Source organism: Dendropsophus ebraccatus, chromosome 6 (assembly GCF_027789765.1).
Source record: "Dendropsophus ebraccatus isolate aDenEbr1 chromosome 6, aDenEbr1.pat, whole genome shotgun sequence".
Classification (NCBI taxonomy): Eukaryota; Metazoa; Chordata; class Amphibia; order Anura; family Hylidae; genus Dendropsophus; species Dendropsophus ebraccatus.
This window is the reverse complement of record NC_091459.1, coordinates 45,984,461-46,128,639: the sequence shown is the minus strand read 5'-3', so window position 1 is coordinate 46,128,639 and position 144,179 is coordinate 45,984,461.

Sequence of the window (144,179 nt, the reverse complement as noted above, 5' to 3'; positions counted from 1 at the left end):
GCTTTCAGCTCTGGAAAAAGGAAAGAAGAGCTGTGATTGGTTGATGTGGGCAGTTTGCACCTAAACATCTAAATTTTACACCCTTTAATAAATCTCACCCACAGTATTTAAAATGATGGACGTTGTCTGTTGTCTATACTTCAGCCACATGCAGCGTGCAACCTACAGTGTGAATAAGAGCACTCCACCCATGTCTTGTGGGTGTTATAAAAAGTGATCATTTGGATCCCATCTGCCCAGTTGTAGGTTGTTGTTGGCCCAGGAGAGACCATTGCTAGTGTGAGAATGCTAGAGTAGGACCGTGTCTCTGAGGACACCTTAACTTGGTGGCATGATACACTAATACACTGATCAAATGGTTTGCTAAGATCCACATTTTTTATATCTATAGAGCAGGTTTTTATCATGTCATCACTCCGGGGGGAGTATATTTGGCAAGCACTTGCACCTGTAGGTTGCTGTTGCACTTTTTTTTTTTTTTTTGTCTATACTTCAGTCACATGCACCATGCAACCTACAGTGTGAATAGAGGCATAGGAGTACTGTTTTTTCTGTTGTCTGCGTGGACATCAAAATAGTGATCATGTAAATTATTTTTGAACTTCCATTGCAAACAACAGATGTTATTTTTTTAGTGGTTTACACACAGTTTTTCTTTTTTCATCGTCCTTTCACAGTTTTCACAGCTTTTCAACTAAAGACACACCCAAAGGCCAATTAGTCCACCTAAACTAAAATAATGTGCCAACAGCTGTCATTGCACTGACAGGAGGCCAAACAGTGAAATGATGGACGTCATTTAAACCTCAAAATAAACATAGCCACTGACTAAAACAGTGCCATGGCCAGTGATCGAGATCGAAAATGACAGCCCACCCAGCCAATCACTGGCGGCTTCACTGTTCCGTCTCAGTCAATGATTGTCTGAGCTTGCTTGAGGTGGCTGCGATCAGTGGGAGACACGGGAGACCCATAGGAGGACACCAGGGGAGTGCAGACAGGTAAGCATAAACTTGTTTTATACTGTATGTCTATTGAAATGTGTGGCTACCATCTTTGTGAACTGTCTACAAACTTTGCAAAAGGTTTGGTTTTCTAACAAAGTTAGAAAGTTCTCTGCGAATCTCAGTTCATGAAGTTCAGTTCACTCTACAGATCTACTTTAAAAAGTCTTATATGTATTACTAGTGACAAAAGAGCAGAACACAGATATTTAAGAGCTGAGCAGTTCTTACAACTATTAAGCTGTGTTTTCAGCTCTGCTATGCTGAGGTGTGATTTACTTTATGTTCTATATGACACAGTAGAGGAAAGCGAATTAATTATAGTAACAAAACAGTTCTCAATACTATTGTGTATTTACTAAAGATAGTAAATGACAACGTGGCACACTAATGACTAGTAAAAAACACGGGCCAGATGCATGATAATTACAGTTATTGTTGTAAATACATACAGAAGCAACCTCTAAGAGGAACCTTCTTCACTGCTGCACAGGAGATTATTAAGCAACTAAGTATAGAACTCAGTAGTAAACAAGCTGAGTGTTCAACCTCATCCCCATAGCCTGTCGGCAGCCAGAGTTTGTGAAATCTATGACTAGAGATAAGGTTTTCCTCCAAAATTTTCCCAAAATATTCCTCTGAATCAGATTTTTTTAGAGGAATTTATGTAAATTCAGCACAGTAAAAGTACAAGGGGGATTAAATGAAAAAAGTTTAAACAAAAATTCATAATTACTTACCACATTTTTTTTTTTTATTAAATGAGTACATAGTCTGTCAGCTGGTGTCCATCAGGAGTCTAATGTAATGAACTGTGCAGGCAGTATTGGGACCAGGATAGTGCTGTTTTTTTGTGGGGGTGGGGGTTATGTGACCTTTTATTGGTTATTTCTAGTGATGTGAATCTTATATTTCACCTCTTGAATATAAGGATAGTGGATTTCAGTTTCGTGTCACTTCCTGGTTGGCTCTAGAGAGGGACATACTGTATACCAGGGAGAGAAAGCTTTTAGGTGAAGTTAGGTACTGTAGGAAGGGACCCCCAAAAGTCCTTGTTAGGGCTTGTAAGTATGAAAACCATATATTTAGAAGCTGTTGTAAGACAGGCAGTGTGTTCAGACATCTACTGATTAACTGAATAACTGTTATCTTGCTACTACTGATTTGCGCAGTCTGTACCCTGTAAAGGAGTTGAACAGCTCTCATTTTACTATTGTAAAAAACAATTATATATCTGGTATACGGCTCTATACTGTGATTGCGGGATAGTACCTTTTATCTTGCTACTACTGCTATTTGTAGTCATCGTTAATTTTCGTTATTACGTATTTTACACTGCACCTGATACGTATGCAAGTACGTATCACTTGACCGAAGCATATGCGAACTGATCACAAACATTTCTTTTTTGTTCATGTTCGGGATCCTGACTGAAAATTGGGATGTTCGGTCATCACTAGTGTTAGATGCACGCAAGAATGCTTCCCTTGCTGTCCCATATGCATTCCAGAGGTGTTAGCATCCTTTCCTGAGGTTTCATTGTGCACCTGGTGACCTCCTAGTGGTCGAATATTGATTTCCAGGTCCCAAGTATTTTTCTCCCATAGACTATAATGAGATTAGATATTTGTTCGAATATACGAATATCAGGAGCTATTTGAATCAAATTTCGAATTATCAAATATTTTACTATTCCCTCATCTGAATGAGATATCAATTTATTTAGCAGATTAGGATGGTTCTTTTGATTAGATCATTTTCCCTCTCAAAGCAAGAACAAGCTTTTTCTTTCATGCATATGCTTGTATGGAACTTAGCGGGGTATGTATCCGAGACTGCTCCTGTACTCATGTTTGTGTTTGAAATGTTTTTGTCTGAGCTGTCTGAACTCTTTACTACTCCTTATGCTCTGCTGATTGATTTTTCTGCCACACCCGTCTATTGCCTGCTGAGTTCCTTCTGGCCACTTTACACTTAACATCTGTTTTGACTGGTGATTGACATCTTCTCTTTCCACTCACTCGCTGGATTCTGGACCTCTGTTCCAATCATGTTCTGCACTAGACCCCTGACCTCCTATATATACACACTTTCTCAGTCTGTTAACCCTTTGCCAGCTATTAGTCTTCTTTGTGAAGCATGCTAGCGTATCCCAAATTCTCTGTCTGTCTGCTATTTCTGGTTTTCTGATTTTGGTTTATCTTTATCTCTGCTCTGTTACATGGATTCTCTTGGATTCTGTTTTTGTACCTTGCTGCCCATTTGATTTTTTACCCCAGCCTGTTGACTCTCCCTTGTATGTTAGTTTGTCTTGTTCGTGTTTTGTGTATGACCTTATTGCATGTAGGGACTGTCTCTGTGTCCTTTCCTGCCCCTTCTCAGTCTACCTACCTACAGTCCTGACACCTCCTAGAGATGAATTTTTCTCTTAGGATGACTAATGTCTGGCACATAGCTAATGTAATACCAGTATTCAAGAAGTTGTCAACAAAGTGATCCTGGAAACTATAGGCTGATGCTATACTGTAGTATCTTAATGAAAATAATCTTACAACAGAGCACCAGCTTGGGTTTATAAAGTAATGAGCCTGCAAGACTAATCTAATCGGCTTCTATGAGGAGGTCAGTTATACACTGGACCTGGGGGAAGTTGCGAACGTTGTGTATTCTGACTTTTCAAAGGCAATTGATACTATGCCATATGAAAGGTTGGTTGGTAGGTTGGTAGGATTCTGGGAGTAGGGGAAAATGTATATAAATGGGTAACTAACTGGCTGAGTGATAGAAAACAAACTGTTGTCATTGATGGAACATAATCAGATTAGGTCACAGTTACGAGTGGGGCACCGCAGGATGTCAGTATTGAGTCCACTTTTTTTATTAGAAAAATTTCAGCACATTACATATGCGCAAAAAGAATACAATGTATATCTGGTTATCATTACACAATAGATTTGCGCATGCCAAGAAAGGAATCACAACATACAATCATAATTAGTGCAACATAAATAGCAGTGCTGGGGTAGCCCAGACAGTAACAATTCAGAGATCGTATAACAGTGGGTCTATAATGAGGAAACATATAACAATGGTAAAGGAAAACTATTCCAGAGTGACTTACTTCTAATAGTCAATGTTAGCAAAGCAACATATCCATGTGACCGCAAACATTTACATCATACAGAGTGTGTGGTCTCTCAGCAGTGATTATTAAATACTTAACAATTGCTATCTATTACAAGTGCAGTTAGTCCTGCTAAGGCCTTTAAGAGACAGAATCAGAATCTAGTAATTTTGCTGAATTGCTATAGAATTGCTGCACTTTGTGCAGTTTACCCGCCACCGCATATTCCATAATGCAATTTAGAAAAATAACACCAATTATCTCATGAATCGAGGGCATTATTGTTCACTTCTATTAGGCTGCTATTTTAGTTTTGCTAACTATAGGTGTATGGATTACTACTGTGGTTTCTGGAATAGATAGGTTTTCCAACTTTAGATGCATGCTTCCCATAAGTGTGTGGTCTTAGCTCGCCTATGATACCTGCCCGTGATTCCTGCCCGTGGTTTCAGGTGTTCCTGATTCCTGCTGTTTCTGATTCCAGCTATATGTTTTTCCTGCCTGTGACTGCTATCCCAGTTCAAGCCGTGAATCCTGCTGTGTTCCAGCCTGCCTGCCTACCTGTCTCCAGCTGCACCTCAACCGCTTCCATTAGCAAGCAAGCACATACATATAGCAAGGAGGATCCACTTTTTTTTTTTTATATGTTTATTATTGACCTTGTTTAGGGGCTCCATATTTGCAGATGACACTAAACTTGGTAAATTAATCCCTACAGAGAAGGATAATATAATATTACATGACAATTTTGTAGAATAATGGTGGATCAAACGTAGGCACCAAAACCCTTTTTGAAAGCCAGGTTCAGATCTCCCAATTCAGAAGAAGACGCTGTCAGGCTCTTTGCAGATTAGTGATCTTCTTTAGGCTAGGTTCACACTGCGTTTTTGCAATCCGTTTTTTTCATCCGTTCTTTGCAAAAAACGGATGAAAAAAAAAACGGATGCATTTGTGTGTGTCCATTTTGCTCCGTTTTTCCATTGACTTCCATAGTAAAATAAATGGATCAAAACAGATCCGTTTTTTTAACGGACACAAAAATGTAGCCGTACTTTTGTGTCAGTTAAAAAAAAAACGGACTGATACGATTTTTTTTTACAATGGAAATCAATGGAAAAACGGATCAAAACGGATGCACACTAATGCATCCGTCTTTTCCATCCATTTTCATCCGTTTTGTTGCAAAAAGCGGATGAAAAAATGGATTGCAAAAATGCAGTGTGAACCTAGCCTTATTGTTCAAAAGTGACGCGTTTCAGGAGTCCACCGCCCCCTTCATCAGAAGTAGTCTTCTTCTGAATTGGGAGATCTGAATCTGGCTTTCAAAAAGGGTTTTGGCGCTGACGTTTGATCCACCATTATTCTACAAAATTGTGATTTCTACACCAGGAACCGGAAAGGACTCTCGAAAGGTGGACGGCAGCAGACCCAGATTTAATACATTGTGCACACATTAGAGCTGTACCTGAGCATGTACGACCACAACAAGTGAGCGTGCATTTGTGATTGCAAAGATACGAATGCTCTGTCATATTGATCTGCACATGCAGCGTCATTTGTTCTGTTTTTTCTTTCTTTGTGCAATGTAATATTACAGAGGGATTTGGAGAAGCTGGATTCTTGGGCAGATAAAAGAAAAATGAAGCTTAATTTGGATAAATATAAGGTTGTCCTAAATAAGAAAACATTGGGTAAAACTGCTTCTGAAATGGACTTGAGGGTATTGATGTACAGTAAACAAATTTTTAGTAATCAGTGCCAAGCACTGCATCCAAAGAAGCATAGATGCTAACAATGAGAACATAGTTTTGCCTCTTTATAAATAACTGGTCAGACCACATATGGAATACTGTGTACAGTTTTGGGCACCTTTATATAAGAAAGACACAGCTGAACAAGAGCAGGTGCAGAGGAGGGCAACTAAGGTCATTAACCCCTTGCCTCTAAAGCCTGTTTTGGCCTTAATGACCAGGCTAATTTTTTAAAATCTGACCTGTCTCACTTTATGCTCTTATAGCTCAGTGATGCTTTAACGTATGCTAGCGATTCTGAAATTGTTTTTTCATCACATATGGCACTTTATCTTAGTGGCAAAATTTGGCCACTTCTTTTGGGTTTTTTTGTGAAAAACATCAAAATATCAGGAAAAATTTGAAAAATTTGCATTTTATGAACTTTGAAATTCTCTGCTTCTTAAAAAAGGAAGTCATAGCACATAAATTAGTTACTAAATCAGATTATCAATATGTCTTCTTTACTCTGGCATAATTTGGTAAACATATTTAACTTTTTTAGGGTGTTACGGGGCTTAGAAATGTATCAGCAAATTATCAAATTTTCATGAAATTTCCAAAATGGATTTTTTTTTTTAGGGACCAGTTCTTTTTTTAAATGGATTTAGGAGGCTTGTATACTGGAAACCCCCATAAGTGACCCCATTTTGGAAACTAGACACCTTAAAGAATTAATCTAGGGGTATAATGAGCATTTTAACCCTACAGGGGCTGGAGGAAAGTGTTCACCATTAGGCCGTAAAAAATGGAAAATTAAAATTTTCCAATAATATATACGTTTAGATTAGTTTCTCATTTTCAAAAGGAACATGAGAAAAAAAGCATGCCAAAATTTGTTACGCAGGTTCTCCTGAGAACAACAGTACCCCATATGTGGGGGTAAACCACTGTAAGGGCACACAGCAGGGCTCAGAAGGAAGGGAGCGCCAATTAGCTTTTTTAATGCAGATTTTGCGGAAGAAGTTTCTGAGCGCCAGGTGCGTTTGCAGTGCCCCTGTAGTGCCAGCAGAGAGAAAAACCGCCATAAGTCACCCCATTTTGGAAAGTAAACCCCTCAAAGAATTCATTTTGGGGTGTGGTGAGCATTTTGACCCCACAGGTATTAGAGGAAAGTATTCAAAATTAGACAGTTAAAATGAAAAACCTGAATTTTTCCAATAATATGTTAGTTTAGTTTGAAATTTCTCAATTTCACGAGGAACGGAAGAAAAAAGTACCCAAAAATCTGTAACACAGGTTCTTTTGAATACAACAGTACCCCATATGTGGGCATAAACCTCTGTATGGGCACACAGCGGGGCTCAGAAGGGAAGGAGCGACAATTAGCATTTTCAGTGCAGATTTTGCTGAAGAAGTTTCTGAGCGCCAGGTGCGTTTGCAGCGCCCCTGTAGTGCCAGCAGAGTAAAATCTCCCCATAAGTCACCCCATTTTGGAAAGTACACCCCTCAAAGAATTCATTTTGGGGTGTGGTGAGCATTTTTACCTCACAGGTATTAGAGGAAAGTATTCAAAAGTAGAGAGTAAAAATGAAAAACTCAAATTTTTCCAATAATATGTTTGTTTAGTTAGAAATTTCTAAATTTTAAGAGGAACAGGAGAGAACATTCACCCCAAAATCTGTAATGCACGTTCTCCTGAGTAGAACGGTACCCCATATGTGGGCATAAATCACTGTATGGGCACACAGGAGGGCTCAGAAGGGAAGGAGCGCCAATTAGCATTTTCAGTGCAGATTTTGCTGAAGAAGATTCTGAGCGCCAGGTGCGTTTGCAGAGCCCCTGTAGTGCCAGCAGAGTAAAATCTCACCATAAGTCACCCCATTTTGGAAAGTTCCCCCCATCAGAGAATTCATCTTGGAGTGTGGTGAGAATTTTGACCCCACAGGTATTGGAGGAAAGTATTCAAAAGTAGACAGTAAAAATGAAAAACTCGAATTTTTCCAATAATATGTTGGTTTAGTTTAAAATTTCTAAATTTCACGAGGAAAAGGAGAAAAAACTCACCCCAAAATCTATAACGCAGGTTCTCCTGAGTAGAATGGTACCCCATATGTGGGCATAAACCACTGTATGGGCACACAGCAGGGCTCAGAAGGAAGGGAGCGCCAATTTGCTGGAGCAAAACCGCAGCTAGTAATGGTTATTAGAACAGCGCAGTTACTAAAATACAATAAAAAAAATGAGATTACAGGTAATGCGGGGGGGTTACGGACAGTCTGGTGTGGTTATGGGCAACCTGCTGTGGTTACGGGCAACCTGGGGTGGTTATGGGCAACCTGCTGTGGTTAAGGGTAATCTGGAAGTGGTTACGGACAGTCTGGGGTGGTTATGGGCAACCTGCTGTGGTTATGGGCAACCTGCTGTGGTTACGGGTAATCTGGAGGTGGTTACGGCAACCTGCAGTGGTTACAGGCAACCTGCTGTGGTTACTGCCAACGTGAGGGGGTTACGGACAATCTGGGTTTGTTACGGATAAACTAAAGTGCTTATATGTAATTTGGGTTGGTTACGGCAATCTGGCGTGGTTACGGGCAATCTGGAGGGGCTCATTGGCAATTTGGGTTGGTTAGAGGCAACGTGCGGTGGTTAGAGGCAACGTGCGGTGGTTAGAGGCAATGTGCGGTGGTTAGAGGCAAAGTGCGGTGGTTAGAGGCAACGTGCGGTGGTTAGAGGCAGCGTGCGGTGGTTAGAGGCAGCGTGCGGTGGTTAGAGGCAGCGTGCGGTGGTTAGAGGCAGCGTGCGGTGGTTATAGGCAACGTGCGGTGGTTAGAGGCAACGTGCGGTGGTTAGAGGCAACGTGCGGTGGTTAGAGGCAGTGTGCGGTGGTTAGAGGCAGTGTGCGGTGGTTAGAGGCAGTGTGGGGTGGTTAGAGGCAGTGTGGGGTGTTAGAGGCAGTGTGTGATGGCAGAGGTAACATGTGGTGGTCGACTTACTGACACTTTTTATCCCCTGTCACCAATGATTTATGGTGACAGGGCATAAAAAGTGCTTCTTTGCACTGGGAACAGGCGATCAGCGGTATATAGTATATACCGCCGATCGCCTGCTCCGGGACCACGGGGGGGGGGGGTCCCCGATCACTGCCCCATGCTCTCCGCTACCTCCGGTGGCGGAGAGCATGGGGCTTTAATCATTTATTCATTTCCATCCCTGCGAACAAACATCGTTTGTTCGCAGGGATGGGGGCGGCCATCTTGGATCTGATGGCCGCCCAGGGAGGGAGCGGGTTAGTTATCGCCCTACTAGGGGGGCTGATCTGGGGTCTGAGGGGACATTTTTTATCTCCCCCCACCTGTGTGACATAGCATCCTCCTGCTGCCCGATCTTCTATAGGGACAGCGGGGGGAGGCAGGGAAGCCATAACGTTCCTGGAACGTCATGTTGCGGGAACTACCTGTTTTACATGACGTTCCAGGAACGTCATTTTGCGGCAAGGGGTTAAGGGAATGGGTGGGCTACAGTCCTAAAACAGGTATCAAACTTGTGGCTATTTAGTTTAGGAAAAAAAGACGTCTTAGGGGCGATATGATCACAATGTAAAAATACATGAATGGACAGTACAGAGACCTTTCTAGTGATTTTTATACACTTAGGCCTTTAACCATGACGAGGGGTCTACGACACAGATCCAGATTCTTTACTGGAAGAGCAGTGAGACTATAGAACTCTCTGCCACATGATTTTTTTGAAGTTAAGTCCTTAAATAAGTTCAGAGAGGCCTGGATGCTTTTTTTGAAAAATATAATAGTACAAATTATGGACACTAGAAATCTGGTGATACTTTTATCAAGGTTTTATTTTGATTGCAATTTTAAAGTGGGGAAGGAATTTTTCTCCCCGTAATCGGGCAATTGGCACCTGCCTCATAAGGTTTTTTTTTCTTTTCTCTGGATCAACGCAGTAGGGTTTTACTGTAGGTTGAACTTGATGGACTCCTCAGATTCTACACTGTGCCATGATGACTGACCTTGAGCTCACTGAGGTTGGTAGCAACTGGATGTAGACTCACTGGCCAAATCAGTGCTTGGTTAACTTGGTTAACTTAAACCTTTCCCTTCACATGGCTATCAGGAGAGACTGGAGTGGGCTGATTTCAGCCCTCAGTGGAAAGAGGCTTGGACATGGGGAACTAGACTCCCAATACCCAGATAAAGATAGAGTATTCTACCACACTACAACTTTACACTATAGCAGATGGGACATTGGTAGAGGGACATTGCATGAACAGATTCTTATAGAAGGAACATACTTTAAAAAAAAGGCTAGAAAAGTAAAATGAAACTAAAAATGTCACACAAAAGACTAAATTACAAGTTGTACCTTTTGTTGAGTTTAGGCAGTTTTCAATACAATTTATTTATTGTATTTTTATTTATTATTTCAAAATATATTTGCATGTATATGTTTAAACATATGTATATGTTTAAAATGTATTTTTAAACCCTTCACATCAGCAATACGTGTATATACGTTCCTGCTGTTGATGCCCACTGACTGTGAGAGGGTTTTAATGGGTGCGGGGCTGCTGCAGTGTGAGTGGCCCCACACACATCAGTGTCCCCGGAGCTGAGCAAAATGACAGGCAGCTGAGATCCCCTTAAATGCCAAAATGCATAGCGATTGCGGCATTTAAGGAAGTCAGTGACAGGATAAGAACTTGGCACTGACTGATCAGTATGGCTGCAGGGTTCCCGATCACTTGTACCAACAGGCAGGGGTAAGCCACTTACATCCATCCTGTCTGTTCTCAGGCAGACTCTATGTACAGATTGCCGATAGTAGCGATCAGTGCTATGCTATGGCATAGCAATAATCTCTATATGCAATCTAATGATTGCATGTCTAACAGTAAAATAAAGGTAAAAAAAAAGTGTAATTAAAAAAAATTTAAATTTAAAATACCTCCTTGCCCATTATAAAACTAAAAATATGTAAAAAAAAAAAAACATAATATACAATGTAGCATGCACAATTGTCTGATCTATTAAAATACAATATCATTTCCGCACAGTGAACGACTTAAAAGAAAAAGAAAATACAAGGATGGCTGATTTTTCTTTAATTATATATCAGAAAAAAATTGTAAAAAGCGATAAAAAATTTTCTTTTACACCAATATAAAATAAAAGTAAAAGCATTATGGTTCTTAGAAGGCAGGGAGGAACATTGCATTAATTTGATCTGGACATCCGTGCATCTAGGATCTCGGTCATGAAGGGGTTAAAACAAATCTGGTAATATTTAAAATGTGTAGTTTATGGTGTTTAGAAAAACACAATACTCTTCTGTTAGTTATCAAAGCAAGAACAAAGTTTTGACAAGTAACAAGTTTTCATCCATTGTGTATAAGATATGCCGGAATACTAGCAAAGAAAAGTCTTTTGTTCCTTAAAAATAAAGAGAAAATAAGAAAGGCAAGTCAAATGGGGGTCACAGCTTCACAAATGAGTTTATACAAGAAGCTTCATTTATAGTCTGTGACATTCAATTAAAACCCCTATTTACTTTTCTGCTTTGACCTGCCAACGTGGGCACATTTCCTTTTCTTCTCTAAACCTAGCTTTTACATTTTTGAAAACATGTTTTCAAAGAGATCTTTAATGGGAAAATGTACGCAGCTCAGTTAAAGGTAATGTAATTAGAGGAATTGTAGACTCCAGGTCCGCACTGATTCTTAAGAAGAGGCTGCAAAGTTCATACATATTTAATAACCTGCTCTTCAACAGGAAATATATTCTTCTGTTGATGTTTTTGTCATTGCATATTTTTGGTGACTTTACTGTTTTCAGAGCATCTCTGAATTAAAATCGGGTCTCTCTCTAAGAAATTATTTTCTTCTGCAATAGTCTAGTGCGGAGAAATTTTCTTATCAATTGTAATATTCACTGCAAATGCACACACGTATGAACACAAATGCACGTAGAAACACATTTAACAGATATTCAATGAACAGACATGGATAAAATGTAAAAACTCAGTAAAAGGAAAAAAAAAAACAGATTAGAGCTTGTTTACAGCATTGGGTCAAGCCCCTTCATGGCTATTCTAAAAATCTTCTAAAGGGGGCATATAAAAATACTATAAAAATAACCCAATCTGAACTTGTAAATAAGAATACCAATGATGATGAGAATGTAACCTCTATTACATCTACAAGTACTACTAATAAAAATAAGAAGAGAAAAAGGAACAGTATACTGAGTAAATATTAATGTAGCTTTATCGCAGAGTACAACTGTGGATCAGGAACAATCAGGGAAATAATAAGGAAACAATGGCTGATAAATCTTAACGATCCCATCTTGAACACTATCGTACCAAAAAATCCTATTACAATTTTCCGAAAAACAAGAAATCTACGAAGCTACTTGGCTCCTAGCTGCTTACGTCCCATCCAGAATAGTTCCCCAGCTGGGAGTCACTGAGAGTTGCTGTCTCATCCCAAGGTGTTTGTGTTGCTCATGGATATTTCCATGCCTGAAAAGTTTTTCCTCATCTGTACCAGAAGTGTTCAAAGCCAAAGATACTTGGAACTGTTCATCCAGTTATGTTATATATCTACTAACATGTTTCTGCAATCTCCAATATGTCGGACGTATGGTCCAAGCGTTGAGATGCCGGATGAATAAGCATAGGGCAAATATAATTTTTTTTTTAATGATTTATCTCAGCACAATGCTTTAAAACATGGGGGCGATTCCACAAAAGTGAATCTATTTGTTCTAGAGCAGATCCCTGAAGGAAAACAGGATAGATATAGATCACTTATAAATAGAGAGACATACTAGATTTTCAGATTGTGCACACTAGCTCCAAATGGTCTCAATGAGACCATTGAGAGTATTAAATAAAAGCTGGTTTACATATTTAGAATTAGTTACATATATTTTTATAGTCTTATATTGGTTATCTATATGTTTGTTGCATTGTAACTTTAATTACTTGTCAAGTTGAATTTATTTGGTACTGCCTCTTTAAATTGAGCGTCATCTTTGTTTTTATGAATGACTAGAAAGTGTCAGTGTTTATAGAGGGTCCTGTATACCTGTAGTATAGAGTTGGTGGAGGTGCTGTATACCTGTAGTACAGAGTTGGAGGAGGTCTTGTATACCTGAAGTATATAGTTCGGGGGTCCTGTATACCTGTAGTGTATAGTTTGGGGTTCTGTAAACCTGTAGTATAGAGTTGGTGGAGGTGCTGTGGCAGTGTTATCCAGTCACAGTATGGTGGTGTTGGTCAGGTCTGGTATGGCAGTGTTATCCAGTCATAGTATGGTGGTATTGGTCAGGTCTGTTATGGCAGTGTTATCCAGTCACAGTATGGTGGTATTGGTCAGGTCTGGTGTGGCGGTGTTATCCAGTCACAGTATGGCGGTATTGGTCAGGTCTGGTGTGGCGGTGTTAAATGTGACGGGTGGAGCTATTACCTACCTATCCTGATGCTAATTGGTGAGTGAGGATGGGGCATCCTCAGGTTTAGTGCTTAGGGCAGCAGCAGCTGGTAATACTGCCCTGTATACCTGTATAGATGGAGTAGGGGGTCCTGTATACATGTACTGTATAGATGGAGTAGGGGGTGCTGTATACATGTACTGTATAGATGAAGTAGGGGGCCTTGTATACATGTACTGTATAGATGGAGTAGGGGGTCCTGTATACCTGTAGTGCCCTGTATATACATGTACTGTATAGATGGAGTAGGGGGTCCTGTATACCTGTAGTGCCCTGTATATACATGTACTGTATAGATGGAGTAGGGGGCCCTGTATACATGTACTGTATAGATGTAGTAGGGGGTCCTGTATACATGTACTGTATAAATGGAGTAGGGGGTCTACCAGTTATTACTGTGGATGTTGTGAGGCAGCTTCCCTAGCAACCACAACTCCCTGTGAAAATGAAAGTAGTAATCCTATTGGTTGCTAAGGCTCCCAACTGCCGTTTTTTCTTGGCAGCTGCAGCTAATTATATCTCCTGTGTTTGCAGTGAGGAGATTTTCCAATTCATCTCTATGGGGCGCCACTCTTCCCCCTCCCCTCCCCTCCCCTCCTGTACATCTGGCGAGGACGGGAGCTTCGCTAAAACCTTCCCGGGCACCCAATGTATCTGTGTGCCAAATTTGGGGTCAAACGGTTAAGGCGTTTGGAAGTCTATATGGGACAGACAGACAGACAGACAGAAGGACAGACAGACAGACTTTAATTTTTATGATATAGATGATGTAATTTCCTTTGTTTACACACACACACACACACACACACACACACACACACACACACACACACATATACAGAGAGAGAGAGAGACAGAGTGATAGTTCAGTACCCTCATACACCTGAGTAAGACTCAGGTCCGGTCTGAAAACGTGTTGTGCTTTTACCCTTTAATGTATTTTATTGTTTTGCTTATTACATTTTATAATATCTGTCCCTTGTGGTGGACGACTTGCACCTACTCATCTGTGCTTTCACACACACACACACACACACACACACACATATATATATATATATATATACACACAGAGAGAAAGTGATAGTTCAGTATACTCATGCACCTGAGTAAGGGCCGTTGTGAATGACAGCTGGGCTCCGGTCGCAACCCTTCATTAAAGCAGTGGTGGTAAGTTGGGAGCAGCTCCCCCCCCCCAGACCTGCTCACTTCCGGTGGTGCTGCTGCTACTACAGATTTCAATAATTAATTTAAATAGTGAATTAATCAAATTAATTTGATTATTCACCCAGCCCTATTTTTTTTACTCTTTTGGATTACGTGAGATGCGCTCTTTTGCGCTCCTCTCTTCTACTAACAAATTCTTTAGATGCTGATTCCAGTACCTGATCCTGGGTAGGGGCAGCCTAGCAGTATTTCTTCAATTTGTTTATTACATTTTGGCACCAACATTACTTGTGTCTATTAAAACGAATGTACTATCAGATACATTAGCTTCAAGTATTGCCCATGTATAGAACGGCACCAGCGGGGGGAAGCCGGTGCTGCTGTCCTTTTTTTTAGAACCGCACTGTAAACACACCGGCTCCATGGAGAGGGTGGATACAGCCTGAGGACTGCCTGGAAAACTGGGATACAGCCTATGGCTATGGCTGTATGCCAGTTTTCCAGGCGGTCCTCAAGGTTGAATCCACTTTTTCCACTGAGCGGGAAGACAGCGGGAATCAGAAGCCGATAGTTCAGGTTTATACAAACCTGAACCTCGGCCGGTCCGCTCATCTCTACTTAGAACCGCGGCCCGGTTCCCATGTACAGCGCTGTTCTATTCACAGGCAACGGGCTGGGGGTGAACCACTTGAGGCAGGCCAGCCGCCCCCCAGTGGGAGGAAACCCCCCTCCACTCTATGACGTAGCTCAATTGATTCTAATTGGTGATTTAAAAAAAGTACCATGGCACTGACTTCCTCACACTGGCGAAGTTCTATACATGGGTAAAAGTTAAAGCAAATGTACCTGTTTGTATATTCGCTTTAAGGTAAGTGCATGCATTTTAAGTGCATACATTACATTTTACTTTGATTCTTGATTTTTTTTTTTTAAGTGCATTGCATTTTCTATCTATGCAGCAGATAACACTGTATGATGCAACACTTGATAAAGAATGTAGATTACAATAAATCTGTTTAAGATACTAATATTGCATTGAATAGTTCAACATCTTTCTTGCTAAAATTAGGAACTCCAAAGGGCATTTTTTATTAATATTTGGAAAATCTGCTAAACCTTTCAGTGATTCTAAAAACCAAAAATGTCAAATAATAATTTTAATTGTAATAAAAAAAAACTGCATTAAACATATCCTGAATGCTTTTCTAAAAGTAAAAAAGATTTACTAAAGTAAAGTTTGATTTAAGTAATGAGAATGTGATGGCCTTAAACCCTAGCCATTTTAGTGAGAGAACTTTAGGATCTAATAAAATGCAATGTTCAAAGGTGAAAATATGTTCTGAGCACTGAGTGATGATAAATTATAAAGTGAGAGAAAATAAGGAACCATCTTAACGTTATTGCAAAGGATTGTACATGGTCTGCATTATACAGTAAGTTGAACAGATCCATATTGCTGCACCAATGGAAGTATCTGCTTCTGTACCTTTAACCCCTTCCTTACTAGGCATAGCACTTGCATTTTTTCACATAGAGATCCACATAAGCCCTTATTTTTTTGCGCCACTAATTTATTTTGCAACGCATAAGATATGCTGCAAAACCAGAAAATAAATTGAAATTGAAATAAATGAAATTTAAAATAAAACACAATATTTTTTATTTGGGATGGTTTTGTGTTTATGCCATTTACCATATGATAAAAATGACTTGTTTTCTATGTTCCTCAAATCGGTTTGATTACAGCAATAGGCAACTTATTTTATTTGATGGCTTTTAAAAATTAAAACCTTTTAAAAAAAACTAAGGGGCACATTTACTAAGGAGTCTAATGTGTGCAACTATTGTAATGAGGATTGGTGTGTATTTTGTTCCAAAATCTTGTGACTGATTCATAAAAATGTAGCACTGCCATAGTAAATGTATCTAAGTAAAAAGTCACACAAAAAGTCGCAAAATTGCAAAAATTGCGCAAGCATATTTACCTGGCACTGACCAGATGAAGGCCTGCATCTGCAAATGATAAATTGGTTGCTTATCCCGGATTATGGAAACTTTTGGCATATTAAAAAAAGTTGCATAAAAAAAAATATATTTGCCCTTTGAATTCTGGTTCATAAATAGAGCCTAGACAAAAAATGGGTGAAAAATCCAATTATTCACCCAAAAAATAGGCACAAAGGGGGAGATTTATCAAAGGGTGTAAAATTTAGACTGGTGCAAACTGCCCACAGCAACCAATCACAGCTCAGCTTTCCTTTCAGCACTGCCTAAAGCTGAGCTGTGATTGGTTGCTGTGGGTAGTTTGCACCAGTCTAAATTTTACACCCTTTGATAAATCTCCCCCATAGCCCTTTCCCAAATTTCCTCCTAAATATTCCTTAAAATTGCTCTATTGCTCCTTTGGTCTATGGGGGTGTCATTTTTTGTGCCATGATCTGTACTTTCTATTGGTACCTTACTTGCATTTATGCAACTTTTTGAATTTTTATCACAATTTTTCTGAATTTGACAAAAAATGTATTAATTAATTTATTAATTAATAAAAAAAATAATCACTGCACAGTGAGGATAGGTATAGCTTAACTACAAATCCCCGCCAGCCAAAAGAATGTCAGCAACAGGAAAAATTGACTACTGACAGCTGCACTACAAGTCCAAGCCAGCAGCCAAGAGTAGCAATAAAAAAAAAATGATTTAAACATTTTAAGCCCTTAGAAAACCTGTTGGATTCTTTGTGTCCTATTCCTGCCTAACCGCACCTAATTCCCTGCCTAACACTCTCCCTGACAGACAGCCGCTCTCCCTCTAATCTCTTCCAGCCTGCTTCTGACGTGAACACCACGGGACCTGATTCTATAGGTCATCTGATCTGGCCAGAAAATCGCTGCTATCGACATGTAGGGTTTCCACGTGATGCTACGAGCTCCCAAAGCCTCTCCTGCATGATGATTGGCTGAGATACAGCCGCCAAACATGCAGGAAGAGGAAAACACCATTGTCTCGAGTATCGCAAGAAGCTTGTACGAATAACAAGCACCATTGAGTACCCCAATACTCGGGCGAGCACCGAGCATGCTCCCTTATCTCTAGTTAAGACAAGTGTTGAGCACAAAGTGTCCGGGTTCAGCAACTTCTCTGAATCTGAATGATTTTCTGGGGAAGGTGGAGGCAGCCCAAGTGCTGTTTGGATAACATAGATACAGCCTATGGCTATGTTCACACACAGTATTTCCGTCAGTCTTTTCCAGGACACAGAGAGTTAAATGCAAAGCGTTCGGGTTTAGAGAAGTAGCCAAACTTGGACACTTTCATTTAGGACCGCTCAACTCTAGTTAAGACCAAGAGAGCTTCTGCATGAATTATCCAGCACACTTCTCTTTGTAGCAATAGTCTGTGATGGTCATTACCTTTCTTAGGGCAAGCAACTATTTTTGCTAATTTTGCTCCCTATTTGCTAGATGCTCCCTCCTCTAATTGAACTATAATAGAGTTGATAATTAGATAATTATCTTGTGAGAGAACAGTAGAAATCATAATAAACAAATCATAATAACATATTGACTTATTGTATGCCTTCACCGAGCACTGGATGCATATTATATATTAGAATATGGAAATTCTTATTACCTTTCTTTTTTCTTTGTCTACACATTTTACTGTAAAAAGAATCAGTGCAGCAGTAGTAAGTATATCTAATTGTTTCTTCTTGGACTTGCTGACTGTTATACAAACAAAATGAATTTTATACTAACTGGAGCCACAGATGTTTCTCAGTATTGATCTCGAGTAGTAATGATCTGCAAGCATCCCACTGTACATATGGGGAATTTAGCAAAAGCAGAAGGCTACAGACTCCAGTCTTCATCACTAGCAGACAAAAACTTTCATGTCTCCAAGTAGCTATACTTATCAAAAACTCATAAATGATTTAGCTTTTTAATTAATAGAATGTTTTAGTAACTGCTTGCCACCATTCCTAAACATCTGCCAGAATGAGCGTATGGTTGTGACAACATCCACATTACAATAAAATAATTATATGCAAACTGGCAAGCATTTCCTAAAATTGTGGGTATGCCGAGAGCAGAAAAGACACATCTTTCTAACATGAACACTTCTGCTAAGATATTAGGACCAATGCAATTCAATAATTTTTAAAGGAACATTAAATATTTATAGATAAATAAATAAATCATTGGTTTAAATCCTTTATAATTACAAAATGCAACTTTTTTGTTTGGCCATTTTATTTTTCTTTGTCAAATACCTTTGTTTACCGACCCATAATATGTATGCATGGTATTTGTATTACATTTACTATGTTCACACTACGTATATTTGAGGCTGTATGTTTGAGGCTGTATAGCAACCAAAACAAGGAGTGGATTGAAAACACAGAAAGGCTCTGTTCAAATAATGTTGTAACTGAGTGGATGGCCGCCATATAACAGTAAATAACTGCCATTATTTCAACATAACAGCCGTTGTTTTAAAATAACAGCACATATTTGCCATTAAATGACGGCCATCCACTCAGTTTCAACATTATGTGAACAGAGCCTTTCTGTGTTTTCAATCCACTCCTTGTTTTGGTTGCTATACAGCCTCAAATATACAGCCTCAAATATACGTAGTGTGAACATAGCCTTAACCTTTATGAGGATGACAAATCGATGGTATTTTCTTTTATATGGTTTCTTTTGTTTCTTTTTATGTTATTATCATTATTATTATTACTATTAATGGTGCGTTTACACGTAACGATTATCGTGCGAGTTTGCGCGATAACGATCGAATTCGAACGATAATCGTACGTGTGTGATTGTAGCGAATGATCAAACGACGAACGATACATCGCTCATTTTGATCTTTCAACATGTTATCAAATCGTCGTTCGCAAAAAAATCGCAAATCGTTCCGTGTGAACATTCGTTTGGCGATTTAAGATAGGCTAAAGCGTTCGCAAAACGAATTTTCCGTACGATATATCGTACCGTATAAACACTGATTGTTATGAAAAAAAATCGTTACTCCGACATCGTTAATCGTACGATCGGGCCAATTATCATTTCGTGTAAACGCACCATTAGTGCACATGATTTCAAAGTGCTGTACAAATGATAAGGATTAACTCCTTGGTGCTCCAGCTAGTTTGGGCTTTAATGACCAAGCTCAATTTTCAAAATCTGATCTCTCTCACTTTAATGCACTTATAGCGCCGTAATGCATTAATATATGCTAGTGATCATGACCTATTCTACTTTATATTATTAGCAAAATTTGGTCACTTTCTTGTGTGTTTTTTTGTGAGAAACATCAAAACACCATGAAAAATTGGAAAGATTATAATTTTATTTTTATATAATAAACATTGTATTATTGTATTCTCTGGTTAATTACAGTTATGTTGATACCACATTTGTGGTAAAAAAGAAAAAAAAACTACAAAGACGGTTGCCACATTGCAAGATCCATTGCGTTCTTATCTTTCAGGAGACAGCGCTCATTTTGGGCTAATTTTTTGTTTGAAGATGTATAGTTTTTATTGGTACCAAGTATTACATATATATGACTTTTTGATCTCTTTTATGACATATTTTTTTGAAGTGGATTGATAAAGTACTGCAATTCTGGTACAGTTTTTTTCTTTTCTTTTACGTGTGTCTTGTGATATAATTAATTATATTGTTTTATAAATTGGGTAGTTACGGACGTGGCGATACCAAACATGTATAGGTTTTATTTTTTCTAGGTGTTTTTATGTAAAAGTTTATTATATAAGGGGGAATAAATGCATTTTTATTATTTGGCAGTTTTTAAATTTTTTTTGAGTGCAAACTTTTTTTTATTGATTGTTCCTAAGACTAAATCTTTGTACCACTTCAAATATACTACCGGCAAATGTGTTTTATTTTTCCTTTTTCACCTCGACCTGAACCTTTTTTGAACCTATCTGGAATACTTTCCTAATAATACTAAGCTTTTATTATTTTCCATTCACATTTATTCTAAATGTGTGCATTTGTACATTAGGCAAAAAAAAAAAAAAAAAATCTCCAGAATAGCCTTCAAAGTTGTTTGTCAGCACATAACTACATATTTTGCATCATCATTCATACTTACAGTTTGTCTGTATATAATTTGTCAAAAGCATTATTTTTCAGTATATCATTTAATCCCTTTTGCTTTTTACTGAAATGTCAATACACTTCAATTGGCCACATTGTTATTAATGTTACAAAATAACTTTCTGATACTAAGTGGTTAGCTTGGCAGGTCACACTAAACTTGTTCACTATCTTCGATTCAATATACGCATCAAGGCTGCTCCATGAAAAGACTAAAATTTGCAGTATAACCTCCTGCAATTGTGGTCCTGCATTTTGTATCAGTTTTTAAAGTGTAACTATAAAATATTTTGACCTTTCAGTTTTAGTTAGCTTAGGTCATGATAAGAATTTTTGCAATATACATTAATAACCTAAAATGAACAGTTTTTTAAATACATAAAGCTGATTATGCCCTTACAGCCCTCTCTGGCTCTCATTTCTGCATTCCTGCTGAACACGCCCCCTCCCTGCAGATCTGTCCTGAGTGTACAGACTGTGACAGGAGGATCAGATAACAGCCCTGACACAGAGAGAAACAGAAACAAACCCTCCTCCCCCTCCTAGCAGCACGATCCCCCCCCCCCCCTCACAGAGGTGACTAAGCAGAGCTGAGGGTGTTGTGTGTGAGGAGCAGCACAGGGGAAGAGCTGGATGGAGGGACAAGTGTATCCAGTGCCACCATGACTCCAATGTGCTGCATGAGGGAGAGTGGGTGAGTCACTGAGGGGAGCACTACAAGTCCCAGCACAACACAGCTGTAGTCCTTCCATAGTACATATAACATTCACTATCAGATGTCTGCAGCAGGTGCCCCCACCTCCATGGCTGACATTATACTACAGTGTAATGAGAGCAGATGACTGTATCTAATCCCACTTTGTGTGATACCATCTGCTGGAGCTCTGTATCTAATCTTACATTGTGATACTGTATGCTGGGGCTGTATCTGATCCTGCTATGTGTGATACAACTTCTAAGGTGCTGCTCAGTGAATGGAGGGACCCAGCCAGGGAGATGAGGGGAGGCCACGCCCACTTTGTCTCAGCCAGGAGAAAAATTCATTTATTCCTCTGAGCCAAACAACTGGTGATATCTCAGCGAGCGTACATGCTATCAATACAGTTTAGGGCTCTTTTTAAAGGGTAATACGAGGGCTTTTTATTTGAGGAATTTCATTTTTTGGCTACTGAAATTATAGTTGCGCTTTAACCCCTAGACAACCCTGGACGTAGGGTTACGTCATGGAAGTCTGTCCCCAGACGACCCATGACGTAACTCTAGGTCCTGGGTGTTTCTCCCGCCATGAAGCACGCTCCGGAGCGAAGCGCGCTTCACAGGAGGTGGGGACCGGCTGCAATCAGCGATCGTGCTGCCGCGTGTCATTAACCCCTTAAACACCGCGATCTCGGCGCGACCGCATCGTTTAAGTGTGAGTGACAGGGGACTCCCGATCGGGACCCCCGCAGTGTGACTGCGGGGGTCCCGATCGTTGAAACGGACTGCCGGAGGTCTCTCACCTGCCTCCGTGCGGTCCGATCGGCGATCTGCTACACTGAGCCTGCACAGGCAGGCTCAATGAGCAGATCGCCGATAACACTGATCAATGCTATGTCTATGGCATAGCAATGGTCAGTGTAGAAATCAATCTAGTGTATGTAAAAGTCCCAAAAAGGGACTTCAAATGTGTAAAAAAAAAAAAGTTCAAAACACTATTACACTACCCCTAAACCCCTCCCCCAATAAAAGTTGAAATCACCCCCCTTTCCTATTATGTAAATAAAACATATAAAAATAAATAAATAGATAAACATATAATATACCGTAGCGTGCGTAATTGTCTGATCTATTAAACTATAACAAGTGTTATTGCAAACGGTAAACGGCGTACACGAAAAGAGGGAAAAAAGTGCGCGGATTACCGATTTTATGTTACATTATATATTAAAAAAAATCAATAAAAAGTGATCAAAACGTTCGATCTTCACAAATATGGTATTAATAAAAACTAGAGATCATGGTGGAAAAAATGACACCCCATACAGACCCGTAGGTGAAAAAATAAAACCGTTATAAGCGTCAAAATAGGCCCATTTTATTAATATTTAATTGCCAAAAAAGAGGATTTCATAAAAAAAATACATATATAACATTAGAGAATCTGTGTAACCTGCATATGGTTGTGATCGGGCTGACCTATAGAATAATGGTATCATGTTGCTGTTACCATATAGTGTATTACGTAGACACAGGAACCCCCCAAACGTTACCATTTTGCATTCTTTTTTTTCGATTTCACCTATTTATATCATCATAAATAATATATTTGGAATTCCATCATACATGTTATGGTAAAATGAATGACACCATTACAAAGTACAACTATTCCTGTAAAAAACAAGCACTTACATGGCTTGTAGATAGAAAACTGAGAGTGCTAGAGCTCTTAGAAGGGGAGGAGGGAAAAACGAAAACACTAAGATCAAAATTTGCGCGGTCCACTGGGTCATTTTGGGCCTGGTCCTCAAAGGGTTAAGGTATAGCCTAGACAGACAGCATATTAAATAAGATGTGAGTGAGTTCAACGTGATATGTGTGGACTCTAACTACTTAGTATCACAATGCTATATGGAAACACTAATTCACTATTTAAAAAAAATAGATCATGTAAATATTACCAAACATCAGTGACAGAAACATAAGGTAGCAATTTCACACTAAACAACTATATGTGGATAAAATATGGTAAAATCAGCAAAACTGACTAGATTTCCCATACCAAACAAGAAAGCTGAGCACTGATCGGTTGCTGTGGGGAAGTAAAACAGACAGTTTTGCTGTTCATGTGTACATAGGTTGCCCCCCCCCCCCCAATATTTAAAGGAAATCTGTCACTTTCATATCAGGCAACGTAATACAATGATGTAGTTCACGGAACACCAGCTCAAATCTTAAGACATCAGATTCTTATTAATTAGAATTTAAAAAAAAAGTAATAAAGAAGGAGCTTAAAACATGATTATTAGATAAAACATGATTTATTAGATAAAATTAAAATATGTAATAAAACAAAATATTTTCAATAATTTACAACAATCTCCAAAAGAAGTCTTGGGCCTAGGAGAGGGGTTATTGGTCAATCTGTCTTTGTCATGTCTAGGAACACTCCGTCCATTCTCCACAGAGAAGCCGGGAAGGCCAATGCAGGAAGCCGGGAATGGATCTCCACATAATATGCATACTGTGACCGTATCAATTTTGTCTATCTGTACCCTGTGGGACCGGGATATGGGATATATGTCCATGAATCCAGATTTACATGGTAGGACATCATCCCGCTGGTCGTAAATTAATAGTACAGTGAGTACAGTATGCAGTATGAATGATATCCTGGCACATACAGCTTCACAAAGTTGTGGACTAACAAGACCACATATTCTGTTGAAAATACTTACTGACTTTCACCTTATACCTTGTGGCCCCTGGTGACGTAACCGACACTGGTACTGAAACGCGTTGGAAAGGTGGTGTGTTAGCATCCTGTATGTGGTCATAATTGTATTGAATATGGTCGTATGACTACTGGGATTTTTTTTCTCAGAGTGGTGTATCCACACCCTATGATAGCTTGGAGCAGGCAGTAATAACTGTTGTTGTGTTGGAATAGTGGAATATACCTCTGTGGACAATGGACGGAGTGTTCCTAGACATGACAAAGACAGATTGACCAATAACCCCTCTGCTAGGCCTAAGACTTATTTGGAGATTGTTGTAAATTATTTAGTTTGATTACATATTTTAATGCATATCTAATAAAATTGTCATGTTTTTAGCTCATCCTTTATTACTTTATTTGGACTTCCATATGAGGTACAGAACTGCAGACAGAGGCAGATATGTGATTAGGGGATAAAAAAAAATGATTCCTTTGTCTTTGCTGAAGGTGATTTGCAGTGTAATAAGAAATATAAAATTTTCTTTGAAAGCTAAAGTGCCTCAAAAATTACAATGAGCCACAGCATGCACACTTCTTCCCTCCCTCTCCTCTCCCTGCCTTGACTAACTGACATACAGGCTTGTTCAAACAGTCAAGACATGGTGAGTGGGGGCGGGCAACACTGTAACCATTTCATGATCTTTTTCCGGGATCCTAAGTGTAATAAGTGGTCCACAATTCCTTTGGAATGCATATAGATGTAACCAGCAAAAACTTTAACACTGACACGGTTAATCTGGCCTGAAATTTGTTACGCGAATGAGTACAGACCTCTTACCTTACTCTCCATACTCACTGGGTAGTTTCCATGGGGCCCTATGCTATTACCATAGTTTACCATGAACACTACAGTATAAACAGTAAACTAGGGATTATCTAGGAGACAAGTTTGCTACAGTAAATGTTTGTATTTGCAAAATGATTCAACTTAACGAGTCCTACAAGTATACCTATATTAGCTGGGTTGGGAACCCTTTAAACTTCTGTTGTAGTTCAGCAGAAGTTAAAGAGGTATTCCCAACTCAGCTAATAAAATTATACTTGTAGGGTTCATCAAGTTGAATAGTTTGGCAAATACAAACATTTAGCAAACTTGTCTTCTCTCTTCATACACTGCTCTATGGCTGTTAACACACACAACTCTGGAGAGGTAAGTATGGTTTTATTATTTTTTCATTTTTTTCTCTTTATTAACTTTTTTCTTTCCTTTTATGAAACATGGAATAATTCAGGTCTAAAAAGAAAGAAGTTTTTTTTTGTTCCATAAAAGAGGAACTCAGAGGTCTCAGAGGGGTTTATTATAATAAGTGTTTCTTTAGTTATTTATATAGCTTATGTAGCTTAGTAGTGGAAGCTTTGTGGTAGAAAGCATTTATTAGAAACTTGGGGGTTAGCTCTAGCTTGAAAAACAACTGGGTTGGTAACAGGCTGGCATTACTAGGCTGTGGAGAGCCAATATAAGTGACACCTTCGACCCTGGTAAGGCCAGGTTGTTACAGCTTAGCTTGGATCTGGCTAATTTTCAAAGTTATTTTAAAAGTAATTTCTTATGAAAAAAAAAGCATACGCTCCCCCCCCCCCCCCCCCCTCCAAGAAGTAACAGCCTTATCGTAACAGAAAGGGGAAAGCCTTCTCTAGCCTAAAATTGCCACCCCGTTACCGTTCCATATAAAGAACACGATTTTCGATAACTCAAACTTGGTAGTACCCAACTTTTCCCAAGTATTTAGTTCTGCATAATCTCTCAAATACTATTTTAATTTTAATTTTATTTAAAAATCAAACAGTGTGATTTTCTGGAATTCTTTTTTATAGAGTCTGTCTCTAACTGTTGAAGTATTCCTATGATTTAAAATACCATACTCACAGTATATATATATATATATATATATATATATATATATATATATATATATATATATATATTTAATACATGCATACATACATTCTTATAGAAAAAATGGCAAAATAATTCAGTGTTAATACAAAAAAATAACATTGTATAGTCTTAGAATGATGAGATGAAACATCCCAAATTTTTTAATGATCATGGCCTGGCCCCTAAGAGATTAATAAGGCTTCCATGCTACATTTTATATTCTTCTTCCACTTTATTAATAATAACCAGCTTACTTTGATTTTTTTTAGTTGCCATATATAAAAATGGCATTTTATTTACAGTATATGTATTTATTTTGCATGGGCACAGGAGTCCTAGTAATGCCACCATCCATACAGATTCCATAAGCTTCATAAAGACAGCCTGTCATATTCAAAAGGGAACACTAAATAATGCATCAATCAAAGGAAAAGAAATGATCAGCTGTAATGAGTCATAGTTTATGTAAGAGTATTGCTAACACCTGCTTGTTACTCTGCATATGTTAAGCCACTTCATATATTAATTTGAAATTCATCTTTTGAAGCTCTTCAAATTTAATCCCATTACTTTTTAAAGGTCAGATACATTATTCTTGGTGAAGTTTGCATTGTGAATAACTTTAGAAAAATATTTTCTATGTCATTTTTGTGACATCCACATTTAGTGGTATCAACATGCAGTATTGTCTAACCACTTTAGAAAGTATTTCTTTCTAGCAGTTCAAAAGCTATTAGAATAAAAAATATTATAAAGGCTCATGATCAGCAGCATGAACATAAATTGTTAAGGATAACAAGCATGGATGATATTTTAAAAGGGTTATGATTTGTTCTAAAAAGCTTCTGTTTAGTCACAGGCAGACTCTATGTAAAGATAACCAATAACAATGATCAATGCTATACAATGCCATAGCATCGGCCAGTGTATGCAATGTAATGAGTGCATATACAAGTTCCCTAGGGACTAAAAAAGAAGTAAAAAAAAGTTTTAGAAAATATGACAATAGCCCCTCCTCCAATAAGTTTAACCCCTTGACAACCCAGGATGTACCTAAATGTGTTGGTGCCAGTAGGCGAGTTTAGAAGGTGGGGGGCCACACCATGCCCCTGCTTTGAACTGAGCAGTTCCCGGCTGCTATCATCCGTGCTATGAGCAGGCACAGGCTGATCACTGTACTTGGCTGATTAGTCATTTAAATGCCGATGTCAAAACTGATAGCTGCATTTAAATGACTTTTCTCCCCCATCAGTAATGGTATAGTGGGCGAATCCCCCCCCACACACACACAAAATGCAATTGTGGAAGGGCGATTCATGCTTGTGTCCAGACAGGGGCTGTGCATTAATGGTCCTGAGCCTAGCTTGGCATTCCATTGTTATGGGTCCAGCAGCCCTTAGTAATGGATCACTGATCTCATTGATTAATGCAGTATGTGTATACTGTATTAGGCTGGGTTCACACTACATATATTTCAGTCAGTATTGTGGTCCTCATATTGCAACCAAAACCAGGAGTGGATTAAAAACACAGAAAGGATCTGTTCACACAATGTTGAAATTGAGTGGATGGCCGCCATATAACAATAAATAACTGCCATTATTTCAATATAACAGCCATTGTTTTAAAATTACAGCAAATATTTGCCATTAAATGGCGACTATCAACTCAATTTCAACATTGTGTGAACAGAGCCTTTCTGTGTTTTTAATCCACTCCTGGTTTTGGTTGCAATATGAGGACCACAATACTGACTGAAATATACGTAGTGTGAACCCAGCCAATCTCTATAAAATATCAGTAAAGGTAACATAGAAGTCCCCCAGGGGGACTTGAAATTAGAGTGGAAAAAAACCTCTTGTACACGATTATCTGTCATTGTGGAGCATACTATATAGGGAAAAGTACTCGTCCCTTAAATAGACACTTTAACAAACACATTAGGTCAATAAAAACAAAACAAGGTGCACCAAGACTAATCACCCATATTCATGAAAAACACGAAGGAAAAACATGAAATTTATGGGCTTGAAAAAAGTGTTGCCAAATGCCCAACAAGATACAAATAAAAAACTGTTACAAGAAGAAGCGAAATGTATACTAGACACTAGAGATGAGCGATTCTGAGCGAATATGTGATCGAATAGTCAAATCTAAATTAACTTTACTAAAACAGCTAACAAATTTTTTAGCTGTTTTAATAAAGTTTATGCACCTTGGGGAAGCAGGGAAGCAGTATTTTACAGGGCACGGTATTACCGGCAATAAGCAATTGCCGGCAATAATGCAGATTCCTGTAATAGTTAATATTTACTTAATGAAACAAAGTTTCGTTCTAAAAAAGTTATTTTTGTTGTTCAATAGCTTAATTAAAACGAATCCATGCTTTTGCAATTAAATATGCTGTTAATAAAAAAATAAATATATAAATAAATATGTTTATTTATTTACAGTATATTTAATTGCAAAAGTATGTATTAGTTTTATGTTTCTCCTAATGATGCTACTTTAATCACAATAGCAACATTAGAAGTAACATTTTGACTTATATGTCCACTCAGCTGATTGGCTGAGCGGACGTATAAAGAACCGGTCCCGTCACACTGAGCTCAGTGTTCCGAGGACCATCAAAGAGAGAAGATAGAAGAAAGAAGAGAGAAGATAGAAAACATCGGAGGGTGAGTAGAAAGCTCCCCCTGCACTACACCCATCCCAGGAAGGAAGGGGGGGTCACTTAACCCCTTTGTTGCTGGTATGGGTGTGGTCTGACATCAGTCTGGCCCTCAAGGGGTTAATTAGGGACCCTTACTTAACCCTCTGGGGGCCAGATTGTTCAGTATGGCACCCAAAGGGTTAAGGGGGATGCAATGCATCCTCTCTTAACCCCTTGGGTGCCACACTGTAAACAGTGATCTGTAAAGATGCTGCATACTGTAAGGTGCACAACACCGCTTACAATGATGGGTGTTGTGCTCCTGTTTGTGTGTTTTTTGTGTGTTTCTCCCTTTTTGTTTTTCAGATATCTTTATCCTGTGGATTACGGCGGATTCAATGGACTACGTCGATGACCAGTGGTTGTTGGGATTTTTTCGTGGGGGGTTGGGGGTGTTTCTATTTAAAAAAAATATATATTCTACACTTGTGTCTTGTCTTTATTTCTTTACTATATGGACTTAGTAGTGGAAGCCGTTTAATAGACGGAATCCATTACTAAGTCAGGGCTTAGTGTTAGCCGGTATAAAATGGCTAACACTAACCCCCCCATTATTACCCCAGTACCAAATGCCACCAGGGGTACTGGGAAGAGCTTGGTGTCAGTGGTCCCGGAGAGTCAAAATTGGCGCTCCTGGACTCGGCGGCAGCAGGCTGGTAATATTAAGGCTGGGGAGGGCAAAAAACAATGGCCCTTCCCACCCTGGTGTTACTAGGCTGCTGTTGCTTGGTTTTTAACCTGGCTGGTTATGAAAATAGGGGGAACCCTACACGTTTGTTTGTTTGTTTCTAAATATTTTTTTTTTTAAATGCATAGGGTTCCCCTTATTTTCATAACCAGCCGGGTTAAAAACCAAGCAACAGCAGCCTAGTAACACCAGGGTGGGAAGGGCCATTGTTTTTGGCCCTCCCCAGCCTTATTATTACCAGCCTGCTGCCACCCAGTCCAGGAGCGCCAATTTTGACGCTCTGGGACCACTGGTACCCGGCTCTTCCCAGTACCCCTGATGGCATTGGGTAATGGGGTAATAATTGGGGTTTAGTGTTAGCCATTTTATACCGGCTAACACTAAGCCCTGACTTAGTAATGGATTCCTTCTATTAGATGGCTTCCACTACTAAGTCTATATAGTAAAGAAATAAAGACACGACACAAGAGAAAAATATTTTTTTTTCAAATAGTGGTCTGTACATCAGGTACATCACGGCTCTTACCACTCTCACTGGTAGAGTCACGGGAGGCTTAGCAGTGGCTCCTCTCCGATGCCCGATTCCTGGGTGACTGATAAGCAAATTCGGTTGCCGCCACAGGATCCGGCAGCCCTTGCATGACGCAAACGCTACTCCATCACTTCCGGTCCAGGGCCTGGCATCACCGCGTCGCCTGCTACTAGGGCAACCCGGCGCTATCCGCTGCTACAGTGAGCCTAACTGACTTACAGCAGGAATAACATTTGGCTACATAAGTAAATCTCAGAAAAAGCTTCAAACTATCTCCACAAAAAGTGCTACATATATACAGTGCATAACTTAACATATCCTAGTTAATATATCATTTAACCCATGCTGAATTGTAAGGTTAATTCATAAACAAGGGAATAAAATGAAAGGCAGTCAGGTATAGATGTTATCAAAACATATACACAAAGAACGCATCTAAGAGCACATCGAAGACGCGCACCTAGTAATCAGTGTCCAATCAAATGAATTCACTGTCAGAGATAGATCATAAGTGAAAAAAGAAATTACATTAAAAATGCAAATTCGATGTACATGTTACAAACACAGCTCTCCCATTCAAATGAGCACAAAAATGCATCAGAAACGCATCAGGAAAAGCACACCATCTGAACAGTGGCCAACTAAGATAATGTAACTTCTTCATTTATAAATGACCCAATTACTACATATCAGCATATGAAGATCCCTGTGTAGTTTACTTAAAGTCCATTCACTGACCAACATCCGGACCTATTCAAAATCAAAGTCACATTATAAGAAGCAAGTGAAATTGAGCTGCTCATTTAGCCCCGTAGGAAATACAGTACGGAGCTGGTAAATCCACTGAGTTTCTTTACACAACAGGAGTTTGTCCCAATCACCACCCAGAATCGGAGGTCGGACAACTTCCATGCCGACAAACGTTAAGTCCTGATAGTTACCATTGTGCATATGGTTAATATGTCTGGAGATAGGTTTGTCAGCTTTATTGATCACATCACGGAGATGTTCACCTACTCTTCTCCTAAACTCCCGTCTAGTCTTACCGACATACTCTAGACCACACATACAGGTAGCTTTGTAAATTACAACCTTCGTGCGACAGTTCATGAAGTCTCTAATGGTGTAATTTTTGCCCGTATTTGAGCCCATGAATGTTTTACCCGTCTGTATGTGTCTGCATGCCACACATCCACTACATCTGAAACAGCCATAGATTGGTCTCTCTAGCCAGGTCCCTGGTCTAGTTGGACACACAAAATGGCTTTAAACAAGTCTATCTTTGAGACTCTGGCCTTTTCTGAAGGTGATCTGCGGTCTCTCACCCACTTTATCCTTTAAATCAGTATTTAACCGAAGGACCCCCCAATGCTTCGTCAAGATCCGTCTCAATTGTTCCGCACCTGTGTCATATGTTCCTCGCGTGCCTCGTGTGATGTTATCTTCAGTATGATGTTATCTCGTGTGATGTTATCTTCAGATTGTGTAATCACTGTAGTGGAAAGCAGATTGTTCCTATCCCTTAGTCTTACTGCCTTATATGCTTCCCTCAGTACGCTTTCTGGGTAGTCCCTTGATCTAAAACGGGTCCTCAGATCATCCGCCTGCCTTTTAAACTCTACACCCGAGGAGCAATTCCATTTCATCCTCAAGTACTGACCCTTGGGGATGCCAGCCCTCAAAGGTCTTGGATGATGACTCGACCATGCCAAGAGGGAGTTAGTAGCTGTTTTCTTTCTGAACAAAGTAGTGTCCAGGCCCCCTTCACTGTTTTTACTTATTAGGGTGTCCAAAAAGGCAATTTTTTGTCATCCACCTCAAATGTAAACCAAAGGCCCACATCATTTAAATTCAATACAGCCACAAAGTCAACAAACTGTTCCCTTGTACCATTCCAGGTAATGTACACGTCATCAATGTAACGTAGCCATAGACCTATATGATCAGTCCAAGATGTGTTCTCCTCAGTGAATACCTGGCACTCCTCCCACCAGCCCAGAAAGAGTTTAGCGACAGAGGGAGCAAAAGGGCTCCCCATCGCCACTACTCTGAGCTGGTGAAAGATACGCCTGTCAAACAGAAAAACATTGTTGGTAAGGATGAACTCCAACCACCGATAACAAAATCATTGTGGGGATAATATTGCATGCCTTGCATTCTAAGGAAATGTTCCACTGCCCTCAGACCCAGGTTATGGTCTATAGACGTATACAACGCCTCAGCGTCACTGCTAGCCAGCAGACATCCTTCTTCCAACACCAGGCCATCCAGTCTCCTAAGCAAATCCGTTGTATCTCTCACATAAGACGGTAAGGAGGTCACAAAAGATCTCAAAATCTTGTCTACATAAATACCAATGTTTTGGGAGATATTTCCTACTCCTGACACAATTGGCCGCCCCTTTAAGGGCACCGTGCCTTTATGCACCTTAGGCAATACATAAAAGGTAGACATTACAGGGAATCTAGGTACCAAGAATTCACTCTCATAATCGGAGATAAGACGATAATTTTTGGCCTTCTGGATCAACGTTTTCAATTTGGACAAGGAGGGTTCCTTGGGGTCAGACCGTAAGATCTCATAGTTGTACTCATCCAGTAACAAGTTCAGACAAATTTGTTTGTATTGTCTCGAGTCCATAACTACCACGTTACCCCCCTTGTCCGAAGGTTTGATAACAAAAGACCTGTCCTTTTCCAAATTTTTAACAGCCATCATTTCGGATTCAGTAAAATTCGAATCACACCACGGTTGTAACCTTTCAATATCCTTCACAACCAAATCAAGGAAAACATCCAAACATGACACATCTCCCAAAGGTGGCATACTTTTGTTCTTGTTTCGCAGGTCTGTATAGGGGCCTTCACCACTCTCGCGTTCACCTTCAGCAAGTAGATCTATCAAAATATTTGTCCCCTCCATCACATCAACTGGGATACCTAATTCTTGGCACTGTCTTCTGTTACGTAAAACAGGGTATTTGTGCCACCGTAATTTACGGACAAACAAATTCAAATCTTTTACCCAGTTGAACTTATTAAATCTATTTGTGGGGACAAAACCCAACCCCTTGCTGAGGATTGATAATTCAGGAGTTGAGAGAGGCCGTTTTGAGAAATTAATCACTTGGAGACGATTCGATGTTACACCGGCATCCGGCTCCGCAGAGGGTAATCTCTGTCTAAAAAATCCCATCTCCTGTTACTACTAGACGGGAGTTTAGGAGAAGAGTAGGTGAACATCTCCGTGATGTGATCAATAAAGCTGACAAACCTATCTCCAGACATATTAACCATATGCACAATGGTAACTATCAGGACTTAACGTTTGTCGGCATGGAAGTTCGGGGTGGTGATTGGGACAAACTCCTGTTGTGTAAAGAAACTCAGTGGATTTACCAGCTCCGTACTGTATTTCTTACGGGGCTAAATGAGCAGCTCAATTTCCCTTGTTTCTTATATTGTGACTTTGATTTTGAATAGGTCCGGAAGTTGGTCAGTGAATGGACTTTAAGTAAACTACACAGGGATCTTTCTATGCTGATATGTAGTGATTGGGTCATTTATAAATGAAGAAGTTACATTATCTTGGTTGGATACTGTTCAGATGGTGTGCGTTTCCTGATGCGTTTCTGATGCCTTTTTGTGTTCATTTGAATGGTGAGAGCTGCGTTTGTAACATGTACATCGAATTTGCGTTTTTAATGTCATTTCTTTTTTCACTTATGATCTATCTCTGACAGTGAATTCATTTGATTGGACACTGATTACTAGGTGCGCGTCTTCGATGTGCTCTTAGATGCGCTCTTTGTGTATATGTTTTGATAACATCTATACCTGACTGCCTTTCATTTTATTCCCTTGTTTAGGAATTAACCTTTCAATTCAGTATGGGTTAAATGATATATTAACTAGGATATGTTAGGTTATGCACTGTATATATGTAGCACTTTTTGTGGAGATAGTTTGATGCTTTTTCTGAGATTTACTTATGTAGCCAAATGTTATTCCTGCCGTAAGTCAGTTAGGCTCACTGTAGCAGTGGGTAGCTCCGGGTTGCCCTAGTAGCAGACGACGCGGTGATCCCGGGCCCTGGACCGGAAGTGATGGAGTAGCGTTTGCGTCACGCAAGGGCTGCAGGATCCTGTGGCGGCATCCGGATTTGCTTATCAGTCACCCAGGAATCGGGCATCGGAGAGGAGCCACTGCTAAGCCTCCCGTGACTCTACCAGTGAGAGTGGTAAGAGCCGTGATGTACCTGATGTACAGACCACTGTCTGACTCAGCATGTACCCCGTCTGTAAGAGGCATACCAGCCTAGTTTTAATGATATATTTATTCTGAGTGTATTCAGTCCTGTTCTGTTGTTACCTCTCCCTGAGGAATCCAGTGTATGGAGGAAACGTGTCGGAGAATTTAAAGGGCATGTGTTGTTCAAGGGATTAACAGGGACTGACCAAGGGGTAGATCGGGGTAGGGGTCGCCCTTTCTAGGGCGAGTGCTCCATAGACCCTGAGTGAGTAGGGGTAGTACTAACACTACTTACTAGGGACTGATATCTTATTTTGCCCTGTCTTCTGTGTGTCTTTTGTTTGTAGTCCTCCATTATCTCCCCTACCAACGCCTGGAGTGAGAAGCGCATACAATATATATGACGGGTAAGAACCTCTGATTACTTAAATTACCCTTATGTGCATATCACCCAGTGTGTGTATTTTTTAAGGAGGACTATTAAGGTTGTGGGCTCCTTTTTGGTTTGAAGTGATGTTTTTTGTGGGGACTGTTTTTTAAAGGTATTTATTAAAAGTCAAGTTTTATAGTGTCACATATACCCCTTCTGTGATTTTTCACTTTACAGTATGCAGCATTTGTACAGATCGCTGTTTACAGTTTGGCATCCAAGGGGTTAAGGGAGGATGCATTGCATCCCTCTTAATCCTTTGGGTGCCATACTGAACAATCTGGCCCCCAGGGGGGTAAGTGAGGGTTCCCACTTAACCCCTTGGGGGCCAGACTGATGTTAGACTGCACCCATACCAGCAAGGAAGGGGTTGAGTGCCCCCCCCCCTTCCTTGCTGGGATGGGTGTAGTGCGGGGGGTGGGGTAGAACTTTCTTCTCACCCTCCAATGTTTTCTATCTTCTCTTTTCTTCTATTTCTCTCTTCGCCGGTCCCCGACACACTGAGATCAGTGTGACGGGACTGGCTCTTTATATGTCCGCTCGTTCATTGAATCTTGATTTCCAGGTCCCAAGGATTTTTCTCCTATAGCCTTTAATGTGATTCGATATTCGATCGAATAGTCGAATATAGGGAGCTATTCAAATTGAATCCAATCGAATCGAATATTTCACTATTCGCTCATCTCTACTAGACACTAATGCACAGGGACCTGCAGGCCTGAATAACTGTATAAAACTCAATATGTTTATATGAATTGTGATGTTCTGTTACATTGTCTAATCATGTAAAGCTATGTGTTTTTAATCGCTACTGATTTTGTTTACTATTGTCTACTTGGGAAGTACTTAAAACCCAAGCACCTTAGCGGCAATAGTGTCTGTAGAGGCGAATCTACGTAACGTGAAACAGCTGTCACGCTGCCACACTGATTAGGAGGATTAGGCGTCTGCTCTCCTGCTTGTCCTGCTATGGCATTTTTAAGAAGATTATGAATAAAGAATACATTTTTTTTTTATCGGTGAGTGCCCTCTACATTTCTCTCTTTTCTCTGTTGATATTGAGAAACATTTTTTTTTAATAAATCTTTTTCTAAATACAATTTTTAAAAACTCACTTTTCATTTACACTGTTCACCGGGAAAAACATTGTTATAGTTTAACCCCTTAACGACATCGGGCGTAAATTTACGCCCTGATGCCGGTAAGGACGTTCAGAGCGGGGCCACGCAGCGACCCCCGCTCTGAACCGCGGCGGTCCCGGGTGCCGCTTGTAGCCCGGGACCGTAGGTATTAGCGGGCACGGTCCGATCGCCGTGCCCGCTAATACAGTAATCAGATGCAGCTGTCAAACATTACCGGATTCAGCCGTTCCCTGGTGTCTAGTGGCGGAGATCGCTCCCCCGGGATGTTATCCCGGAGGAGCGATCTCCGTTTCTGAATCCGGCCGGGAACCGCTCCAAGATGGCGCCGTCCCCGACTCGGCACTCATTTACTTCCGGCTGCAGCAGCCGGAAGTAAACAAGTGCCTATCTCATGGATCTCTGCAGCATATCTATGCTGCAGAGATCTCAATGAGAGATCAAAGCACTTGTACTAGAAGTCCCCCAGGGGGGCTTCTAGTATAAGTGTTAAAGTAAAAAAAAAAAGTGTCATTATTAGTAAAAAGCCCCCTCCCCTAATAAAAGTCTGAATCACCCCCCTTTTCCCAGGTTATAAATAAAAGTAAATAAATAAATAAACAAACATGTTTGCTATCGCCGCGTGCGTAATCGCCCAAACTATTAATTAATCACATTCCTGATCTCGCACGGTAAACGGCGTCAGCGCAAAAAAATCCCAAAGTGCAAAATTGCGCATTTTTGGTCGCATCAAATCCAGAAAAATTGTAATAAAAAGCGATCAAAAAGTCATATATGCGCAATCAAGGTACCGATAGAAAGAACGCATCATGGCGCAAAAAATTACACCTCACACAGCCCCATAGACTAAAGGATAAAAGCGCTATAAGCCTGGGAATGGAGCGATTTTAAGTGACGTGTATTTGTTGACAATGGTTTAAATTTTTTACAGGCCATCAGATACAATATAAGTTATATATGTTACATATCGTTTTAATCGTAACGACTTGAGGAACATATATAACAAGTCAGTTTTACCCCAGGGCGAATGGCGTAAAAACACATTTCCCCCAAATAAACAAAATGCTTTTTTTTTTTTCAATTTCACCACACTTTGAATTTTTTTCTGGTTTCGCAGTGTACTTTATGCAAAAATTCAGCCTGTCATTGCAAAGTACAATTAGTGACGCAAAAAATAAGGGCTCATGTGGGTTTCTAGGTGGAAAAATGCAAGTGCTATGGCCTTTTAAGCACAAGGAGGAAAAAACTAAAACGCAAAAATCGAAATTGGCTCTGTCCTTAAGGGGTTAATAGATTGGACAATTCTGCATGCTATGATATGTATTACATTTATTATTATTATTATCATTATTATTATTATTATTATTATTATTTGTATGATGGGAAAGAAAGTAATAAAACTTTAGTGGGGCATTTTTATTACTGTGTTTTTTTAAATATATATATATATATATATATATATATATATATATATATATATATATATATTTTTTTTTTTTTACTTTTTAATTGTTTTTTTGCACATTTTGTAAGTGAATTAGGAGACATATATATGCAATGCTCTGATTGCATATACTGATGAATGCTATGCCATAGCAAAGGACTCATCAGTTTTTTTTAGCTATTTGTACATAGTGGAAATGGAGGTTGCCATTCCCTCTATAGCACAGAAAAAGAAAAAAAAAATGTCCAGCCCAACCAATACCACTATTCACACCATGCAGATGCCTGCCATGGTTTAGATACAGACAAAAACAGAAGAATTCTACAATAATGTGGGTGTTTAAAGCAGAGACTAGATCCTGCATGCCTGGTATGTACTGTAGTCTTAATATTAGACCAAGATAGGCCAGTGTCAATGTAGGAACCATCTCTCCGAGGTCACCTTAAAGTGGCGAAATAGTACATTCTATTTGATTAAATGGCTTGCTAGTAACCTAATTTTTTGCATTTTTATAGCAGTTTGGCCATCTAAATTATCTGTATTATGTATGATATGTAATTGAAGATGCTAATGTATTCTTTTGTTTTTGTCTGTCTCTTACCAATGACAAAATGTGCCTGCATAGTGTGAATAGTGGTATTGGTTGTGCTGGCCATGTTTTTTTCTTTCTTTTTCTATATCACAGAGACTTGAGACTGCCTAATCGCACCATTATGCCAAATTCTGGGCAACAGCCTGGTGGTGACCCTCAAGATAATTTTGGGGACAGTGTAGTGGCGAGCCTCCAAAAAGTTGTGTGTGAGAGCCTGGAGGTTATCCACTGAAACAATTAGTTTGAAAAGCACGATGGTGCACCCATGAATGACAGTCTGTGACTGAGATTGCAGGGAAACCCCCTAGAATTGTAGTATGGCACACCTTGGTGGTGAACCCCTAATTTACATAATTTGACTGATATTGCAGTTTACAGCATGGCGATGAACCGCAGGGTGACATGAGGTAGCAGGTGAACCACCCAAAAATTCAGTCTGACACAGCATCCTGTGTCAGGATGAATTTGTGGGTGGTTCACCTGCTACCTCATCTAACTTGGTCGCTCTGTTGTCACCGCCATGCTGTGTCAGGCTGAATTTTTGGTTGATTTACCTGCTACCTCATCTAACTTGGTCACTCTGTTGTCAACAGCAAGCTGTGTCTGGCTGAATTTTTGGGAGGTTCACCTGCTACCTCATCTAACTTGGTCACTCTGTTGTCACCGCCATGCTGTGTCGGGCTGAATTTTTGGTTGATTTACCTGCTACCTCATCTAACTTGGTCACTCTGTTGTCACCACCTGGTGTGGCACAGGTTGCTCACCACAATTCGTAGGTCATCCTCACTTACTTTAAAGAACCTCCAGAGATGTGAACATCTAAGCCTCAACACGGGAGCTTCACTCAGTAAAACAGTTGCTGATCTACTTGCTCTGGCCCTGCTTCTCCCTATGTCTAGCCCATTGCCTCTTCCAACCTGTTCTGTTGCACTTGCCTCCCCCTCAGAAGCACTGTCTTGACTAGGGTTACCAACCCAGCTCGGTCAGTCACCTCATCATCCATTAACTCTTCCTCCCATTCCTTACTCTGCTGCCCCCTCGGACTTACTGCCCAGACAACAACGTCACTGTCTAAAAACCGTGTCTCATCATCATCATCTCACACCTCTTCACACACTACTTGCAAGTCTCCACTCTCATCACCCACAGACTGCGAAAGTTTGATATTTTGGGTATCGAGAAAGAGCAACTGCTCAGGTTTCTGCTGAGCAGTGGTTTGTGACTCTGGACTGTAGTAAATGTATCTGAGAGCAAGCACGTATTCACTAGACTGTAGTAAATATAACTGAGGGCAAAAACGTATTAACTAAACTGTTGTGAATAGTACAGAAGCGCATGCACCAGTATTTGGCAAGCCTAAAATGTACTGCTAAAATGCTTTAATAACTAACAGAAAGCACTCATCAGTATTAGGCAAGACAAGAACATACCACTAAGATGTTTTTTCTTTTTTTTAAATAGCGAAAATTGCAGTATGTGGCCAGGAGAGGTGAAGCTTCACTACAGGTCCCAGCAAGCCAAGATGCTGAAGTAAAAATGAGTACTGGGAAGACTTTTGGTGTACAGTACACACACATGATCACTGCTTAGAGGTCTAGGCTCTCTCTTTCTGCATTTCTCTTATTGAAGTGTGTACTTTTCCCAAACAGCTAGTTCTAGGCATGATTTTCCAGATGACAGTCCCGAGTAGTATAAAAAAAAAAACTAAACCAATCTATAATGAGAAAGTAGAGCTTTCTCCCCTTATCCATTATAACCACCAATATTTTAATGGAATGTAATCATGTTTTGCTTTTATAACTTCAGGAGAAGAGTTGTAAACATTCCAATAAAAATAAATTGCATCTGTGCTTATTCATCTGAGATAGAGCATTATTTTTAATAACAGTATAAAATGATATTATCTAGACAGATGTGGAAGCCTCCATAATGCCTCCAACATAGCTTTGCTATTAGCAATATATTGTAAAGGGCTGCAAGATAAGTGGTACTGATATATAAAACAATTTATTGCATCTTATTTGTATGTATACATGCAATTACTTCAAAACATTCATCAGTGGATAATGTACTTTTATAACGTCTTTATTGCTGACAGAGGAAATACCGGGGCATGAAATAATATGAGCTGTGCTTGAACTGGTAACGCAAACTAGTACAGCTAGGGCTACATTGAGACTTTTTGCAGTGCTATCAAGTAACAGCTACAGTTTACAAGAATGTAACTATAGGGAACTGTGATGATACAACGAACAGTGTAAATAGCTGGGCTTTCTTTTCACAGTGCTCCTCCACTCCACTACCAAATGCAGCTGGCCAATGGAGGTAAAGTTCATGTTTTCTGCACCCAAGTTCATAGATTTCCTACTCAGGGTCACTATCAGGAACTGAGGGGCCCAAAAAGGCCAAAGTGTCTACCTCCCCCTCCCCAACAAGCGGTCCAGCACAGACCAGCAAGGAACACAGCAGAGAACAGGACAAGTGCATGGCGGTGGGGAGTGAGAGTGGAACTCGGGTGGTGAGTAACTCGACCCAACAGCATTACATTCAGTTAATTGGGGTTGGTTTTACAGCCCTCTGTGCCCCAATGCGCCCACCCGTCTTCATAAATATTAGGCATGCAGCAATAGGCTATGTTCACACTACGTAAAACTACGGCCGTAGTTCTCGCCGCAGAACTACGGCCGTAGTTTTGCGGTGTGTGACATAGCCTTATGTGCAATGGGATCCCGGCCAGAGTGTACGCTCGATCCCTGGAGGCGCAGGAAAAAACTGACAGGTCAGTTTTCTGCGGCCGGAATTCAGTGAATTTCGGCTGCAGAAAGACCTGTCAGTGCACACAGTGAAGCGAGCGGCTCCGGCCGCTTGCTTCACTGTGGGCTATGGGAAGCTCTGATGTGGGTGCACGCTGATGCGCCCGCATCAGAGCTCCGCGGCTAGACGGATCATCCGGGCAGTACTTAAGTACCGGCCGCGATGATCCGGGCACAGACCGGCCATTCCATGACCAGGCCGGGGTCACGGAACGGCCAGTCTGACACGCCGTGTAAACATAGCCATAGGCTGAATCCATGTTTACTTGCAGCCAAAGAGCACCATTGAGGGCTTACTCAACACTCAACACAAGAATAGTGGGGCAGTTACAAAAGGGCAAATTTTGCACCCCATGTTGCATGTCAATCAGTCTGTCAATCATTCAATTTCCACCATAGACAGCAGTGGACATCAGTGAATCAGTGGTGTAAACTCATTTTTGTCCCAGGACAGCAGTGGACATTGCTAAATTAGCGGTGTCAAATGACATCTGAAGAACATTGGTAAATCAGGGGCATCAAATAAAATGGTCTTCATAGGCATCATTGGACGCCAGTGGATCAGTGGCATAATGAGTCTTTCTCACAGGACAGCATTAAACATTGTAAAGCGGAAGCCCCATCAGGGGCAATGTCTTAGACCTAGAGGGATCTAGAACAGACACCTTTTTTTTGCAGACAACCTTAAGTTGGAGAAGATTGCCCCACAGTACTGAATGTCCTTTAAAAAAAAATGGCGTCAATGATGTCTTCCAAAACCTTTTTGGTAACTCCAAAAAAACCTCACCCTAAAGGTGCCTTTAAGTGTTGCTCTAGTGCTGCTGCGAAAAACTAGTAGCGGATTGTTAGGCCCATTAGTACTATGTAGACTTTGGGAAATAGGCAGTTACAGAGTTGAATGAGGTAGTTCCGCACTGAACTTTGTTTCATCTGCCTGCCCCATAGTGCTGACGATGGTGGCTGTAAAACAGCAACCCATCCGCTGCTGGTTTTAGGCTGCAGAAACTAAAAAGGAACTATTCATAGATAAATGCTGAAAGGCAAGATACTTTACCTTGTTTAGAGTGCAACAGATAGCTGCTGGTAGTAGGTTTGAGGTTTCTTATATCACATTTAGAGGACATAAGCCTCTGTGATATATACCCCGTTAAGAACCACAAGAGCCACTAAAACGCCACTCAACAATTACGTTATCAGTAACCATTGTGCGAGCTCTAAGTGCGCTTGTGATATCTCAAAAACCCTAAGAACAGTTATTGTCCAGTTACCAAAGGATTGAAACCCAATGGCTATGCTTAACAAAAAGTGAAATGCCCTCTTTATGAAACATAGTTGTGGGGATGTGTCTGGATAATAGTGTTTTTGGGGAATGGGTTTCCAGATAGTTCTTTGGAAAAGCTTTAAGCTGGTGTGGATAATATATGCCTGTGTTGGCAATATTTGGGTGTGAGCACTAATTTATTTATTTATTTTTAATATATGCCATTTAACTACTATGGATATTTGTTACGGGAGGATATTAAGAAATGTTTGACATAAGGGGTCAGATTACTTGAAAAAAGTAAAGATAAAAAATTAATTTGGGTGAGTGCATATCAATTATAGAGCCTGACACCTGCCTGGTGCTGATTTCCGGCTAATCTTTTAATCGTCAGGGGGGGGGGGAATCCGCTCCTATCCAGACTCATCCAGATTCATTTTTAAAAAATGTTAGCCTCTCTACACTGAGGCAAGACAGCCTGGTCCTCCTTGGGGTGACAATGGCCCCAGCCACACTTAACACCCTCTCCGATGTAACACTGCTGGCTGGGCATGATAGAAGGGTGAGCGCGAACTCTACCAGCTGTGGCCAAATGTCCAGCTTTTCGGCTCAGAATTGCACCAGGTCAGAGATATTCAGGGGCAAGGGGGATTCCAAGTAGGACTTAGCTTGAAATTTTAGCTGCTGCCCGATGTTAACTTCAGTGTGGGGCTGCCGGGTCTCTTCTTCTGGGAGCTTGATAAAGTGGGTCAGTGTTGTTTGGATGCTGAAACGACTACCGTGGCTACTGCCGGCCCTCATGCTTGTGTTGCTAGTCGATGTAGACTGAACAACCTCCTCCTGAGTTGTAAGGCATATAGGATGGTGTTGTTCCTGATAGGCCTCAAGCAAATGAGTTAGCAGTAGCTGATGGTAATGTTTTACCTTAGCGACCCCGTCAGACGGTTTGAAAAAATCCAGCAACCAGGGTGGCCAGCCAGAACTCATCCCTCCTACGGATATCTCTTACATGCACATCTGACCGCAAGCATTGAATGAGGCACGGGGCCATATGAATGAGTTTGACGGACTGCTGTTCCTCACCCGTGTCCTCAGTGTAATGCCTGGGTGAGCTATGGTCATTCTCCCAAAGCGATTCGTCCATCTCCTTGGGAGTTTCCAGGCATAACTGATAACTGGTGGTGTTTGGAAAACCTGGCCATATACCTCCTCCTTCTGGCCGTATACCTCATAGGCGGTCCCACTGCCCCGAGTCCCCTCCATGATGTGAAACAGGGGGATGATGTCATTCACACCGTACTCACTGCGACTGACCAACAGAGTGGCTTCCTCGAACGGTGCAAGCAATCAGCAGACATTTCGCATTATCTGCCAATCGCTGACCTGAAAATTGCAGTTCTGCAAGAAGGTGCCAGAGTGGGTGACGAGGAAGTCCGATACTGCTGATCTCTGTTGATAGCGGTGATCCAAATGTGCAGGGATGAGTTCCACCGCGTGGGCATATCGCAGACGAGCCGATGTTCCTGCAGTCCGTGTTGGAGTTGGATCTTGCACAGGGTGTTTGATGCCGCGTAGGAGTGGCTGAAGTTTCCTTGCCATCTTCAGGAGATCTTTCAGTCCTGGGAAGGAGCGGAGGAACCTATGGACGATAAGGTTCAGCCCATGGGCCATGCAAGGAATGTGCATTAGATCACCCCGCTGCAGTGCAGACACAATGTTGCTTCTTTCACTCAAGTTGCGCAGATGAAGGACAGCCTGACAGTGCTGGGCTCGGCAGTGTTGGTACGCCACTCTGACTGGGTGTGCAGTGGCGTGATGACCGGACAAGGTGGTCGAGGCAGTTGTTGAGCCCTCTGGATGATGTCCTTGCATGATTCTTGAAGGAGACAGAGCTGTGACCTCCTTTGCTCCCTGTTGCTGCTGCATCTCTCCAGGGACTACATTGATTCAGTGGGCAGTCACTGACATACAGTATACTGCCCCTGGCCATAACTCAAACTCTACACATCTGCGCTTAGGTTCGCCTAATTAGACACACAGAGGCCCAAAGAGTCGCCAACTTTTTATTTGCAGATATAGATGCATTGATGGAATTGCCTTGTGGCGATCGAGCACTCTCCATCTCGGATGTGCACAAGCCATCAGATCTCTAAATGGCTTTGACTCCTCAAGTTGGAATGCAAGGGATTGCAGGGCGATGAACTTTGCCAGGTGGACATTTAGCATCTGTGCCGTCAGGTGGTTGTAGGAGTATTGGTGTCTCCTGGTCATCGCTTCCGACAGTGACTGCTGCCTCATCAGTGGCGGAGTTTGTCTACTGTGGCTGACGAAGTAGGCAGAGGTCGATATGTGAGGGACCTACTACTTGCAAACGAGCCTGCAAAATCCAAGCTTTCTGCTACTGGCTGCGGGGTGGTAGCCGCAGCCATTTTTTTTTTCCGGCAAGATGTCGATATTCACTTTATTCTCACAATTGCAGCACATGGCTGCATTGTCTTTGCCGTTGGCAATAAAAAACTGCCACACCAGTGATGTAAGTGGTGTTTCTTGGGAGCAGGCTCACTGACAGCCTTCAGGTGCTGGTTTACTGCCTGGGCCCTGCTGACGTGGACTGGCTTATGTTGTCTTAAGCTTGCTTAAGCTGCAAATCAGATCACTGACACTGGGTCGGTGGAACAAATACAGCATCGTCATCCCCTGATGATGATGCCGAGGATGGTATCTGTCGGACCACATTCCACGTCGGGTCTGCGACATCATCATTTTCGTAGTCCGGTATGAATGTCTCCTCCGCTAAGCTCTCCTCAGTAGTTATATGAAAGGAGAACATAGAGCAGCGCTCATCCAAAGTAATAGTATAAAAGGGGACTCACCCGGTGAGTGTGGGTATAGTCCATAAAGACACCCACATCACCCAAAGCCAGGAAGGTATATAGGTTACTTGTCCCTCTGGACATCCACTGGTGGAGGGCGCTGGTCCAATACCCGAGCGTAGATCACTACACCGGTGTATAAATACAAAGAGACATAAAGGCAAAAAAAGGAAGGACCGCGCTCAAGTGAACCAAGATATGCATAAAATGGGTAAAGGTTCCACTTACTTCACATGGGGGATAGATAACCAGTATCTTATCCCCCTCCAAGAAGGCCGATACTCAAATATCCAGGGTAAGAACGGTGTAGGAAGCCACAGGTCATAGGTGTAAGGTATTTTAATAGACAACGCGTTTCAGTGGCATGGCGGTCACCTTTCTCAAGTCGCAGATAACTAAAGGACCAACATTAAAACAGTGAAATACTTACATCACACCGGTCCCGTCCATCGCTCCATCCAGGGGGGGGGGGAGGAGGGCGGCACCCCACTAATGCGGGACCCGGAAGTGTACGCCAGATGCGTGTCAGGCTGGCCCGCAGACGTCACATCCGCCTCGCCGCCACATCCAGTCAGTCACTGGACGGCCAGCGTAATCGGCGCGACTCCGGGCTCAGCAAGCACGTCATCCGCGTTCCACTCCGGAACGCACACGTAGGCCGCCACTCCCCCAGCACCCAAGACGCAGCGACGACACGGCACCGATGCGTGCGCTTCAAGTTGGAACGCATTCATAGTGCTAGAAGGCACGATGATGATACAATAATAAACATCAAATCTAAAACAATAAAAGCCATATGGGAGTGTTTGTAAAATCACAATAAAAATTATATGGTACATATCTATGAACCCTCTAGTAAAATGGCAGACCTAATAAATATACTAAGGAAGGGGGGGGGAAGGGGGGGGAGCGGGAAGGGGAGGGAGGGAAAGAGAATAATAAAATATTTATGTTCTACTAATATATTTGTTCTAATGACTCGTTTAGGCCGTTAGGGTGTAGAGTGTCCAGCCGGAAAATCCAGAACATCTCTTTATTGCACAGACTCCCATATGTTTCTTTGTGGATTTTCTCCAATGGGGTAACTGTTAGTACAGTAGGATCTTTATTGTGTACCTGTGTGAAGTGTCTGGAGACACTATGTTTCATATGGCCATGTATAATGTTAAAACAATGGTTATTTAGTCTTTGTCTAAGGGGATTAATTGTCCGGCCGACATATCTTAGCCCACAGGGACATTCTAACATGTATATTACATATTTTGTTTCACATGTAAGATGTTGTTTAAAGTAAAAAGGTTTATCTTCATCTTTAATATTAATACATTTGGTTTTGTGTGTGATATATTTGCAACATTTACATCAGGGTTTCCCACATTTAAATACCCCGGTGGCTAACGTTTCTACAGTATTTTTTCTCGGATTTTCAAATATAGGTACTGATGGAGCTAGGAGATTTTTTAAGGTTTTATTTTTTCTAAAAATGCATATCGGTTTCTTAGTTATTTGGTCTGCTAGGTATGGATCACTGTCTAAAATTCTCCAGTTATTTTGTACTATCATCTTGATCTGGTTGTGGTTCGTATTATATCGAGTAATGAATGCTGTCTCAAATTCTTTCTTGGGGGAATTTTCTTCTATTTCTTCTTTCCCTTTTTTTGATACTAAACTGGCGACTTGTGAAGAACCCATAACCCTCTTTTTAGCCCCTTCGATCAAAGATTCCGGATAGTTCTTCTCTTTAAACCTTTTGGTTAGTATTGTAAGTTGTTCCTCACACATTTCATTGGTACTGCAATTTCTCCTTATCCTCTTCATTTGGCCATAGGGTATATTTTTTTTCCAGCTTTTTAAATGACAGCTACGAAAATCCAAGTAGCTGTTAGCATCGACTTCCTTGAAATTCGTGGCAGTTTCAGTTTTTCCTTGATTAATATAAATATTTAGATCTAAAAATATTATATCGGTGGGGCTAACATGGCTAGTAAATTCCAGACCCCATATGTTGTCATTTAAAGATTCAATAAAAGCTATTAAAGACTCCTGGCTCCCTCTCCAAATTAGAATAATATCGTCTATAAAGCGTCTATAAAATACGATATTAGGATTAAAAAAAGATCTCTCAAATGCTCCCATGTATAAATTGGCATAGCATGGTGCAAATTTGGTGCCCATGGCTGTACCACACGTTTGCAAGTAAAATTGATTATTATATGTAAAATAATTATGTTGTAATACGAATAAAATGGCGTCTAAAATGAATTGTTTTTGTTTTTGGGGCATAAGTGGGTCTTCATCAAGGAATGTTTGGGTGGCCCTAATTCCTAGATCGTGCGGGATATTGCCGTATAATGAGGTTACATCTAGTGTAGCCCATAGAAAATCGTCGTTCCATTTGATGTCTTGTAGAAGTGTGAGCAAGTGGCTGGTATCTCTAAGGTAGGCGGGGAGGTTTAAAACAAATCTCTGTAATTGATGGTCGATGTATTCGGACAAGTTCCCAGTTACTGAGTCCATGGAGGCAATGATGGGTCTCCCCGGTGGGGCTGTCAAGTTTTTATGGATTTTAGGTAGAAAATAAAAATAGGGTTTATTCGGGATTAATGTATAGATAAAATTTCTTTCTCTTTTTAAAATACACTGGTTGGAGAGGGCTTCGTCCAGGAGAATTCGTAGTTGGCTATTATACTCCTGGGTAGGATCAAAATCCAGTTTCCGATAATATTTTTGGTCTGATAAGATTCTCAATGCTTCTTTATGGTAGTAATCATGATCCATAATCACTATCCCCCCCCCCCTTTATCAGCGTTCTTAATCACTATTTCTCTATTTTTCATAAGGTTCTTAAGTGCTATATTTTGTGCAAAATTCAGATTTCTAGTGTATCTAGATTTTTCTTTAGTCATACTTTTTAGGTCGGCCATAACTTTCTTATAGAAAGTTTCAATAATGGGACCCCTACTATCAAGGGGATAAAAGGAAGACTTTGGTTTCAATACAGTTGGTATTGGTTCTTCCATGATGGTATCTGTCAGTTCATTAATATCTATAAATGGGATAATATCACTTTCAGAGTTACTGATGATAGGTATTCTCTCAGGATTATCGCTCAGTTTTTTCATAGCGAAATGTCTTTTTATGGTTAGTTTACGCACAAAATAATTAAGGTCGACAAAGAGTTCAAATAGATTAGCTTCACTAGTGGGGCTAAAGGATAATCCTTTATTAATATCCCGCACGATCTAGGAATTAGGGCCACCCAAACATTCCTTGATGAAGACCCACTTATGCCCCAAAAACAAAAACAATTCATTTTAGACGCCATTTTATTCGTATTACAACATAATTATTTTACATATAATAATCAATTTTACTTGCAAACGTGTGGTACAGCCATGGGCACCAAATTTGCACCATGCTATGCCAATTTATACATGGGAGCATTTGAGAGATCTTTTTTTAATCCTAATATCGTATTTTATAGACGCTTTATAGACGATATTATTCTAATTTGGAGAGGGAGCCAGGAGTCTTTAATAGCTTTTATTGAATCTTTAAATGACAACATATGGGGTCTGGAATTTACTAGCCATGTTAGCCCCACCGATATAATATTTTTAGATCTAAATATTTATATTAATCAAGGAAAAACTGAAACTGCCACGAATTTCAAGGAAGTCGATGCTAACAGCTACTTGGATTTTCGTAGCTGTCATTTAAAAAGCTGGAAGAAAAATATACCCTATGGCCAAATGAAGAGGATAAGGAGAAATTGCAGTACCAATGAAATGTGTGAGGAACAACTTACAATACTAACCAAAAGGTTTAAAGAGAAGAACTATCCAGAATCTTTGATCCAAGGGGCTAAAAAGAGGGTTATGGGTTCTTCACAAGCCGCCACTTTAGTATCAAAAAAAGGGAAAGAAGAAATAGAAGAAAATTCCCCCAAGAAAGAATTTGAGACAGCATTCATTACTCGATATAATACGAACCACAACCAGATCAAGATGATAGTACAAAATAACTGGAGAATTTTAGACAGTGATCCATACCTAGCAGACCAAATAACTAAGAAACCGATATGCATTTTTAGAAAAAATAAAACCTTAAAAAATCTCCTAGCTCCATCAGTACCTATATTTGAAAATCCGAGAAAAAATACTGTAGAAACGTTAGCCACCGGGGTATTTAAATGTGGGAAACCCCGATGTAAATGTTGCAAATATATCACACACAAAACCAAATGTATTAATATTAAAGATGAAGATAAACCTTTTTACTTTAAACAACATCTTACATGTGAAACAAAATATGTAATATACATGTTAGAATGTCCCTGTGGGCTAAGATATGTCGGCCGGACAATTAATCCCCTTAGACAAAGACTAAATAACCATTGTTTTAACATTATACATGGCCATATGAAACATAGTGTCTCCAGACACTTCACACAGGTACACAATAAAGATCCTACTGTACTAACAGTTACCCCATTGGAGAAAATCCACAAAGAAACATATGGGAGTCTGTGCAATAAAGAGATGTTCTGGATTTTCCGGCTGGACACTCTACACCCTAACGGCCTAAACGAGTCATTAGAACAAATATATTAGTAGAACATAAATATTTTATTATTCTCTTTCCCTCCCTCCCCTTCCCGCTCCCCCCCCCTTCCCCCCCCCTTCCTTAGTATATTTATTAGGTCTGCCATTTTACTAGAGGGTTCATAGATATGTACCATATAATTTTTATTGTGATTTTACAAACACTCCCATATGGCTTTTATTGTTTTAGATGTTTTGATGTTTATTATTGTATCATCATCGTGCCTTCTAGCGCTATGAATGCGTTCCAACTTGAAGCGCACGCATCGGTGCCGTGTCGTCGCTGCGTCTTGGGTGCTGGGGGAGTGGCGGCCTACGTGTGCGTTCCGGAGTGGAACGCGGATGACGTGCTTGCTGAGCCCGGAGTCGCGCCGATTACGCTGGCCGTCCAGTGACTGACTGGATGTGGCGGCGAGGCGGATGTGACGTCTGCGGGCCAGCCTGACACGCATCTGGCGTACACTTCCGGGTCCCGCATTAGTGGGATGCCGCCCTCCTCCCCCCCGGATGGAGCGATGGACAGGACCGGTGTGATGTAAGTATTTCACTGTTTGTATGTTGGTCCTTTAGTTATCTGCGACTTGAGAAAGGTGGCCGCCATGCCACTGAAACGCGTTGTCTATTAAAATACCTTACACCTATGACCTGTGGCTTCCTACACCGTTCTTACCCTGGATATTTGAGTATCGGCCTTCTTGGAGGGGGATAAGATACTGGTTATCTATCCCCCATGTGAAGTAAGTGGAACCTTTACCCATTTTATGCATATCTTGGTTCACTTGAGCGCGGTCCTTCCTTTTTTTGCCTTTATGTCTCAGTAGTTATATGGGAGGATACCACACTTTGGTCCAAAGCTGCCTTGCTCTCTTGACGCCTTTAGAGCCTGTCCACTCCAAGAGTCTCAAGACCTTCTTAAAGGTCTTGCCTGTCAGGCAATTCCTCTAATAGATCCTCTGAATAGAGGGCCTGAGAGTGCGGGGAGAGTGTTAGGCTTGCCAGTAGCTCTCACGCCGATGGGCCTGGCAAGTGTGCTGGTGTGAGGGATTCAACAGGAGATGGGGCCAATGATACATACTGACCTTGCCAGGAAATTGTCGTGGCACTCCTCTGGGACAACCCTGAAATTTGCTTCAAAATGCGAAGCGAATTAATCCCCGGATTTGCTTCGCTCATCCCTAATCAAGAGCTCAGTTTGGTTTTTGATTTCTGTTCTCTTCAAGCTAGGCCTTCATTAACCTGTGTTCCTTTACATGGGACCTCATCTATCTCTTAGTACTTTCTGGAAAATTCCATTTTTTTCAAATCCTGCTTTTAAGGGTCCTGACCTCTGCTGTAGGCCTATTAGGCTAATTCTCTGTACGGATTTTGCTTGGATTTAATAAAACGGGCCTCCAGATGATTCCTGGTCACATGGGAAGACTCCACTTTCAGGGAACTCACTTTACTACTCCATCTATGGTATAAAAGATCTAGGCCACTGCTTCATGGACTATCTTAATTGGCCCTACTGCTAAGGTCCTATCACCTAGGACACATTCCAGTCCAAACTCTCCAAGCCACTGTACAGGCCTCTAGGACAATCAAATTTCAGTTAAATACTGGACAACTAGGACTAGGGATTCCTCCTCAGCCCCCTACCAGGACCTTACTAGGGCTTCCTCTGGGTTAGAGCACATCATTCACTCCTGCCATTACAATTTACCCCTACAGGCTGAATTTGTCTCCTAGTAGTACTAGTACTTTCACCATCTCTTGGCTTTTAGGGTCCTATTACACAGGGCGACTATTTACCCAATCAGACAGATTCGGATAAATATCACCCTGTGTAATAAAGAAGCCGAGAAGCCTTTCTACATGTTAAAAAATCCTTGTTCACCGTGTAGTAGGAGGTGTATACTTACCTGTTCAGGCTCCCCTCTGTCCTCCTGCCTGTTCCTGGTGACCAGAGCCAGCGCTGAAGCTTCTGCACCTGTCTGTGAACTGACAGGCTGCTCGACCAATCACTGGCTGCAGTAATATCCCGTCTCCGTCCGTGATTGGTTGAGCAGCCTGCTACCTCAGAGAAGAGTTTAGACGCTTTAGAGGTGGCTCCAGTTAGTGGAAAACAGAAGGACACAGGGGGGCATGGATAGGTAAGTTAAACGTTAACATTTTCTATCAAAAGCAAAGGCAACACAGACATCAGTAATGATGTCTGTTCAGCCCTTACAGCAAGATGATCAATCCTTGTAATAGGCTATGTAACCATGTGTCAATCTTCCAGATTGTTGCTCAGTTACTCAACACTTAATACGGCTCTTAGTCGAAAAGACTTCCACTTCTTTCACCAGCCACAGCAATCCAACATAATCAAATTAGTATATATATGTGTAAAAATTTATATATGCACTGTACATTATATATATACATACAACGTGGCTATTTAATGTGGCTATTTAATGTGACATGCAACTTTATGCAGGGCATAGTCTTGTAAAGGACAATATACAGGTCATCCCTTCTACAAGCTAATTAAAAGATTTTGCTTGTGCTCAGTGGCAATAAAATACACTTTGCAGCCTAACACATTTCATAGCATAGCTTTTTTTTAACTACAATGATTATAACAGTTACAGTAGCCTACAAAATTATTGAGAAAATATACTTTGCTTACTTTACATCTTTATTGATACTTGCTATCTGAAATGAACAGTTGATATCAAGCTGTTACAGTAAAATATTTAACATGCACTGTTTGTATGTACCAATTTCTGCTGTGATTTTCTAGTTATAAATGGTGTTCCTATACACAGGATCCCCTATCTGTTTCATCTCCTGCAGAGAGAAATTACAACGTTGCTTTTACATAGATGACAGATTACATGTGGTAAGTAGTAATACTGGTAAGTGGCATGCCTGCTGAGACTGTCATCAGATTTTGTTATGTTTGAAAGCAAAATAAGAATCATCACTGTTTTTAAATTTGGACATGCAACCTGAGGAACATGTCTACAGTCTGTTCCTTAGCGCTTAAAATATTGAAAAAAATAACTGGAATGAAATTGGTGAAATTCTACACAAATACATTTTATGCAGTATTCAAAAGTAAAATAAGTAAGAAATGAATAAAATATAACCAAAATTTCACGGCTATGTTTGCACACAGAAAAATAAAAATAAAATATGACAGTAGAAAAGGTACAAAATGTGGGCATATTTTGAATCTAATAACCTACTACATTAACTTCTATGGAAAAACGACCATTTCTGGACTCATTGTAAAAAAAAATATATTTTTTATAACACGGACATGGAGAGATAGGAGCTGCTGCACCTCACACCTATTGCAAACAACAATGCCTCTCGCCTACATTTAAAAACCAACGCCAGGATGTTGGCATATAATTTGATCAAACCATATTGCCCCATGTACCCCGTGCAGGTCCCCCGGCCCACACGAGTCTCTACACTAAATCAACACTGTGTTGGTCAGCTACCGTCAACCCTGAAAAGCGAGCGCAAGCAGGGAAGATAGGCCACGGAATGGCCCTGCAACCTCGCTGTCACAGGACCAAACCCCAAGGGCCCCCCCAAACCCAGCAGGCTCCGCCGGCGGAGAAAGCGGCCACCAAGCAACACAAATGTGAACATGGTCTTACTACTCACCACTGCACCAGAGGTAGAATGGGAGAACTAGGAGGTACTTACCATGTGTGCACAGGTGCTTTCTGCACCTCCGGTGCAGTGGTGAGTAGTAAGACCTTGTTCACATTTGTGTTGCTTGGTGGACGCTTTCTTCGCCAGCGGTGCCTGCTGGCTTTGGTCCTGTGACAATGGGGTTGCAGGGCCATTCCCTGGCCTCCCTTCCCTGCTTGCGCTTGCTTTGCGGGGTTGGCGGTCGCTGACCGACACAAGGCAATATGGTTTGATCAAATTATATACCAACATCCTGGCATTGGTTCTTAAATGTAGCCCTGAGGCATTGGTGTTTGCCATAGGTGTGGGGTGCAGCAGCTCCATTTTTCTCCATGTCCATAGTATGCACAGACTTAAATTTTTTCATTGACTTTAATGTAGAAAAAATTTAAATTCAAAATACAGTTGGATTTCGTACCTATTTAACTCAGTACAGATACAGTATATAAGTTATGAATATAGTGTTATCACTAATAGTACTGGCTTAAGGATTTTTTTGCACGATTCACCCCGGCAAAAAGTTTAAAATAGGCTACAAAATTATTATTATCTCTATCTCTGAGCTCTGACCTCCACTTTTTCTGTGTGATATCTGTAACTAACCCTTCTAGCCCACGTGACCATCTCCCTGCAATATAATGTAAGGAAAATTCTTATCTATCAAGTTGGACCAAACACAAAGGTTATAGCAAGATTTAATTCCTGCTAGCAAGGAGAGCTCACACACAGTGTCTGGAGTGAGGTCTGAGAAAGATACCATGTGCTTGGCTTTTATAACAGTTGAGACAACAAGGAGTTGATTTTTTACAACATATGGTACAATACAGGGAAGGAATTTGCTACAGGAATCACCTAAGCAGACCATTAATCTTTATTTATCCAAGATCCCTTCCCTGAAACCTTCCTGCATTCTTTAAAACATTCCTTAACTTGTGTCTTCTTCTCTGGCACACTACTTATCTTAAACTGTACATAATAATAAGTATGTCAATAATCAATTTGACCCTTTATGATATTTTTTAAATATTTTTCTAACATATACACAAATACATTTAGATTTTAACCCCTTAGCGACCCATGACGTATCTGATACGTCATGGTGCCGCGGGGGGTGTTCAGAGCGGGGTCCCGCCGGGACCCCGCTCTGAACGGCGCTGATCCCGGCTGACACGTGCAGCCGGGCTGTGCCTCTGTTAGCCGGCGCGGGTCCCGTTGCCGTGCCGGCTAATTAAGCACTTCAATGCAGCTGTCAAACCTGACAGCTGCATTGAAGTGCTTTATGCACACTATCCCTGGTGTCTAGTGGGTCGGATCTCCCCCCCGCGATGCGATCGCGGGGGGGAGATCCGTTCTTCTGCCCGTGCTGGGCCTCAGCGTCGGAATGACGCTGATCCCGGCTCGGCAATAGATTGCTGTGGCCTGCAGCAGGCCATAGCAATCTATGACCGATCTCATGGATCTTTGCTGTGTATATACACAGCATTGATCTCTATGAGAGATCAGTGCTGTCTATATACAAGTCCCCCAGGGGGGCTTCTAGTCCATGTAAAAAAAAAAGTAAAAAAGTGTTTTTATTAATAAAAAATCCCCTCCCCTAATAAAAGTCCAAATCACCCCCCTTTTCCCATTTTATAAATATAAATTAATAAATAAACAAATAAATAAACATATTTAGTATCGCCGCACACGTAATCGCCCGAACTATTAATTAATAACATTCCTGATCTCGCACGGTAAACGGCGTCAGCGCCCAAAAAAATTCCAAAGTGCAAAATTGCGCATTTTTGGTCGCATCAAATCCAGAAAAAATGTAATAAAAAGTGATCAAAAAGTCGTATATGCGCAATCAAGGTACCGATAGAAAGAACGCATCATGGCGCAAGAAATGACACCTCACACAGCCCCATAGACCAAAGGATAAAAGCGCTATAAGCCTGGGAATGGAGCGATTTTAAGGAACGTATATTTGTTAACAACGGTTTGAATTTTTTACAGGCCATCCGATACAATATAAGTTATACATGTTATATATCATAGTAATCGTAACAACTTGAGGAACATGCATAACAAGTCAGTTTTACCATGGGACGAACGGCGTAAATGCAAAACTCCCTGAATTCAAAACAAATTAGTTTTTTTTTCAATTTGACAGCGCAAATGATTTTTTTCCGGTTTCGCAGCATATGTTATGGAAAAATAATGCCTGTCATTACAAAGTACAATTGGTTTTGCAAAAAATAAGCGCTCATATACGTCTTTAGGTGAAAAAATGCAAGCGCTGTTGACTTTTAAACTTAAAATGGAATAAGCAAAAGCGCAAAAACGAAAATTGGCTTTGACCTTAAGGGGTTAATTGGGACATTTAGGGAGTGGGCACTGTGTTTACAGCTGGCTGCCTAGTCCCGAATGATGCTTCAGAAAGAACAGACAGGTTTTAATGCGGCAGGTGGAAGCAGGAGTGCTGTGGGAGGGGAGTAGGCAAATTGTAAAGGTTGTGATGGAGAAATGAGGGAAAGCAAAGCATTCTGGGCTTTGTAGTACTGAGCAACTGCTAAGCCAGGTAGAACAATCACAAAATACAGAACTAAGACCTTCACCAACCTTTTGGTGGTTTAAGAATTGGGGCAGACAAGTAAGGAATGCTATATGCCTCTGCAGTGTGTTTATATTTTACCTAAAGGGGTACCACGAATGTGGGATCTTTTTTCAGCATCACTGCGGAGGGGGTGGATATAAACAATGATGTCCACTTACCTTCCCATCTCCAACTCTGAAGCCCACATTGTGCTGCTCTGCCCCCCCTGTCTGCGAGTGCTCACCTCTCAGACGGGACTTGAGACATGATGTTGGCAGACCGGCTCAGCCATTCAGCAACTGTTGTGGTGGCCCACCTCTGCTGCTGAATGGCTGAGTGTGGCTGCCAATGTCACATCTCAAGTCCCTTCTGAGACATGAGTGATAGGAGACCAGGGGATCGAAGCAACACAATGTGGGCCCCAGTGCTGCAGTTGAGAAGCCGCTCCCTGACAACACTGAATAAAAGCCTTCCTCTTGGAGTACCCTTTAGTGTGAGAGTACCCTTTAAAGACCAGCAGAGAAAAAGGAAATGAGACCTTCCCAACACACTGAAGCTGTGCAAAAACCGGGCCAATTTTGCAAGAAATTTTAAAATTAACTTTTCTGTCAGGACTTCTAAAACAATAAAAGCAACTGCCGCTACAGAGATGGAGAAGTCAGAAATTGACAGTATCAGTGACTACAAGAAGGATCTTCACCCTGTCACTTTGCAAATATTTTTTTTTTTCGGTTTAAAAGCATGTTTTATGGAAAAATTAAATATTCCATTGCGAAGACCATCAAAAAATTCACTGCATGTAATTTCACATTGTTGGTCGATGGGTATATGCTTGAGGCTTAATCTTTAGGAACATTAAATTGGCTGAAAACTCAAACTTTCACTATATCAAACTGAAAAATAAGATCAACCAACTCTGCAGATTTGAAGAATTATTAATGTGGTCTAATAGGAGGCAGGATCCCTTTTTGCAAACCAATTCACCTCGGTTGAAGCTCAAAGCTCACACAGGTCGAGCCGCAAGGTTGCCTGTTCATCACCAGTCCTAGGATTAAAGTATTTAACCTACTTTTTATAACTGTGATAATAATCAGTTTTACAAACAACTGACTTGGACAGGGTCGTAGAATCATCCAACCACAGTTTCTTAGAAAATAATTTACAGCTTTTTTTTTTTTTTGAAAATGTGAACACCTTGGAAGCAATAAGTTACACCAGGCTCCATAATAAAACATGAGTTTCATTGCTAAATTCACACAAAATGTTGCTTATTTTATTGGCTTGGATCATTGAATAGATTTATGCAAATACTAATCCTTAAATAAATGCAATAAGGAAAACGTTAGCCACAAGTAGGAATGTAGAGAGCCCCTGAATAACGTGTTGCTATATCTAATATCTAAATGAGGAAAACCAGCACTCATTGGTGTAGCGACTGCGGTCCAATCGGTCGCCGCCGTGACCGGGCCGCTACCAAGGGGGGGGGGGCTTCTGAGGCCTCCATTGCCACTGCACTTCCCCCCTCCCACTCCCTCTTGTGACCGCAAGCAGTGGTTTGCTTGCGATCACAAGAGGCTGGTCCCCTGGCTGATGCGTGGCTCCCAGTTCTGTCCAATCCCCAGCAGCACACACACCAGTGAGCTCGGTGTGCATGGGGAAGTACTTCCGGCACAGGGAGCGTCTATAACAAGCACCCCCTGTACCGGAAGTAACATCCCCGGTGCATTCTGAGCTTACTGGTGTGTGTGCTGCTGGGGACAGGACAGAGCCAGGAGCCGCGTGTCAGCCAAGGGCCAGACCGAGCCTACAGAAGAGCCACAACGGAAGAGTGAGTTGTCAGGTGAGTTGTGTTTTCTTTTTTCATGGGGGCCATCTATAAGGGGGATAACATGTGGGCCATCTATAATGGGGATAACATTGGGGCCATCTATAAGGGGGATAACTTGGGGGAATTTATAAGGGGGATAACATAGGGGCCATCTATTAGGGGGATAACATGGGGGCCATCTATAAGGGAGATAACAGGGGGGCCATCTATAAGGGGTATAACAGAGGGGCCATCTATAAGGGGGACAACATAGGGGGGCATCTATAAGGGGGATAACATGGGGGCCATCTATAAGGGGGATATATGGGGGCCATCTATAAGGGGGACAACATTGGGGGGCCATCTATAAGGGAGATAACATGGGGGCCATCTATAAGGGGGATACATGGGGGCCATCTATAAGAGAGATAACATGGGGGCCATATATAAGGGGGAAACACAAGAGGGACAACATTGGGGGCCATCTATAAGGGGGACAACATAGAAGAGCCATCTATAAGGGGGGCTATCTATAAGGGGGAGAACACAAGGGGGCCATTTATAAGGGCGATAACACAGTTGGGCATCTATAAGGGGGACAACACAAGAGGGCCATCTATAAGTGGGAAACATTGGGGGGCCATCTATAAGGTGGAATACATGGAGGGTTTATACAATAGGGCATGCACAAAGGGATGCATGTACACAGATGAGGGTATATACTATTAGGGATTACACAGAGTCAGCCTACCCACCAAATGAGGGAACAAAGGGGCAAATACAGATGTGCTGTTTGTAGAGAGATGAGGATGGTGCCAGAGTGAGGAGCTTAATATTTTTGGCAGATTCTGTGGATTCGTGGCTCGGAGAAGTTCTCATAACGGCCCTGAAGAAGATGAAAAGGGTAGAACTTTGATCAGAGAAGACATTCCCTGTGAGTCACTAAATATATCTGTGCCGTAATTTATATGGTGTACAGAGCCTGTGTAGACCTGGGGATACCTCTATATGACTGCCTGAGGTGATAGTTATATGTGGATTATTCATTAGCAGTGGTGGTGTTAGTCAGAATGTGGTGGTAATATTTGTTGCTTGTAATCTGGTACTGTGTTTTAATGGATTTAGTATACTGGATTTGGTCAGTAACAATATGGTGGTGATGTTAGTGGTTGTGATGGTAATATTTGCCCCTTGTATACTGGTATTATTGGCAATATTGGTCTCAGTATACAGGATTTGGTTAGTAACAGTATGGCCGTAATATGTATAGTGATATTTCCTATATACTGGCATTGTTGGTAATATCGGTCTTGAGATATACCAATAGCATCGCTTAGTCGAGGAAGAGGGGGCCAAGTTTACCTCTTGCACCAGGACCCAAGAGACATTGGCTATGCCTCTGCCAGCACTGGATACCCATCCTTTAAATTTTAAAGTTTAAATTTTTTAAAAGCAGTCAGATCAAATAAAAGTTATACAAGTTACATATTGTTGTAATCATACTCACTTGAGGAACATTGTTACAATGTCAGTTTTAGCATAGGGCAAACGGCGTAGAAAACAATGAAAACAAATGCCTTTTTTTTTTCCAATTTCAACACGGAAATAAATTTTTTCTGGATTTGCAGCATACTTTATGGAAAAATTAAGTCTGCCATTGCAAAGTACAAATGTAAGGGTTCATGTGGATCTGTAGGTAAAAAATGCAAGTGCTATGGCCTTTTAACCCCTTAACGACATTGGGCGTAAACTTACGCCCTCGCGCCCTGGTACTTGGCGCATCAGGGCGTAAATTTACGCCCGATGTTTCCCCGATCGCTGCGTGTTCGCACACAGCGATCGGGGAAGATGGCCTGCTATAAATCATAGCAGGCCATCTTAGCTTAACGGCACGGGGGGTGGTTAACACCCCCCGTGCTTACGATCGCCGCTATAGGCTGATCAATTCAGATCAGCCAATAGCGGCGATCGGAACCTTTCCGTGTCATCGGCGACCCGATGACCCGGAAAAAAATGGCGGTCGGTGCTGTCCGAGGACGGCACCGACCGCCATTACTGTAAAAAGTAATGGTGATCGCCGTGCCACCGGCCCGATCGCCGTGAACGGCCGGCCGGCCGTTCACGGCGATCGGGCCGGTGGCACGGCGATCAGAGTCCCACAAAATAGTAAATACCTGCCCTGGACCCCTCAGCTAGGTAGCCGAGGGGGCCAGAGCAGGTATTTGTACATTACTCACCAGTCCCGGGCTCCTGATCGGCGTCTTCCGGGTTCGCGGCGTCCTCGTCTTCGTTCGGGTCTTCGGCTTCCTCCGTGACGTCACGTTCGGCTTTTCTCGGCTATTTTCGGCTCCAGCGTCGGCTTTTTCCGTATTTTGCGCTCTGCTGCCCTCTAGCGGCTGATATGTGTAATACACTTATCAGCAGCTACAGGGATGTTCAGAATATAGAAAAAGTTTTTTTTTTTTTTTTCAAATTTTTTTTTTTCTATTTTCCGCACCCTATCGCCGCTGAGTGTTGATCAGCATCGCACGAAAGTGCGCTGCTAATCAGCAACTCCTCCTTTTTGGCGTAGGGTGTTTTTTTTCTATATTCTACTGCCACGGTCTGCTTATAAGTGCCGCATATAAGTGCGGCATTTATCAGCAACTCCTTTGTTGGCGTAGGTTTTTTTTTTTATACTTACTGTAAAAAAACACGTTAAAAACACTACATTACACCACACTACATTGAATAAAGTTTGACACTTCACCACTACATACCCCATATACCAATCCCCATATAAAGATGGCCCCCAGGGTGTTTTCGGTGTCAGAGGAATATGTTATTATTGCCTCCGACACCGAAACAGCCAGTGAGGATGAATGGGGGTATCCTTCTTTCCTCCATTCATCCTCATCGTCCTCATCATCCAGTGACGTAGCGTACGCTGCCCCCCAGACACGTCTTTTCCGCCAGTACCGTCCCAATAAGAGATGACGGTATGGAGTAAAATTCTACAAACTCTGTGAGCGTACCTCAAGGTACACTTACAGATTTAGGGTACGTGCACACTGCGGAATGGCGAAGGATAACACTTTGTGCATTCCGCAGCTGGCACCCACCGGCGGACTGATGCGGGCGCATGTCTCTACCCGTGTCATAGACTCCATGTTATGCACGAGCGGATTCCATCGTCCGTCCAAAGAATGAATACGTTGGACAGAGAGCGGAATCCGCCCGTGCATAGAATGGAGTCTATGACACGGATGGAGACGTGCGCCTGCATCACTCCGCCGGTGGGTGCCAGCTGTGGAATGCACGAAGGGTTATCTGTCGCGATTCCGCAGTGTGCATGTACCCTTAGAGTGTATGTAGGAAGGGACACCCAAATGCAGCCCCCAGATGCCCCCTCCCCCCCCATCCTCGGAGTTAGTGGGGAGATCGTCCGGGAACTGATCTTCCCACTGCTGGATAAAGGTTACCACCTGTACGGGGATAACTTTTATACCAGCACCCCCTCTTCTGGTCCCTCGCTGCCCTGTAGCTTGCAGCACGATCCGAAAATATCAGAAGCAGTAATAGCGCCCTAATATTTAGCAGCCATGGAGCGGACCCAGCGCTTCTGGATATGAAGGACCCCGTATCGCACCAGGACAACATTTTCCAGGTGACGTCCCCCACACTGGAGAAAGGGAGACCCCAGAAGAAGTGCAGAGTGTGGCGTAACAGGGGGATCAGGAAGGACACCATTTTCCAGTGTGACACCTGTCCTGATCCCCCCGTCCTCTGCATACTGGATCGCTCCAAGGCGCACCACACGTCACTGGGGTTCTACATTATCTAAATTCTGTCCCTTATTCCTATTTCAGGGGTCACGTTGATCCGGTGATTATTCTGATCGCCATTATGGAGTCGGGAAGGAATTTTTCCCCTGTGATGAGGCTACTGTCGTCTGCCTCACGACGGTTTTTTGCCTTCCTCTGGATCAACACAGGTTGAATTTGATGGACACCTGTCATTTTCAACCTTATAAACTAATAATTGGCCTAATACCCCCAAATAAATTAGAATTGTCCCTTTTCCCCAGCTAAGTAGGTATGGCCGCCATTACCATTAGAGGATGCCATGATGCAATTATAAAGCCTCTGTGCGGCCAGGACAGTAGAAACCCCCGACAAGTGACCCCATTTTGGAAACTACACCCCATAAGGAATCTAACAAGGGGGGCAGCGGGGATATGGCCCCCTGGTGACGGCCACATTTGGGACGTAAAAATGAAAAAAATTGTATATTTTTTTTTCTCGGCACATGTTCTACGTAAGTGCCCGTCACCAGTGGGGTCCATATGCTCACTGCACCCCTTGTTAGATTCCTTATGGGGTGTAGTTTCCAGAATGGGGTCACTTGTCAGGGGTGTCTACTGACCTGGCAGCACAGGAGCTTTGTAATTGCGACATGGCCTCCATCCTCCATTCCAGCCTCTAAATGGCGCTCTGTCCCTTTGGTGGCTTGCCCTGTCCCCATATAGCACATTATGCCCACATGTGGGGTATTTTCGTACTCAGGGGAAACTACCCTACACGTTTTGTGTTCATTTTCTTTTTTAACCCCTTGTGGAAATGGAAAAAAATCAAGGCTAGACCAACATTTAGTGTAATTTTTGTAAAATTTTTACTCTAAATCATTAATCTTGTCATGATTTTTTCATTTTCACAAGGGGTTAAAAGATAAAAAAAAAACATTTAATGTGTAGCGCAATTTCCCCTGAGTACGGAAATACCCCACATGTGGACATAAAGCGCCATGCGGGTGCAGGGTAAGCCTCCGAAGGGAAGGAGCGCCATTTGGTTTTTGAAGGCTGGATTTGGATGGAATGGATTTCGAGGGGCCATGTTGCATTCAAAAGGCCCCTGTGTTGCCAAGACAGTTGAAACCCCCCACAAGTGACCCCATTATGGAAACTGCACCCCTCATGGAATGTAACAAGGGGTGTAGTGAGCATATGGACCCCACTGGTGACGGACACAAATGTGGAACAATGTGGCGTGAAAATGAAATATTAAATTTTTTACACTATAATGTTGGTTTAGCCTTGAATTTATCATTTTCACAAGGGGTTAAAAGAGGGAAAAAAAACAAAATGTGTAGAGCAATTTCCCCCGAGTCCGTAAATACCCCACATGTGGACATAAAGCGCCATGTGGGCAAGCCTCCGAAGGGAAGGAGCGCCATTTGGATTTTGGAGGTTGGATTTGGCTAGAATGGATGATGAACGCCATGTCGCATTTACAGAGCCCTCGTGCTGCCAAAACACTGGAAACCCCCCACAAGTGACCCCATTCTGGAAACTGCACCCCTCAGGGAATCTAACAAGGGGTGCAGTGAGGATATGGACCCCTTGATGACGAGCACATTTGTGCCATGAAAGTGAAAAAATGAAATTTTTCCCTTTCACGTTACATTGTTCCACATTTGTGCCCGTCACCAGTGGGGTCCATATGCTCACTGAACCCCTTGTTAGATTCCTTGAGGGGTTTATTTTCCAGAATGGAGTCACTTGTGGGGGGTTTCCAGTGTCTTGGCAGCACGAGGGCTCTGTAAATGCGACATGGCCCTTGAAATCCTTTTCAGTGAAATTCAGCTTCCAAAAGCCAATTGGCGCTCCTTCCCTTTGGAGGCTCGTCCTGCGCCCCCTTGGCACTTTATCGCCACATGTGGGGTATTTCCGTACTCGGGAGAAACTGCGCTACACATTTTTTGTCTTTTTTTCCCTCTTATCCCTTTAAGAAAATGAAAAATTGAAGGCTAGAACAACATTTTAGTGTAAAAATTATTTTTTTCTTTTTTCAAGCCATATTGTTCTGAAAATCTGTGAAGCACCTGTGGGGTCCAGATGCTCACCGCACCCCTTGTTACATTCCTTGAGGGGTGTAGTTTTCTAAATGGTGTCCCTTTAGGGGTGTTTTTTAGGTTTTGGCACCCCAGAGCCTCTGCCAACCTGAAGTGGTACAGTCAAAAATGACCAAATATAACGGAGGCGTTGAAATTCACTAGGCGCTCCTTTATATCTGAGGCTTGTTGTTGCGTCAAATAGCGCAATAGGGTCACATATGGGGTATTTCTATAAACTGCACAAACGGGACAATAATTATTGGGGTGCATTTCTCTGGTAATAGGTTTATAATTATGAAAAATATTGGATTACAATAAAATCTGCACAGAAAATTAAAATTTTCAAATTCCTTACACACTTAGCTTTTATTTCTGTGACTCCCCTAAAGGGTTAAAACGCTTTCTGGATATGCTTTTGCAGAGTTTGGGGGGTGCAGTTTCTGAAATGGGGTGCTTTGTGGGGCTTTCTAACATACAGGCCCCTCAAATACACTTTAAGGCTGCATTCACACTACGTATATTTCAGTCAGTATATTTCAGTCAGTATTGCAACCAAAACCAGGAGTAGATTAAAAACACAGAAAGGATCTGTTCACACAATGATGAAATTGAGTGGATGGCCGCCATATAACAGTAAATAACTGCCATTATTTCAATATAACAGCCGTTGTTCTAAAATAACAGCAAATATTTGCCATTAAATGGCGGCCATCCACTCAATTTCAACATTGTGGGAACAGATCCTTTCTGTGTTTTTAATCCACTCCTGGTTTTGGTTGCAATACTGACTGAAATATACTGACTGAAATATACATATACTGACTGAAATATACGTAGTGTGAACATAGCCTAAACCTGAACAGGTCCCTAAAAATATCTGATTTTGAAATTTTACTGAAAATTTGGAAATTTGCTGCTAATGTTTTAAGCTTCCTATTGTCTAAAAAAAATGAAAGATAATTTAATAAATGCCGCCAACATAAAGTAGACATGTTGCTAATGCTATTTAATATATAATTTATGTGGTATAACCACTTTCTGTATACGCAAAAAAGTTTCAAAGTTGGAAAAATGCATTTTTTCACATTATTTGGGTTTTTTTTCATAAAGATTTGTTATGAGTATCGACTCCAATTTACCAGAAATGTAAAGTACAATATGTCACGAGAAAACAATCTCAGAATAAGCCGGATAGGTAAAAGTATCCCGAAGTTATTAATGAATAAAGTGACACTGGTCATATTCATAAAATTTGTCTCTGTCATTAAGGCCATTTCAGGCTCTGTCCTTAAGGGGTTAAACCTAAGAAGGAAAAAAACAAAAGCGCAAAAACAAAATTGGCTACGCCACTGCTCCTATCATCTCTGCAGCCGGCGTCTAGGTGTCTAGAGGGTATTACATTTCATTTGACCATTTTCAATAATCCTAAGAATATTAAATACCTCCATTATGCCCATAAATGTAATTCACATCTAGCACACAATTTGATGTTTGCTATGGTGCTCTCAGTCTCTCTTTCTCTCTCTCTTTTATGTGGGCCATAGAAACAACCTAAGGTTATAAAATTTTATAAAATAAAATTAGTTTTTTGTTTTTTTTTTGCTGTGATTTAAAATATAGAAGTCCACTATTCCACTTCTGTTCATAGTATGCGATTTGAAATTGTCAAAGTGTTGAGCGCACTTTATTGTTATTCCTACTATGCTCCGTGAACACCATAGGGAAGCTGCAAATATATTCACAAATGAATAGAGATAGTATAAAAACAAAGGATGGTTTCTTCCCTCCAAGTCATATATTGTCACTTCAGCATGTACTTTACAATTCTTCATTCATTAAAGTATCCAAAATTCTAATTTCATCACTCTGCTATTTACCGAAAAAACTTATGTGTGCTGACTCTGTATACTTTTAAAAAAGGAAAAATTACTGAATGAAATTCATAACAACAGAAGATGACAAATTCATTTTATGTATATAATTGTTACATCTTAAATTTTTCTGTCTATATATTTAGCAAATTCATTCTACCTATCTTGTTCTATCATCTATCGTTCTAATGTGAAACTTTGCTAAGTCAAATAACAAACTTAACATTTTTTAACATTTTACTTGACACCAACCTGCCGTTTTACTGATAAAACTGCTATATTTCGGAGGAGGAAATTAATGTCCACATCAAAGACATTCAGCCTTTTACATAATACAGGCACTACATGTTGGGAGGCTATTTTTAAATGGACTCTTCCAGTACTGTGCAGAATTGATTTCACTGAATGGATTACAGAAGTTAAGATGTTGGCAGCACTACATGTTTTTGCCTTTACTGATTTAAAGACACAGCAGGAGGGATGAATACCCTTTGCATTTAATTTTCTCATTTATTGTAAAAAGTCTTGGTAAATAAGTTGAACAAGCGTTTGCTTAATTCTTTCCTAATTTCCTTTCCTTAGATGTACTAAAATAAGTTTTTTTTTTGTTTTTTTTTAGCAATAAGAAAACTCCCTGAAGTGTTCTCCTATGGAAAAAGAATATATGTTGTAATACTGTACATTTGAAATTTAAATCTGGTTTTCCACCACCAGCATCTGTCAGTCTCCCGAGCTCTTTTTTTATTCTGATCATAATGATCTCACAACAAGTAAAAGAGACAAGCAGTTGCTGTCAGCCACTGTGACAATTCATCCAAGGTATTGTAACATCCTGCAACAGAGATTGCCCACTACCATCATTTTCGATACTATTATCACAAAGAAAGAGTCATAACTGAGGAAAAACGACAAAATGTAAAATTGTAAAATACTTTATTGAAAAAGCAGACTATACAGAATCTAATAACGACCTACGTATGGACACAATGGGGGAGATGTATCAAACATGGTGTAAAGTAAAACTGGCCCAGTTGCCGCTAGCAACCAATCAGATTCCACTTTTCATTCCTCACAAACTCACAAAAATGATCGGAATCGGATTGGCTGCTATTGGCAACTGAGCCAGTTTCACTTTACACCATGATTCATAAATCTCCCCCAATATTCTTTATTAAAGTCATAGAGGAAGTGTGCACCACACTATATGCACTGGCATTATAAATAACAAATCATAAATACATACGGGCCATAAATGCATAAAATGACAAAGTGTTAAGGGTATATACTTATGTTATAAGAGCACAATAAAAACTGCAGGTGTAATAAACAAGCCTGCCCACTTCCTCTTTGACTTTTTTTATGTGATACTGAGGGGAGGAAGTTGTGGAGGTAATACAATGCATGTAAGCATGTCCTTGACTAGTGAGGTAGGGTTGATATTGTGTCCCTTTTTTTTTTTCCAGTCTGCTATCTCAATAAAGTAGATCTATCTTCGTTTTTTTCTTCGGTTATGAAAATATGGATATTCTAAGATAGTATATTGGCACTTCTTGCTCTTTATCTAATCTTTTTATTTCTTTTTTTATTTTAGCCCCATAAATAATTACAAAGAAAGGTATAGATCAGCCGCTTAACAACAAGAAGGGTTCAGAATCCTACAATACTTAGCTCTTTATATTTTCCATCTTCCTTCCGGCTGCACCAAGTCCACCGACCCACTTTGTTTAATCTATCTCACTAACCAAACTTCCCTACTCCCTCTTACTCTCAACCTATCTAAATATATCTTTCTTACCCTCTACTGCCCTATGTCCGTCTGCCCTATCCGGCCATGAACTCCCAATTATGCATCTACCCTGTTTTAAGAGAGAGAAGCCCTATGTTCTCTTATATATATGGAGCTTATATGCTAGGATATCTGGGACCCACTTACACCGTCCTTTGTCTCATCATGTGCCTCCGATATTAGGTGGATAATCCCACAGAAAGAGAATACTGCCTTCTTATGCTTCATAGAGAAGGTTGTTGAAGAATTCCTAAAGGTAGACCCTTCAGTGTCTGTATTCTCTTGCTTAAAGATGGGGTCCTAAGCAAGATAACCCCCTTTGTGATGTTTACATGCTCTAATTGGGCATAGGGATAGGGGTTGTGCTTATGAGACAATCCCCTTAACGCTACATTATAGCAGCTGTATTATCAGTACTATTTGAATACTATTAACCCCATAAACACCTTCACATCAGCCATACTGCTATATACGTTTCTACTGCTGATGTCCTATGTATTAGTAATGTATATAAACATTACTGGGGATTTGCTAAAAGGGGTTTTATTGTGTGTGTGTGTGTGTGGGGGGGGGGGGGCTGCTTCAGTGTGAGCAGCCCTATTCACATTAGTGTGCCAGGAGCTGGCGTAATGACAGTCAGCATTGATTAAGCTGCTATGAAAAGAGTGCCAATAATGCTGATGAATGCTATGCTATGACTTAGAAAGTGTTAAAAAAAAAAATCTATCTATCTATCTATCTATCTATCTATCTATCTATCTATCTACTGTATTCATACATTAACAAAACCCTTCCTCCAAGAATGGTGTAAATCACCTTCTTTTCTATTTTAAGAATAAAAATATGTAAAAAAAAATGTTTTAAAAATTGTTTATTTGGCATGAAGAATTGTCGGACCTATTAAAATGTAAAAATAATGTTCTTGCACGGTGAACAGCAAAAGGGGGAAAAAACACCAGGATTGCAGATTTTATTTAATTATATGTAAAAAAAAAAATTGATAAAAAGCAAAAAGAAAAATTCAGTTTACACCAACATGATACCAATAAAAAAAAATCAGTCCCCAACAAAAAAAATCCCCAGCAACAACAAAAAAATTTAAAGCGCTCTTAGAAAGAGAGGAAGAGAACTGCTTCATTGTCACCTGGACATTTGATCATGAAGAGGTTAAATCAAGAATAATGCAGGCTGTATTTTAGCAGGGTCTCCTGCTTGGTTTGAATTCAAGCTTGGCAACAGCTGTGTGAAAATTCCTTGCACTACCCATGCTTGTGTAAAATGTCAAGTACACCCACTCCCAACCACATTCTAAAACCCTTCTTCGATTTATCGGCATTCTATAAAATTTGCCTTTCTATTAACTTGTGCCCAAGAAAGACTAATTATACTGTGACTCCCTCTGGGTTGCAGAGACTGATGTGAATGCACTTTCTGTGCTGCAGCGTGCATTAAAACTATAAATACCCAGTGATAAATAAATACATTATGCTACATTGTTTGCAGCATTTCAAGGACAATTGAGGTTAATCCATTACAATTGGTCCAAATAAAATGTAATTGCCCTATTACATGTGAAAGTAATAAAATATTCACGTAAAATGCAATTAAGGTACAGTCATGTTACTACAATAATAAATACAGTAGATTTTTCTCAATGCAAATACATGCAAACTGTGAAGTTGAATGAATAAAGCATAAGCCCTCTCAATAAAGCCAGTCGCCAATCAGAAATATAAGTGTAAGTGCTGACTGAGGAGCAGAACACACTGCACTAAGGGAAGAGGGGTCAGTAGGCAACAATTTGTATAGCGCTGCTCCCCCCCATATAAGCTTTAGCAGGTGCCTGATTATTAAGGGATGGAGTGCAGTATGACCACAAGGCTTATTGTGGGTGTTGGGGCCGAGGGAGCTGGCGTTAGCACTCAAAGTGCCCAGGGAAGCTTGAACTCCAAATGCAGGCCTGGGTGCACGGTATTTATTGTAATGAATTTCAGGGTGTACAGTATGTATTATGATTTGATGATATGATGTATTATGAGTTTTAGGGGGTATGCTATATATTATAATTAGAGATGAGTGAACCGGGTTCGGGTTCGTGTCCATCTGAACCCGAACGTTCGGCATTTGATTAGCGGTGGCTGCTAACCTTGGATAAAGCCCTAAGGCTATGTGGAAAATATGGATATAGTCATTGGCTGTATCCATGTTTTCCAGACAACATTAGAGCTTTATCCAAGTTCAGCAGCCACCGCTAATCAAATACCGAACGTTCAGGTTCGGATGGACTCGAACCCGAACCCTGTTCGCTCATCTCTAATTATAATGAATTTCACTAGCTCCATTGATTCTAATGGAGCCATGTCACAGAGGGGTGTGGGTTTCTTCATACTAGGGGCCGGCGGGCCCGCCCCCAGTGCTTCATGCCCGGCCGGTACTCAGGAATTGACCAACACCATGTGTGGAAACTGGGGGGCGGTTTAAAAAAAAAGGACTGCATTACTGGCTTCCCCGCACCGGTGCTGGTCTAATAATGTAAAAAAGCCCATAGCAATGTACCTGGTGGTATAATCGCTTTAAAGTATACCTGTAAAGTTTTATTGTGCAGCACTAAGCACAACAGTCATTTTTCTGAAGTATTCCTATTTTGAATTTGGCACCTACAGTAAATACCTTATAGAAGGGGCTTGTTCTAAATATAGCCTAGGAAAACCAATCCAAAAATGGCGTAATAGCTTCAGGAGCGGAAACATTCTCTGACGTATATAATTTGGATAAACCCTTACAGACCCTTAGTAGAGATGAGCGAACCTGACGGATTTCTGGTTTGTACGAACACATAGGCTGTATCCCAGTTTTCCAGGCGTTCCTTAGGCTGTATCCACCCGCTGCACCAAGCCGGCAGACAGCGGGAGTCAGATGCCGAGATTTCTGGTTCGTACGAACCAGAAATACGGCAGGTTCGCTCATCTCTAATCCTTAGATATATCTCCTTAGTTCTAATAGATGTTAACTTTTCATTAAAATTTTTGACTAAATTAGCTAATATTTTGTTTGTTTTTCGCAGTATTATGTCTTTCTCAAGATTTTCAATTACACAAAACTTGTCAACTTATCCTTGAACATAGTAGAATGAAATGTGCCTAGATTTGGGACAAATATTTGAGTGCAAAACTGTATCATGAAGTTCCTATTCCCCAATGAAAAGTCTATAATAGGGACCCATCAAGTACTAATATTCTACTTTTGTTTTATTATTACTGTACTAATATTAATACTTCCTTAAGTGACAGAAAGGCCTATAGGCCCCCTCGAGCACCAGGAACTGAATGTATATCTGCAACCCCTACAGATATTTACCTGACCTCATGTGCAGGATACAGATATTTCCTTGACCTCATGTGTAGGATATAGATATTTCCTTGACCTCATGTGTAGGATATAGATATTTCCTTGACCTTGTATGAAATAAATATTACTTTAAATATGTCGCTGGGCAATTAATCGTGAAAAAAACTTAACTAATATGTCCTTGATTAACATAACTCATCTTCTGCATGATGATGATTATTATTTACTCATTCCTCATTCATTTATAACCTTGTTATAAGGCTTTCCCAATTGTCATGTGACATTTCTATTTACAGTTTATGTACAAAAAGTAGCAGTGACCTCTAACATGTCATGTGCAGAAGAAGAGCCTGTGGAGCCTCATCAAAGAGTCTCGAAACATAGGACTAGCCAGATATTCCTCCGGGAAGAACCCGGCCAAGGGTTGGCTCCTGTAAGGAAACCACCAAAACCACCATATTAAGTGGCCCTATAAGTCAATGTAATGACAAGGGAAAAACCAAGGCCAGCTAACCATCCACATACAGCTGTTTCGGGGTGTTGCCCCTCATCAGTGTGGAGCAGGATTCTGGCTAGGTGGGAGCAATGCCTAGAAGAGCCATAAGAGAAACACATTGCTGATCTTAGGGAGACCAGCCAAACGACAACACTGCCAGCTGATAGTAAAAGGGCTCAAAGCAATGAAGTCCTAGGTGCATTGCCCCCTGGGTCCTTAGCGGAGGGATATCTGGCTAGTACTGTGTTTCGAGACTCTTTGATAAGGCTCCACGGGCTCTTCTTCTGCATGTTCATGTTTCCCAGGGGGGAATGCACCTAGGACTTCACTGCTTTGAGCGCTTTCACTATCATCCGGCAGTGTTGTCGTTTGGCTGGTCTCCCTGAGATCAGCAATGTGTTTCTCTTATAACATGTAACGTTACATTCCTCGTCTATATACTGTACAGCAGTGTCATCCAACCTTTGGTTCCCCAGAAGCTGTAAAACTACAACTCCCAACATGCCCTTGCCGGTATGCTGGAAGTTGTGGTTTTTCTACTTCTCTTATATATACAGTACCATAGCTAGGCTATGTACTGGCCCTTCTCCTCTGTCATCTGAAGTTTGGCACACCCAAATGAGTGTGGCTGGCAAAAGGGGTGTGGCATAATAATTGGTCAATAATCATAATCAAGGTTACATGTTCAATTAGTTGTGATGTTGCGTTAATATATATATATATATATATATATATATATATATATATATATATATATATATATATATTGGTATCTCTGTTGCTTAATTGGTTCAGGAGAGAGCAGTTTGAGAACCAAGCAGTGTTTTCCCATAGGAAATAATGTAAATGTGTTTAATTGGATCCAGCACCTGCCAATAAATAATTACAGCCCTCATTTGTTGCATTAAAAGGTGCACAGCTGTAATGTAGTAAAGAAACAGACTGAGCATATACAGGTGCGCCCAGAGTTAACCCTTGAATCACTTTTATTGATATACAAAATAATCACAAACACATAAATGTTAATGCATGATTAAAAACATTTAAAAAACCCACTAGGTGTTGACCCCCACAATGAAATTGTCCTGATACATACATTTCCACTGGGGACCTATGTATATAAACGTGTCAATACAGAGTCCCTAGTCCTATAGTAATCAATCACTGTAATGTTACACTGGTCTGTTCCCACCTCCTGATGATTATGTGCTGACTAGTTCTAGAAAAGTGCAGGTGCCAATCAGTAAATGCATATACATCCAAATATCTTCCAAATAATTACACCAGGTAATGGTCCGTTTAGGGTCCATTTACACAGAAAGATTATCTGACAGATTATCTGCCAAATATTTGAAGCCAAAGCCAGAGGGGAAATCTCAGGCTTTCCTTTATGACCTGATCGCTGTTTATAGTCTGTTTCTGGCTTTGGCTTCAAATCTTTGACAGATAATCTTTCAGTGTAAATGGACCCTTATGCTGCGTTTACACAGAACGATTATCGTTCGAATTTGCACGATAGCGATCGAATTAGAACGATAACCGTACGTGTAAACACAGCGAACGATCGAACGACGAGCGAGAAATCGTTCATTTTGATCTTTGAACATGTAAGTTGAAGGGGAGGACCTCCAAGGTGGTATTCTCTGGAATACTGCCTGTGCCATGCGCATCGCAGGAAAGACAGCGGGAGCTTAGGGAGTTAAATGCATGGCTCAAGTCATGGTGTAGAGGAGAAGGGTTTGGGTTTTTAGAGCACTGGGCTGACTTTTCATTGGGGTACAATCTGTTTTCCGCAGATAATTTGCACCTTAATGGAAGGGGGTCTGCTGTGCTGGGGGAGAGAATCCTAGAAGGGGTAGAGGGGTTTTTAAACTAGGGATGTGGAGGGAGGACAATGTAGTATGTAATGTAGTGGCGGATAGGTTAGAGAGGGGACAGAACAATGAGGAGGGAGGAGAAGGGTCCTGTGGGGGGGAGGATAAAAACAGTGCATAGGGAGATCCATATGTTGCGGATGAACAGTGAGGATGATTGTAGCCACAGCACAGTAATAAATCCCATTTCTTATAATGAAGCGGTTAAACTCGATGGTAATATAAAGTGTATGGTTACTAATGCCAGAAGTCTAGCCAGCAAGATGGGGGAGCTAGAGGCCTTGGTTCTGGAGAAGTCCATTGATGTGGTTGGTGTGACTGAGACATGGCTGGACTCCTCACATGACTGGGCTGTCAATATTCAGGGATTTACGTTGTTTAGAAGGGACCGGGTGGGCAGAAGGGGAGGAGGAGTATGTCTGTATGTCAGAAATGATATTAAAGTGAGTGTAAAAGATGCAATAGTGGGAGATGACTGTGATGATGTGGAAGCATTGTGGGTAGAACTACAGAAGGAGGTAAAGAGTGAAAAAATTATTCTTGGTGTAATCTATAGACCCCCCAACATTACTGAGGGGATAGATGGTCAGTTGAATAGACAAATAGAGCGGGCTGCCCGGGAGGGAACAGTAGTGATAATGGGGGACCTCAACTACCCAGATATAGATTGGGGTCACGGTTCAGCTAAAACCACAAAGGGGAGGGAATTTCTTAACCTCCTACAGGATAATTTTCTGGGCCAGTTTGTGGAGGAGCCAACTAGAAGTGATGCCTTGTTGGATCTGGTTATTTCTAACAACGCTGAGCTGGTTGGGGATGTCACTGTCCATGAACACCTTGGTAATAGTGACCACAATATAGTGACTTTTAGCTTAAAGTGTAGAAAAGAAAAACATGTTGGGAGGGCAAAAACTCTTAATTTTAAAAGGGCCAATTTTCCTGGGTTAAGGGCAGAACTTCAGGGCATAGACTGGGAGCGGCTGTTGTCACATACGGATACAGCTAATAAATGGGAAATCTTCAAATCCACATTAAATAACTGTACTGCCAAATATATTCCTATGGGTAACAAATATAAACGGTTAAAATCCAATCCCACATGGCTTACAACCGAGGTTAGAAGGGCTATAAATGAGAAAAAAGGGGCATTCAAAAAATATAAATCAGAGGGGTCAGCTGTAGCATTTAAACATTACAAAGAAGTCAACAAAACCTGTAAAATGTAATAAAAGCAGCAAAAATTCACAATGAAAGGCAGGTAGCTATAGAAAGCAAAAGAAACCCCAAAAAATTCTTCAAATATATTAATGCAAAAAAACCAAGGTCAGAGCATGTAGGACCCCTAAATAATGGCGATGGGGAATGAATAACTGGGGATCAGGAGAAAGCTGAGTTACTTAATGGGTTCTTCAGTTCTGTATATACAAAAGAGGATGGAGCTGTGGTGGGTGGGGCCAGTACTGAGGTGGGTGGGGCCAGTGCTGCTAACACATGTAATGTACTGAACTGGTTTACTATAGATATGGTCCAAGATAAATTAAACAAACTCAATGTAACCAAAGCTCCAGGGCCTGATGGATTGCACCCCAGAGTTCTTAGGGAACTCAGTTCTGTAATTTCACTACCCTTGTATGAAATATTCAGTGATTCTTTGCTTACTGGTATTGTGCCGAGGGACTGGCGTAAGGCAAATGTAATGCCGATCTTCAAAAAGGGCTCTCGAACTTCCCTAGGTAATTATAGACCCGTAAGCTTAACGTCCATTGTGGGGAAACTATTTGAGGGGCTTATAAGGGACTACATCCAGGAATATGTAGTGGCTAATAGTATTATAAGTGATAACCAGCATGGTTTTACTAAGGACAGAAGCTGTCAAACCAACCTAATATGTTTCTATGAAGAGGTAAGTAGAAGCCTGGATGGCGGCGCGGCTGTGGATATCGTGTACCTGGATTTTGCAAAAGCGTTTGACACAGTTCCTCATGGACGTCTGATGGTTAAGTTAAAGTCTATCGGTTTGGAAAATTTAATGTGTAACTGGATTGAAAACTGGCTTAATAATCATACCCAGAGAGTGGCGGTCAATGATTCCTACTCCGAATGGTCCCCGGTAATAAGTGGTGTACCCCAAGGGTCAGTACTGGGCCCTCTTCTGTTTAACTTGTTTATTAATGATATTGAGAATGGAATTAACAGCAATGTTTCTATCTTTGCAGATGACACCAAGCTTTGTAGTACAGTACAGTCTATGGAGGATGTGCAGATGTTACAGGATGACTTAGACACACTGAGTGTTTGGGCGTCCACTTGGCAAATGAGGTTCAATGTGGATAAATGTAAAGTTATGCACCTGGGTACTAATAACCCACATGCATCATATGTCCTGGGGGGAGTTACTCTGGGAGAGTCACTGATAGAGAAGGATCTGGGTATACTTGTAGATAATAGACTACAGAACAGCACACAATGTCAGTCAGTGGCTTCTAAGGCCAGCAGGATATTGTCATGCATTAAAACAGGCATGGACTCTCGGGACAGGGATATAATATTACCGCTTTATAAAGCTTTGGTGTGGCCTCATCTGGAGTATGCCGTCCAGTTTTGGAACCCGATTCATAAAAAGGATGTTCTAGAGCTGGAGAGGGTACAATGACGGGCAACTAAACTAATAAGGGGAATGGAGCATCTTAGTTATGAGGAGAGATTAAAAGAATTACATTTGTTTAGTCTGGAGAAGAGACGTTTAAGGGGAGATATGATTAACTTATTTAAATATATAAATGGCCCCTACAAGAGATATGGGGAAAAGATGTTCCAGGTAAAACCCCCTCAAAGGACAAGAGGGCACTGCCTCCGCCTGGAGAAAAAAAGGTTCAATCTCCGGAGGCGACAAGCCTTCTTTACCATGAGAACTGTGAATCTGTGGAACAGTCTACCACAGGATCTGGTCACAGCAAAAACAGTAGAGGGCTTCAAAACAGGGCTAGACAAGTTCTTAGACCAAAATAATATAGATGCATATGTATAGAACCTATCACCCCTCCCCCTTCCCTGTATCCATCCCCTCCTTGGTTGAACTTGATGGACATGTGTCTTTTTTCAACCGTATTAACTAAGTAACTATGTAACTATGTACTTAAATTGTTGTTCGTAAAAAATTCGCAGATCGTTCCGTGTAAACAGTCGTTCACCGATTTTTCCTATGTGCGAGATTGGCTTAAGCGATCGCAAAAAGATCGCAAAACGAATTTTCCGTACGATATATCGTTCCGTCTAAATGCTGATCGTTATAAAAAAAAATTGTTACTTCAAAATTGTCAATCGTACGATCGGCCGAATTATCGTTCCGTGTAAACGTAGCATTACACAGAGTGATAATTCGCCCAATCGAACACTTAACAATTTTGAAGTAAATGCGTTTTTTATAACAATCAGACAGAACGACTTATCTTTCGGAAAAATTATTATTGCGATAGTTTTAAGATCGCTTAAGCCCATCTCACACATAGGGTGAATCAGTGAAAGACTGTTTACACGAAGCGATCTGCAAATTTTCAGTGAACGACCAACGACGATTTGAGAACTTGTTGAAAGATCACGATAAACGATTTATCGCTCGTCACTTGATCATTCGCTGTGTTCACACAAGCCGATTTTCGCTCAAATGCGATCGTTATTGTGAAAATTTGAACAATAATCGTTCGGTGTAAACGCACCATAATGTCCACTGAACCTGTGCACAATTTTATCACTACAGTACAGATCAGCAATATACTGTACAGAACATTTAAAACAAGAAATGTTTAACAGTAGTACTATAGTGTCCTATGCGTCGCCAAGAAAAATTATAATGTCCCTTTGGTGGTATTATTGTAATATGCTGAGGGTATTGTGTTGCTGGGTGGTGTAGTGAAACCTTAGGGCTCACCTTCTGAAACCTTCCTGTCACAGTGGGGTCTGAGGGTGCTGGGCCCCTTGTCTTCTTCAGCATACACGCAGGGACATATAATTTTAATAAAAGTCTTCACACAATAGCGGTGAAAGTATATCAAGACGTTACTTGAAGGATAACTATATACAATCCAATACAGGGGCATCTGATGGCAAACTGTTGGCTTGATCAGAGTCCATTGCTTCAGGGGGAGGGTTACCTTGGTTACTATAGCTTAGACTTAGTGGATAAATAGGATTTCTAAGAGACAGACCAGAGACTTTATAGCTTTCCGCCTTTATAAGGTACGTGTGAATAGGTACAGATGTAGCCTGGGTTAACATGATCCCTGACGCAATAATTGTGTCAGGGAGCTGTGTTAAGTCAATTAGAGTGTCGAGTTAAATGCGTCATTGTGATCAAGTTAACACAGGCTACATCTGTACTTGAAGTTACTGAAGAGACTTGGCGCTGTCAACGCTCGCTATCATGTAGGAAGAAGACGCATGGACACACTGACTTGGAAGCCAGATGTGGACAGTGAATGGGAAACCCTCTATCACTTCACCAATCCAACAGCAGGCACTAATAAATACAGAGGATGTCCTGCTGAGACTTTGAAGACACGTATTAGTCCTTATGGCTGACTGGAAACAGGTTAGGGGGTTGAAGATGGAGTCTGACAGGATTACTGAGGTGACATAGGAAGGTTAGATGTGACTCTGGCAATGCCAGACTACCAACTGTCACTGTAACTGACCGCACAGCCCTTCTGGGTAAAAGGTGGGTGGAGCTAGCTTTCCCCTGGCCAATCACTAGAGTGTGGTAGGTTGCAGGGGAGGAGCACTGATCAAGCTCAACACTTGTATTATTAGCAATTAATACACAACAACATATTGAATAAATACATAGCAGAAAACAATACCACTACAAGAGAGCTAAGGAAGGGCAGCAAATACATAGGCCCTAATACAGACTGTCTAAGGTTGCCAATAGCAACAATACATCTCCAGGCGCCTGACAATAAATACCGATCTGGGCCATTACAGTACCAACTCCTTACTCATGCTTTACTGTATAGAGCCCCCCCACCCCACCCCAGCACTATAACAGATGGGAGATGGTGGTGCACTGACTATACTATTATTCTTATTCAAATACCAACGAGTTCAAATTCGGAAGTGTCCATACGATGTACCACTGTAAATATCTATGTATTTATTTAAACCTGATGAAATAAAAGGAGGGATGAACAGTAAAGTTAAATATTTATATAAGCAACTACAATAGGAAAGTATCATGCTGCCTTTGCTTGATCTTCACAGAAAGTATTATAGGTGGCACCCGGGCATATCAGTTCATAAAATGAGGGGCATTTTCAACAAACAAATATAGCAGTCTCTTTTCAGGTTGTGAATTAAGTACTTTGAATTTTTTTTTTTTAAGTCAGAGCTCTTAAAATACACTTTAGTTTACTGTAAAGTTCAAAGCTAAAAAAAACTCTCAATTTCATCATCATCATCTCTATGATTACTTTACTAAAATGCTTGATATTAAAGCGACTCTGTACCCACAATCTGTCCCTCCAAACCACTTGTACCTTCGGATAGCTGCTTTTAATCCAAGATCTGTCCTGGGGTCAGGTGATGCAGTTATTGTCTTAAAAACGACTTTTAATCCAGCAGTGCTGTGTTTAATGGCCGGGGCTTACATTAGTATATGCATTAGGCTGGCACCACTTCTCTGTCCCTCCTCCCCGCCCTCCTCATGATTAGGAATGCTCCAGGGAGATTGCTTCCTATTCCCCACCTGTGTGCATAATGAACATGGGCGGGTCGTTAAGACACCTGTGCAAAGCTCAAACAGCAGTAAATGTTCCTGGATCATTCCTAATGCTGAGAAGGGTGGGGAGGAGGGAAGGAGAGGTTGTGCCAGCCTAATGCATATACAAATGTAATGGTGCGTTTACACAGAGAGATTTATCTGACAGATCTTTGAAGCCAAAAGCAGGAACAGACTATAAACAGGGAACTGGTCATAAAGGAAAGACTGAGCTTTCCCCCCCTCAAATCCATTCCTGGCTTTGGCTTAAAAAATCTGTCAGATAAATCTCTCTGTGTAAACGCACCATAAGCCCCGTCCGTTAGACACAGCGCTGTAGGATTAAAAGTAATTTTTTATGACAATAACTGCATCCCCTGCCGAACGGACCCCAGGACAGATCTTGGATTAAAAGCAGCTATCTGAAGGTACAAGCGGTTTGGGGGGGGGGGGGGGGGCAGATTGTGGGTACAGAGTCGCTTTAAGATGCCCTGAAATACCTATACAAAGGGCGACATGTCACATGGAGAAATTCATGACAATTGTTTCAGAACGCATTTACAGAAAAAATGTTTATCATCAAAATATGTCCTTCTCCATATGCAGAAATGTGATCGGAGTAGTGATTTCATAAATGTTTCAGCTCCCATAGGGTATGTCCACACTAAAAATATCACAAGGATAACTTGCTGCGGATTCCGCAGCTCGCCTCCTCGCTCTTGTTTCAATGTCCGCTGGTGCCATACACTCCATTAAATGGTCAGGCAAATTCCGCCATCCCACCAAAGAAAGAACAAGTTCATTCTTAGGGCAGAAGACAGAATCTGCCTGACCATAGAATGGAGTCTATGGGAGCAGCGGAGATCCGTACTTCATACGGATTGGCCTCAGCTGTATCTTAGCACAGGGGTATCAATCTAACGACCCTCCAGCTGTTACAAAACTACAACTCCCACAATGCCTAATTTTCAAAATTGTGACTTGGTGTAAGAGCATTGCTTTGGTTTAAGAGTTCCCTGTACTGGGTGGGAGCGCGAGTGGAGGAGGGGCATGGTCTGCATAGCGGGGTCTACAGCCCTGTACTCTGACCCAGGAAGTCTTCCACACCTTCCAAATCATAGCAGAGACATTTCAGACTGGGGGTTACATCAGGGGACAGGACTGTGTAGGTAATATCTCCATAGCTGTAACCCCTCACTCCCCAGACGGAGAGCACTGCTATACTGTGCCCATATATACCCTGCTCATCCTGCTTCATGTTCCCTGCAGTCTCTGTCAGCCCTTGTGTTTCCCATCCTCTCCATTACTGTACAGTAACTTATAATATTACATATTTTGCTGTTTCTGAATGTTTGTTTTATTTGTTTTACATGTTATTCAGAATAATAAATCATTACTTTTGGGGTGTGAAACCAATTGTCTGCATTTCTATGATTTCTTATGGGAAGTTTTGCATTGGTGTAAGAGTAGATTTGGATTGCAAGCACGGTCCCAGAATAAATTATGCTTTTTTATAAGCAGGGGGGGGGGACTTAAAAAATCTACAAGTTGTGCACTTTATTAGTATACATTTATTTATTGGTACCATTTCAGTATACATCTGATTTTTTAGAGAATAAAATTAGGGGCCCTATCGTGGTGGAATGCTACACAATACACACTATTTGATCAAATGATATGCAATTCAAAAATATTTATATTATATTATGCATATATCTTAGCTTTTGCAGTGTGCTGATATACCTTTTCATGTTTGTGCCTATATTTCAGCCATAGGCTATGTTCATACAACGTATACAACACTATAAAAAAACATGGCGTGATTTATTGCTGTAATGTAATTCAACTGTTAGTTCACCGATGGACGGCCAATCCTCAAAATAACGGACATCATTTTGGACTCAAACTGATGGATGTCATTTTAAAAATGATAAACGGACAAGAAAAAACATTGTGTGAACAAAGCCTTATAATGGTTTTAAAGAATGTGCTGACCTTTAATGATAACAGGAAGTGTGGCGAGTGGCTAAGGGTACAAGCTAAGGCTATGTTCCCACACAGTATTTTTGCACAGTATTTTGGTCAGTATTTTGCAACCAAAACCAGGAGTGAATTGAAAACACAGAAAGGCCATGTTCACACACTGTTAAAATTGAGTGGGTGGCTGTCATTTATTGACAAATTATTGCCGTTATTTTAAAACAATGGCCACTATTTGCGGTTAAATGGCGGCCAGTGTGTGAACATAGCCTTTTTGTGTTTTCAATCCACTCCTGGTTTTGGTTGCAAAATACTGAGCAAAAATACTGTGTGGGAATATAGCCTAAAACGTATCATTGTCTATCGTATTATTAAACTTATGGAAACATATTACTTCAACTGCAGCTAAATAGTATGCGTTTATTCGTAATTTAGAATGATTTAGTTAGTTTGTGGAATATACATTTTAAGTATTTTTTTTTTATTATTACAATACAAAGATATAAATTCCACTTAAAGATTGTGACGTCTGATTTTATGAGACAAAATACCAAAAGCAGTCAGTGCTTTACCGACAGGATAAAGCAGCTTTATAACATGATGCCTGATAGAAATGACTAAATATAGGTGGAACCCTGTAAAATATGACTAATGAGATCCAAGAGTTCCTGTTACATGAAATATTATAGCTCAAACTGCAAAGCTACATGTCATGTATTGTTGTCATATGAACAAATGAGAGAAACAGTAACCATTAATCAAGTAATCAAGGAAATGCTTTCATATATACCCCAAGGATACACTGTTATGTTGCTTCCTTTTGTCACTGTTTAACAACGTATTAAACCCAGAGCTACTATATAAAATATACATGTGTCCTTTTTATAATAGACAAGATATATTACTGTAGCACAGACGCTGTCAAAGCTATTATCTCCTTTTTGTAGTATAAATAATATGTCTGTCAGTCTTAAAGTGAACAGTTCAATAGTGTCATGACTAGATGTAAAATGACTGTAAAATGTCAGTTTTATGCTTTAAAATATGTTCACTTTACATCCATATCTTATTGAATTGCATTAAATCCAATAGGAAAAAGGCTGACAATTCTCATGAAGTTGTATTATGTAAAAATAAATGCTTGGTACTTGTTTGATACCATTTTATGATGCATTATTGGTCCAATTTTGTTCATGAATTCTTCACAACACTTGGAAATGGAAAGCGAAGACTTGATTTACATAAAACAACTTAAGGCTATGTTCATACAATGTCTTTTTTTTGCAAAATAATGGCCGTTGTTTTTAAAATATTGTCCGTTATTTAACAATGACAGCTGTCATGTAACGCCTGGAGTAGTGGATCCACTGGACCGTCACCAGCGATGGCACTAACCTCACCAGGGAGCGGAGTCTAAGGGGCCGCTGGTTTTCACCAGAGCCCGCCGCAAGGCGGGATGGACTTGCTGCGGCAGGCGACCCCCAGGTCGCTACCCCTGGCTTGGTTGCTGGTGACGGCAGGCGAGGCGTGGCAGGAGCAGTAGGCAGGAGATGGTATTGGCAGAGGTCTATAGGCGTGACCGCAGGTGACAGGCTGAACACAGGAACTAAAGTGTAACGGGGAAGCAGGAACCAGGAACAAGGAGTAGGGACCAGGTAGCGGACAGGAATCAGGGACAAGGACTAGGGAGCAGGTAGCGGACAGGAATCAGGAACAACAGGGAGCTGGGCCAAACGCTATGGGAAGCATGTAGAGGCTCCAACACCTGTAGTGGGGCAGGGCTGGAATTTATAGGGAGTGATTGTGTGCAAGACCAATTAGGAGCGCACTGCCCCTTTAAATCTGAGACAGCCGGCGCGTGCGCGCCCTAGGAGGCGGAGACGCGCGCGCCGGCCGGCACAGCGACGGACAGTAGCGTGGAGAGGTGAGGCGCCCCCCGGGGCCGAAGTAACAGCAGCGCCGGGTCCCTGCCTATGGACACCGGCTGCTGCATGGGGAAGAGAGGAGTCGCGGCGGCGGCCCGGAGCACGGGACGCCGCCGCGGCCGTGACATGTCAATAACGATCATTATTTACAGCCATCACTATCAAACAACGGACATTATTTTGCCAAAGAAAAGACGTTGTGTGAACATAGCCTCGAGCTGGTTATATATCATACATACAACCTAAAATAATAGTAAAGAAATAAAAGGACAGACTAGATGGACAAGGTGAACATTTTCTGCTGAAAATCTTCTACACTCTTAGGCTATGTTCACACAGCGTCAAGAAAAGAGAAAAGGTGTTCACCTTTTCTATTTAAAAAGATGTCCATTATTGCCGCAGTTTAATTGACTTCAATGCAATGCCTTGAAGTCAACAGGATGACGACTGTACAGTGCACACAATGTATAAAATAACGGACATTCTCTGCGAGAACATCAAAATAATGATCAAGTCAATTATTTTCGGACATCTATTGCAAAAGCGGACCTTTTTTTTGGTTGTTGTTCACACACCTTTTTTTTTTTTTTTTTTTTTTAATATACCGTCCTTTCACCGTTTTTTACTATTAGATTCAGTGGACTTTTCAATTAAAGACAAATTAGAAAACCCAAACTAGAATAGCGTACCAACAGCCGTTATTGCACCAGACAACTGAATGACGTCTGTCCTTTTAGACTCAAAATAACGGAAGGCATTTTAAACAGAGGAAAAAACATTGTGTGAACATAGCCTAACATTGTTGGAACATTTAGTAGACATACCCATACACCCTACAGCCCCTATATAAATACACACGTTTTTTAATACACTTTTCAATTTGTAGAGTCTCCAAATTTTTCTGTTGCAAAACACTAAACTGCCTCTAATTACTGAAAAAAAGTAGAGTGCAGGAAATATCACTACAAGTTACACACATTGGTGCTTTCTAAATGACTTTTTGGTCTGTCTATCCTATAAAAGCTTGCTCCATAAAATCCCTTCTTCCTATGATTTCTTAAGGCCCTATTCCACGGAATGATTATCGTTCGTATTCGGCCGATATCGGCCGCTACGGATGATAATCGTCCGGTGGAATAGAGTGCAACGATCAGCCGACATCGTTCATGTCGGCTGATCGTTGCAGTCGCTTCTTTTTCAACATGTTGAAAAACAAGCGACTGATATAGCAGCGATCTGCTGCTCCGTCGCTCCGTTGAATAGGAGCATCGGCAGCAGACGCTGCTGTATCCTATGGGCTGCCCGGACGATCAGCGATCCCCCGGGCAGCCCCCCCGCAGCTCCCCGCCACCCCTCCCGCACTCACCCGCTCGCTGCAGCCGCGTTGAATAGCGGCGGCAGCGAGCGGGGAACGAGGAGCAAACGAGCGCTGAGAGCGCTCGTTTGCTCCTCTAAACGACCTGTGGAATAGGGGCATTACTATGTCATTTTTTAGGCCAGATTATTAGATAAGACATACAAAAAGTTATATACATTTGCACTTGTTTTTCAATCATTGTTTTGCAATCTAGCACTTTGGGCTTAGACAGAGGTGATAGACATAAATAGGGTGTATCAAATAGGGTGTAAATGTATGCACTCCCCAGGTTTAAAGCTATGAAGCTAGCTCAGGAGCTCACATCAGCAGTCGGGTCCTTACCTTAATGATGGGTCCTGATCGCATTGCCTGACTTCCGGAGGTATGCAGCTTACAGAAGACTGATCAGGCAGGCTCTATCAGACGATAGCAGAAAACAATGATCAATGTTTTTAAAAATATGCCTACCTAGGATTATGGAACAGTTTACCACCTTTGGGGATTTTTCTGGATTCCAGATCAATTGGGGGAACTCTATATTGCTGGAGGTTAAGATCGACAAGTGGCAACGTCATTTGAGTATCTAGGAGTCCCAATTTTGAAAAACCCCAGTAAATTTCTTCAAATAAACTGAAAGCCATACGCTATGTTTACACAACGTTTTTTCAGCTCACTTTAAAATGATGTCTGCCATTTTGATTTTAAAATAACGGACGTCATTCAGCTGTCTGGCCTCCCCTGTCTGACGGCTGTTTGTACATTTTTATAGTTTAGGTTACTAATTGGCCTTTGGGTGTGTCTTGAAAAGTTAATTGAATTTAATAGTAAAAACAGAGAAAGAACATTGGAAAAACTAAAACTGTGTGTGAACAACTAATAAAAAAACCTCGGCTGTTTGCAAAAGACATCCGAAAATAATGATCACGTTCATTATTTTGACGTCCACAGTAAAAACGTCCTTCATTCAATGCATTGTGAGCATTCGACGTCCATCTTTCCATTGACTTCCATGCATTGCAGTCAGTAATATCACGGCAATAACGGACTTTTTTTAAAACATCAAATTCGTCCGCCTTTTCTCTATTTTTGACATTGTGTAACATAGCTTAATACAGGCATTGATTTTGAATAAAAGATCCTGGCTCACAGCCTTTATTCAAATGCATTCTATAAGGTTGAGGCCAGGGCTCTGGGCCCCTCAAGTTCTCCCACACCGTACTCACCTTTGTGGGCCTTGTTTTGTGCACAGTCGTCGCTGGAACAGAAAAGGGCTGAACCTAAACTGTTCCCAAGAGGTTCAAATCATACAATTGTCTAAAATGTCTTAGAGTGCTGAAGCCTAAATATTTCCCTTCACTGGAACTAAAGGACTAGGCCACGCCCCCCAAAAATAACCCCATACCAATAATATTCCTCCAGCAAAATTTACATTGGTTATAATGCAGTCTGGCAGGTAACATTCTCGTAGCATTTGCTGAACGCAGACCTGTCAATCTGACTGACAGAATTCCTTATAAAGAATTGGGATTTGTCACTCCACAGAATATGTTTTCACTATTCAAATGGCAACATGTTTATCCGTCCAATGCTTGGCACTGCACTTGGTGGAATGATAGATCTGGGCCAATAACACAGCAGAGCCAACATTATTTCACTTCAAAGCTCTGCCTGCTGTCATTGGCTGCAGTGTGTTCAGAAAATCGGTACAACCTGGACAGAGTGGCCCAAATCTATCAAAGGGTATAAAATATACTCTGGTGTAAACAGCCAACAGTAACCAATCACATCTCCTCTTTTACTTCACCAGAGCTGAAAGCTAAGCTGTAATTGGTTGCCATGGATAGTTTACACCAGTGTATATTTTACACCCTTTGAGGGAGTAAAGAATAGTTTATACATTTAATGCCCTAATAGGCAGTTGTAATTAAAAGGGTTTTCCAGAGGTCCGGCCCCTGAACCCTTTGGCAATCTCCATATCAGACTTTGTTGGCTCTGTTATGAATAGATTGTTGGGTCAGCACACCACCCTCGGCTATGTTCATTCCTATGAAACTCAGGTTAAAATTTGCAATAAATAGACCAGGTGCAGTGGAGAAATGTTTAGCAGTGCTGGCACAACTGCATAATAAAAGGTAATAAAAGGACCTGATACATTGGAATGTACAGTAGCTTTGGATATGTTCACCAGAACTGCTTTAGAATTAAAAGTTCGAAATGTTAAAAATCACTTGAAGGTTAGCCAAAATATGGACTGCTGTACCATTGTTCTCGGATTCAAATTATTCCCATACTGTGACACTGTGATTAGTACTTATTACTAATTTAACTTTGACTTATTGTTCTGTTCTGTAGCATAACTGTTGTTATTATCTTGTTCAGAACTATTACAAATTACTCCATATATTGTGACACCACTGTGGGATCACCATGACTATTATCCCTTCCCCTGCTACTGCCTTCTGAATTTTGACTTGTGCTATGATGTTACTGTATTTACAATGCCTGATTTAGTATCTCTTCATTGTGACATTTCTGTATTTATTATACCTGCACTGTGTCTTCTTTGCAGAGCTATCACTTTTTATTATCTCTGTATTGTGATATCACTTTATTTATTGGATATGATCTGCCACATCATTGTATGTATTCTTCTTTTGGTGAAGAATGATTGTCTGTAAATTTTAGCTTTGCGCATTAAGGCTATGTGCACACTCTGTAAGAGACCGGCCGTTACGTGACCCCGGCCGGTTCACGGAACGGCTGGTCTCTGCATAGATCATCCCGGCCGGTACTGCAGTACCGTTCGGATGATCTTTATGGCCGCAGTGTTCTGATGCGGGCGCATCAGCGCTCGCCCTCATCAGAACACTCCACAGCACACAATGAAGCAAGCGACTGGAGCCGCTCGCTTTATTGTGTAGACTGACAGAGCTCTCTGCGGCTGCAATTCACTGAATGACATGTCAGTTATTTGCGGGTCCGCATGGGATCCTGGCTGGAGCGTATACGATGTGTATACGCTCCGGCCGGGATCCTATAGCAGATAGGGCAGTGTTCACAGGTGCACAAAGTACAGCAGTTGTTGCCGATGGCAAAAATGGTTGTACATTTATGTAGTGTGAACATAGCCTAATGGTGGAATTGATAATCCTCTTACCATCTTGGCTTCAGAGAGACACTGACACTCTGAGTAGCTCTTTTTATACCCAAACATATTGTTAATTCACCTACTAATTCTCAATTAGTTGATTGGTATTCCAGCTGTTCATTAAATTCTCAATGTAATTTTTCCAGCCACTTTTTGCTACTTGTCCCAACATTTTGGGGATTTGTAGACACTGTGAAATTTTGAAACATATTTTTCACTTAAACAAACTTCACGTCATTGCATTCGGTTTTTATTCACAATTTGTTAAGTGTCCCAACCATTTTGGAATTGAGGTTGCAGTAACCATCTCAGCAAGACGGATTACAGGAAGGGGGGTGGGACACACTATGTAGCCTGAGATGGAGAGTGAGAGAGAAAAGTCATAGAAAACTTGGGCTGTGTACTTGCAAGCTTTGAGCCTCCAGATGATCTGCACTGTCCATACAAAGTAAATTAATCTCAGTAGCAGGGCTTTTTGTAACATTTTGCTTGCTTTGTTGCTGTTAATTTCCTTTCAGTTCATAGCATCTTACAAAGCTAGTGCATCAGTAACCCACTCACCCTACATATTCCAACTATAGCAGTGTACTGTGTAAATCTAGTACGTGCTGCCTTGTGATCTGGTTTCCATCACACCTGTTTCTTCTGCTATCTCTAGTCCTGAGCTGCAGGTAGTTTAGACTGAGTGGTGATAAAAAGTTGCCTTCACCACTTATCTTCCCTACCTGACAGTCTTTGTTCAGTGTGGTCTGATGTGATGTCAGAGGGCTTGTCCAATCACTCCCTTGACCGGAACTCTGACACTTTATAAAAAATTGTCTTGTACTCTGAAACCTTGCTTGCGATAGTCTTTTGTAGCTAGAGCTGGCGTTTCAGTTTTCCGAACTCTTTGCATGTCCTCCCTTCCTCTGTTTTTGCCTCTTGTTCTTGTGCAGTTCTTTTATCTCCTATTTGATGTGCATCTGCATTGACCACTCTTTATTATGTTTTTCCATCTTGTCTCATTCTTTCACTTACCCAGCATTGGGACCGTCACTCAGTTGTTACTTGAGAATTAGCACAAGAACAAAAAGTATGCAGGGACAGTATTGGGGGGCCTAGTGCTAGTTCTCCCACTCTCTACATGTCTTTGTATTCCACCCAGGTCCTGGGTTCCTTTAAACCCAGGAATATGATAGCACTACCATAAATTGCATACAATGTTGGGGGGGAAGAGGGTCTGTTACAGTTTATGCCTCAGATATATAATAAAACTAAAAAGTAGGATCAGATAGGATGGATTAAGGATTTAGTACAGTTGTCAACAACAGCTCCAGTAATGGCAGTAGTATTACAATGTCGACATGATAGAGACCACAACAGAATCCAATGGGCCCCATAAAAGTCAGAAACATCTCCAAACAGATTTTTCTTCTATATGAAATAAAATAATATGAATAAACTGTCTCAACTACATCGTTATTCTGCATGAAGTATAATCTAAAAATATTTGTATTTGTAATGATGTGCTCACAATGGCATTACAGCTTACATAAATCAATTCGAGAAAATCCCAATAAGCTTCATTGACTTTAATGGGATCTGTTCTAGGATTTCTGACAAGAAGAATAGAGCTGATACAGCTGCACATTGTTATAGTGGTGTTAGAGAACAAACCTTGACAAAATCCCTAAATGCATTTTTCAACAGTAAGTACATGTAATCCAATGATTGCATTTAATAGTCCCCCAGGGGGACTTAAAAAATGTACAAAATAAAAATGTTTTTTTAAAATATTCCACAGCCCCTCCCCCAATAAAAGTTGAAATAAGTTACAAATAAAACATGTAAAAATAATTAAATAAATTAATATACATATCATATATCTATCATATATCATAGCATGTGTAATTGTCAGATTTATTAACCCTTTCACCCCTATGGCTATATATGTGTCAGGATATATAGGACCAGCAAGACAAAGGACAGGTGCAGCCCTAACACTGGCACCCGCCCCGCTGCATCTGCCTACTTGCCACAGCAGTCCTAGCGACAGCGGACAACTTGTCGGCGGTCCCTACCCTATATAGTGTGAACACAAAACAACAGACAGGACAAACACAACACAATACAGAAAGGTCAGAGGTCCTAGTCAGCAACAGGAGGGCTGCGCAGTACAAAACGTAATCCAGGAGAATAGTCAAGTCCAAAAGCCAAAGGTCAGGTAACCAAAAATACAATGCAGGGAAGACCGCTAGATCAAGGAACACTATGAAATAGGCTCTATCTCAGGCAAGGAACATGAGACAAGTGAGGATACTTATGCACCCTGTAGTCCCAGCCCCTGACATGATTGGGGCTGAGGATCCAGGTCCTGCCCAGATACAGACAGCTAACTCGTAAGTCAGCTGTCAGTCAATAATCAGTGAACACTCAAAACACCTATGCTGGTCAGCCAGAGAGTGAAACACTGGGCTCTGCTACAACATGAAATAGCAAAGCAGAGCAAAACCTGAGAAGCAGTCCGGCTGCAATGGACGCCGAGCTAAAGGCATGGCCCGAGTCCTAACAATATGTTCCTGCTGCAAATGCCCTGTGCAGCAGGAACATGTATATACATTCTTGACAGTGAAGGGGTTTTAATGTGTGCAGCACTGCTTCAAAGCGATTGGCGCTGCACACATCAATGCCCTGAAGCCAGGCATAATAACAGGCAGCCTGTCATTACCCCTTAAATGCAGTGATGCATACCAATCGTGGCATTTAAGTCAGTGACAGGATAAGCACCTATTACTGACTGATCACTTGGACTGATCGATGCGGGTAAGCCACTTACCTCCCTCCTGTCAGATCGCTGATCTATGCATAGAGTTTGCTCTCAGGCAGACTCTATGCTCAGATTGCCAATTGAACTGATCAAAGCTATGCTATGCTATGGCATAGCATTGATCAGTTTATGCAATTTAATGATTGATAACCTTGTATTAGAAGCGCAGGAACGGCACTACTCCTCTGGCACGGTTCACACGGCAGGGTGGACCGATATCCTATGATGTTTAAGCGTTTAAGCATCCGGGGTGCTCCCCATAAAATAAAATAATAATAAAAAATTCATGGATTCATTCAGTAGGAATAAAAATGAGGGGGCACTCACCGTTCAGATGCGTAGACTTTATTTAATGTAAAATTAAACGTTTAGCAGGTACATCTCTAGCGGGCTAGGACGCCAACCACCATTTCACACAAGCTATAACAGACGTTCACACGCATGCACGCTTTGTGGTGGTGAGTGCCCCCTCATCTGAATGTATCCAATTTAATGATTGCATATTTAATTGTAAAAGAAAGTGTAAAAAAAAAATTTAAAAATATTTTTAAAAAACCCTGATAAAATAAACCCCAATAAAAGTTTAAATTACCTTATTTCCTATTATATGAATATGTAAAAAAATTTAAAATAAATGTACATAGTGTGCAAAATTTTACCATCTATATAATATATATAATACAACAATTTTATGTATATAATATATAATATAACAATATTGAAAGAAAAGAGAAAAAAAAACACCATAATTGTAGTTTTTTTTAATTATGTATCAGAAATTCTTTTTTTACACCAAAATGATACCAATAAAACTAGAGATCATGGCCCAAAAAATGACACCCCCACCAGCCATGTACTATAGCTCTTAGAAGGTGAGGAGGGACAAAAAAGAAAAATGTATAATTGTTCTGGTCATTTGGGCTATTTTGGGCTTGGTGGGCTACTTGTTTATCAGAGTTTGCTTATCATATCTAGGAGGAAAGAGCTATAAAGTGTTGAAATGACACTTTATTTAATAATGTTGCACTGATTCCCACAATTTTCAAATGTATCTCATTATAAGTTCCCTTGTAACCTGATAAAATTGCTCATGATATTTACAGCAGCCTTATCATTAAACGTTATCAAGTATTGCTGTCATTTTTAAAGGGCATTGAACTATTACATTTCAAATTAATTGAGTGATTTCATTTGGAAGCATTTACAGGAATATACAGAATAAGGGAAGAATCTCAGCTTTGCTAAGTTAGAGCTCTCACAATTTTATTTGTGTCACAATGATGTATTGTAGTAGATAATAACTGAGATAAAGCGTTAGCATTTGATATTTTGCAGTGCATGGCTTTTATATACACATAAACTATTTGAAACAAAAGTCAAGAACTCAACATGCATTATGTTAAAAGATAACTTAGAGTACATGAGTTATCTAATATTCGGGTAGTTTTTTTTATATATTTTCCTAACCTACCAAGCCTGTTTAACCCCATTGATGCATCATGGGATACCTGTATGTCATGGTGACCAGTGACAAATTGGCCGAATGTAATAGAGACAACGATCAGCCGATGACAACGATCATCGGCTGGTTGTTGGTTTGGGTTTGGAACTAAAATTGTCTGGTGCGGACAGCGCATCGCTATGGCCACGCATCACTATTACACATCGGCTAAAAATTGCCCAAACACCTGTTACCTTACCTCTCGACACTCCTGGTCTTCTCTTCTGTGCGCCGCAGCTTTCCGGTGGCTGCAGCATCTGAGCATCTGTAGCACATTGTTTGATTTTTTACATATGTTATTGTTGAATTTTGCTTTTAGTTTATTGTGTGTGAACACAGACTAATAATGTAATTTTTATCCTGCTTGGTGAACAATGGAGGTCATCTAACCTCCAAAAAATGGTAAAAACGACTGTGACACAAATAAAGTTTACTTTTTTAAAAGTGATTATTTTATGCAAAGGAAGATAATTCAGAAATGTTGTTTTTAAATCAACTGGCATCAGAAAGTTATACAGATTTGTAAACTGTCCTGCAGAAAGTTAAGTTTTCTTTCCATTCTGACAGTGCTGCTCTCAGGAACTGTCCAGAGAGCAGAGCAGAGGTGGCAGCAAAGGGCACTGTGTCAGACTGGAAAGAATAAAGTTCCAGCAGGCATACAGCAGCTAATAAGTACTGGAACTACCACTTAACTAATGATAAAAAAGCAAACATTCAGACCACTGAAGGTAGTGAAAAAGCATTACAAAATTAGAATAAAGTAAATAAAATAACAAATAAAAAGGAATAAAATATATAAAAAAAACAAACAAAAACATAGAATTTTCAACAAAGAGAATTATTGCAACAGAAAGAAAAAAAATTCTTGGAATATTCTTCAGATACATAAATAATAAGAAACTTAAAACTGAAAATGCTATGACTAATGACATGAGTAGGGATAATGTAAATCTCACCTGCTTAACCCAACAAGAAGTGCCACACCGCCTTAAAAAATATTAAAATCCATAAATCACTGGGCCCAGTTGGCATTCATCCCAGAGTTTTGCAGGAATTAACTATTATGCTAGATAGACCCATATTCTTAATATTTAAAGATTTTATTATGACAAGGGTTGTTCCACAAAATTGGCGCTTAGCAAATGTGGTGCCAATATTCAATGATAGACCTGCAAACCTAGGCTGGGTTCACACTACGTATATTTCAGTCAGTATTGTGGTCCTCATATTGCAACCAAAACCAGGAGTGGATTAAAAACACAGAAAGGATCTGTTCACACAATGTTGAAATTGAGTGGATGGCTGCCATATAACAGTAAATAACTGCCATTATTTCAATACAGCTGTTGTTTTAAAATAACAGCAAATATTTGCCATTAAATGATGGCCATTCACTCAATTTCAACATTGTGTGAACAGATCCTTTCTGTGTTTTTAATCCACTCCTGGTTTTGGTTGCAATATGAGGACCACAATACTGACTGAAATATACGTAGTGTGAACATAGCCCTAAAGTGTATTGTGGGTAGATATACTTGCAGGTTTCGCCCACTATTTTTAACATTTGCGATGCAAAGGTTGAAAAAAGAAGGATATCTGCTGTGATTACAACAGGGCCCAGCAATTATATTTGGGGTCAGTAGTTTCTTCTGTTTTACTGCTGCTGAGTTAGGGCTGAATTACATGACCCGACCACAAAAGTAAGCTGTCCTTTATACTGAGCTTATTACTGGCTTGATAATCGTGCAGCAATCGTTAGCCAAGCAATCGTTAGCAATGTCTGTGCAGCCCTTGCCTTAAGTGTAAAATAATAAACTTTATACATACCTGTCCAGACTCCCTGTGTTCTTCTTTTCTATGCCCACCACCGCTAGAACTTCTGAACCAGTCTCTGAAGTGACAGGCCACTCATCCAATTACTGGCTGAGACGGGACAGCTCCAGGGCCATTGATTGGTTTAGAGGCCTGTCCCTTCAGAGACCTGCTCAGAAGTTTCAGAATTCATCAGCATTGGCCGCTCACGGTGATTACATGCAGCAATGAAAGGTCCGCCAATGATTGTTTTTGCTTCTGTCTTTATTACACAGAGCAATAATCTGCTAAATAGTCCTGATTGGAGAGATTATCATTTCATGTAGTAGGGTCCTTACATTGTAAAGAGGCTCACTAAGGTTCTGTTACCCAAGGGCCTGCATAGCCCTGAAGCCAGCCCTACACACAGCCGTGTATATCTGGGTATGTGGCAATGGAACTGAAATCTGCTGTGTAAGCAGAAACCCCTGACCCCCAGTCTGCTACTTACAGTAGATTTGGGACCTTTGCATCACATGGCCAGATCAGTCAGTGGTCCTGAAATCACTACAGTCAAGTTCTGGATAGGAGGAGAGGAAGCAAAGTTAAGTCATTGTGTATATGCAATATTCTAGAGTCAGATACTGGGATCTATAAAATGTTGGGGGCCTTATACTGGCATATTATTGTAAGGTCTGGATTATGCTGGAGGCCTGCAGTGAAGATTGAATTTAATTCTATGCAGAACAGCCAGAAATAATGAAAAGTCAATTAGTCAAAGTCAAAAAGTCAACGGCCATTGTTCAATACATTGTGTGAACAATAGACGTTGTTTGCATTGACTTCAATGGAACACATTTCTCTATGACAAGAAGGGCCGTTGTTTCAATTGAAATTAACGGGTGTTCTTGTCATAAAAAAATATGTTGTGTGAACATAGACTAAACCTGGAGAATAGTAGGGTCTGAAGCACTTGAAAAACATAATATGGTGAAAGCCAGTTTTGTTCTGTATTTAGAATGCACAAAGATTGTACACTGTGCATGTCGATGAACTTAGGAAGGCCAAAACCGCTTTTCATTATGCATTTTTGATGAATTGCTTATGGCTCAACATTTGAGCAATGGCAGATTGTAAACCCGAAGCAAATCACTTTTCTATCTCCGTGGCAAGAAAGATAACGTCTGCACTGTGATGTTCTGTGCATAACAATCACATATCAGCAATTACAAGGTGTTCTTTGTTTGTTTTCATACTAGTTTTACAAAACAGAAAGTATTTTCTTAACAAATCACAAGACAGAAAATGGACTGCTACAGTAGTAATAAAACTTCCTCTACTGTATTATTAATTCTGGGGATTTAATACATGCAGTCTTTGACAAGAGATGTTAAATCACTTACACGTAACATTTCCTGTTATAAGCAGAATAAGCATGAAAAACAATTCATCAGCAGTATATAACTCTGTCTTCGTGAACCTTTACTTAAGGGGATGAAAACAAATTATTTTTATTTTGAAAGCAAAAAATATTAAATTATGGCTTTCTGTCATTTATACAGTAAAACTATAATGTCCCATTGCATGCAAAATTCCTGCTTGTACAATATTCAGTGCATTGCAATTTAAGATTATATACTGATGTTCTGCGCACAAATAACTTGTTATATCCAACTGCTTTAATCATACAGCACCAGTTGGAGACCTGTAAATTTGATTTGTTCTTAAATCTTATAATTTGTACTATGTTCTCTCTCCTAGAAAATATCTTCCTAATTATAATAGTATTACTTTATTAAATCCTAAAAACGCTCGCTTTACATTCATTATCTCTAAACCATCCTAAAGTGCACACTATGGCAATGTCATATTGTACCTACTCTTGTCTACGGAGTTATCCATAGACTTTAACCTGCTATGTGTTAGGAAGCACTTAAAGTGACTCTGTACCCACAATCTGACCCCCCTAAACCGCTTGTACCTTCAGATAGCTGCTTTTAATCCAAGATCTGTCCTGGGGTCCTTTCAGCAGATGATGCAGTTATTGTTGAAAACCTCAAAACATGACCTGTTGGTGAGGCCCGAGGACTGGAATTGAGAAGCACTGCTGTAAACCTGCGATACTTCTTAAAGTATATACTGTAAGATAAAAAAAATACGCTATAGATTTTTTTAAAGTAGCCACCTTTTTCTTTGATTAATGCTTTGCACACTCTTGGCATTCTCTTGATGACCTTCAAGCGGTAGTCACCGGAAATGGTTTTTCAACAGTCTTGAAGGAGTTCCCAGAGATGCTTGGCACTTGTTGGCCCTTTTGCCTTCAATCTGGTCACCTGGTGACTGTGGAGGCCAGGTCATCTGGCGTAGCACCCCATCACTCTCCTTCTTGGGCAAATAGCCCTGACACAGCCTGGAGGTGTGTTTGGAGTTATTGTCCTGTTGAAAAATAAATGATGGTCCAACTAAATGCAAACCGGATGGAATAGCATGCTGTGGTAGCCATGCTGGTACAGTATGCCTTCAATTTTGAATAAATCCCCAACAGTGTCACCAGCAAAGCACCCCCACACCATCACACCTCCTCCTCCATGCTTTACGGTGGGAACCAGGCATGTAGAGTCCATCCGTTCACCTTTTCGCGTCGCAAAAGGCACGGTGGTTGGAACCAAAGATCTCAAATTTGGACTCATCAGACAAAAGCACAGATTTCTACTGGTCTAATATCCAAAAATTACCTTGTCATTCTTTAGCCTAAACAAGTCTCTTGTGCTTATTGGCTTTCCTTAGCAGTGCGTTCCTAGCAGCTATTTTACCATGAAGGCCTGCTGTACAGAGTCTCATCTTACCAGTTGTTGTAGAGATGTTTCTGCTGCTATATCTCTGTGTGCCGGCATTGACCTGGTCTCTAATTTGAGCTGCTAGTAACCTGCGATTTCTGAGGCTGGGAACTCGGATGAATGTCTCCCCCGCAGCAGAGGTGACTCTTGCTCTTCCTTTCCTGGGGCGCTCCTCATGTCAGCCAGTTTCTTTGTAGCGCTTAATGGTTTTTGCAGCTGCACTTGGGGACACTTTAAAAGTCTTTCCGATTTTTCGGACTGACTGACCTTCATTTCTAAAAGTATTGATGGCCACTCATTTTTCTTAACTTAGCTGCTTTTTTCTTGCCAGAATACAAATTCTAACAGTCTATTCAGTAGGACTATCAGCCGTGTATCCACCTGACTTCTGCACAACACAACTGATGGTCCAAACCCCATTTATACAGCTAGAAATTCCACTTATTAAACCTGACAGGGCATATCTGTTAAGTGAAAACCATTTCCGATGACTACTTCTTAAAGCTCATCAAGAGAATGCCAAGAGTGTGCAAAGCAGTAATCAAAGCAAACGGTAACTACTTTGAAGAACCTGGAATATAAGACATATTTTCAGTTGTTTCACACTTTTTTGTTAAAGGGGTAGTGCGGCGCTAAACATTTTTTCACAAAATAACACACATTACAAAGTTATACAACTGCGGCTGAGCAGCTGATGACGCGGCAGAGGGGGGCCGTTATGAGGGATGACTGGAGCGCTTCGGGGGTTGACACGAATGCGGTAAGTATAATGCACCACACTTCCGAGTCTAGCGTGGCTGGGGGGGGGGAACACGGGGAAGGGGGCCATTCACATACATAACACACATTACAAAGTTGTATAACTTTGTAATGTGTGTTATTTTGTGAATAAATGTTTAGCGTCGCACTACCCCTTTAAGTATATAATTCCACATGTATTAATTCATAGTTTTTAATGCCTTCAGTGTGAATCTACAGTTTTCATAGTCATGAAAATACTGAAAACTCTTTGAATGAGGTGTGTCCAAACTTTTGGTCTGTACTATATGTATACATAATTTCTATTGAAAACATTTATCTTTTATTGATAGATTTCCTTTGCCGCCATCATCTTTAGCGAATTTGCGAAGCGAATCTGTTAAATTCACGAATAGCTACGAAGCGAATATAATTCCCGATTTGCTGCAAATCGGATTTCGTCAGATTTGCTTCTCTAATCTCTACAGTGTAATTTTATGCTGCTCATTTACCAATACACTCCTGTCCTGAGAGAAAATTGATATTACACCACTGATCCACTAATGTCCACAGCTGTCCATAGCGGAAAAAACTAATGATTGACAGGCTGATTGACTTTAAAAAAAATATATATATATTTTTTTTTTACCTGTAACAACATCTGTTGAAAAAAAATCGCTACTTTGTAAGTGTCCCACTGTTGTAGCTACTATAGTTTGGTTGTTCTAACTCTAACTAAAATATACTAAACTGTAATATTTTTTCAGTGGCATTTTTCCTTATCATTTGTTTCTTTGATCTTCTATTGACGAGTGTGAAAAATGCCCCCAAAAATGCAACACACTTTCAAAGATTTGTTTTTTGCTTTTTTTTTCACAGAAAAAAGGCCTCTGTAAGTCCATGGTAGAAAACACCACAAACTGGGTCAGAAAATGTAATAGCTACAGCATTATAAGTATGGCATTTAAAATTTTCTATATACTTGTAGCTAACATCCAAAACAATTTTTTTTTTTTATAATTTTTTTCCCCCTGGCATTTATTTTTGAAAAATGCCATCTGTAAAACAGCCCTAATGGTGAGTTTACACAGAGAGATTTATCTGACAGATTTTTGCAGCCAAAGCCATGAAAGGAGTTGAAAAGAGGAGAAATCTCAGTCTTTTCTTTATGACCTGTTCTCTGTTTATAGTCTGTTCCTGGCTTTGGCTTCAAAGATATCTCAGATAAAACTCTCTAGGGGAGATTTATCAAACATGGTGTAAAGTGAAACTGGGTCAGTTGCCCCTAGCAACCAATCACATTCCACCTTTCATTTTCCAAAGAGTCTGTGAGGAATGAAAAGTGGAATCTGATTGGTTGTTAGGGGCAACTGAGCCAGTTTCACTTGAAACCATGTTTGATAGATCTCCCTGTGTTAACAGACCGTACAACAGGTCTTTCTCCCCACCTCTCCTTCTCCCCAACACTCACACTGCTGGAAACTCAACAAGGCACATTAGGCATAATACCTGTGTACACATGCCCTTAGAGTATGTCTTCATGGACAAAACCAACATTTTCTGTGCCTTTGCTGTTTTTATGTGGTCTTTTGTATGGTTTTCAAGGCTTTTTTTCAAGTGCCCATTAATTTCAAAGTAAGTTTTCAAGCATAATCACTCTGGAAAGGAAGATTTTTTAAAAGTATGTTTTAAAAACTACATGCTTTTTGGAAATTTCCCCACTGAAGTCAAGAGGAACTAGAACCTGATAATTTTTGGGGACATTTTTTTTCCTGTGCAAACATACCTTTAAGGCCAGTTTTTTTTTACACCGCTGCCAGGCTTTTACGTTACCTGCCCATGCTCCTGTTTGCTTTTGAAGCTCCCGGCTAACTGACATCCTGCTCAGCCAATCAGTGGATGCGGTGGGGCAGCACACTGATTGGCTGAGTGGGACGCCAGAGAGCCGGAAGCCTGAAAAGCAAACAGGAGCACAGGCAGGTATTGTATTAGCCGGCAGCAGTGGGTTAAGTGGAAAGGGGCTTTACATACTCACAGCAGAATTAAAATTCCGATGGAAATATGTAAATCCATAGAAAATGACAAAACAAAGGATCACAGCTGATTTTGCTGTAGAACTCTCAGCATAAAATCCGCTGCAGATCCTGTACATATGAAACTGGCCTTATGTAGATTTGGTTGCTGATTTGGGCTATGTTCCCACACAGTATTTTTGCTCAGTATTCTGGTCAGCATTTGCAACCAAAACCAGGAGTGGATTGAAAATACAGAAAGGCTCTGTTCACACACTGTTAAAATTAAACGGATGGCCGCCAATTAATTGCTGTTATTTTAAAACAAGAACCATTGTTTGAAATAACGGCCATTATTTGCCATTAAATGGCGGACATGGCCTCAGTTTTAACAGTGTGGGAACATAGCCTTTCTGTTTTTTTTAATCTACTCCTGGTTTTGATTGCAAAATACTGATCAAACTACTAACTAAAATTACTGTGTATAAACATAGCCTTGGTGTGGAATTTATCCAATTCAAAACTCTTACTGCATTGCAATAAATTAGGTCTGCAGTACAAATCCATGGCATTTATGCAATAAATCTGGCATGCTTTAAGTGTCAAAATCTATAGTACTGTTGAAAAAGTATAAAAAAAAAAATAATAATTAAAAAAAATAATAATAATAAAGGAAACAGTCATTTTGTGTGTGCATAGCCTTAGGCAGGTTTTACACACAGTATATTTCAGTCAGTATTGTGGTCCTCATATTGCAACCAAAACCAGGAGTGGATTGAAAACACAGAAGGGCTATGTTCACACTGTTGAAATTTAGTGGATGACCATCATATAATAGCAAATAATTGGCATTATTTTAAAACATCGGCAGATGTTATAAAATAACAGCCATTATTTGTCATAAAATGACGGCCATCCACTAAGTTTCAACAGTGTGTGAACATAGCCCTTCTGTGTTTTCAATCCACTCCTGGTTTTGATTGCAATATGAGGACCAAAATACTGAGCAAAAATACTGTGTGTGAACTTGGATTTAAGCTGGGTTCACACACAGTATATTTCATTCAGTATTGTGGTCCTCATATTGCAACCTCAACCAGGAGTGGATTAAAAACACAGAAAGGCTCTGTTCACACAATGTTGAAATTGAGTGGATGGCCGCCATATAACGGTAAAGAACTGCCATTATTTCAATACAACAGCCGTTGTTTTAAAATAACAGCAAAAATTTTCCATTAAATGGCGGCCATCCACTCAATTTCAACAGTGTGTGAACATAGCCTTTCTGTGTTTTCAATCCACTCCTGGTTTTGGTTGCAATATGAGGACCACAATACTGAGCAAAAATACTGTGTATGAACTTGTGGTTTTACACAGAACGATTTATCGTTTGAATTTGCACCATAACGATCAAATTTGAATGATAATCGTACGTGTAAACGCAGTGAACGATCAAGAGACGAGCGAGAAATCGTTAATTTTGATCTTTCAACATGTTCTCAAATCGTCGTTGATTGTTCCCAAAAAAATTCGCAGATCGTTCCGTGTAAAAAATTTTCAACAATTTCACCTATGTGTGAGATAGGCTTAAGCGATCGCAAAACGATCGCATAACGATTTTTCCATACGATGTATCATTCCGTCTAAATGCTGATCGTTATAAAAAAAACATTGTTCATTCAAAATCGTTAATTGTACGATTGGGCAAATTATCGCTCCATGTAAAACCTCCATTAGCCTTAGGCTGCTACTAGGGACTAGTGAAGTTACAGTAAAAACAAAGCTAATTATCTCAGCAATCTACTCAACAGCCTGCTGCCTTTTAACTCAGCACCGCTCTGTGCCGCTCCTCCCCGGGTGCTGGAAAAAGCTGGATCCAGACCTGGTAAACTGGCTTTTCCCGGCACCAGAGGAGGAGCGGCACGGAGCGGTGCTGAGTTAAAAAGCAGCAGGCTGTTCAGCTGATTACTGAAATAATGAAGTGATTCACTTCATTATTACTGTAAAATCACTTATCTCTAGCTGCTACACACTGTGTTTTTTGTTTGTTTTATTTTTAGCCCAAACTAAGAGTGGATTCAAATGGAATTGGGAAATGTAAAGGACTTATACTTCTTCTGGATCCACTTCTGGCTTTGGCTCAAAAACTTCAGCACAAATTCCACAACAAATGTCTGATGAACAAAGTTGGCCGAAACCATGTCCAAAAGCGAATGTTGTGATTTTCAACTAGGTTTTTAATCGTCTGACAATTTTGGTGGTAAATTATTATTTGATATGCAAAACTGCAGGGTAGAGTTATTCAATGCTGCGTTTACACGTAATGATTATCGTGCGAATTTGCGCGATAAGGATCGAATTTGAACAATAATCGTACGTGTAAACGCAGCGAACGATCAAACGACGAGCGAGAAATCGTTCATTTTGATCTTTGAACATGTTCTCAAATCGTCGTTGATCGGTTGCAAAAAATTTGCAGATCGTTCCGTGTTAACAGTCGTTCGCCGATATAACTAATGTCTTAAGCGATCGCAAAACGAATTTTAGGTTCGATATATCGTACCGTCTAAACGCTGATCGTTATAAAAGAAAATCGTTACTCCGACATTGTTAATCGTACGATCGGGAAAATTATCATTTTGTGTAAAAGCAGCATAACATAAACTATTATGGCTTCAGCCACATGGAGCAAGACACACCTGAAGACCTGCAGGGTATAAGTCCTGAGCAGTCATTTACTGGTGAGATATCGGATTTGCAGCCAAGAGGGTCTGATTTACCATTTCTTACATTGAAGATAGAAAATTCTTTCCTTTTTTTTAAAATCCATTCCAGAATGGTGGCTTACACCCCTAAACTAGCACATTTCTTATGTACCCTGACCACAAGCATAATACATTTAATAGTCCATTAATGCATTTTAATTTACACGTATAGATTATTTGAGCTTATTCATTGTAAATGTGTGCACCAGAGAGGAAATCTGCTGTCCTGAAAACATAGACAGGAAATGGCCATAAATGTCAGCTGCAATCATTTAGACAGGTGGATCATGAAATGGATTTGATTACCACAAAGCATTGCAGGATAGTGAGGACTGTCACTTGCGGGTCATGGATACTGTCAAGTTGATGGATTTGAGTTTTCTGACAGGCAAAGAGCAGGCAATCATTCAAGAAGTATTAAAAAGAGATGCAAACCTGAGGAAGCGCGAAGAGCAGAGAATAAGGTATCTGCATATTATATTTACCATTACATTTTTATTGCAGCTTGAATAATACATACAATGATAGGCAATAAAGACCCACATAGGGGCACTTTAAAACAGTTAAAGGGAAAAAAAATGGAATAAAAAATAAAGAATAAACAAAACATCAATTAGCAATCAGTAGTAAACTGCACTGAGGATGTTGAGGGTACAAACCTACACACCGTATAAGCAGCAAATACGCAGCAGATCTGCAGCAGATTTGATGGTGCAGATTTGATGCTGTGTTCAGTTATTTAGATCTAATCTGCTGCGTATTTGTTGCGTATTTGCTGCGTATCGCAGCAGTAAATACGCTGCGTATACGGTGTGTGGGTTTATACCCTAAAGATACTAGTAAGAAACCAAAGAGTACTGAAATATGCATTCTATATCACTAAAAGAACATTTATTTAAATGCTTATGAATTAAATGTTAAAATAATACTAAAGGAGGGGGAAACTGACTTGCCCGCCTGGGAGATGTTTTGCTAGTCAATGTTGATGTGATATTGTGCTGCAGTTAAGTGATATTTTTTATATACAGAAGTTGCTTTTAAACTGTTATCCCAGTGATGTTGCCATTTCTGTGTCACCTCTACTGGTTTTACCAGAAAAACTTATTTTTTAGTTCCCCCACTCATAAGATGGCAGCATGCAATGTGACCAGACGCAGGTGAAAAATCCCCAGCTAGTTATGTACACAGCCATAGGCTATGTTCACACACAGTATTTTGCTCAGTATTTTTTAACAAAAAACAGGAGTGTGTTAAAAACACCGAAAGGCTATGTTCAAACACTGTTGAACTTTAGTGGATGGCCGTCATTTGACAGTAAATAACGGCAAAACAGAGGCTATTGTCTAAAAATAATGGCAATTATATGCCATTAAATGGTGGCCATCCAATAAAAACAGCCATCATTTTGACGGTGTGTGAACATAACATTTCTGTGTTTCCAATCCACTCTTGGTTTTAGTTGTGAAATACTGAGCAAAAATACTTTGTGTGAACATAGCCTTAGGCTATTCACACAGCATTTTTGCTCGGTATTTTGCAACCAAAACCAGGAGTGGATTGAATACACAAGCTATGTTCACACACAGCTGAAATTGATTGATGCATGGCCATCATTTAATGGCAAATAATGGCTGTTTGTTTTTACATTAACAGCAATTATTTGCTATTAAATGGCGGCCATCCACTAATTTTCAACAGTGTGTGAACATAGCCTTTCAGTCTTTTTTAGTCCACTCCTGGTTTTGGTTGCAAAATACAGAACAAAAATACTATTTGGGAACATAGCCCTATTAGGCTGTATCAACGTTTTCCAGGACTCCTTAGGGTGGCATCCAACTTCTAAAGCTGTAGAGAATCAGACACTGGGCATTCGGGGTTTGGATAATGTAAACATTTTGACATGTTATTTCCACGTTAAAATTTGAAGCAGAAAGGCAGCACAAAATTGGGCATTATTATTGATACATTTGCAAAGTGCAATATTTGTTTCCAACGGTACTGTGTATAGAATAGTGTCCGTATTTGATTACAACCGTCCAAATAGTGGGAGGGGGAGCGTCACTTAATCTTAATTTAAAATGCAGTATTCTTATTAGCCCTATAGAATGGGAATAATCTGTGTCTATGGCCTAAATTTAAAATGTGGTCCAAAATGTACTGTTGAGCATCTCCCCAGCCAAACACTAACCCTAGGGTATCTTCCACCACAGCCAAATATGACATGTGACATGTGGAGATCTTGTTGATGCACATATAATATAGATATGAAGATACCCCAAGCTTCATTTACTTACTGGTGTTTTTAGAGCCATTCTTTAAGATGAAAAAAACAAGTGTAAAACAAGTATTTATACATGTGTTTTTAAAAATACCAAAGAAAACAACATGCCTTTAGCATGTCTTGCCTAGAAAGCCACAAACCAAAATACGAGCAATGTAGTCATTGGCCCAGATTTACTAACTGAGATGCGGCATTTTTTTTTCTTCACTCTGGTGACAAGTAAACCCTATAGATGCTGTGGTCAGTGTGACATGCATAATACACTGCAGTGCAGATCAGCATGTATGTGATCAGAAGATCACATAGTAAAGTCCTTGTGGAGCAATAAAATAAGATGTAAAAGTAAAGAAAACTAAAAAAAAAAAAAATCCCCATGTCCACCAATGCAAATAATGTTGGGGAAAAAGCATAAATATTTGGTATTGCCCCATCTATAACTATGCTGGTTTTAAAATCATTACATGATTCAACTGACATGGTGACCACGGTTAATTTTTAAAGTTATAAAAATGCAAATGTTGCCCTTTTTTCATTAACCTCTTAATGACGCATGACTGGTATACCCGTCATGCGGCGTTAAGAGTAAACAGAGAGGGCTCCCAGCGTGAGCCCTCTCTGCAGCGCGCGGTCCCCGGTTGCTAAGTGCAGCCAGGGACCGCGTATATTAGCCGGCGCGGCTGACCGCCGCGGCCGGCTAATTAACTATTCAAATGCCGCTGTCAAAGCTGACAGCTGCATTTGAATAGCAGCTGTGCCCCCTCTCCCTGGTGTCCAGTGGGGGATCTCCCCCCCGCGATGCGATCGCGGAGGGGAGATCCGTTCTAATGAGCCGGCCGGGGCTCAGCGTCGGAATGACGCTGATCCCGGCTCGGCAATCTATTCAGATGGTCTGCAGCAGACCATTATAATAGAGCACCGATCTGATGGATCATTGCTCTATTATATACACAGGATTGATCTCAATGGGAGATCAGTTCTGTGTATATAGAATTCCCCCAGGGGGCTTCATATTACTGTAAGGGAAAGTTAAAAAAAGTGTTTTTATCAATAAAAAATCCCCTCCCCTAATAAAAGTCTGAATCACCCCCCTTTTCCCATTTTACAAATAAAATAAATAAATAAACATGTTTTTTATCACCGCGTGCGTAATCGCCCAAACTATTAATTAATCACATTCCTGATCTCGCACGGTAAACGGCGTCAGCGGCAAAAAATCCCAAAGTGCAAAATTGCGCATTTTTGGTCGCATCAAATCCAGAAAAAATGTAATATAAAGCGATCAAAAAGTCGCATATGCGCAATACAGGTAACGATAGAAAGAACACATGATGGCGCAAAAAATGACACCTGACACAGCCCCATAGACCAAAGGATAAAAGCGCTATAAGCCTGGGAATAGAGCGATTTTAAGGAACGTATATTTGTTAACAATGGTTTTAATTTTTTACAGGCCATCAGATACAATAAAAGTTATACATGTTATATATCATTTTAATCGTAATGACTTGAGGAACATATATAACAACTAAGTTTTTCCATAGGACACAGGGCGTAAAAATGAAGCCCCCCCAAAGAAAAATAATTGCGTTTTTTTTTTTCAATTTAACTGCGCATATAATTTTTTTCTGGTTTTGCAGCATATTTTATGGAAAAATTCAGCCTGTCATTGTGAAGTACAATTAGTGACGCAAAAAATAAGGGCTCATGTGGGTCTGTAGGTGTAAAATGCAAGTGCTATGGCCTTTTAAGCACATGGAGGAAAAAACTAAAACGCAAAAACGAAAGTTAGCACGGTCCTTAAAGGGTTAAAGGTGGTTGGTTGTTTTCATAAGAATATTGTAAGGATATCAGCCACCAACCTATCAGAAACGCTTGGATAACAAATAGAGGTGAGCGAACCGGGTTCTGGTTTGAGTCGATCCGAATCCGAACGTTCGGTATTTGATTAGCTGGGGCTGCAGAACTTGGATAAAGCTCTAAGGTTGTCTGGAAAACATGGATACAGCCAATGACTATATTCATGTTTTCCACATAGCCTTAGGGCTTTATCCAACTTCAGCAGCCCCGCTAATCAAATGTTCGGGTTCGGATGGACTCGAGCATGCTTGAGGTTCGCTCATCTCTAATAACAAAGTAACCCAGAGCTATAACCATGTAAAGTGAGACATGTCAGATTTGAAAACTTGGCTCTGGTTTCCAAGGACTTTTTAGCCTGGTCCTGTTAGGTTATGTTCACATGATGTTTTTTTTCTGACCTTCATCATTCTGAGTACAAAAATTACATCCCTATTTTGGCCACTGGTCATCAAAGTGAAAACTGTTGGTACATTATTCTAGTTCAGGCCCTTCTGGGTGTGGTTCTTTTTTGAAGGTCCACTGAATTTAGTAGTAAAGATGGTGAAAGGACAGTGAAAGAAAATGTGTGTGAACTAAAAATAATATCCATAGTTTGCAAAATAACCTCCTCAAGTAATTGTCACAAACATTAATTTGAAGTCCATGTAAACAAGGTCTGTTATTTAACCCTTTCAAGCCTGGTCCAGATTGTGCCTTGAGGACTAGAGCCCATTTTTGAAATCTGACCAATCTCACTTCATGTGGTTATATTATACCTAGAGATGAGCGAACCTCGAGCATGCTCGAGTTCATCCAAACCCGAGTGTTCGGCATTTGATTAGCGGTGGCTGCTGAAGTTGGATAAAGCTCTAAGGTTGTCTGGAAAACATGGATACAGCCAATGACTATACCCATATTTTCCACATAGCCTTAGGGCTTTATCCAACTTCAGCAGCCCCTGCTAATCAAATGCCGAACATTCTGGTTCGGATGGACTCGAGCATGCTCGAGGTTCGCTCATCTCGAATTATAACTTATCCAAGCAATTCTGAGATTTTCTCTTGACATATTGTACTTCAGGTTAGTGGTAAAATTTGGCCTATATCCATACAATTTACCTGTGATAAATGCCCACGTTTCATGAAAAAAAATTACAAAATTAGTGATTTTCTAATTTATTTATTCACCCCCACCCCCTGCGGTCACCATGCGGATTTAGTTATGTGATAATTTTATTGTCAGCGTCATTGCCCATGCGGCAATGCTAAATATGTATACTTATTTGTTATTTTTTTTACATTTATTATTGGGGGCTATGAGGATTTTATGTGTTGTGTACTTTACTTATTTTTTTATTTGTGTGTATTTTATATTTACTGTTCTACTTTATTTTACTGCCCACAATGGGGAAATCACTATTTGATTGCCTTATAACAGGCATATTACATTACAACTTAGATCTGTGCCTTTAAGAAGCAAAGCTGACCAGGCTAATCAGCCACCGTAGTTATGACACAGGAGGCTTCAGGTAAGCCTCCTGGTGCCATAGCAACCATCGGGGCTATGTGATTACTTTTACACAGCCCCGATGGGATTAGAGGGAAGATTCTCCCTCTATTCTACACAATAGGTGCTGCGATTGGTCTGATCGCAGCCCCTACAGGGTTAACTGCCGCACTTGGCGTGTGTAGCGGCAGATGCGTCGGGTGCCTGGCTTTCACTGACCGCCCTCCTGCGCCTGTTTCATCCCAGGACGTAACTGTACGTCCTCAAGCAACTGTACGTCCTTAGTAGAGATGAGCGAACTTTTCAAAAGTTTTTTGAAAAGTTCGGTTCGACCGAATTTCGGATTTCATAGTTTAAAGCATCTTTATGATACAGGGGTAGTATATTTGGTTGAATTTAGGGCTCTACATGGCAGTAAAATAATGATCTTTTAAATATCTCGTCATTTTTTTTTTTTAGACTTCAATATTCACCATTTACGGGTCTATGCAGGAAATTCACCATTATAGGGTCTATGCAGGAAAAAGGTCACAAATGCAGTGAAGCAGTAGTCATTGGAGGCCAGTGGAGATTCAGCAATAGTCATTTGAGGCCAGTACAGGAGCAGCAGTAGTCAACATGGAGGCCAGGCAGGAGCAACAGTAGTCAACATGGAGGCCAGTGACGGCCCAGCAGAAGTCAACATGGAGGCCAGTACAGGAGCGGCAGTAGCCATCATGGAGGCCAGGGCAAAAACGGCAGTAGCCATCATGGAGGCCAGGGCAGGAGCGGCAGTAGCCAACATGGAGGCCAGGGCAGGAGTAGCAGTTGTAATGGGGTGACATGAGCAGCGGAAGCAGAATAATGAGGTCCATGGACAGGCGAGAGGTAGTAGAGCAGCAGCAGGAATGGTGGAATGACCAGTAAGGTCTAGTTCAAATATAGGCCATAATATAAGCAGAAAAGGTCCTACATCTTGGTGACAAAAGGACCAAATCCTACTCTGTGGTATCAGGAGCAGGTTTCACAAAGTCCATATCTATCCATGTGGCGTTCATTTTGATGAAAGTCAGATGCTCCACACCATCACAGGACAATCTGGTTCTCCTGGGACTGACAATATGACCTGCTGCACTGAAAACTTGCTCGGATGACAACGTGCTGGCCGGACAGGAGAGCATGTCCAAAGCAAATTCAGCGAGTTGTGGACAGACATCTAATTTTCCCACCCAGTAGTCCAGGGGTTCCGGCACATTAGGTGGCAACGTAGAGTCCAAAAAGATCTGGACTTGCTGTTTGAGGTGTGCAGCCATGTCCTGCTGCTGTGCGGGTCCTCCTGTTACCCTGGCCTGTGGCTGCATGAAAGGGTGCATCATGGACATCAGGCTCAGACTGGTGCCGCTGCTCATGCCACCCAAGCTGCTAGAGGAGAATGTGGAGGAGGCACTGCTGCTGGGGTGGCCCTGATTGGAACACGGCACTCTCATTCATGCCATTCCCAAGGCTGCCACTAACTGTGCACCCAGCTCCTCTCTCTAATTCATTTTTTCCTCCGTTGGGAAGAGTTAATGAATTCACACGGCTTGTTGCAAAACCGTGGGTCCAGTTGTGTGGCCAGCCAGAAGTCGTCCCGTTGACGAATCCTTTGCAAGCGTGGGTCAGCCCGAAAGCATATCAACATGCACTTAGCCATTTCTACCAAGGAGTGGGAGGAGTCCCCGCCTCCGTCTCCACAGCATACTGCCAATGGGTACTGCCTCCATCTTCCTCATCCTCCACATAGCCCTGCATATCCTCCTCTGGCCCCCCTCTGGTATGGCAGGAAGGCTCATCTCCTTCTCCTCCCCCCGTCTCCCCTAGAGTTCCTGTGTGTTCAGGTCCTCCTCCTTCTACTCTCATCTCCTCCGCCAAGCCTTCCTCCAGCGACCCAGGGTGCGACAGAGGCAAGACCTGTTCCCCCTTGCTACTGAGTCGCATCAGCTCCAGTACATTAAACATGGGTATGATGGCGCTCAGTCCTGTGTCTTGCCCACTGACCAGAAAGGTGTCACGCATGAGCTGCCACTGCCGAGCTCCAGGTTACACAGGGGAGTCGCCGTGTCCGCCTGCATCAAGAGGAAATCAGTCAAGGCCTTCCCCTGCTCATAGAGTCGGTCCAGCATGTGGAGGGTGGAGTTCCACTGCGTGGCTACATCACAAATGAGACAATGGTTGGGAAGACCATTCCTCCGCTGCAGGTCAAGGAGGATGAGGTGAGAGCGACTTGAATGGCTGAAATGGTTCCACAGCTTTCGAGCCATTGACAGCACAGTCTGTAAATGGGATGAAGACTTTAGAAAGTGTGTAACTATTAGGTTTAAAACATGTGCCATACATGGGGCGTGCCTCATACCTCCTTGACGCAGCAAAGAGAGAATGTTGCTCCCATTGTCACTCACCACCGTCCCAACTTTAACATGGCGTGGAGTCAGCCACAAGAGGATTTCCGTCTTAAGCAGGCGGTGCAGCTCTTCCCCTGTGTATCTCCTTTCCCCCAGGCAGGCTAGGTGCAGCACAGCGTGACACCTCCGTGCTACACCTAAGTGTTACAAGCGAGGACCACTGGTGGTTGAGGAGGCTTTGGACTTACTGGAGGAGGTGGAGGAGGACCGCGACACAGGAACCCTGCTGTGATAACAGGGTGGTGTCATCGCTGTTCCCTGGCCAAGTTGCTCGGGGTACGCTGGCCATATAACATTTACCCACTGAGCAGTAATGGACATATACTGCCCTAGCCCTTAATTACAGCTCCAGATGTCTGTGGTTAAATGAACATGTCTGTTCACTGAATGGCTCAACAAGTTAGCAACCTTTTCTCGAACATACTTATACATGGCCGCCATAGCTGTGTTGGAAAAGTAGTGTCGACTCCACCACTTTAAACGGCAGAGCCTGGAGCACCAGCAACTTGGCCAGGCGGGCGTTCAGCTTGACTGCTGCGGAATTGCTGGGTGCATATATCTGCCTCCGGTATTGGGACAGGTTGCCTACTGCTAGCAACACAGGGGCCACCAGCCGAAAAAGGGAGTGAAGCCACACTCCCTTCCACAGAGGAGGTCTGACTCTGTGAAAGGCCCCCCTGACTACTGCTATCACCCCGTTTCTCCCAGGCGGAAAAGTGGTGGTGCTTCATATGGGCAGCCATGGCGCTGGTGCCAGGATGGCAACTCTTTCCTCTTTTAATGCGACTGTCGCACAGGTGACAGATGACCACATAGGTATCCTCCTGGCACTTTTGCCATACAGGCAAGGTGTAGAGTCTAGTACCGACAGGCTGCGAGGATGGACGGGTGCTGACGATACTAGGACCTGCTGTGGAGGAGGTTTCCCCAGTGGTCATCTGCTTGTCCCGGCTACGCTTCCGCCTTATTTGACTACTGCTGCCTGTCTGCTTCTTAAGTGTGGCAGGCCTGCTGGCGGACGGATTCCCAGTTGACGAATCCATCGAATAACTCCTGCCGTGGATCCCATGTAACATCCGATGTAGCATCATCCTGTTCCAGAATGATACTATCATCCTCATCAGGTTCCTGCCCAGCCCTCTCTAGTTTACTGCCTACTGCTCTCCTGCCAGGCCTACCATGGGCCTGCTCTGATGTCGCCTCCGACACAGCTATGCCATCCACTTGATTGTCCCCTGTCTCTTCCCCCGCGTGCTCATCGTCAGCAGAGAGCAGTTGACTGCTCATGGACGCCAGCAGTTCCCTTGCAGGCGGCGGTTCAAAAGTTAGTGGGATGTTTCTGATGATGTCAGATGGAGGAGGTGGGGGAATTGCTGCGTGCCCGTGCCAAGTCAGGGTCGTGTCCGAGGTACCCACAGATACCTGGCTGACTGTCTCACTACTCATCCTTGTGGACGTCGAAGTGTGAGCCACTCCAGGACTGTGGAATAAGACGTGTGGACACGACCCTGGTGTTACAAAGGAAGCTCAGGCCTGCCACTGGACCCTCTTCCTGCGCTACTTCCTCTTCTGCCCCTTGAGCCAGACTCTCTGCCCTACTCTCTGCCTGAAACGCTTTGTGAGGTTTCCTGCTGCCGCTGTGCCATGACTTTATATTCAAATTTTGATTTCTACACTTGGTAGATGAGAACAGTATTTTCTGTAATACAGTGTAGCAGGCGTCCCACTTTAGTACTTGTATATCTGTATAGCAGTTTTTTGTTTTTTATTGTACACACATGAATGAGATAGATATATTATAATATTTGTGTCTCAGGAAAACACGTATGTCATATACACTCTTCCAAGGGTCCAACTACAGTGCTTGTATATCTGCAAAGCACGTTTTTGTTCTATGTACCCTTTGCTCTCCTATGCCTCCTATCTACCTATCTATCATTTGCCCTCTCTATTTTTCTCTCTCAATCACTATATGTTTCTCCTCTCCGCTTTCCTAATAATCTTTTTGTCTTTTGCTTTTGTACAATATCTTCTCAGTGCAGCAGCGTTTTGTCACTGACGAGCTCTGTGCACTGCTAACAGTCTCCTTCCTCTCTCTCTGCAGCAGACTGCGGGGTCCGGTCATTTGACCGCTCCTCTTAAAGCAATACCGACGTCACATAGGGGTGGGCTAGTGCAACATCCCTGCTGATTGGATGTGTTCCGGGCATAATGGGAAAGCGCTTTTCTTGCCCAGAACATATCCTGCTTTCTAAAATGGCGGCTGCCATTTTAAAAAAGCAAGAAAGAAAAAATTCTGAGCGGACTTCCAAAAATCCGAATCCAACCGGACTCGGACTTTTGGAAAAATACGAACCGGATCCCATACCGTCCAAATCGGTTCGCTCATCTCTAGTCCTTAGTCCTGAAGGGCTTAATATACTGTGTATTTGGCAGCCGTCATTCCACTGACTTCAATGCATTCCATTTACTTCAATTATAATTTTGCAATTTATGTAAAAAATCAGCCCCCCCAAAAAGGGGCAAAATAAAGAAATAAAATAATAGTTTCTTTAAATGACAAAATGGCTTCCTACCATTTTATTGCTTATTGTATTAAATAGTTGCAGGCAAAGACTTTAGATTTAATTCATGGCATAATTTCTTATTTATGTTCTTGTCATCTCACCAAGCAGACACAAGATTGCCAAAAGAAATTGCATAATGTTTAGGCTAATTTCATAAGACAATTTAATTCATTCAGTGCACCAGATGATTGTCAAGTGGAACATCAAGATGGAATAAAACGTGCTTCTTTGTAACTTTTTCTTCAGTTTTTCTAATGCAAGAATACTAATTTCCCACATATAACTGCTCTCATACTGAGTAGGTAGTAATTGCTTGTGGGATTATTCAGATACAGCTCTTTTTATTAATGCTACCATCAGCCTTGCTAGATCTGAGAAAGTTACATATTCTAATGACAAATTCAGTAGGGATATGGCACACTCTGTCCTTATTTTCGTTGCTCTTCTTTTTTTCTTAATTCTTCTTAATTGAGCTTTTACTAACTTCTTTATGCATTTTGAAGTGCACTCTGGTTTTCATATTAATAGAGATCTTGTCTTTTTTTTTTTTTTTTTTTTTTAATGCATGTTAATGTAATAAGAACAGAGTTTAATCTGGAAACACGGCTTGTTGAAAATGAGGTATTTCCTGCTTTACCTATTTTAAATGTTTTTATGTTTACAATTTAAATAAACTAATAGACACATAGTAATAATGCTCTTGTTTCTTAGTAAGCTTATTGAGTTAACATCCACATTGGAGGGAAAATGTTAAAGAGATACTGTATTCTGGAGGAAAAAATAAATAGTTTTTCAATCAACTAGGTTCAGAAAGTTATACAGATTTGTATTTTAATTCTATTTAAAAATCTCTTTCAATACTTACCATCTGCTGTATGTCCTACAGGAAGTAGTGTATTCTTTCTAGTCTGACACAGTGCTCCCTGCTGTCACCTCTGTCCATGTTGGGAACTCTCCAAAGAAGTAGAGGTTTTTCTATGGGAATTTGATTTGCGACTGCTCTGGACAGTTTCTGAAATACCAGAGGTGGCAGCATTGAGTACTGTGCCAGACTAGAAAGAATACACTACTTCCTGCAGAGTATACAGCAGCTTTTTTTTTTTTTTTTTTTTAACATAGAGGTTATTTACAAATCTTTATAATTTTCTGGCACCAGTTGACCCCCCCCCCCCCTTCTTTAAAAACTTTTCCCAAGTGCTAATTGGCACAGGTAATGCAGTTTAAGTGAATGTATCACCTAGATTTGTCTTTACTGATGGGACACACTTGTAGTCCTATCTCAGGGTAGCATAAACTAGTGACAGGGAAGCTGAACAGAATCATGTATCACTTACAGTACATTGTTCTGTGCAGCTTATTCGGAGATATCCTCCAGAATAATACGGACAATAAGCAGTCCCTTCCATTCTGTGTGTGAGCTCAGTAGTCCTTGATATTTATGAGAACCAGGAAACTCCGCCCACCAGCTGCTGATTGGCAGTTATCTATGCATGCTGTGTTTGAGCAGTCAACTATCACTCAGCAGCTGGAGGGCAGCTGCATATTAAAAGAAAGGCTAAACAGAATGATGTAAGTAATATTTAAGGCAGCATTAACCTAGTGGCAGATTCTCTTTAAGGAGACTGTAGATTTTGGCCTTGAGGACATAGATTTTTTTCATTTGAATTTTTTTACCTGTTCTATTTTTATGCAATGCACGTTACGATTAAAATGACCTGTCATTTGTACTTTGTAGATCAGTCCAAATACAACAATACCAATGTTTACACACACACATATACTTATGAAAATTCTCTATCGCGACTTATTGTCCCAGAAGTATATCTTTTAAGATGAGAAGGCAACAGTTGCCTGTCCTTATCATGTGTGGCCCAAACCACATCCATATGTGAGATCCAACAGCTGCTTGACGTTGTCAATGTTGCAGTGACATCAGACAGCTATTGGACATGATGTGGGGGAGTGGTTTTGCCTGCATATGACGCTTGAGGCATGTCCTTGCTCCTCGTCTTGGGGGAACAAACCTATATTGCGAATCGATTCAATTCACCAGTTTCATCTTGCAGACTTTTTATGTTTTCGACCTCATCAAACAGACACAAGGTCACCAAGTGAAATTGCACAGTATTTGAGTTAATTTCTCAAGACAATTTAATTCACTCAGTGCACCGAATGATTGTCAAGTGAAATATCAAGATGGAATAAAACATGTTTCTTTCCAGCTTCTGTTCTATACAAGAGTGCTAATTTCCCACATATAACGCCTCTCATGCTGACTAGATATAAATTGCTTGTAAGATTATTCAGATAAAATTCTTTAGATTAATTTTACCATCAGCCTTCATAGACCTGAGAGAGTTTCATATTTTAATGAGAAATTCAATAGGGATATGGCACATTCTGTTTGTCCTTATTTTCAGTGCTGCTCTTTTCCCCATAATTCTTGTAAATTGAGCTTTTACTTGCTATTTTGTGCATTTAAAGTGCACTCAGTCTTCCTATTAGAAGTGGTTTACAAATATTCATGTTATGTTCAGAGATGAGATAATTTGAAGCTAAACTTGTTGAAAATGTTGACATTTTTTGATTTCCATGTAAAGATTGTCTTCCCCATCCTCCTGCTTCCCTCAAGCCTCTTAAGCCCTTCAGGACCGGGCTAATTTTTGTTTTTGCGTGTTCGTTTTTCCCTTCACCCGTTTAAAAGGTCAAAGCACTTGCATTTTTTCACCTAAAGACCTACATGAGCCTTTACTTTTTGCGCCACTAATTTTTATCAAGTCAGTACGATTAGAATGATATGTAATATATGTTAGGTCTGGATCGAGCCGTTCTGTCTATCGTGCCACTTGATCCTCTATGAAATCCCAAGCGCAGGTGAGCGGTTACCACAGTCCGTGATAGATGCAGTAGAGATGGACCATCAATTCAGGAGTACGAATAATAAGCGCAACGCTTTCGGCACCCACATATAACAAAGCCTTTCTGAAGCATGTCATAACAAAGTACAACCATGGTTGTACTTTGTTATTACATGCTTGTGAAAGGCTCCGTTATATGTGGGTGCCGAAACGCGTTGTGCTTATTAATAAATTATTCATACTCCTAAATTGATGGTCCATCTCTACTGCATCTATCACGGACTGTGGTAACAGCTCACCTGCACTTGGATTTCATAGAGGATCAAGTGGCGCGATAGGTCTGGATGGAGCCGTTCTGTTACATATTTCTGACACCGGTGGACACGAGTGGTGATCCCTCTTCCTTTGAGCTACGGTGATTTATGTATACCACAACACGCTCCTATAGAGTTGTGCCTATTTCTGCACAACTTGACTAGGTGAGTTCATTTCAATACAATTTTGTGTGTGCTTACCTTTGACTGTATTGCACTAGGAAGCGCCCTCTTGTTTGTTTCTATGTAATATATGTGACTTTTATTTTATCTTACAGCTTTTAAAAAATTAAAACCTTTAAAAAAACTGTTTAAAATTGCTCTATTCTCATCCTTATAATGCTTTTATCCTTTGGTCTATGGGGCTGTATGAGGTGTCATTTTTTGTGCCATCATGTGTACTCTATCGGTACATTACTTTTGTATATGTAACTTTTTGATCCCTTTTTATTACATTTTTTCTGGATTTGATGTGACAAAAAAATGCGCAATTTAGCACTTTGGCGGGTTTTTGCTCATACGCCATTTACCGTGCGAGGTCCGGAATGTAATACTTTAATAGTTGGTGATACCAAACATTGCTTGGTTTGTTTGTTTGTTTATTTTATTTTATTTATAAAATGGGAAAAGGGGTGTGTGTGAATTTTTATTAGGGGAGGGGATTTTTTTTTATTAATAAAAACACTTTTTTCTTAACAGTATACATTAACTTTTAGTCAATCACATCATTGCTGTATTACTCTGGTCTGCAGCAGACCAGATTCATCGATGGCCGAGCTGGGATCGGCGGCAGTGCGACGCTGAGTCCCAGCTCGGTAAGGAAAAGGGACCGCCCCTCCACGATCGCACTAGACACCAGAGATAGGGGGAAACAATAAATTTAATGCAGCTGTCAATTTTGACAGCTGCATTTAAATGTACAATAAGTGGGTTCAGTGATCGGACCGCGCCTGCTAATAGCTGCGGTCCTAGGCTACACATAGCACCCAGGATCACGGCGGTTCAGAGCAGGGTCGCCGCACGACTCCACTCTGAACCCCCCCGTCCCGCATCAGGACGTAAATGTTCTGACTGATGCGGGAAATGGTTAAGGTCTTAGTAGACTAGTGCACTTACTCAATAATTCACTGAAGGTGTTCGCACTGGTTGTCTCCCAGCAAGGTTCAGATACATGTGCTATTAGCTCATTTCTCTCTCCTACAGCTTTTAGAGGGCCTCCCTCAGTCTACCAACTGTGTTGGGTGGGTTGTAGGGGTTTCACCAGACGATAAGTAACCAACATACCAAAATAGGCAGATTAAGGAAAAAAGGGGACAATTTTGAGAGGAGGTTTGGTATTCCTTGTTTATCGACAGCACCTAAGGGTCCATTTAGACAGAAAGATTATCTGACAGATTATCTGCCAAAGATTTGAAGCCAAAGCCAGGCATGGATTTGAAAAGAGGAAAAATCTCACATTTTACTTTATGACCTGATCTCTGTTTATAGTCTAATCCTGGCTTTGGCTTCAAGTCTTTGTGAGATAATCTTTCTGTGTAAATGGACCCCAAGGGAAACCACTTAACTTTAGATCTGTTCTGGCATACCCTACAATATTTTGAAAAAGTTAGGTAAGAAACCCCCTACTGGTTTTGTGTTTGCCTATTGGGTTTAGTCTCAAGACAGAAGAACCTGTCCCTACAGTCACATTTTTGGGGATATTCATTGATTTGAAACAAATGGAATAGCTGCTTCCTGTGGACAAGATTGAGGAATTGCGCATAGCAGGATGCAAAGTTTTATTGCAGATCTTCAATCATTGTTGGGGAAGGAAGGGGGGGGGAGGTAATTTTGCACGTCAGGTAATGCCTATGGGACAGGTGTTTAGCTGACATTTACCAATAGCTACAGCTAGTAACACATAAATACAACATAGGAAAATATTACTGTTTCATTAACCTGTCAGAGGACTTGTGGGATCTGTTGGCGTACCATTTTTTGTTTGTGAAATTATAATTGTTTATTGCTGTTAATGGACAAGCCGCTATAGGCTACAGGCAGATGTGTCCTGGGCATTTAGATGTGGGGGTGTATTTTTCATGGCCAGTAGTGTGCAGAGGCATGGCCTGAGTCTTGGATGGATGGATGAATGGATGGATTGGTTGGTTAAAAAAAAAAATGGCCTATGGCCTTGATAAAGTTCTTTCCAATTGTTGTTGCTGTCAAGATCTGGAGCTTTCATCTGTTTAGTGCTCCAGGCAATTAATGCTCATTTGGCAATTTCGCCCCTTATGGTCCGTTGACTGTGAAGGTTGGTGCTGGTGGGGTTGTCATTAAATGCTCATTTCACAGCTATACATGTTCCTAGGGTATGCGTTATAGAGTTTGTCTTCATTTTTAACTGCTATGAGTATTGGTTGGGGGACAGTTGGGCACAAATTGGCCAATGGTTTTGTTTTAGGTAAAGAAAACTGTTCTGCTTGTGACTTATGTTTTGCTATTACTGGCTGGCCCATGTCTGCTGTAGATTATATGAAGGATTACTGGCCAATATGAGGCCGGCGAGAAGACAACTGGGTTTGGACCTGGCTGAGATACAGATCCGGTAAATGGTGATGTGGAGCAAGCTTTTGTCAAAGTTACATTTTTAGTTCAGATTGGAGAGAGCTCCAGTCAGGGGGATCTAGAAACAGAAGATTCTAGTCTTCCCTATTAGTATTTCCCTTCTTATCTTTGGATAGATATACTGTATGTTTATCCTAGAAATGTTTAAATATAGTTGTTGTATATTTACCTATCACATCTACTACTCTTTTTCTAAATTAATATTTTCCTATGTTGCTTATGATCTTTCCCTCAACTAACCTCAGATTGTGTCCCCTTGTTCTTGAGTTCATTTATTTTTTTTAAGCATTTCCCTCTTTAGTACTTTAACATGTTTAAAGGTTTTAATACCCCCCCCCCCCTTTCCCTTCTATGCTCCAGAACATACAGATTAAAAACCTAATGTCCCGATTGATCAATATAACTTTTTTTTAGTTTTTTGCTGCAGACCATCTACTGTTTTTGTAGCCCGTATTTGGACACTCTATTTTGTTAATGTCTTTTTGTAGGGGAGGTCTCCAGAACTGGACACAATTTATTGTTGTTAGTGATGAGCGAGTACTAAAATGCTCGGGTGCTTGTTACTCAAGGCAAATATCTCCCGATACTCAAGTGCTCGTTTCGCGTAACAAACCCCATTTAAGTAAATGGGAAACTCGAGCATTTTTGCAGGAGACCCAAATTCGGTAGAGGGAAGGTCGTGTGAAAACCTGTCAACCTCAGAAAATGATGGAAACACCAGGGAAATAGACAGGAAACAGCAGGGGCTGCATGTATGGATGCCTCTGAGGCTGCCTAATTGCACCATTATGCCAAATTCTGGGCAACAGCTGTAAGATACAATCTGTTGGTGGCTGCATCTATACACACTCTGTGACACCCCATTTACACTGAACAAGCAGTAGTGAACTTAGATATGCCTTGCGTAAGAAATACAAAAATCAGAAAATATAGAAGAAGGCTCAATAAAATAGTACTGAGCACTTCTTAGGGGTCTGTATGCAACACCTTATGTCCCCTTTCTGCCAGCAGCTGATCACCACAGTGTGCTGCTGAAATCGAGGTAGCTGCACTGTAAGTCCCAGCCAGCAGTCTGTAGTAATACAATTTAAAAACCATTTGAAGCCCTTACAAAAGCTGTTTGGTTGTTTCGCTAGTATTCCCTGTCTACAGGAACGCTAATTCCCTCCCTAAAGCTCTCCCTGACCAGCAGCAGCTCTGTCCCTAATTTCTTCCAGCATGCATGTGAGCTGAGCCTTGCCGACAGCGATTTTTATATGGCAGGGTCATCTGATCTGGCCAACCAATCGCTGCTATGAACTGTACTGTATGGGTCCCACGTGATCGCAGGATGTACCAAAGAGTCTCCTGCATGTTTATTGGCTGAGAAAAAGTGCCGAAACTTACAGGAAACGAATGATGAGATTTTCTCGAGTATCGTGAGATGCTCGTCCGAGTAAAGAGTACCATCGAGTACCCTAATACTCGTACTAGTGCCAAGCTCGGACAAGCATGTTCGCTCCTCACTAATTGTTATACAGCATTCAAAGTATATTGGTCTTACAGTTCACAGTACATTGCACTTTAGGATCAATTGGGGCTGAGGTCTTCCTGAGATTTTTTTTTCCACGTTATACTGGCTTTATGGTCAAATATTGTGCTTTGCAAGGTTTGGAGATGGGCCGGGTTGTGTATTTACAAGCCACAAGCAAATGTTAACAAAGTTATTGAAAAAACTTGGAAAGGTGGCTTTATAGTTACATAGTTAATACGGTTGAAAAAAGACACATGTCCATCAAGTTCAACCAAGGAGGGGATGGATACAGGGAAGGGGGAGGGATGATAAGCTCTATACATATGCATTTATATTATTTTGCTCTAAGAACTTGTCTTGGCCGCTTTTGAAACCCTCTACTGTTTTTGCTGTGACCAGATCCTGTGGTAGACTGTTCCACAGATTCACAGTTCTCATTGTAAAGAAGGCTTGTTGCCTCCGGAGATTGGACCTTTTTTTTCTCCAGGCGGAGGCAGTTCCCCCTTGTCCTTTGAGGGGGTTTTACCTGGAACATCTTTTCCCCATATTTCTTGTAGGGGCCATTTATATATTTAAATAAGTTAATCATATCTCCCCTTTAACGTCTCTTCTCCAGACTAAACAAATGTAATTCTTTTAATCTCTCCTCATAACTAAGATGCTTCATTCCCCTTATTAGTTTATTTGCCCGTCTTTGTACCCTCTCCAGCTCTAGAACATCCTTTTTATGAATCTGGTTCCAAAACTGGACAGCATACTCCAGATGAGGCCGCACCAAAGCTTTATAAAGCGGTAATATTATATCCCTGTCCCGTGAGTCCATGCCTGTTTTAATGCATGACAATATCCTGCTGGCCTTAGAAGCAGCTGACTGACATTGTGTGCTGTTCTGTAGTTTATTATCTACAAGTACACCCAGATCCTTCTCCATCAGCGACTCTCTCAGAGTAACTCCCCCCAGGACATATGATGCATGTGGGTTATTAGTACCCAGGTGCATAACTTTACATTTATCTACATTGAACCTCATTTGCCAAGTGGACGCCCAAACACTCAAGGTTTCTAAGTCATCCTGTAACATCTGCACATCCTCCATAGACTGTACTGTACTACAAAGCTTGGTGTCATCTGCATAAGGAATTAGAGATAAATGTCAGTCTGCTGCAAATTTATGGGGTTCATCTTAATGTAATGGAGCTTGATATTTGGCTGTTGAAACTAGAGATGAGCAAGCTTTTCAAAAGTTCGGTCCAACCGCACTTACGGATTTTTTCGGAAAGTTTGGTTCGACCGGATTTCAAAGTTTAGAGCATCTTTATGATACAGGGGTAGTGTATTTGGTTGAATTTAGGGCTCTACATGTCAGTAACATCATTATCTTTTCGATATCTCGTCATTTTTTTTTCTAGACTTCAATTTTCACCATTACAGGGTCTATGCAGGAAAAAGGTCACAAATGCAGTGAAGGAGCAGCAGTAGTCATTGGAGGGCGGTAGAGATCCAGCAATAGTTATTTGAGGAGCAGGTAGCAGCAGTAGTCAACATGGAGGACAGGCAGGAGCAGCAGTAGCCAACATGGCTACTGCTGCTCCTGCCTGGCCTCCATGTTGGCTACTGCTGCTCCTGCCTGTCCTCCATGTTGGCTCCTGCTGCTCCTGCCTGGTCTTCATGTTGGCTACTGCTAATCCTGCCTGGCCTCCAACATGAAGACCAAGCAGGAGCAGCAAGAGCCAACATGGAGGGCAGGCAGGATCAGCAGTAGCCAACATGGAGGCCAGGCAGGAGCAGCAGTAGTCAACATGGAGGGCAGGCAGGAGCAGCAGTAGCCAACATGGAGGCCAGGCAGGAGCAACAGTAGTCAACATGCACTTTTTTAACCCCTTAGTGACCGCCGATACGGCTTTTTACGGCGGTCATAAATGGGCCTTATTCTGCTGCCATCAGCTTTTTACGGCGATGGCACAGAATAAGATTGCGGGGACGGGAAGGCCCCACCCAATCCCCCCCCCAGCTACTGGAGGTAGCTGAGGGGTTGGGGCAGTGTGTGGGGTCTGTCCCGGTCGCCCCCCTTACCGACGATCGCCGCTATTAACTTTATAGCGGCGGCCGTCAGTAACTGGCATTGCCGCTGCCGCCGATTCCTTTCGACTCCCCCCCCCCCCCCCCCCGCTGTGAGATGTCTTTAAGCACTGCAGGTTGCCCGTAACCACCCCACGTTGCCTGTAACCACCCCAGGTTGCCAGGGTGCCCATACAGTAGTTTATGCCCACATATGGGGTACCGTTTTACTCAGAAGAACCTGCGTTACAGATTTTGGGGTACGTTTTCTCTCCTGTTCCTCGTGAAATTGAGAAACTTCAAACTAAACCAACATATTATTGGAAAAATTTGAGTTTTTCATTTTTTACCGGCCAATTTTGAATACTTTCCTCTAATACCTGTGGGGTCAAAATGGTCACCACACCCCAAGATGAATTCTTTGAGGGGTGTACTTTCCAAAATGGGGTGTCTTTTGGGGGGGTTCTATTCTGCTGACACTACAGGGGCACTGCAAACGCACCTGGCGCTCAGAAACTTCTTCAGAAAAATCTGCACTGAAAATGCTAATTGGCGCTCCCTTCCTTCTGAGCCTCGATGTGTGCCCATACAGTGGTTTATGCCCACATATGGGGTACCGTTCTACTCAGGAGAACCTGCTTTATATATTTTGGGGTGAATTTTCTCTCCTGTTCCTCGTGAAATTGAGAAATTTCAAACTAAAGGAACATATTATTGGAAAAATGTTGTTTTTCATTTTTACTGTCTAATGTTGAATACTTTCCTCTAATACTTGTGGGGTCAAAATGCTCACCACACCCCAAAATGAATTCTTTGAGGGATGCACTTTCCAAAATGGGTTGACTTATGGGAGGTTTTCTCTCTGCTGACACTACAGGGGCACTGCAAACGCACCTGGCGCTCAGAAACTTCTTCAGCAAAATCTGCATTGGAAAAGCTAATTGGCACTCCCTTCCCTTAATTGTGCCCATACAGTGGTTTACGCCCACATATAGGGTACCGTTGTACTCAAGAGAACCTGCGTTACAAATTCTGGGGTGCTTTTCCTCTCATGTTCCTTTTGAAAATGAGAAACTTTAAACTAAACGTATATATTATTGGAAAATTTTAATTTTCCATTTTTTACTGCCTAATTGTGAATACTTTCCTCCAGCCCCTGTAGGGTCAAAATGCTCATTATACCCCTAGATTAATTCTTCAAGGTGTGTAGTTTCCAAAATGGGGTCACTTATGGGGGTTTTCAGGATACCAGACTTCTAAATCCATTTAAAAAAAGAACTGGTCCCTAAAAAAAAAATCAGTTTTGGAAACTTTCACGGAAATGTTATAATTTGCCGATAAATTTCTAAGCCCCATAACACCCTAAAAAAGTAAAATATGTTTACCAAATTATGCCAGAATAAAGAAGACACATTGGTAATGTGACTTAGTAACTCATTTATGTGCTACGATTTTCTTTTTTTTTCAGAAGCAGAGAATTTCAAAGTTCATAAAATGCAATTTTTTTTCATGATATTTTGATGTTTTTCACAAAAAACACACAAAGTAGTGACCAAATTTTGCCACTAACATAACGTGCCATATGTGACGAAAAAACAGTCTCAGAATCACTAGCATACATTAAAGCATCACTGAGCTATAAGAGCATAAAGTGAGACAGGTCAGATTTTGAAAAATTAGCCTAGTCATTAAGGCCCAAACTAGCTGCAGCACGAAGGGGTTAAGATACAATGCTATACACCTGAACCAGGTATATTTGTCTCTCAGGATAAGACAGATGTGATTATACACACATCAGAAGTATAGGACTTGTATATCTGTACTGCACGCTTTGGTTCCGTGCACCCTTTTGCAATGCCTTATCTATCTTTCGCCCTCTCTATATTTCTCTCTCAATCACTAGATGTTTCTCCTCTCCCCTTTTTAATCTTTCCTTTCCTTTCCCACAATATCCTCTCAGAAGTCTGTAGTACACCACAACAACAGGAGTTTGCTCCTTCTCTCTCCCTCTACACACTGCGTGGTGCGGTCATGTGACCGCTCCTTTTAAAGCAATACCGACGTCACACAGGGGGTGGGCTAGTACAAGATCCCTGCTGATCATCATGGGAAAGCACTTTTCCCGCCCGGAACACTTCCTGCTTTCTAGAATGGCGGCTGCCGTTTTAGAAAGCAAGAAAAAAAAATCGGACCAGATTTCCAAAAATCTGAATCCGATCGAATCGGATTTTTGGGAAAATCCGAACCGGATCCCATACCGGGCGAACCAGTTCGCTCATCTCTAGTTGAAACCATGGCAGACAGCAGCTGTCATGCTGTGATCACCTGATGTCTCCCTTTACACACATTTTCCAACTGAAAACTTGATACCCATTGGAAGGGATGACTGGTGCACAGTACAATTCAACAATATTGTTTACTATTGATTATCTGCTCCATTTCTATTTGACTGGATACAGCCAAAATTGCCCTTACTTAAATGCAATTCGCTGGTCATTAGATCCCTTAAATTGAATACAGGCACTTGTTTCTATGTGGTAATGAATACAGGCCATGCTATTCTAAATTTATTTTTTACTTAAAGTATAAATTTATTGACAATTTATCAGCTATTGACTAATATACCCAGTGAAAGAACTTTGGGCCATTTTATTCAAATGCACATCTATCAACTGTTTTATCTGTCTTATGCTTTTATAATCACTATATTACCATAGGATTTGAGAGTATAATTGGTTATAGCTGCTAAGGCCCTGTGGATTCTGACCTATATTTCTCTTTGAGCTAACTATAAAACTTTTTATTGCATAAATACATTTTTTATCTTGTATAGTATATTGGAATATAGATTACTTTTTTTTAACCCACTGTTCCCCATTTTCCCCTTAGGGCCCTTATAACAACTGGAAAAGCACTATAAAGGGGTGTTCTCATCTTAACAAACATAGCCAAACTTGTAGGATCTGTCACGTTAAAAATTTTTGTAAACATATTTTTTTAGAAAATTTGCCGCCTTCTCTTGATATGCTGCTCTTTTCTCTCATAGTTGACAGCTCGTTGTCATGGTTATCGACCACCACTCTGCTCTAAAGCAGTGGTCTAGTTGGTGTGTACAAACTATAGAGGCAATTATTAACCCCTTAAGGACACAGATTTAAGTTGTGCCCTTTTGTTTTTTCCTCTTTATGTTTAAAAGGCCATAGCGCTTGCATTTTTTTCACCTACAGAGCCATATGAGGTCTTATTTTTGTGCACCAGTTGTACTTTGCATTGACAGACTTAATGCTTTCATAAAGTCTGCTGCGCTTTTTGCCCTGTGGTAAAACCGACATGCTAGCTACAGTATGTTCCTCAAGTAAAGTTAAAAAATGAAAACGTAAAAATTTTTTAATTGCTCTATTACCATCCTTAAAATGCTTAAATAGGTTAAATAGCCAGCACGGCCGATTGGGCCGCACCAGGTAATGGCCGTGTCCTAGCTGCTTACAGCAGATGGGAGTCGCATGGCACATTTTGGACCCTCATTGTACCCCCTTGGTGTCACCATGATGCTCCGGTACATCATGGTGCACTTTAAGGAGTTCAAATCTCATGTTCTAAAAATTTCCTCCCTTGCTAGCATGCACATAGGTGTTCCAGTGTACCTTTAAAGGCTTATTCTGGTATCAACAAACTGTATTTAAATGAAACCCCAATCACCCCAAGATATCTAACTTACAGTGTGATCACGAAAAGTGCTGGTGTCAGGAACTTACCTCCCCGCGCTCCAGTGGCGGACGCGTCTTCCTCGCTACAGAGATGGTTTGCCAAGACAGAGAGCTGGGTTCAGTGAGGGCTCATTGTTCCTCCGTTGACGTGACAGCTGGCTTTAACATCACTGTCCGGAAGTGGAAATTTTACATACAGTATATCATTGTGCAATAGTAGGTATGGTGGATGGAGTGCAATGAATAGCTGAGGAAAAATAATGCATTAAGAGTAGAGATGAGCGAACCGGGTTCGGGTTCGAGTCGATCCGAACCCAAACATTCGGTATTTGATTAGCTGGGGCTGCTGAACTTGGATAAAGCTCTAAGGTTGTCTGGAAAACATGGATATAGCCAATGACTATATCCATGATTTCCACATAGCCTTAGGGCTTTATCCAACTTCAGCAGCCACCGCTAATCAAATGCCAAAAGTTCGGGTTCAGATCGACTCGAGCATGCTCAAGGTTCGCTCATCTCTAATTAAGAGAACTGAACAACTACTCAACTAGGAATACAACCATAAAATACAGAAATAAGACCCCCAAACAGTTTTTTGGGCGATTTAAGTACTGGGCAGAGAAGAAAGCAATGCAATCCACTTTTACGGCATGTTGGTTTTTTTTTTGTTAGTTTTTTTTTTTACCTGATGCTTGAGTACCCCTCTAAAAGTTATCTGTTTTCCAAGTACTTTTGAAGCATAAAAAAATGACCAAATGTACAGTCAGTCTGGCAAACAGGAACCCTGTATAAACTCAGATTTGAGGAATTTTTATCTTTGATCCTAGCTGTGAAACCTGTCACATATTGTAATTTTTTTTTTTTTTTTTTTTTTTTTTACTTTATTGGCATTGGAAAATTTACTTTCTTACAAACTGATATGGTGCAAAAAGATTTCTTATATATCCAGAGGAAATATGAATAATAAACAAAAAGTATGTTTAATTAGAATGTATACAATGCACTGGTTGGTGAAAGAAGGGGCTGTCTTTTTAACGATATATAGCTTTTTGGACGGATACTGTGTTAATTCATCACAGCATTGTAAAACAGAGCAGACGTAGCTAAAACAGTATAATAAATATCCCCAAACTACTGTTGTGGTTTTGCTATACACCAGTGTTAAATGAGCTGCAGTCACGCATGAGATGGGACTATAAAACATGTGCCCATATATGAGATACAACATGATCCGGAAAATTCTGCAGCTTTAATACATTATTATAAATTGGATTATGCAGAATATGTGGTATTACTCATGAAACTCTTTTGGAATAGACAGGATTACACATTTTAATGTGAATAAATTTAACAGAACTGTGGAACTATGTTATTTTTCAGTAATTAGAATGTTTTATATTCAATATAACGCTGTGTGAGTTTTTTTTATATTAACAACATTTTTCCTATGTATAAAAGAATTTTAATAGGCAGCGGAAGGTAGGAATAAGGCCTTAATGGGAAACCCCCTTAACTGTTTTATGTCCTAGTACTATCGCTTTCCTTCTGAATTAAATAACAAATATGAATAGATAATAAATATACTATGGCAATTAGAGCAGATTTGCTGAACATTATTGTAATGTTTAAAGTGTCACTATCATTAATTTTTTGCATTTTTATCATGAAAAAGCAATTTGAAGCTCTCCCCCCTGTCTTCATTGTTGTATATGAAGGAGAGAAGATGAGGCTCCAAAACAGGACAACAAAGAGTTAATTCAAAGCTATATCACAACTTCTCTGAATAGAGGCTTTCAGCGGGCTCCCTCTTGTGTAATCCTTTGTTCTCTGATCTCTGCTCATTCGTCTCCCCCTTCCCTCTCCATAGCACAGATAGGACCTGTCTGATTGAGATTTCCTGATTCTGAGCAGTGGATGACAGAAAAGAGAGGAGGTGGGGACCTGGGAAAGTCTTTTAAAAGCAGATAATGGCATATTTGCCTAATGAACCCAATTACAAAGTTTTTTTTTTAATCGTCTGGACTATGGATTTCTGCAAAAAAAAAATTAACAGTGATTCTTTAAACCTTAATCAGTACTAAAACAGCTAAATTGTTGAAGTTTTAGTGCGGTTAAAAAATTTGCTTATCTATACTTACCTTCCTCATTTTCAAATAAGTGAAAATGAGTTATTTTAAATATCAGTTATAAAAAGGTAAAATCATTTGTTTTCATTTACTTTTCACAAATACATTTCACATTTTCTTTTTTTGTTTATTTATCCCAATGTCTATACATAAGTAAGTGTGTGTATGTGTTTACATACTGGGTGGGTCCAGCTCCACATTACAGCAGGAATTACGGATGTGAAATATGTATGTAAGAAGAATATGTAAGAAGTTTTCCCATTTAATAAAAAAAAAAAAAGACTTGGTGTGAACATAGGATTAAGCAAAAGGACATAATGGAATTTGTTCAGTAATTGGCTTCTATTTTACATGTACCATATTTTCCAGCATATAAGATGACTTTTTAACCCTGAAAAATCTTCTTAGAAGTCGGGGGTCGTTATATATGACGGATATGGTTAACTCATACGGTGGAGGAGCTAAAAAATGGCCCCATCCCCACCGTATGGGGCAACCACTATAAAAAACTGTTTCTGTACCCCATGTGTCTCCTGGCCCGTTCCTGATGCAGGCAGTGTGACATACACTGACTGTGCCGGAAATCCCCGAAGCTCTCCCTTGCAGCCGAGCGCCACATTGGAGGATCTCGGGGACGCTCGGCTGCAGGGAGAGCTTCAGGTGAATGACAAAGGCTCCAGAAGTACCCGAAGCCTCTGTCATTCTTCTCAACCTCTCCCGGCAGCCGAGCGTCTCCGAGCTTTTTCAATGAGATGCTCGGCTGCTCGGGAGAGCTTTGGGGATCCCGGCGCAATCAGTGTACTTCACACTGCCTGCATCGGGAATGGGCCCCAGGTGAGTTAACTTTTTTTTTTTAATTTAGCTGCAGTTAACCCCTGCCTGACGGCAGCAGGGCTGCGGTCAGGCAGGAGTTAACATTTTCCAGCGTATAAGGCTAACCCCTGACAAACTTCTTAGAAGTCAGGGGTCGTCTTATACTCCGGAAAATACGGTATTCTGATTTTGTGAGCCTATTCATATTGTGCAGTAGCTAATAATAGTAATAAAAAAAAGCTGCAATGAAAAGTTTCTAACTAATAATTTTCCTCAGCTACACATAACTGGTAATATAGTGCGGTATTGGATTACATTACAAGAGCAGAACGTGTATTTAATCTTTGTGAAATATTCCTGGAATAGCCATGCAATGTACATTCAATATATTCTTAATGGTATGGGTTACATTATTGCAGACTGCATTTCCTTTAGGGCATGCTAATATCTTGCTGTGAAAATATGTTGAATTAGTCTGTATGTCTGTATTATGTATGTCTGACTGTTCTACTATAATAATTTTGCAAAATCTATAGTTTTGAAATAGGGTTTTAAACCAGCACAGAGGCATGACCCATCTAATTGAGTCTTATCTGTATTTACAGGTGTAGTTAAGAGGCAGCCATCATGTATGAAGTATTTTGTTAAAGGGAACTAATGACCAGGTTTTGGGGTATTAAGCTACAAATGGTGGCTAAGAACACTAAATTCAGTCTGTTTTTACATATATCTCACGAGTTTGACATGGCCAGCAACCCCATGCCATATGCTAATTACTTAACTAAGCCAGTTTCACTGTACACCATGTTTGATAAATCTCCATATTTGAGTTTAAGTGGTATATCAGTCAATGAGCACCCTCCTTCCCCCCCCCCCCCCCCCTTCTTTTGAATTGGTCATGGCTGGTGGAAAATAGTCTATTATAATGCCCTCTCTTATTCAGCATGTGGCAATACCAAATACGTTTTTGTTTTTAAAATTTAATAAATAGGGAAAAGTTGGTGATTTAAACTTTTACTATGATATATATATATATATATATACATATATTTAACACATTTTTATAAAAAGCTTCTCGATGTCAGTGACATAGCCAGACCTTTTACTGGGGAAAGAACAACCAATAAAAAATGATAGCACTTGGGACAGCATCTCACTGGTGTGGAACAGCATTCTGGATAGGGATGACACAAAAAAGATATCTGGGGGCGTGGCCTGGACATGGTGCTGAACGGACGCGTGGTGTGAGAGCTCCGTCCCGCCACCGGCCCTTACCGCCTGTCATCAGCATCTGACAGCTTCAGCACATAGCCTACATGCCTGGGAAGCCCCGCAGAAGGTCCCCGCTAGTTTGCACAGCACTCCCGGGGCGCGCCAGAAGCGGTATCCGGAGGTTTTTCCCGGCCGCCGCAGGGCCCAGCAGGGCCGCCGCAGGTAAATCCAAGATGGCCGCCCGCAATGCTCCCACGGCTGCATGCCAGGGTCCCTCACAAGCTGCAGTACCTGCTCTTTCACAGGACTTTCCAGCCCTGCTACAGGATCATCCGCCTTCCGACCAGTCTGCCACCTCCACCCTCAGCCTGTCCGGGGTAACGGGTAAGAAGCTACAGGTCTTACAGTCCCATATTGCCACAATGCCCACTAAAGCAGACATGGAGGGCTACATAGCCTGCATGGAGGCAGTCTGCAAGACTAAAATTCGCTCCCTAAAAGATGACTTGGTCTCTCTGACCACTACGGTCCAGGCTTTGGAGCACACTACAGGAGACCTGCAGGATGAGCATTAAACACACCGGTCCCAGCTAGATCTGGATACGCAGCAGATACAGATGTTATTCGACATGGTGGATGACGCCGAAAATAGGAACCGCCGGAACAATATCCGGGTGAGGGGGATCCTAGAATCAGTGAAGCCCCCGAATCTCAAGTCCACACTGCAAGGCCTCTTTAATCATTTGCTGGGGAAGCCCCCCGCTGCATCTCTAGAAAAGGACCGTTCACATAGGACTCTCGGGCCACCTAGCAACGACCCAGCCAGACCTCGGGACGTGGTGTGCAGGGTGCACTATTTTCAAGTCAAGGAGACTATTATGCGCAAAGCAAGAGACAGAGGTCCCATAGATTTTAACGGTGCTACCATCCAGCTGTTAACGGATCTCTCCAGGACCACCCTGGCTAAGAGGAGAGCGCTCCGCCCCCTGCTGTCCCTGCTTCGGAAACGCAACGTTTCTTATTCATGGGGCTACCCGTTCCAGCTGCAGATTCGTCATGACGGCGGCCAGGTGTATCTGCGCACGCCATCCGACTTGCCGCATGTTCTGTTAACACTGGACCTCCCCCGTGTTGATATACCGGAATGGCCTTTTCAGCCCACCCTGCCGCAGGGCGCAGCACGAGCCGATTGGCCCAGACCCCAGCAGGAGCAGAGACGCAGATGCCGTTCCCCAGCGATGGTGTGACCTGATCATTGCATGGGGGCCGCCCTCCTTTGCTAAGTAGCCTGTGTGCCTTGCTACATTGTGCCTGAGACTGTTGGTGTTAGTAGAGATATAGTAGTCTGACTGGCATTGTTATAGTGGCCGAGACTGCCCCATTCCCTCCCCTCCTTCCCCTCTCCCCTTGCCCTTCCCTTCTCTCCCTCCCCTCCCGTCTGGTGTGCCATCCCTTCTCATTTTGCTCCCTCTGCCTGCCCTGTCTGGTATCCTGAAAACCCCCATAAGTGACCCCATTTTGGAAACTACACACCTTAAAGAATTAATCTAGGGGTATAATGAGCATTTTAACCCTACAGGGGCTGGATGAAAATATTCACAATTAGGCAGTAAAAAAATGGAAAATTAAAATAAAGCGAGGGAGCTTGACAGGAGTTCTTTCTTTCTAGAATCATCAAATATAGAAACCAAAGATGCCGAACATCAAGACACCAAACTAGTCCTGCCCTATAACTCTAATTACAAACATATAGGTAAAATTATTGCCAAACATTGGCACCACCTACAGGACGACCGACTAATTGGCCCCCTGTTACCTCTGAGACCGCCCATAGTATATTCTAAGGCACCCAACTTAGGTTTACAGGTAGCTCCGACTGTGAGAACAAGAAACGGTAGCTCCCAACCTACTATATGTCCCGAAATCAATGGATTCTTTAGGTGTGGCATGTGCAGCAATTGCAAAGCCACACAATTCCAAAGACGCACTGATACGGTAACATCAACAGTAAATGGACGGGAACATAAAATCAAAGATACACTTTCATGTAATTCTGAAAACATTATATATATTATCGAATGTCCATGTCATAAACAGTATATAGGGAGGACTTCCAGAACCCTAAAAAAGAGAATAACAGAACACCTTTATAACATAAAAAGGGGATATGACAAACATACACTCTCGGCCCACTATAAAGAAGTACACCAAAGTAGACTGAGAGGTACAACTTATGCAGCTATACAAAAGGTGGAGAAGGATTGGAGAGGAGGCGATTTTATATCTAAAATGTCAAGACAGGAGTCCAGATTTATCTTTGAATTTCAAACACTTACACCCTATGGTCTCAACGCTGAATTAGAGATCTTCGGTTTTCTGTAAATAATGGGGGAATGTATATCTATATGACGTAAATCATGTATCCTTGGGAGGTAAAGCGTACAATACGGAAGTATTTGTCGCTACACATTACATTCCCCAGAAAAAGTGTACGTCGGGGGTATTACCGACGGACGGTACAGTGCCAGACTGTTCCATCAGTGCCTGGACCGCCCCTTGGTGACTCCCGTCGTTCTATCAAGATCCACCTATTCATTTATTCACTTATTTATCCATTTTGTTTGATTTTTTTCTATATATGTATGCGGGTGTATTCATTTTTATATATATGCATATATGTTTAGATGTACACGTATGTGCAAGCTGATGTGAACTCATGCCATACATGACACACAAACTGGGGTCAGTCATAGTGGACAGAGGGGAACTCACCTAGTCCATAATACACATTGACCAGCAGTACCATTATTCTGATTCATTAGAATCTGAACTTACACAGGAGAGAAGCCACATTGGAAAACTGAACCATTGGAATTAGAACTCACACAGGAGAGAAGCCATATTGGACAACTGGACATACAGAATTCACACAAGGGAGAAGCCACACCTGTATACCGAAGATATGAAATATGTATAATCCCACATCTATTTTAAAGATGGACTCCACAGGATCATGTTGGAACATAGAGGGAATTTAACAACAAATCTATTCATGTATGTACCCACACACAGGGAGATACTCATCCCTTTACAGGTCCAGATAAACACTCCTATCTTGATTTTATGTCGAGTGGAGTGCATTAAAAGAAATAAGAAACATCAAGTCTAATGTACCAGATTATGTACCCATTTATATAACTTTATACGGGATATAAGTGACTATACAAAATAACTATATGGCACAAAATGATCTGAAAAACATGGCAAAACCATCCGGAACGATCCAGTACGGGTCTTGTAGATATGTTTGGAACAGATATAAAGTCCAAACTGATATGGCTGCACTAGGGTTATCCAAAGTTCTTTGCTGAGGAAAGGAGCAAGTAGATCTCCTGAAACGCGTTCAAGAACCAAGGATAACAGAGCCTTTTAAATTCACAGATTTTTGGAGTATAGATCCCGAACTTAAGCCGTATCTGCCTGGACATTTAAACCAAGCGGCAGTTAGCAAGAGCGCGCGCTCACATGCATGCGGACGCCGCAAACAGCATGAAATAGCTCACTGTGCTGTATCAGATCTTAATTGCACGGATCTCAAAGAAGCCGAACTGACTGAGACACAGATTACCGCTACAACACCATATCGGACCGTGAGAGCGACCACCAACAGGGTGAGAGGTGGACATTCCACCATTTATCATTCAAATATAACTTTATTTCACCTCAAAGTGTATAACCTGAAAAGCAAGCTGTCTCACCAGGACACTAATACAATTATTTCAACGGCCATACAGCGATACGAGCTCATGCCAGACCTCGAGATTCGTGACTACTGCTAAAATCATTTAGGTGAGCTGCCTGCGCTGGGCCCGGCGCAGGTAACTTCACTAGGCTCCCCATACACATAAGTCTTCATGTTATCACATAGATTTTACTCTTCCACTGTCCTACCCTTTTATCTTTATACTAGTTAGGTATTTTATGCAAATTTTATGTATTTCCTATACATCTAGATTGCTTTCTACTATTAGCTTTACCTATATAAGGTTTTTTATAGCGATGTTTGACTGATGAGATTCAAGTAATAAATGTTGATGTATAATTTATATAGGTGCACAAATCATATGTCTCCACAGTGTTTGCAACATATCACCCGCTTCTAGAGAGCCCTCTACATTGGTAAATATGTTCGTTTAGTTTGAAATTTATCAATTTCACGAGGAACAAGAGAAAAAAAGTACCCCAAAATTTGTAACGCAGGTTCTCCTGAGCACATATGGTACCCCATATGTGGGCGTAAACCACTGTATGGGCACACAGGAGGGCTCAGAAGGGAAGGAGCGCCAATTAGCTTTTTCAATGCAGATTTTGCTGAAGAAGTTTCTGAGCGCCAGGTCGGTTTGCAGCACGCCTGTAGTGCCAGAGGAGTAAAATCTCCCAATAAGTCACTCCATTTTGGAAAGTACACCCCTCAGAGAATTCATTTTGGGGTGTGGTGAGCATTTTGACCCCACAGGTATTAGAGGAAAGTATTCAAAATTGGTAAAAATGAAAAACTCGAATTTTTCGAATAATATGTTGGTTTAGTTTGAAATTTCTCAATTTCACGAGGAACAGGAGAGAAATGTCACCCAATATATGTGACGCAGGTTCTCCTGAGTAAAACGGTACCCCATATGTGGGCATAAACCACTGTATGGGCACACAGCCCCGGCCCGCAGCCTTATTCTCTGCCATCGCCGTAAAAAGCTGATTGCAGCAGAATAAGGACCCTTAGTGACCGCCGTAAAAAGCCGTATCGGCGGTCACTAAGGGGTTAAGCTGGCTGGGAGAATGTTTACTATTTACTAATTTATCTTCCCAATCATAATCAGGTGAAGGAGGGCAGGCGTTACCTCAGGGAACTTAGCCGCTTCGCTGAGGGCCTCCTCATCACAGCAGGCGACTTCAACTTGGTGATGGACCGACAGGTGGACTCCTCCTCGGGTAGGTCCTCTATCCCCTCCTCACAGCTCTGCGCCCTAAAATGGACGCTGTTTGACAACAGACTGGTAGATGTCTGGAGAATTCTCCATCCTGGGGCGAGGGACTACACGTATTACTCGTCTGTGCATGACTCGTATAGTCGGATTGATTTCTTCCTAATTGACCATCACCTCCTCTCTTTGCACCCTCCGATAGTCATAGACCCGATCATTTGGGCAGATCATGCTGCAGTAACCCTGTCACTCCCCCTCCCTGATCAGGCACCGAGCAAGTGGTCGTGGCAGCTGAACCCTAACTTGCTGAAAGACACTGTGTGTCAGGCTCAGGTCAGGTCCGCCATCTCGGATTTTGTCACTACCCACAAGGCGGATAACACCCCATTGCCCTTGCAGTGGGAGGCACTCAAGTGCGTGGTCAGGGGGGTCCTCATTCAAAACGGAGCTAGACTTAAAAGAGATAATGGCCTTAACATACAAAAACTCCTCTCCCAAATACAGACTGCCGAACTTGCACATAAACAGACCCAGTATTCAGAGGTCCTGGCGACCCTCTTGGAGGCCAGGGCACAACTGAAAGCCTTAATTGATCAAAAATACACTTGCTTCCGTGAGCGTTTGCCGCGTTTCTACTAAGAACACTCCAATAAATGTGGTGCACCGCTCGCCAGGTTCCTGCACCCCAAGTCAGGTAGTGCATTCATCCCTTCCATAGACTATAGGCAAGGTACTAAGCACAATCGGGCTGATCTAGTCACGGTTTTCCGGGAGTTTTACCAAAATTTATACAACCTAAAAGGACCTCTACACAATATGGACTCGGCGGCCTTTCTGGACAGGGTAGAGTCGTATGTTACGTCTTCTGCATTACCGGCCCTCTCGGGGGAGGCAGTCGACTCGTTAGAAGCCCCATTTTCCGAAATGGAACAGTCTGTGGTCATCAAAAACACGCCCAATGGCAAGAGCCCGGATGGGTTCGCGCTAATTAACTCCGATATAAAATTTTTCTCTAAAATGATTGCTGATTGGCCCTTTCGCTCCCCACGATTATTCACACTGATCAGGTGGGTTTCGTCCCTTGGCGCGAGGCGAGGGATAACCTTAACAAGACACTGTTGCTAATGTCACATGCCCAGGGGACGCGGTCTCCAGTTTGTATGATATCAGTTGATGCTGAGAAAGCATTCGACCGCGTCCACTGGGCATTCCTTCGGGCCACCCTGCATCAGATAGGTTTAGGGGATGAGATGATGGGCAGGATCAACGCCCTATATCGCGTTCCGACAGCTAGGGTCAAAGTAAATGGACTCCTTTCGGCACCCCTGACAATTGCAAATGGGACACGCCAGGGATGTCCGCTTTCCCCCCTGCTATATGTGCTCGCTATGGAGCATATGGCGGTGGCGTTGCGGGCATCCCCTGACATAACGGGCATCTGCTTGGGGGGCTCCCACTATAAGGCGGCACTTTACGCGGATGACCTCCTAATTTATGTATCTAACCCTGTCACGACTCTCCCTGCGGTCCTTCGGGAATTTGAGGTATATGGCCAGGTCAGCAACTTTAAGGTTAATTACTCCAAAATGGAGGCTTTGAATGTTTCCCTCCCGGCCCCTCTGGTGCGGCAGCTCCGCGATACCTTTTCCTTTAAATGGCAATCTCAAGCCTTTAAATATCTCGGGGTATGGGTCCCCATGGACTTGTCCTTGTTGTTCTCCTTAAATCTCTCCCCACTGCTGGCCCGAACAAAAACCGACCTCTCCAGTTATAATCGCTCTCTCCTCTCCTGGTTTGGAAGAATTAACGTGGTAAAAATAGATATCCTGCCTAGATTTCTATATTTCTTCCAAACCCTCCCCATCCGCATACCTATTCCGTTCTTTAAACAGCTACAAGTCATTATCCGGAAATTTGTCTGGGGCCCTGTCCGACCCCGCATTAATTATAAGACGCTCACCCGTGCAAAATTCGGGAGGCGCTGGGTTACCAGATTTCTCCCTTTATAATAGGGCTTGCACGCTGTTGTGCCTGGTAGATTGGTTTCACAGAGTCTCAGACAAACAGTGGGTTAGGATTGAGGAGGCCCTGTCCCCGATCCCATTAAAACCATTGCCCTGGGTTTTCCCCATTAATCGCCCGCCTACTCCTGCTGACCGCTCACCAGACACTTTTTGTCGGTCTGGGACAAGCTCCTCCCGTTGTATAGCCCCTCACGTCGCCCTGGCCTCATGAGCCCTTTTTTGTTGACCCGGCCGTTCCCCCCCCCCCCCCAGCTTGTGACAGAGAATCTTTCTTACTGTGGTCGGCCTCAGTGGGTGCCCGGATAGGTCAGGTCTTGGGTACTAATACCACTCTACCACCGTTGACGGATTTACAGAACCTTTGCCCTGAGAAAAACCTGTCCTGGTTCAAGCATGCCCAGTTGAATGCTTATTTGAACCTACACTTCCTGGGAGGAGTTCGCATCACGGAACGAACTGACTTGGAGTCTATGCTCCTGTCGCCGTCGCCACCTGAGGGGGCTGTCTCCCAGCTGTACCGTCTCCTCCTGGCTAAAGACGCAGACTCTACTCTGACCTTCATCTCAGCATGGGAAAAACACCTAGGGGTCACATTCTCTGAGTCAGACTTGCAAAAAATCTTCACCTTGACACATAAATGGCCATTAGCCTGTCATGCACAGGAGAAAAATTTCAAGATACTCACCCGATGGTATCGTTGTCCCTTGCTACTTCATAGGTTCTATCCGGATGTGCCCGTCACGTGCTGGCGCTGCACCGCAGATGTGGGCTCTATGCTTCATGTATGGTGCGACTGCCCTGTCCTGCGCCTTTGCTGGGATGCAGTTTTTGAAATTTACACCACGGTTACAGACAGGACATTGGTCCCCTCTCCTGCTCTTGCTCTGCTCTCCCTAGTTCCGGGCCCCTCCTCGGCCGCCAAGAAAGGCCTTCTTCGTCATTTTCTGACGGCTGCTAGAGTTGTTATCCCCAGGTATTGGAAGTCCACGGCGGCTCCCTCCATTGCTGAGTGGTTTGCTGAGATGGACTTCCTTTATTGTATGGAATCCTTGGCTGCGGAGGAGCATGGCCGCAGTAAAAAGGTAGACCGTACCTGGCTCCCGTGGCTTACTTTCAAAACCAGCCCTTCTCTTGCGAGATGGTTCACGTGAGCTGCTACTTTGAGAGTTAGCCCTCTTCCTGGCCCCGGACATGGCTAATGTTGTTTCTGCATCCCGGATGTCATGGCCCCCTCCCTGTTCCTGCATATCCCTTTCTTCCCTTCCCTATCCCCTCACCCCCCTCTTTCTACCTTCTTCTTTCTCTTTTTCTTCTTCTTTTTCCTCCTTTACCTTTACTTGTTTCATACGGCTCTTCTTTTCCTCTCCTCCCTTAGAGATTTGTTTTGATCTGTTGGCCGCCTAAGTGGGTGATCCTGTTATGATATTGTATTGAGTGGTGGATGCAAAAGACTACGTTTCCGGCTCCTCTAGGCAGAAATGTCCGAACATACATCCTCGTCACAATGGACACTGCAGATTTTTTTTTTTTGGACTGTTCTCTAGCTGAGTGCCCATTGTTTGTCGGACTCTGACCTGTCTGCCATTATTCTGTCTTTTACTGCTTTATTGTTACAAAATGTCTCTCAATAAAAGCCTGATTGACAAAAAAAAAAGATGGTTCAGATGAATGCAAGTGTAAGAATAAGGGTACACACTGTAATATTCACTTGTGTCCTTATCTATACATGCCCTAAAAAAAAAAAAAATTAAACAGTCAACTAGTTTATTGCTAGAGATGAGCAAACCTTGAGCATGCTTGAGTCCATCCGAACCCGAACCTTCGGCATTTGATCAGCAGGGGCTGCTGACGTTGGATAAAGCCCTAAGGCTATGTGGAAATCATGGATATAGTCATTGGCTGTATCCATGTTTTCCAGACAACCTTAGAGCTTTATCCAACTTCAGCAGCCACCACTAATCAAATGCTGGATGCTCAGGTTCGGATGAACTCGAGCATGCTCGAGATTCGCTCATCTCTATTTATTGCACATTGCAAAGGCAAATGGTAAAATCATTTTAATGGGAATGTCAGCTGTAATTTCCGTTCCAAACTGCTAACACTATTGGATAGCTGTACGGTTAAGAAGACATTTTATCTTTTATATATTTATTTGAGCATCAATAAAAATTGTATTTTCTGGTGCAAAGAGTCAAGGCTTTGCCAAACTGCTGGAGTGTAGAAAGCTGAAATGCCTCCTTGCTCCCTCTCCTATCCCTAGTGGATGGGAAAGCTTAACCCCAAGCAGAGTTAAGTATGGGAGCAGGATGGAGAAGGGGTCACAGCCCTCACCAGCAAAACCTGGGAAACCCTCTTTGACACTTGCACTAGAGAAAAGTGAAGCATTCTTTCACAATCTGGAAGCACAGAAACACAAAAGGTACCATGTGTCTCCTTGTCCTAACAGATATCCAGTAGCGGATTATAATAGATCAATTTCAGGTGGTAGCCTGGGGCCCTGAGCTCCTGGGGGGCCCTTGGTGTATTATCTCCAGGCTACAGTTTTGCAATGATTTGTATAAAAATTGCTGCTTTTTACAACAATTTTGCACAAATCTGACTGGAGACTTGTTGTTTTAAAAAATCAACATAATGCAGACATTTCTTTTTTAGGAAAATGCAATCTGTATGCAATATATGACTAACAGGCGTGAATAAGCTCTGGAGTGGCCTGTCTGTTATTTGAAGAGCGTTGTGATTATGGCCATATTATTTGAATGAACTTCCTGTTTTTAAAAGCTGTGTATTATTTTGTGGGTCACTTCCCTTGTACTAACAATACTTGTTAACAATGGTGTATGGTAATATGATAATATTTGTATAGGTTCACACATAGCCAAATTTACATACAGCGTCAGAGGTCAAGTTAAAGAGAACTGGTCATCTGCAATTTATGCTCCATACTGCTGACACTGTTAGATGCTGTTATGTCAGGGAGAAAGATGGTTAGAGATGAGCGAACCTCATCTCAATCTCTCTCAAGACGAGCATTTGATTAGCGGTGGCTGCTGAAGTTGGATAAAGCTCTAAGGCTATGTGGAAAACATGGATATAGTCATTGGCTGTATCCATGTTTTCCAGACAACCTTAGAGCTTTATCTAACTTCAGCAGCCCCCGCTAATCAAATGCCGAATGATTAGGTTTGGGTGGACTCGAGCATGCTCGAGGCTCGCTCATCTCGCTCGCTCAGAGTCAGAGGCTTTTCAGTGCTCCTGAATAGCTGCAAGTTGGAAATAGGGGGGGCTTATAAATATGATTTATAAGATATATACATGTGTCTCCCTGATCTAAGGGTTATCTAACAGTGCAGGTTGGAACGTAAATTCCCTTTAAATTAGAATTTGTAATTAGCTATAGGGTCCATTTTGCACACAAAGATTATCTGCCAAAGCCAGGAATAGATTTGAAAAGGGAAGATATCAAAGGCTTTCTTTTACGACCTAATCTCTGTTTATAGTTTCTGGCTCTGGCTTCAAATCTTCGGCAGATGATCTGTCAGATAATCTTTCTGTGTAAATGGACCCTTAACGACTGGGTATACCCATGGTATACCCATCATGCGGCCGTTAATGGGGGATCAGAGAGGGCTCCCCGCGTGAGCCCTTTCTGCATCCCGCGGTCCCCGGTTGCTACATACGATCACGGAGGGGAGATCCGTTCTAATGAGCCGGCCGGCCGGCCGGGGCTCAGCGTCTGAATGACACTGATCCCGGCTCGGCAATCCATTCAGATGGTCTGCAGCAGACCGTTATAATAGAGCACCGATCTGATGGATCGGTGCTCTGTTATATACACAGCATTGATCTCAAAGGGAGATCAGTGCTGTGTATATAGAATTCCCCCAGGGGGCATCTAGTTACTGTTGGTGAAAAAAGAATAAGTTTTTATTAATAAATAACCCCCTCCCCTAATAAAAGTCCAAATCACCCCCCTTTTCCCATTTAATAAATAAATAAACATGTTTGGTATCGCTGCATGCATAATTGCCCGAAATATTTATTTATTTCATGATCCCTCACGGTAAACGGCGTAAGCGCAAAAAAAATTCCAAAGTGCAGAATTGCGCATTTTTGGTCGCATCAAATGCAGAAAAATTGTCATAAAAAGCAATCAAAAAGTCACATATGCGCATTTAAGGTACCAATAGAAAGTACAGATCATGGCGCAAAAAATTACAGCTCACACAGCCCCATAGACCAAACGATAAAAGCGCTATAAGCATGGAAATAGAGCAATTTTAAGAAACGTTTATGTTCTGTAAAAGGTTTTATTTTTTTACGAGCCATCAATTAATATAAAAGTTATACAAGTTGCATATCGTTTTAATCATACCGACTTGAGAAACATATATAACATGTCAGTTTTCCTATAGGAAACGCGGCATAATAACCAAACCCTCCCAAAGAAAAAGAATTGAGTTTTTTTTTTCAAATTCACCGCGCATATAATTTTTTTTCTTGTTTCGCAGCATATTTTATGCAAAAATTCAGCCTGTCATTGCAACCATTAGTGACGCAAAAAATAAGGGCTTATGTGGGTCCGTACGTGTAAAAATGCAACTTGTATTGCCTTATATACACAAGTAGGAAAAAACGGAAATTAGCCCGGTCCTTAATGGGTTAAACCCCAATCCCCCCCCTCCTCTCTGCCTTACCAATGAGTATCTCTGAGACATACTAAAATAATATCAGATTGCCTTTAACTTCTGTTCTTACAAGTATAGAACATGTTTTCAATAACTTACAAAAATAAAGGGGCAAAGCCTGAGGAATGAGAAGAAATGCAAAGCCCTTTCACACATTTGTTACTTGCGGACACAGATGTTGACCTATTTATTTCCTATGCATGCATTCGTATGTCCTATGGGTGTATGTTGGGCCTGGGACCCGTGCAAAAAAAAAAAACTGGAGTGAATGAAGTAGTCCGTGCCAGTGCAGATGGGTTGCTGTGGGTGCAAATCTGTAGTACACACCTCCCAGCAATGTGTAAAATAAAACAGACTCTTATTAGTCTCTGACTGTCTGAAGATATATACATTGAAGTGTCCCTGCTTATTAACCCTTTGAGGACCAGGCCCAAAATGACCCAGTGGACCGCGCAAATTTTGATCTTTGCGCTTTTGTCCCCCCCCCTCTAAGAGTTCTAGCACTTTGGGGGACTTGTACATTCATTACTTTTATTTTCATCACTGATCATTGCTATGCCATAGGCATAGCATTGATCAGTGTTATCGGCGCTCTGCTTATTGAGCCTGCCTATGCAGCCTGCCTATGCAGGCTCAGTGAACAGATCGCCGATCAGACCGCACGGAGGCAGGTGAGAGACCTCCGGCAGTCCGTTTTAATGATCGGGACTAGGGATGGTCCAAACATGGTTCGGGTCGGGTTCGTACGAACCCAAATGCTCGGAAATGATTCCCGCTGTCTGCCCTCTCCGTGGAGAGGGTGGATACTGCGGGAGGACCGCCTGAAAAACTGGGATACAGCCATAACCATAGGCTGTATCCCAGTTTTCCAGGCGGTCTTCCCGCTGTATCCACGGAGCGGGCAGACAGCGGGAATCTTCGCTCCGGAGCGCGCTTCATAGCTCAGGACGTACAGGTACGTCCTGCGTCGTCTGGGCACAGGGTCGTCTAGGGGTTAATGTAATTTTCCATTGTATATCTGTATACAGTTATTTTTAATTGTTGCAAGTCTAATAAAGGTGAAGTTTATTGTACACATTGCTGGGATATGCACTACTTTTCTAGTTATACTTTAGGCCTTCTCCTTTTTGTTAGGTATTGCCAAGTAATGTTTAGGTACTTAGGCACTCCCTTGATCATTTAGAATATTGTGAGGGTGCTTGCCTTTTCTTTGTTGTGTAAGGGGTTTTATAGGTTTCTGTTCACATAGTTATACAGCACAGCAGCTGAAAGTAATCGGGTGCCGAGCCGGGATCATCGCCATTACAGTGCAGACCCCCGGAGGTAATGGATGTGTGGATCGCTCCTCCGGGACAACGTCCTGGGGTGGGGTGGCGATCCACCCCACTAGACACCAGGGACGTAGACAGCTCGCATTTTAAATGCAGCTGTCAACTTCAGTGTGGCCGCGCGGCCCTTCTCTGAAGTCCCCGAGGCGACCACAGGGCGTATATTTACGCCCTGTGTCGTTAAGGGGTTAAGGACCACCGATAAGCCTTTTTATGGTGGCCATTAGCTGTCCTTAAACTAGGTTTGCGTAAAAAAGAGGTGGCCTAGAATAAGTTTTTTTTTTTTTTTTGCAGGAGCTCAGCTATTGTTCGGGAATGGAGTAATCTCTGGTCCTGATAGAGTAACTCTATATGCCACAGTTAGGTTGTGACCCTAGCGTAAAAAGAAGCAGGGGCTGCAGTACTTACCATCGGCAATGATGTTGTCTTTGGTCTGATGCATTTTCATGGCTGCAGGGGGGCATTGTGAAAGCCTCCAGAGCTGCCATGGATCACTGTGTACCCGGCCGTTCTGCAACACGGCCAGGTACAGCCTGTAAGTACATTGTTGACAGTCTGAATACAGGTTATAATACACTGCACTAGATCACTAGTGCAGTATATTACAGAAGTGATCTGATAACTGTGAAAGCCCCCTTGTGGGTCATGAAAAAAGTTTAAAAATAAAGAAATAAAATAAAGTCCATAAAACAAAATATACTACATCCTTGAACGCAGTAAAAAAAAGTACATACCATACATACTCGACGACCATGAAAAAATTAGAAAAAAAAAAGAGCATTAATGCTAGAATGTCTAACGGGGAGGGGTTAAAATAAATTTGGTTATTTGTACTTAAATGTAGGGGGGGGGGAGATGTTTTGAGAACATAGCCTCCAGCTGTTTTTGGTGTACATGCTAGACATAAGGCAAGCATGTATTTTATAGCATATACTGTACCTGGTCCATATGTATTGGCCTTTTTTTTTTTTAAACAGTTTTTTGGAAGGTTTTACAAAACAATCAACAGTACTTTGTGTACATATTCTTGCACAGTAAAAATATTGATTCATCAGTGTAATCCATAATACTTTGGCTCTGCATATATGTTTTTCTTTTTCTATGTTATGAATCTCTTAAAAATAAATGCGAGTCTAGCAAGTTGTTTACAGAACTGCAACCTTGTGAAGCCAAAGGGGTACAGAAAATATTTGCATTAGCTTCTAGTCTTTGATAAATTAGTTCTGGCCTGTGGTGGCTTAGTTAACCATATAATGGTATATGATGTATAATAAATCATTCTGTGAATTCATGCATACAGCCTTAAAGTAATACTTGCTGTGCCCATTTCTTCTCCAAGATTTTGTTTAATAACTTTGCAATGAAAAATAAGATTAGAGTTGGGTTTACAGACACCTAAGATGTTTACCAAGGAAATAAAATGAGTTTCTGAATTTAAGATACTAATAATTTTATTAGGCTGCTTTTTTTTTTTTTTTTTTTAAAGCTTTGACATTATTTTAGGTTTCATAAATAGTTTTACAGGCTTCAACTTGTTTATCTTGAATGTGTATTTCGAAATATTATCATGTCTCTGAAAATGGAACCAAAGCAAAATAATATATCTTAAGTAGTAAAAGTGTTGTTTAGATACATAATTACTAGCGATGGGTGAACCAGGCTGAGGTTTTGTGTTTGTACCTATGACCTAGGCTATATTCCAAAAGTGTGAATGCCCTTTATGTATAAATAAAGTTTTGTTATTGTATATAAACTTTTTTTTTTTTTTTTTTTTTTTTTTTTTTTTTACATTTTAGGATGGTGTTTCAATAATTTTTCATTAAGATTTCCATTTTCTCTGAATGAAACGATTAACCCATTTCCATGTACCCTTGCATTGTGGTGCTAGTAAGAGGGTATAGAGAGGGCTCACAACTAGAGATGAGCGAACCTCGAGCATGCTCGAGTCCATCCAAACCCAAACTTTCGGCATTTGATTAGCGGAGGCTGCTGAATTTGGATAAAGCCCTAAGGCTATGTGGAAATCATGGATATAATCATTGGCTGTATCCATGTTTTCCAGACAACCTA